The 140905-nt window shown below is 42.0% G+C and overlaps 8 protein-coding genes and 1 long non-coding RNA gene across 10 annotated transcripts; 5 read left to right on the plus strand and 4 right to left on the minus strand.

Moving 5' to 3' along the window:
* Window positions 1-414: 414 nt before the first annotated feature.
* Window positions 415-22462, minus strand: atf6b (activating transcription factor 6 beta). The gene is made up of 17 exons (XM_074687615.1): window positions 22081-22462; window positions 15402-15481; window positions 12922-13003; window positions 10808-10867; window positions 10644-10723; window positions 10358-10556; window positions 9206-9367; window positions 6839-7008; window positions 6513-6692; window positions 6179-6261; window positions 5665-5841; window positions 5176-5283; window positions 4882-4981; window positions 3779-3846; window positions 3471-3570; window positions 2054-2138; window positions 415-1877 (listed from the first exon to the last, which is right to left on the minus strand). Exons 1-17 carry the CDS (start codon window positions 22151-22153, stop codon window positions 1582-1584), a joined length of 2103 nt encoding a protein of 700 aa, XP_074543716.1. The 5' UTR covers window positions 22154-22462; the 3' UTR covers window positions 415-1581.
* A 5264-nt stretch (window positions 22463-27726) lies between these two features.
* On the plus strand, window positions 27727-28987 carry LOC141802687 (uncharacterized). The gene is made up of 3 exons (XR_012599521.1): window positions 27727-27796; window positions 27966-28103; window positions 28941-28987. It is a non-coding gene; the product is annotated as an uncharacterized LOC141802687 (long non-coding RNA).
* Window positions 28988-42553: 13566 nt separating this feature from the next.
* On the plus strand, window positions 42554-49084 carry LOC141803401 (uncharacterized). Its single transcript, XM_074687397.1, has 8 exons — window positions 42554-42873; window positions 45228-45482; window positions 46444-46716; window positions 46800-46865; window positions 47105-47137; window positions 48357-48467; window positions 48609-48668; window positions 48792-49084. Exons 1-8 carry the CDS (start codon window positions 42798-42800, stop codon window positions 48950-48952), a joined length of 1035 nt encoding a protein of 344 aa, XP_074543498.1. The 5' UTR covers window positions 42554-42797; the 3' UTR covers window positions 48953-49084.
* Window positions 49085-50139: 1055 nt separating this feature from the next.
* Window positions 50140-59967, minus strand: LOC141803173 (uncharacterized). The gene is made up of 5 exons (XM_074687101.1): window positions 59735-59967; window positions 56758-57117; window positions 56540-56668; window positions 51455-51510; window positions 50140-51243 (listed from the first exon to the last, which is right to left on the minus strand). Exons 1-5 carry the CDS (start codon window positions 59766-59768, stop codon window positions 51067-51069), a joined length of 756 nt encoding a protein of 251 aa, XP_074543202.1. The 5' UTR covers window positions 59769-59967; the 3' UTR covers window positions 50140-51066.
* On the plus strand, window positions 52344-54379 carry LOC141803180 (uncharacterized). The gene is made up of 3 exons (XM_074687113.1): window positions 52344-52659; window positions 52735-53175; window positions 53395-54379. The coding sequence occupies exons 2-3, from the start codon at window positions 52843-52845 to the stop codon at window positions 53908-53910; spliced, it is 849 nt and encodes a 282-aa protein (XP_074543214.1). The 5' UTR covers window positions 52344-52659; window positions 52735-52842; the 3' UTR covers window positions 53911-54379.
* A 1153-nt stretch (window positions 59968-61120) lies between the features above and the next one.
* Window positions 61121-67996, plus strand: LOC141802527 (uncharacterized). Its single transcript, XM_074686059.1, has 7 exons — window positions 61121-61268; window positions 61881-61924; window positions 63403-63765; window positions 63850-63940; window positions 65900-66078; window positions 66360-66413; window positions 66497-67996. The coding sequence occupies exons 1-7, from the start codon at window positions 61243-61245 to the stop codon at window positions 66577-66579; spliced, it is 840 nt and encodes a 279-aa protein (XP_074542160.1). The 5' UTR covers window positions 61121-61242; the 3' UTR covers window positions 66580-67996.
* A 1268-nt stretch (window positions 67997-69264) lies between these two features.
* On the minus strand, window positions 69265-82089 carry vps52 (VPS52 subunit of GARP complex). 2 transcript variants are annotated; one of them, XR_012599538.1, is made up of 21 exons: window positions 81924-82089; window positions 81164-81245; window positions 80845-80897; window positions 80622-80697; window positions 80467-80534; window positions 80092-80267; window positions 79861-80011; window positions 78083-78183; window positions 77719-77851; window positions 77564-77621; window positions 77061-77194; window positions 74594-74749; window positions 73867-73985; window positions 73598-73721; window positions 73407-73502; window positions 72072-72179; window positions 71921-71986; window positions 71604-71715; window positions 71035-71153; window positions 69945-70183; window positions 69266-69878 (listed from the first exon to the last, which is right to left on the minus strand). XR_012599538.1 is itself a non-coding variant. In XM_074686713.1 (20 exons), exons 1-20 carry the CDS (start codon window positions 82017-82019, stop codon window positions 70037-70039), a joined length of 2175 nt encoding a protein of 724 aa, XP_074542814.1. In that variant the 5' UTR covers window positions 82020-82089; the 3' UTR covers window positions 69265-70036. The 2 variants fall into 2 exon arrangements, 1 of the variants encoding a protein (XP_074542814.1); XM_074686713.1 differs by having other exon boundaries at window positions 69265-70183.
* A 139-nt stretch (window positions 82090-82228) lies between these two features.
* On the plus strand, window positions 82229-85533 carry rps18 (ribosomal protein S18). Its single transcript, XM_074686714.1, has 6 exons — window positions 82229-82324; window positions 83067-83165; window positions 83261-83347; window positions 83651-83752; window positions 85213-85304; window positions 85407-85533. The coding sequence occupies exons 1-6, from the start codon at window positions 82322-82324 to the stop codon at window positions 85480-85482; spliced, it is 459 nt and encodes a 152-aa protein (XP_074542815.1). The 5' UTR covers window positions 82229-82321; the 3' UTR covers window positions 85483-85533.
* A 1877-nt stretch (window positions 85534-87410) lies between these two features.
* LOC141802511 (E3 ubiquitin-protein ligase RING2-A-like) lies at window positions 87411-94128 on the minus strand. The gene is made up of 7 exons (XM_074686038.1): window positions 93849-94128; window positions 91613-91721; window positions 91272-91432; window positions 90975-91199; window positions 90582-90902; window positions 90318-90510; window positions 87411-90207 (listed from the first exon to the last, which is right to left on the minus strand). The coding sequence occupies exons 2-7, from the start codon at window positions 91688-91690 to the stop codon at window positions 90025-90027; spliced, it is 1161 nt and encodes a 386-aa protein (XP_074542139.1). The 5' UTR covers window positions 91691-91721; window positions 93849-94128; the 3' UTR covers window positions 87411-90024.
* Between the last annotated feature and the right edge of the window lie 46777 nt (window positions 94129-140905).

Below are 140905 nucleotides of genomic sequence, written 5' to 3' on the forward strand. Positions count from 1 at the left end.
GATCCAAATGATCAGCTCGTCATGAAGCTCTGCTCCAGCCTGATAACGAGCCAGTCATTTGAATCAGGTGAATTTATTGAATTTATTTTTTTAATATTTGCACCTTTTTAAATTTTTTTCCTCAATATTTTTGCAATTTTTTTTAAATTATAATTTTTTTGAAATATTTGCACATACATGAAAAATGTTTTAATTTTTTTTTTATTTTTTTTTTTAAACATGATTTTAATCATGTTTAGTATTTAATACACTGTATTGTGAAGATAAAGCAGATTTTGAGGCTCCTGAATAACATTAATCCAGGTGAGCTGAGGGTAAATGTTTCCTCTGAAAGTAAAAGTTTCTGACCCTTGATCTAGAAACACGACAAAAACACTTGATTAGATTTTAGTTCCCGCAGAGCGGTTTTAATTTCAATGAGGTTAACAGTTGAGGATACAAATCCTACATTTCCCATGATTCCTTGCTGAGTGATATTTATGCTGCAGATTCAAAAGTGTTTGCATTTAAATTCAAAGAAAATCAAAAAGTGTTTGTGCAAAATAAAGAAAACAAAGGATATTTTTACAAACTTTTTTACAGGAATAAAAAAAGACTCAGTCGGGTTTTTCACTCGATGACGTCACACGAAGCGTGTTGTAAATTTATTCTGTACAATAAAAAATCTGAGTGACATTTTCTCATAAATAGGTTTAATCAGGAGACGATCTGCAGAGTTTACACCACGAGAGAAGCTGATTGGTCCACTGAGCCCGACAAATAAAAACACTTTAAAAATTCATCAGCAGTTTTTTTTTTTTCCTCAGGTTTCACTTTTTCTTTTTTTAGCCAAAGACAGAAATAAAAAATTATAAAAAGTGACAAAAACAAAATATCTACAGGTGATATTTACAAACCTTAAATAATCCAGATTCTTCTACAAAAACAGGAACGAGACCAACGCTGTACGGCGCTGCACGAGGCCGGACCAGCTCCAGGATCCAGGATCCATCAGCTGATCAGACCTGGTCCCTGGAGATCCAGGATCCAGCTTCACGCAGCGGACATCAGCGCAGAAAACAAACGCTCAGACTCTCCGTGAAGTCCAACGACAAACACACAAATAAACAGAAACAAACCGTGACAGACGAGCAGCGAGCGGTGAGAGCGCCATGACGCGGCTCCCAGGTGAGCTCAGGTGTGAGAGCTGCAGACACACCAGGATTTAAAGTCCCAGACCCCAGGATCCTTCAGATCTGGATCCTGAGGTCTGGAAAGCTTAGCACTGAGTGTGTGTGTGTGTGCAGCTCCACCTGCTGGTCAGACTGAGTATGACCTGTAGGGAGGAGCTGAAACAAACGGCGCTCTCAGCTCCGGCTCAGAGCTCCTGGTGCCTCCACGCCGCGTCAGACCGAACTCTTCAGGGTGAAACATCAAAACACCGCCGCTGGCCGCTCTAAGTGCAGGGCGCCGCTGCCGCGTCTACGTCCCACTTTCAGGAGGTTTTCAGGAGGTTTTTTTTACAAATGGATGTTTCCAGAAGTCTTTCCAGGAGGAGAAGCTGTGATGGTTACCTGTCCAGGTGAGCACGCAGACTCACCCTCACACTCCCTCTGATTGGCTGATAAAGTACTCCGCAGTCCGGCGTCCGGCGGGCAGAGGCTGCCTGGGGGGCGGTGATGATGATGAGGAGGAGGAAGCTGACGGGTGGTGGTGCTGGTGGCGCCCCCGCAGAGAGGTGTGGTTGTGGTGATGGTGGGAGGAAGGCGGAGGAGACGGCGGGTCGCGGAGAGACGGCGGCACGGCGGACGCTTTGATGGGGACGATGCGCGTGTCCATGACCTCACAGTCCACCTGCATCATCATCTCGTAGCCCTGAGACGAGTTGTAGAGGCTCTCTGAGGAAGAGGAGGAAGAGGAGGAAGAGGAGGGACAGAGGAGGGACAGAGGAGGGACAGAGGAGGGACAGAGGAGGGACAGAGGAGGAAGAGGAGGAAGAGGAGAGACAGACGGGTTATTAAAGGAGGACTGATGGAGATGTTTGAAGACGTCTCCTTCAGACGCAGAGACTCACCGTTCACAGACATGGCCGGCATCACCAGAGACATCTTAGGTCGACTGGTCTTATTGTGACTGATCGCCGGGAGCAGGAGGTGGTCCTGCAGAGGAGAAAAGGAGGAGGCATGAAGGAGAGACAGAGGAGACAAGTAGGAGAAATGAGGGAGACACGGAGGAGACAAGGAGGGGAAGAGGAGAAGGCATGAAGGAGACACAGAGAAGACAAAAAGGAGACATGAAGGCAACAAGGAGGAGACAAGAAGTAGACATGGATATGACATGAAGAGGACAAAGAGGAGACATCAAGGAGACATTGTGGAGACAAGGAGGAAACATGAAGGCAACAAGGGGGAAAAAATGAGGGCGACAAGGAGGAGACAAGGAGGAAACAAGGAGGAGGCATAAAGGTGACATGGAGGAGACATGAAGGCAACAATGAGGAGACGAAGAGGAGACATGAAGGACACATGAAGGAAACATGAAGGAAACAAGGAGGAGACAAGGAGTAGACAAGGAGGAAACATAAAAAGGAGACAGAGGACACATCAAGGAGACATTGTGGAGACAAGGAGGAAACATGAAGGAGACAAGGAGAAGGCATAAAGGTGACAAGGAGGAAACATGAAGGAGACATGAAGGAGACATGAAGGATACATGAAGAGGAGACATCAAGGAGACATTGTGGAGACAAGGAGGAAACATGAAGGAGACAAGGAGAAGGCATAAAGGACACAAGGAGGACACAAGGAGGAAACATGAAGGAGACAAGGAGGAGGCATAAAGGCAACAATGAGGAGACATGGAGGAGACAAGGAGTAGACAAGGAGGAAACATGAAGGAGACAAGGAGGGAAACAAAAAGGCAACAAAGAGGAAACATGAAGGAGACATGAAGGATACAAGGAGGAAACAAGGAGGAGGCATAAAGGTGACATGTAGGACACATAAAGGCAACAATGAGGAGACGAGCAGGAGAAATGAGGGAGACAAGAAGTAGACATGAAGGCAACAAAGAGAAGACATATAGAGGAGACAGAGGACACATCAAGGAGACATTGTGGAGACAAGGAGACATAAAGGTGTCAAGGAGGAAACATGAAGGTAACAAGGAGGAAACAAGAAGGAGACAAGGAGGAGACATGAAGGAGAGACAGAGGAGACAAGGTGGAAACAAGGAGGAGACAAGGCGGAGACATGAAGGAGACAGAGTGAAGGCACAGAGGAGGCATGAAGGAGACATGAAGGAGACCAAGCTTTTGGAGCTGAATGAAACTGAATCCAGTAAACTTGATGTGATCGTCTGAAACCAGACGCCTCCTGCTGTCTGACCCTGATCTGACAGAGGGAGAGAGGAGAGAGGAGGGAGGAGAGAGGAAAGAGGAGAGAGGAGAGAGGAGGGAGGAGAGAGGAGGAAATGCTGCTGAGGCTTCGTACCCGTCTGAAGGAGACCACGTAGAACGTGTCCTCTCGGCGGTCGATGGCGTCCAGGAAGTCGCTGTAAGTGACCTCAGGACCAGGAAGCACCTGAAGATGACTGAGACACAAACAGAGAGGAGGAGGGGTTAACATCAGGATGAGGAGCAGACACAGAGAGGAGGAGGGGTTAACGTCAGGATGAGGAGCAGACACAGAGAGGAGGAGGGGTTAACGTCAGGATGAGGAGTTTCAGAGTTCTCTCCTTCAGAGCTCTGACTCTGGGTTTGTTCCTTAAAGCTTAAAGCTGTGAGGAGGTGTTTCCGGACCTTTCTATGGAGCGGTGAGTCTGGATGGGCAGGTATCTGGAGAAGTTTGTTTTCCTCAGCTGAGCTTTCTGCAGAAACACAGAGACACAAACAAACATGAGGAAACATGAAAACACCTGGAACATGACGCACCTGCTCAGATTAAATCCTTATATGTCCTTATTAAACGTGTTTCAAGATTCATTCACATCCTCAAGTTGATTAATTAAAGACCAGGACATTGTGTGAAAACAGATTTAAACTGATCAAAAGGCTCAGACCTGGACAAACACAAACACAGCTCCTGATACAGTCACTCATCCTCAAACCAATTAAGAAAACAAAAAATAATAATAATACTAAAAAAATAATACTAATAAAAAATGATAAGGAAATGATAAAAAAAAAAATCATTTTAATTCAAGATGGCGTTTCCTCGGTCTTTAAATTCTTATTCTGTTTTCCGTCTGAATTTCCTTTTTATGTCCTTGTGTGTGTGTGTGTGTGTGTGTGTGTGTGTGTGTGTGTGTGTGTGTGTGTGTGTGTGTGTGTGTGTGTGTGTTGGATGTGGTTTGGGGGTGGGGGGTGGGGGAGTCTTATGTTTTCACTTCATTCAATGCAATTTTCTGCTTTTTATTCCACTTCTTGTTATTTCATCGTATTGTGATTAACTTTTTTTTTTCATTTAATTATTTTTAATTGTTATTATTATTATTGTTATTGTTTTTATTGTTTTTTTTATTATTATTTTTTACCCTTTTTTTTCCATTTATTTATTTTTTAGATTATTTATTATTATTACTATTGTTTTTTTTACTATTGTTTTTACTTTTTAACTATTTTTTTTTATTTATATTTTTTATTTTTTAACCATTTTTTCCATTTATTTATTTTTTAAATTATTTATTATAATTACTTTTGTTTTTTTATATTTTTTTACATTTTGACCATTTTTTCCATTTATTTTTTATTTTTTAAATTATCATTAGTATTTTTATTTATCTATTTTTAGTAAAGCACTTTGCAATACACAGTCCTGTTTGAAAAGTTCTATACAAATTTTGATTGATTGATTGATTGATTGATTTCAATCTTCTTTTACAAATTGAACAGGACCACCTCACCTGAGCGATTTTGGCTTTCTTGGCGATCTTCGGTTTCCCTCCAGACTTCTTCCTGTCGATCTGGTGCCGGTGGACCCAGCCCCGCAGCTCGTCGGCCAGCCTGGAGACCGCCAACAGAGGGCAGAGCTTCAGTCAGACAACTCAGAGACGACAAAACAAGAATGAAATCTGGTTTCTCAGAAGATCAGGGACGGAAAATCAGAGGTTAGAGGAGAGGAAGAGGAGGAGGAGGAGGAGGAGGAGGAGGAGGAGGAGGAGGAGGAGAAGGGGGAGGAGGAGGAGTCTGGGACTGACCGCAGAGACTCGGAGCGGTTGAACTGTCTGCAGTCAGAGGAGGTGAAGTAACGATCGATGTCCTGAAGAACCAGATCCTTCATGTCGCTGAACACATCGCTCAGGTTCCTGCAGACACACACACACACACACACACACACACACACACACACACACACACACACACACACACACACACACACACACACACACACACACACACACACACACACACACACACACACACACACACACACACACACACACACACACACACACACACACACACACACACACACACAGGGAAGACGCACACACACACACACACACAGGGAAGATGCATCTTTTACTGTTAGCTCACAATGCTAACGAAGCTAACACTGAGACATCCTGCAGGAGGGACAAAAGGACATCTGTGACCCAACCCAGCATCTGTCTCTGCTCCATTGTTTCTCATTCTCACGCAAACGAGCACCAGATGCATGATGGGAAACTGCTCTGAAGTCTGACCTGAACTGATACGTCTCTGCGGCCTCTTCTCCTCCCTCCTCCTCCGTCTCTTCCACCCTGCTGGACGGGGGAGGGACCGCCGCTTCCTGCTGGTGTTGCTGTTCTATCGCCAGGATTCGGCGCCCCGTGTACGACACCACGTCGTCCTGTAGGCCAGGCAGCTTCCTGTCTGTGATGCTGCATGAAAGAGGAGAAGAAGAAGAAGAAGAGGAAGAGCTGAATTTAGAGGTTTCACAGAAATGAAACGTCTGGTTTGATGCAATCCCAGAACTGGACACTAGGGGGAGCTTCAGCTCATGGTTTACAGTCAAAGGCTGTTAAAACACCTGTCAGTGATCACCTGAAGGTGTGACTCTGAGTTTAATGGATTAATGAAAGTGTTTGGATGGATTTAAGAGAATAAAGACGATAAAATGAACTTTAAGTTTCAGGAAAACATGGCGGGAACGCGATCGTTGACCTTAAAAAGTCTGTTTCAGGTGTTGTTGTGTGGACTGCAGAGCGCCGAGGATACCTGACGGGTCCGAAGCTGAAGGTCATGAACAGCAGGACGGCCATGACACACACGGCGCGCTTGTTGCTCGCCGAGTCGTTGCCCTGAAAACACAGAGGAGAGAGCGCTGAGCGGCGTGCAAACAGAAAACACCACAGAGAGCTGCACCTGAGCAAACACGCTTCCTCATATCTGTGGAGCTGGATCCACGAGACCAGGTCTAGGTTCAGGTCTGAGGTTCAGGTCTGGGAACACACTGACACATTTCTCCGTCTGCGTTTGTTTTGGTTCGTCAGGTTCAGCAGGTTGAACCGCATACTGTCAGTAAACAGGCGATGAAGAGGCTCCTCCTCACCTCCTTCCCTGCCAGCCTCTCCCTCAGCGCCTGGTTCTCCCTGCGGAGCCGCTCGTTCTCCTGCTGCGCCTCCCTCAGCTGGGCCTCCAGGTTCTGCAGGTACTCCTTCTTCTTCTTCCTGGACTGGCACGCCGACTCCCGGTTCTTTATCATCCGCTGCTGCCGCTTCAGCACCTTCATCTGCACGAGGAGGAGGAGGAGGAGGAGGAGGAGGAGGAGGAGGAGGAGGAAGAGGAGGAGGAAATCCAGGTTTAATCCCAGATCATCTCAGCAGGAAGGTTCAAACACAGAAATATTGAACTAAAGTCTCATTTTTCATGACTCACGTCGATGTCGTTGCCGTTGTTGCCCGGTATCGTGGTCGTGGCGGGGACGATGGGTTTGCTGGTGGGCGGAGCCGTGGGGCTGGAGCAGTGCTGAGGGATGCTGGGAGAGACCGGCTCCATTTTGACGATGGCGGGAGCCGAGCCGAGGCAGACAGACTGAGACAGGACGACTGGAAGAGGCAGAGAAAGACGACGAACATCGATGATAAAAGTCAGAGAAATAAAATATCTAGAAAAGCACTCAGAGAGCGCAGACCTCCACCAAGCACACTTTAGTCCGACTTTAATGTTATACTCCCTTTCAGCAGACTGCCTGTTATGATTTGGTGTTAGTTGCAGGTTTGTTCGATAATTTGTTTCCTGACAGTCTTGATAATAATGATGACCCAGTTCATATTTCATATTCTGGATCTTAGTATCCAGAATATTTACAGGATCTGGATCGTACTTTAACATCTGTCAGAATGATGGTGACCTTGTCTTGTATTGTGTTGCAAAGCAATCCGACCATTTACAGTGGAGTTATATACACATAACCCTATTTCACAATGAAAAAGGTCTCATTATTATAATTATCATTATTATAATTATTAGTTAAAAAATTATTAATATTATTATTATTATTATTATTATTTCAATAAATTATTATTATTATTATCATAAAAATAAGTAAAAATATTTTTATAAATAATCACAACAATATTAATAATTATTTTTATTGTTATTATTAAAAAATAATAACAATAATAATTATTATAATTGTTACAATCAAACTACATTATTATCAATTATTATTATTATTACTATCCACCTAATAAAGGGAAGGAAAACAACTGAAAAATAAAAAACATTAAAACAGATTAAAACGAAAAGAATAAAAAAATAAAAAAAGGATTTTTGATCCTGCCCATGTACTATAAAAGAAAAAAGTTCAAGGTAAAATAAAATAAAGGCAGCATTTTAACTTTTACATTCAGCGAGAATCTCCAGTACAAGCCAATGATTAAAATGTGTCTTTAAAAGGGACTTTTTTGGTTCTTTGGCTCTTTAAGACCCAAACCCAGCTTTACTCTTTAAACAACGTAAAAATCTTGTTATTTTCAGGATTCTAAAATTTTATTGCCCGCATAGTGACCTGTGATACTTCTCTGAGCCGTCAGTACGCAGTAAAAACTGACAGTTCAAATCAAATATCTAATTTCTCTTCATCTAAGGCAGATTCACCCTACAAGTCAAAATATAACTCAATTTTTTAGGATAAACTGAGCAAAAACAGACCTGACTCGTGTGTAATACATAAAAAATAGTGACTATGTGACAAATTAAAGCACAGTTTGTGGTTTTTGGAGGATTTACCAGAAGAATCTCTAAAGACATGAATCATACTACACTCTAATATGGTTATATGGGAGTGATACCGCCTTAATATGAAAATATTTTGTGTTTGATAACTTAAACTGAGGGTTTTTATCTCCATCAGAGTGAGGCTCCTTCAGCAGCAGAGAAACAACCCAACAGCCGAACACCGAACACTCAGGAAGAAGTTTTTACTTTTCTTGATTATCAGAACCCAAAATGAAACAGAGTAGAGGGTTTTGTTTATAAAATAATTTGTATTTATAGACGTTTTAGTGGTTAAATCTAAAAAAAATTAAGGGTCAAACTTAAGATACTGTTTTTTTTATTTCCTGTTTGAGCTGGTTTATAGAATTCGCTGTGATTTTCAGGTTGTTTGATTTTCTATTTGACTGTTATTCTGTGAACTTTTTGTCATTTCAATACTGCTAAATTTTATGATCTTTGTGCAGCACGTCAGATTCATGCATCATATGAAACAAAGTCAAACTGCATCGTCCTGATCAAATAAAAAAATTCAAATTTAATTGAATAACAGGAGCTTTTTGTCCTAGAAGGCCACTGTAGCTTTTAGTCCAACATCAATTCAGTTTTTCTGTTTTTCTTTATCGTCCACAGTCGCTGAGGGAGGAGCCTGGAGGAAAATTTATGCTGACTTTTTACACTTTTTGACACTGATATGCTTTAAGTTTTCTAGATTTGAGTGAAATAATCAACTGTTTGAAGCTTCAGTATGAAAATGTGAAGCAGAGCAGGGTGAGAGGACTGGGAACCAGGTCTCAGACGTGACCCGTAAATAGATCTGTGGGTCCTGTTGGTCCAGAGTCACAGTGATGAATAAACACAGGATCGAGCATCATGTCTCTTTGTCTTCATCCAATCACACGGCGGGATGATGTCACATGACCCCAACAACAAACAACAAAGCTTTACATATGAAGGCAAATCCAAAACACACACACACACATAGGCAAACACACACACACAAAGTTAAACAAACCAGTCTCCCACCTGGTCTGCTCTGGTCCATGGAGGGGAGCCCCTGCAGGATCAGGGTCTTGGCGGGCGTGGGGGTCTGGGACACGGGGAGGGTGGTGACGCAGACGGGTTTGGGCTGGATGGGGGGTTTGGTGCTGAGGATGGTGCTGGCCTTCAGCGTGGCTCCAGGTAAGACTTGAGGTGAGGAGGAGAGGAAACAGAGAGTTTAACGTTTGATTCGACTGTTTCCTCCTTAAAACCTCAGACGATCACATGACCTCACTGATCAGAGGAGGAGAGCCCAGAGCGGAACCAGAACTCAGCAGGTTTAGGTAAAAACACACACGGGTCAGGACTCAGAGTGACTCTGTTTACATCACAGGTCACACATTAGCATGACTAGAGGAGTGGGGTTACAGCTAATCTCTGCATTGTGTGGAGTCTGCCTCAGGGGGTCTGTGCAGATCTGCTCCTCCTCATGTGGGGGCGGGGCACGGATCAGGTGGTAAAGTTTCCCTTCAGGCTCTGCAGAGAGCTCAGATTGTGTAACCATGACGATGAATTCTTTGTATTTAAATATTTCTGTTGTTTCATTTAATTTCATTTCATTACAAACTGATTATCTCAAATCTTTTTTGGCTTTGCTACTCCAACAAATTTTCATAGATTTCCACCATTCAGATTTTAAAACGTTCAGAATAATCTGGAGAAGCATATGTGTACTTTTCACATGTCTAACACTTTCACTTCGTAAAATATTCAGCATTTTCCAACATTTTTTGGCCCATTAAAATGAATGGAGATGATCCGTCACCATAGAAACCACACATGATGATGTCACAAGGGGGTTAGGGTTCTGAACGGATTATAAAGAGGACTTGTGTGAAAAGCTAGAGTGGAGTTCTCTGTCACCATGGAAACCGCACAGCTGATGATGTCATAAAGGGGGGTTAGGATTCCGAACAGATTATAAAGAGAACTCAAGTGAGTGGCTAGAGTGGAGTTCTCCGTCACCATGGAAACCACACAGCTGATGATGTCATAAAGGGTTAGGGGTTCCGAACAGATCATAAGAGGAATTGTGTGAATAGCTAGAGTTGAGTTCTTTGTCACCATGGAAACCACACAGCGGTTATTTCCTGAGATCTCCACCCTGAGGAACGAAGCGCCCTCACTCAGACGTACCTGCAGCCTGCGTCTGAATCCCGTTGATCACCGCTGGGATCTGCGTTGTCAGCGGCGTCTGCAGAGGCGTCTGCAGCTGCGTCGGCTGCGATGGGACGGCTGATGTGGCCACTGTGACCTCCATGCCCCCCAGAGGAGGAGACAACACGTCTCCGTACATGTAGGGAGGAGTGGGAGGGTTTTCTCCCTTCACTGTGATCTGAGGAAAAGACGATGCAGAGAGTTTTTTATATGTTTCATGATCCAAACGACGCCAGCTGAAGCTACCTGCTCTCTTCGTGGTTACCTGAGGGTCCGGGGACAGCGAGGAGCAGTCAGACCCCAGAGAGGACGCAGGAGACAGGGGCTCAGACTTCACCTGGAACACTGAACACAGGGAGAGGGACATTAATCTGAGATTACTGCTTTAAAGAAATGACCCAAAGGATTTAAAGAAAGAGATGAACTTACACATCTCCACAGGTAACGGCTGAGCAATCGTCATCTCGCTTTTTATCACCGGAGTTTCACCTTCAGGGAGAATAAAGACAATACACCAAAAATGTTCAAGTCTGCAATTTTTACTCTTTCTTCCATCGTCTGCGCAAAAAAATCTGTATTTTTCTCCCACCAAGTGGTTCAGTCCAGTTTGACACACATTTTGTGGCATTTTCTTTGACTAAAACCAAGACAGGTCCTCAAATAACCGACCCATACCGTACCACTTTTTGGTTCCCTTATGTTGTGGTGGAGCTAGAAACACTGCAGTCAGTTGATTGGTGGTTGATTGGTGTGACAGCAATAACAAAGAACAACTAATAACTCTGCTCTGCCATGTTTAAATCTCCAGTCCACTTCCTGAAGAGAACTTCCTGTTTGGTTGTAAAATTGGCGTCACGAACAGTGTGAAACTGCTGAACCCAAATTGTGCCACGTTTTGGGTACGCTGTGTTGCACCGCTATGATGTCATGCTATTGGGTAGCTGATGTAGCTACTAGCATCCAGTTTACACAGCGCCTGCCAAGACGGGCACGGTTGGCTGTGCAAACACAAACAGGATCAGGCTTTACTGATCCGACCCGTACCAAACTGAACTGATCCGTACCGGACCACTTGGTGGCAACAGTAGGGATGGGCATTAATAAGATTTTATTGATATCAATGCCCTTACTGATTCTGCTTATTGATTCAATTTTTTGCCGATTCCCTTATCAATTCCTTATTTTTCAAGTGAATAAATATGTAATTTATCACTGGATCTGGCACAAATATAAAAAATAAGGGAAAATTGACATATCATGTGACGTTGATGTACAGTTTTGTAATATGTTATTGACTCAAGTAGGCCATCTAGTGTCTCGAAGTGGTTATAGCATTATTCCAAGTTGTTTGGAACCTTGCCGTAGTTATGAAGCCAGCTATGAGCCTAACTTTTCTTTCATTTGCTTGAAAGTATTTTGACATTTGGAGTTCTCAGTGTTGTTTGAAAAGAGTAACTGTGATCTGCCTCTGTGATAGAAGTTGAAATTCTACTCTAAAGCCAAAGTTATACCTATGTATGCTAACCGCTAGCGTATCAATGCAATTTCCCGTATCCACTAGCATCAAGCTAGCACTATTTTGTTTATTTTGAATGTATTGAAAAGGAATTTCCTGTAAGAGAGTAATGTAGATTTCTTTGAGTGTTCAGTTCGTCAGTAAAACTTCAAGCTGGAAATCCTTAAACAGGGTTTTTTTGGGGGAAACGTTAGCTAACTGCTAAGCTAAGAAAGCTGCTGCAGACTGGTCACATAATGTCCTGCAGCTCTGGCATAGTGTAAAGAATCGTTAAGCACAAAGACTAACGATATCAATGGATAAACCCTTATTTCAGCATCTATATGAAAGATTTTGTTTTAGCGGCTGTCTCTTTAAGGCTCCCCACTCCTCAAACCCCCTTCTTTCTGATTGGCCAGCCTTGTAAATCCTCATGTGATGACCTCATGACTTCAGGAAGTTTTGTGCTATTTTCAACTTTCAAAATGACCTCCCATCTTTTGAGAGGTTAACTTCTGTCCTCAAAGATTTCACTGTCCTTGAGGAGAAAAGAAAGTTTCAAAATGAAAATGTTTTTGGGTAAAAATGACAAAAAAAAGCACAAAAGTTTTGATATTTCTTCAATGGATTGTTTCAGTCTAAAACAAACTTTTTAACAGGATGCACTTTGATCGGACTCATCTGGCCCTGATTACCATAAATCAGCTGATACGACGTTGAGCAAACAGCAGCTGAAACAACAGAAACAAGTCCAGAACTTCCTGTACCTACGAGGTGAAACTGGGACCAGAGTCCACAGACAGAGGGAGCACCCTCAGCTTAACCCGCCAAAATAAAAGCCCCAAACATGGGCACAGCATCTCTGGGTGTAAACAGACTGGTTCTGATGTCTGAGCTGGGAGGAAGCGAAAGGAAGCTTTGACTTTAGCTTTCAAAGGCGGGGCCGGGCGTCTCGTCTTTCACAGACCGCTGAGCCGTGAAAAACAAAACTCTGACCCCGAGGCGGTCTAAGGTTTCCCGTGTAGAGCGCTCAGGTGTGGCTCTGTACCTGTGAGGAGGTTGTCGTCGAGGTGTTGCCATGGGGACGTGGGGTTGTCTGGATCCAGGGTGAGCACGAGGTCGTTGTCAAACTGCGAGAGGGAAATGTGGAAAAAACACAAGTCAGGTGGAAAAATAGGTCAGCTGTTAGTGTGTGTTTGTGTGTGTGTGTGTGTGTGTGTGCATCACACAGCCTGCCCACAATTAGCCTGATTCTCCTTTGACCCATCGTCTGTACTCACTGAGCGTTATCACTCTCTGAGCTCTCGTAATGTGAAATCACTGATTTTAAAGGAGCAGTCCCACTTTTTTCAAACTTACTCTTTAAATTCTCAAACAGCTTCAGGAGCAAACATTTATTTGCCTGAGAGTCAGAGAGTCTATCAACAAACCTTATTTACCACACAGTTTGATAAACCAATAAAGGAGCAGTTACCAGTTTTATGTTTACAGTAAATTCACCATCAGGTGTATTAAATGTGAGTCAAGCTGACATTAGAGAGCAGAGTGATGTGTTTTCCTGGTGCTATCTGCAAATGACTCTCTGCTTATGCAAATTCTGTCTAACACAGTCTCCTTTTGTGTTCATGAAAAGTCCTCCTCATTTCCCCGAAGCATCAAAAACAGGTTTGAAACCAGAGACAAACAACCTCGCAGTCCGGTTTGGTGTTGACGTCTGCTGCCCCAGTGCTCTAAAGCTCTACTACCTGGATGAAAACAGTCACAGGTGACAGAATTAATCTGGAAGGAATGTCTTTCAGACTTTGATCAACCAAGCTAGCAATTTTACAGCAACTTCGCACACTGAACGTAGAGTCCATGTGATTAATGTTCGACTACTCCATTATCTCTGACGATTAAATTAATCATTGATTATTCGATTAATCCTGGACTGTTGGATTATCATCAAATAATAGATTAATTATTGATTATTGGGTTAACTGTTGACTATAAAACTCCTTCTTGACAATAAAATTAACCAATGACAACTTGATTAATCATGGACCATTCGATTAATCGTTGACTATTGGATTAATCGTTGGCTACTTGATTCATTTTTGATTGTTTGACCAATTGACAATTCAATTTATCACAGACATGAGATTTATTTTAGACTAATATACTATCAGTTAAATTTTCAACTAGTTTGGAACTATCAGATAATTGACCAACTACTCGATTAATCAATGACTACCTGATAAATTGTGGACCATTCGATTAATCTTTGAATATTTGATTCATCTCGACAAGTCAATTAATTAATTACTTTTGGATTAATTCGGATCCTTGGATGATGAACTGGCTTTTCTGTTATGAACTGTTGGATTAATTGTTGACTATTCGATTAATCATCAACTATTCGACTTCTCACTGACTATGAGATTTATTTTAGACTAACAGATTATTAGTTGACTTTTTGATTAGTTGTGAGCTGTTGGATTATTGTCAACTATTGGTTTGTTGCCTGTCTACTTGATTAATCGTTGACTATTTGATAAGTTGCGAACCATTTGATTAATCGTTGACATTCAATTAATCAATCAGTCAATAATTCAATTAATCACTAACTGTTGGATTGATTAGAGTTCATTAGACTATTGGATTATTAGTTGACTTTTCTATTACTTATGAACTGTTGGATTAATTGTTGACTTTCCGATTAATCGTCAACTATTTGACTTCTCACTAACTGTGAGATTTATTTTAAACTAACAGATTATTAGTTGACTTTTCGATTAGATGTGAAATACTCAATTATAGTCAACTATTGGATTGTTGCCTGATTACTCGATTAATTATTGACAGCTTAACAAATTGTGGCCCATGTGATTAATCATTGGCTTTTCGATTAATCGATTAATCGACAATTCAATTAATCTCTAACTGTGGGATTCATTTTAGACTATTGGATTATTAGTTGACTTTTCTCTTAGTTATGAACTTTTGGATTAATTGTTGACTCCTCGATTAATCGCCAACTATTTGACTTCTCGCCGACTATGAGGTCTGTTTTAGAATCGTTGACTTCTAGATTAGTAGTGAACTGTTGGATTATAGTCAACTATTGGATTGCTGCCTGACTACTCGATTAATCATTGACTTCTTGATAAGTTGCGAACCATTTGATTAATCGTTGACTATTCAATTAATCGATTAGTTGACAATTCAATTAATCACAGGAGGATTTATTTTAGACTATCAGAATTTTAGCTAAGTTTTCTATTAGTTATTGCTTAAACTGACAGATAGCCACTCAACCAGAGACATGAAAGACCTGAAAGCTGCTGGAGCTACTTTTGCTAACGTTAGCCTCCCCTTCAGAGAGAAGAAGCCATGACCCAGCAGACTGAGTCGGTCTCAGAGCTCTGAGCAGGCTGCACAATGTGCAGGTGGAGCGTTTGCATAAAAGGCCCAGCATCAGTTTCACTCTCCGTTTCGAAACAGAAACCCGAGCAGCGAGCCGCGACTCTTTCTTTTCTGTGTCCGTACCGATGGTTCGTATTTCAGCCCTCGGCCGAGCCCGCCGTCCTCGCCCTCCTCCATGCTCTCACACTGATACAGGCAGGCATCTGGGGAGAGGAGAGGAAACACACGTTACGTTATCTTCAGGGTCTGTGGCATCACATCTGGTCCATTGGACGGTTTTAATCATAAACACACACATAAAGGAGGGATCTGGATTTCCAAGGAACCAGCTCGGCTTCTGCAGAACTCTGCTGGATTCTGGATCAGGGAGGTTTTGGAAACACATCGGCTTTTTCAGGCAACAATCCCAGGGAAACAAACGCAGGGGCTATTCAGAGGAGCATGCGTCTGTTCAGAGTTTGACGCCTGACGTTACAGAGACGTTCCCTGTCTGAGTTTTTTCTTCTGTTTTTGTGAAGATGAATGCCTGTTGCATCACCCCCACAGAAAAAAAACACCTTTTCCTGCTTCACTAGCTCAGTTTCAGAGTATTCTTAGGTGTATTTTGTGTTAGAGTGGTTGGTTTTCATCCAAAAAGATATTTTTTAACATCCACAAAAAGGAGAAATGATTGCTAATATTTATTGAAGGGAAGATCGATCGAGGTTTAGGCGCCTCAAATCAAATTAATGTCTGATCTGCGTTTATTAAGACCACAATAACACAATATTTTAGAAAACTGGGCTTAAAGCTGCGAGAAAATACAGATAACTAAGATTTAGCAGCTGCAGACCTGGACTGTAACACAGTTTTTTAATAAAGAGGTCCCAGAGAAAGCCATTTAACTTCTATTTTAATGAGTATGGATAAAAAAAAATTGAAGCATATTGGAAAAAAAAGAAGAAAACAATAAAAAGAAAAAGAAGACTAAAGCGCAAGAAAGAAAAAAAACAGATGAAAACAACACAAAAATATGTTTTGTCTTTTGGTGCCAAGTTTCGGTACCCAGAGGGTTAATCATGTGATCAAGATCTGATTACGCCACCTGTGATTGGCTGTAACGTCACATGTGGTTTCAGCATGCTGAGCAGTGTTGATCGTACAATATTAAATCAATAGTGGATTATTGGATCAATTTAGTGTCGAATATTTGATTAATCTAGACCAGTGGTGTCCAAACTATGGCCTGCGTGCCAACTGTGGCCCATGGTCCATTTTTAATTGGACCATGTCTTGCCAACTCATGGCTAAGCAGCTCTACATTTAGCAACTTTTCAGACCCCTTCAAGTGTCTTTTTTTTTCCAAAAAAAAAAAAAAAAAAAAAAAAAAAAAGCAACTGGCAACAAATAAAGCTACTTTCTGGAGTTTAGAGACTGAAGTGAAAGCGTGTACTGATCTGCAGCACCTGCTGCTTCTCAACGAGCTGCAGGTGCTGGGACCCTCCTCTATCCAAAACACTCACAGGCAGACGAGTCCTTCTCCCAGCTGCAGCCTGAGACGTCTGCATATTAGACATGCACCGATCGATTGGTGCTGATTTCCTTATTTTCAGGGATCAGTGATGGGCCCATCTTACATATGAAACTGATTTTGTCTTCCTCTGGGAAGGTCTGACAGCCAGCCATTGTTGTTTTTTGCTCTGAGACCTACAACTCAGGACACTTAATTGGTTGTTGAAGTTGAAACATAAAGATTTGATTGTTTCACATGTATTTATCAACAAAATGAGATTGAAACATTAAAGGTTTATGCTGTCAGTTATTAAAAAAAATCCAAATCGGTATTGGCAGGTCAGACCTTTTAAAGATTGTCCAGAAAATTGTGATCGGTGCACTCCTACTACATACGCTTGTCCCTTTTGGTCATTTTTGCCGGTCCCGTGCCAGGATAAAAGAGGACGATTGGAATTTTGACATAAAATAAATGAATAAAGACAAAAAAAGGAATTGACATTTATCATAATAAACACATTTCTGATACTTATGTATATTCCAACCTGTCACTTGTTTGCTACTGTTCTTTTGTACGGGCAATTATTTGTTTTTCATCTTATACGTAAGAAAACGGCTCAGAGTGGAAACACTAAACCTGCAAAATGTAACTCAAGATTTGTAACTTCATGTGTAATTTTGGTCTTTTTGATAGAATTAATGCTGTTAAGTTTTTATCAAAAATAGTTTCATTAAGGAGCCTGTATTGAAGTGAGGCATTGGTGCTGGTTTCAGGTAGGGATGGGTACTTTTCACATTTGAAATGTTATGGTTCCAATGCCCAGAACCTGGCAATTGGTACCAGTACTCAACAGTACCAATTTTTGGTTCTTTTGTGTGTTTATAAGGTACTAAACATTAACTAGTTTTATAATAAAATCTCAAAGTTTTTCACTTTAACATACTTTTTTCTCAATATACACACTTGCAATGCTGTGTTCAAGTCCAGTATGGAAAATCTCCTACTCGTCTACTTCCTCACAGGCACAGGATGTGTTTAGGTACCTAAACATGGTACCTTATGATTTTATGTGACTTGGTACTCTGTACTAAAGATGGACTTCGGTTGATACCAGTAAAATAGAATAGAATAGAATAGAATAGAATAGAATATACTTTATTTATCCATGAGGGGAAATTCAGGAGTCACGGCAGCAATCAAGAAAACAAAAGTAAGAAAGTGTATAGAAAGTGAAAAAAAGTGAAAAGTAAAAGAAAGTAAAAGAAGTAACAGAACCTTACTTGGTTTCCATCCCTACTATCAGGTATCAAGAGTTTTTTACTGATACCCAGCCCTATAAAGAACGGCTTAGGAATCAAAGAGAGTTATTAATTAAACATTTTATCATCCAAAAACAATCCTCCAACACTAAAGTACAAAGTATGTTTGTGAAAATGTGTAAAAATAAAAGACATTAGCTGAGAGGTTGATCTCATAACGTCTTGTTGAATAAAAACCTGCAGGTATGATTTCACCTGGTGTAGTATCCCAACAGAAAAGCTCCCAAACCTCCTGAGACCAAACCTGTCGACGCCCTCGCTGCTTTATGAAGCCGTAAAAAGACTCTTAATCTCTGGCTCTTTGACTTTATTACCTCTTGTTGTTGTATTGACCCAGTTCTCTCCAAGGAGTCATTAAAGTTTGATCTAATCTAACGCCGGCGCTCACAGAGAGTCGAACAACAGGCCCACGCTGCAGGAACAGCTTCAGATCAGAGGCTGGTATAACCCCTCAGCGAGCAACGATTGCATGATTTACTGAGACTCCACTCTTATTTACTCAGAGTTTGGTTATCTGCACGTTTTGATTCAGACCAGCAGGCCATCGATCGCTGAGCAGATCTCAGCCAGGGACTGAGGTCAGAAAACGTGCCAAACGGGGAGTTTACTCTGGATGCCCCTGGATAGAAACGCACGTGAACGATCCAGGATCTGAAGTATAAACATGAGGCAGCATGAAAACAACTTTTTAGATATCAGGTCTAACAAGTGTGACATGTCTGTGACAGCATTTAAACATAAAAACTAGCAGAATATATCGTTCAAGGTCCTCGTAAACACCTCAGAGTGATGTAAAGAGTCGTAACGAGGCCAGGGTGAGGTCAAGCCTCAGAGGTAGGGCTGCTGCAGGTCTCCTGAACTTGTTCCTGATCACTATCTGTCACCTCAAATCGAGGCGTCTGCTCTGAAAGTGCGGCTGCAGGCAGCTTGTAAAATGTAGATTGTTCCCTTTGAGGGTTTTCTTTTTATTCCTCTAACAGCTCAGAACGGAGAGGAAGAAATACTGATGAAAGCTGTAGTTATTTTGTCTGTTCAGGGACAGTTTGTTCCTCACAGTGTTGATTATCAGGGTAATGCTGCAGTTTGAATACATCTATAGAACAATAAGGCAAGGAAAGTTAAATTTTAACTAATTCTATGATAATAATTACAATAAAAATCAATTGCTGTGCTTTTCTATTTTGATTTTTAAGACGTAAAGCCTTGCACATGCTTAAAATACTTACAAAAATTCAACACTTCTGAAAAAAATAGCATTTCCCTTTCCCAAAATTACTAATCTATTTATATTTTGAGCTCATGCAGGTTTTTAATTGTATATTAGTTACTTAGTTATACTTTATTCCAGACCCTTAGGTCCATATATATACAACAAATAGTTAATAATAATAAAAAGTAGGGCTGGGCAAGAATTAAAACTTTTAATTGTAATTAATCGCATGATTTCCCTGATTAATCATAATTAATCACATTGTGAAAGTGCCATAACATCTGTCATGCAAACACTAAATCAGAACTTGTTATACAGTAATAGTTAAATCACAAATTTAGTGCAAATCAAATTTTCAAAATGTAAATACAAAATTAAAGCTTATTGCCACTGTCAGGGCATTAAAGTGAGACTCTGGGATGGAACAAGTTGGGTCCTATCACAAGGTTTAGGGCAGAAATTACCCCTACAGCAGTGTTTTTGTGCAGCAGAAGCCCAGAGCGCTCACACCAAACACCCCCTCCCTGCTCCTCTGCAGGTTTCCTCTGCACTCAGACGGGGCCATATTTTACTTGACCAAAAACACAAATAAACGGACTTCCACCGAAAAAATCTGATATGGGTCTGCATTCACGCTTTATTTAGAGAATTTTCAGCGCGTTACTTCCACACAAAAACACCGCTAACTTGCCCAGCACTGATAAATAGAATTTAAAAAAAGAAAATACAGTTCATATGTTGACAGCGATTTAAAACACAAAGAGACATTCGTACCAATGTTTCCAACAGCAGGATGTGAACCTTGTGTCGCTCATTGTGAGCTGAGTTAGAGACATTATTATTCCATCGTCTGAATCAACCAGGCGACCTATGAATTTGTGCATATAGTTTCTAAGAACAGCATAAAATGTGGGCACATTGTTATAAACAAACATGTGACTTGCACTCGACCATCGAGGTAATCTAAGAAATATTCTGAAAACATCGTTATAGGCTGCATGTAGCTTTTTCATTTTAGCAATGAGCAGTATGGAGTACAGTAAGCTCTAAAAAGCTCAATTTTAACATTTTCTGTACACATTTGAAATTTACATGCTAGGGTATTAGCTTGTGCAAACAAGCTTGTGCATGCTTTGATGCAAGTACCAAAAATGTAGCATCCTTACCAGGTAAAAAGGGACCCCCATATTTTGTAGTTTCACATATGATTTTTGATGATTAATTCTATCAAAAGCTTTGGATGCGTCAAAGAAACACAGAAATACTGTAGAGTTTTTCCTTCTATATGCACTTACAACTTCTTTTAAAGCATATTTACACATATATCTGTGCAGAGTTTATGTTTAAATCCAAACTGATGGTCTGTTGTTGCTATATACTCATGTAAACGATCCAAAAGAATAAGCTCTAAGCCTTTAGACAGTAGACTAGCCAAAGCAATAGGCCTGTAGTTCTCAATGCTAGAGATTTTACCAGTTTTGTCTTTGACTATAACATAGAGTCAGGTAGACCCTGTGATTCCATCAACATTTGATGGTAAGGGCATTTTGCTACTATTGACAACCCTAATTTCTTTCCAAAACTCATGTACATTATTCTGTTGGAACTTTTTGGCCATAGAGTCAGCCCTCATAGCTTTTTCATGTCTTTTAAGAAATCTAAGAGCATATTTGAACCTCGCATTTGCATGCTTCCTATGTTCAAACTCTGCACCATGCCGAGCTAAATTAAGGCATAGATGTGTGTTATCAGACAAGTCTGAGCTAAAACATCTCTGAAATGAGGAAAACTGACTAAGATAAGAATGAGCCGTTCAAGGAAGTCAGGAAGAATTTAGTCTTTAGATAGTCTTTGAGGATGTAGCTTGTAGGGATGTCCCGATATTACATTTTCACTTCCGATACGATACCGATACTGCAGCATTGAATATTGGGCGATACCGACATTAATCCGGTACGATATCAGCATTAAACATAAATACTTTTATTACTTATTTTGTAGTAAGTCTGTCATGTTAGAGAAGGCTTGATTAAAGGATGTTATTCAAACAAAGAACAGTAGTCAGCAACAGTAGGTATGAGGAAAAACTGACCCATTTGTTATTAACCAATGGGTAACAGAAATTTTAACATTAAACATAAGAATATACTAGTAATTGAATAAAATAAAGAATAAATTAATAGACCCAGAATATTAATCTTTTGTTGCTAGCATTTGTTACTTCATTTTACACTATTTTCTCATATTTCTAGAAATTATAACCACATTAATGGCCAATGCACAGCTCTTTTGAGTAAGAAAACCAACCTTTTACTCTTATCTGATCTCTTAAAGCACCTGTTACAGACCATATTCAATGTGCAGTAGATGGAGATACAGTTTAAGCTGTAAACCTGTAAAAAACACCAGTAAACTGATGGTTTAGTGCAGAGAAAGGAGGAGAAGAAAGGACGTGGGGTTTTATTAGTGTGATCACGCTTCCACCCACTGTGTGTTAAAGATAAACTGACATATCCGGGTCTCCTGACCAAGGAAGCTCACACACACACACACACACGCTGGAACCGCGTGTAACGAGAATCCTTCACATAATCAGACTGTTTCAAACCAAATAATCCCAAATATTCCTGAAATATGAGTTTAAACACAGGAGGTTAAGGTTTAAAGGCTGGACGCCCCTGCTCCGGCTGTGGGGAGGGAGGCTGAGGGGCATCACCCTGCTGCCTCCGCATCATTAAAACACATTATTTCACACAATAAAGACTTCAAATGATAACTCACCCCAGTCTTCGCTCGTCAGGAGGTTGTCAGCGAAGAAACGAGTGTCCAAATCAGAAAGTAAATCCGTACTCATCGCCACAAAGGCGGTGGGCTGCGGTTAAATAACGAAGAGAGGACAAACAAAGGCTCCAAACGGCCGCTTAATTCAACATATATCTCCCTCTGTGGCACCAGGTACAGGTATGATTCATAAAGTAAGCGAATCTATTACTCAGAGAGTCTTAAATGTTGTGTTTAATCCAGTTTATCTCGCAGGACGATCTTTCGGTTCTCCCTTAGCTTCGCGTATGACAGACAAGGAAACAGCTCCCACAGCTCTACCGCCCACTTCTGAACCAACAGCCAATGACAGCAAAGAATAATGTGATCGACGTGACTGAGCACCAATCACACGCGAGAAGCGGTGCATTTGGAAGGACGGGGCTTTAAGGGTGATTCGAACCAATCAAATGAGCGCTTTTTGATTGACAGGCTAATCCACCAATTCACACGAAGAATTTGAGTTTTATGTTTGAATTGGCATGCCCACCAGCTAATGGTGTGGCATGAGGATATAAAAACCAGTTGCAGTGAAAATCACGTTGATTCAGGATTCCGAAAATAACACCGTGTTATGTAAATAAAAACAGTGATAAAGGAAGCAGCTTTTCACAGTCAAACCAGATGACGTTCATGTTTCTGTTACACTCCTCTGCAGTTGGAGTGGTTACAGTTTGAATGTTCACTGGAAAGAAAAGGAGTTATTACATAACTCCTGTGAGGGGCGTATGGGGACAGGATGAACCCTGCAGCTCAAACCTTTTTTTTCTTTGAACATTTGTTATTTAATTTTCGCCACAAAAAAGGCACAGTATTTTGTCATTTATGGGGGCATTATGAGCTGTAGGCCACAAATTGAACGCTAATAGTACCTTTAAAAGATATATAAAACGGAGAAATATAAAAAGAAAAAAAATCATTATTACTATTATTTAAAAATTTATTGCTTTGTAATATTTTGGGGTGGGCTGCACGGTGGTGCAACGGTTAGCGCTGCAGCCTCACAGCAAGAAGGTCACCGGTTCAAATCCCCACCTCGGCCGGTGGGTCTTTCTGTGTGGAGTTTGCATGTTCTCCCCGTGCATGCGTGGGTTCTCTCCGGGTACTCCGGCTTCCTCCCACAGTCCAAAAACATGCTTACCAGGTTAATTGGTCACACCAAATTGTCCCTAGGTGTGAGTGTGTGTGTGCATGGTTGTCTGTCTATGTGTCAGCCCTGCGATTGACTGGCGACCAGTCCAGGGTGTACCCTGCCTCTCGCCCAATGATTGCTGGGATAGGCTCCAGCCACCCGCGACCCTAAACAGGATAAGCGGTATAGAAAATGGATGGATGGATATTTTGGGGTTATAGGAAGGATATTGAACATTAGGAATTCTGACTAAGAAATTGTAGTTCACAATTCATCCCAGCAGATGGCGGATATTCACCAAGAAGACAAAATAGTGCTGTGCTCTTTCTCATAATAATAATAATAATAATAATAATAATAATAATAATAATAATAATAATAATAATAATAATCATAATCATAATAATATAATTCTTCATAGAGGATCTTTAAAGCACCACAGCAGAAGTATACCAAGAACTTAAAATAAATAAAAACGATGAAAATCCAGTAGTTACCGTGAAAAGAAATAAAACAGAGGAATAGAAAAAGAAAAGGGGCCTTATTATCATTTTTAAAAAATTGTTTTTGTTATATTTTGGGGATATCAGAAGAGAATTAAACAGGATTTCCCACTAATACCCTATTTCTGTATAGAATTAGTAGTTTACACTTCATCCCAGCAGGTGGCGGAAATGCACCAAGAAAAGACAAAATAGTGCTGTCCTCTCTCATAATAATAATAATAATAATAATAATAATTATAATAACAATAATAACAACAATAATAATAATAATAACAAAAATAACGTTAATCATAGAGCATTTTAAAAGCATCACAGCAGAAGTCTGCTGAGAAACCATGAAAATCCAGCAGTTAAACAGTTCAATAATAAGCAAAAGAAGGGAATGTAGGAATGAAAACCGTATAAATAATAAAAACAAAAATGAAATGTAAAGAAATCGATAAAAGAAGATTGAATTATTTAGGTAAACTTGTAAAAATGATAAAATGAATAATGATGATTAATAAAGATACATCAATAAGACAGAAAATAGAAATCCGCCGAAAGAAAAAGGAAATAACAATGTTGGATATTTTACCGCCAGTACTCAAGACCCCGTCAGTTGCATCATAACGTAATGTATTCATGTGAAACTGGATGCTATGGGCGTCACCATTTCGGGGAACGTCACGAGACACGTCTCAGGTCGTTTCTCGAAGCTTTTCAGAAAAACTTCGACGCAAGAAGAGGGCGCTGAAGCTGTCACTCCTTGTCCACACGGTAAAAATTGACAACAGTTGAAGGAACTTAGAGCCCCGTTTATATATTTTTTTATTTGTTTGTCGTTTTTGACATAATTGTACAACAGTTAGTTTTTTGTTAGCATCCCGTTTGTTGACTTTGTAGTAGAAACGTACTGTTAGCATGCTGCATTGGTTGGATCCTCTCTCGTTATCCTGGCAGAGGTGAGTGAATATTAAAATTACCGATTAAATACCTAAATAAATTGTGTCAACTCAGGGAAGACGTGTGGTGTGGGCAAAAGTTAACATTTATGAACTTACTCCGTCGAATGTGACCGTTAATAGAGCCGTTAAAGGTAATGTGAATGCAAACGGTCAAACTTGAAGCTAACGTTAAACCGTTTAACCGCAGTGTTACAGGGACTTTTATTAGTGTGTACTCACAAACCATTTGTTAATTTAAGAGAATTGTCTGCTTATGAATGTTTTGTCAAATTCTGCTTAAGTATGAAGTCAGTAGCTGTGTGATATAAAAGGGATAGTGTTTGGTTAGAGAAATCGAGTGTTTGCACTGATTTGGGTCGTTACCCGGATGTGTAGCCATATTGGAGGTACACAAATTTAATCAGTGAATGGATGGCATTAGAAGTGTGCAGTAAAATATGATTCTTAAACGTCTCATCTGCCAAAAAATATAGAAAAGACAGAGAACATAGAAACTTATGCTGACTCAGCCAGCAAGAGAATTAGAGAAATTTTGAAAAATTACACCTTAAAAGCATGGGAGAGCCCTATCAGGAGACAGCATTGTTATTTTCATCCACCCAAAGCTTTGAAAACAGAGATGTTACTGCTGTATTTTCATGGGAGAGGGTCCATGGAATAAATTATGTTCTTTTGGGAGAGACTCGCTTCCAGACACTTTAAAGACGATAAGTTATCTCTCAATCAGAGAGAATTGTAAACTCTGAAGGATACCACAACAATGCTCAAAGAACCTTGAACTTGGCTCTAGAAAGCACCACTATAGAGTTCTTGCAGATTCCTGAAAAGCCTTAAAATGTCTTAAATCTGGTTTACAAAATTCAGGGCTGATAAGTGTCTTAAAAAGTCTCTGTAAATTAAAAAAAATGCTCTGACAAACCAAAATACTTTAACTACATGGAGCGCCACTTAAAAGAGACGCCATCAGCTGCTTCATGATGTAATGCATTTATGGGAGACTGGGTGTCATGGGCTCTTCCATTTTGGAGGACTTCATCAGACCTGTCACTACTCATTTCTTTGAGCTTTTTCAGAGAATTCAGTTTGTAAGAAAACGGTTGCTCAAATGGTCACTCCTCCAAGGCACCCAGAGTTTCACACATTTGACCACATTTGATAATTTCACACCAAATATGGAAGTGTCATTGCTCTTTAACCACCAACACTGTGAGGTTTTTTATGTTCGAAGCACAAGCAAACACAAACACCCAGACAGCTGAGTTCCTGTCCTCTCGTCACCGACTGAAACCTTAAAATTAGAGGAAGTGTCAGTGCTCTCTAACCACAGGATGAAACAGACTCTGTTAACAGTGACAGTCACGCTTTCTACGTGTTAGAGGAACCCACACAAACACCCAGACAGCTGAGTTCCTGTCCTCTCCTCACCGACTGAAACCTTCAGCTAGAGTCAGTCTGACGATGAAGACGGTTTTAAGAAGCTGCGTGTTAGCCTTCCTGCTTGGCCTTGATGTCACCATAGGTAAGGTTTATATTTTACTATTTTTGTATAATTTTAGTGTGTAGATTTAAATGTAGGTACCAGAAAATATTTTGTGTTAACCCCACGGCGGTGACTTTTTACTTTCTGTCTGTTGAAGTAAAAGTTGGATTGAGTTTTGATTGAACATTAAGCTCAAGTTTTCTGCTTTTACTGAGGAATGCTTAGATGAGTGTGATAACTATATTTAGCAATGGTATGCATTTTAATTCTTAAAACTGGGTTAATAGTGTTTTCATATTTAATGTTATTTTGCATTTGAAGGAACAACTGAAGCTAGAAACCCAGTGCCACACAAAGGGTCAACGGATGAAAAAGTGTCAAAGTCTGACATTTGACAAATTATAATTTAAGCCGTTGTACAAATGCTGACACTGAAATCAGAGGTTTTTGAAATCTAAAGTTGTTTCTTTTGCAGCTATAATCCATGAAATAATCCAGGAGAAGAATCCAGTCCGTTTGAAGTGTCCTCACCCTGTGGAGGGTGATGTAACGTGGAGCAGAGAGAGGGATGGAAACAAAGAGGACATCCTCACAGTTCATGGTGACACTGAGACTAAACATATTAATGACCCAAAGAGACGATACAATCATGAAGGCTTTACGTCACTTTATATCACAAGAGTTAACATCTCAGACACTGGACAATATTTCTGCAACGATGAAGCAGCTGTGGATCTGACTGTGGTTCCATCAGGTAACTTCAAACTTTAATAATGTTTCAATATTTTGTCAAAACTTAACTTTTATGACATAATTACAGGTTCATCTCAGACATGTTGTAATTTTTTTTTTGTCAATGTGTCAATTTAAAAAGTTAAACTCATATTTTATAGATTCAGGTCAGGAGAAGATTTTTTTTATTTTTTTGATGACTATCATCTACAGTATATGAAAACACAAAACTCATTATCTCATTAAATTACAATCAGACCAGTAAAAATAATAATACAGAAAGTTTGGCCTTCTGAAAAGTGTATTTTGTCAATACATGACTGGGGCTCTTTTAGCCTGAATTACTGCGTCAGTGTGGTGTGTCACAGAGGTCATCAGTCTGTATCTGAGGTTGTTTTGGTAGCAGCCTTTAGCTAGTCTGTGTTAATGGTTTTGGAGTGATCTCCCTCCTGTTGGTACCTCATAGACTGTCTCTGGGTTCAGGTCTGGTCAGTTATCTAGACGATCAAGCACAGGCACATATCATGGTCCTTTAACCAGTTTTGGTACTGTTGGCGTTGTCGGCATCCTTTTCTACCTCCCTCTCCCCTTAAACTGTAATAAACTGATTCTTGTTTCTTCTTTACAGGAGCAGTCGTTTATAATGCTGCAGAGATGGACACTGTCACTCTGAACTGCAGTACTGGAGTTGGAGGATCAGACAACCCAACATGGAGCAAAGACGCTCAGGAAATAAAACAAGGAGGACGGTTACTCATTTCATCACTTCACAGGACACTGAAAATCAAAAAAGTTCAGCCTGCTGACTCTGGTCTTTACTACTGTGATGGAAAACCTGCTGCATACCTGAGGGTGACCAAAGGGGATCAGTCTGACAGAGGTGAGAGAAAGACACTGAGAAAGACCATCAGAGAAAGCAGAGCCGTGCTGTTAGATGGGCAACTATAGACATAGTTCATCTAAATAACTTCCACTTTTCAGAGTTTTTAATTGACACTGTGGGAAAATGCATTAACGTTTCCTTATATTGTCAACTATTCACACCTAAGGTAAAAAGAAAGAATCCACAACAACAACTACTTTACCAACACCACCAACAACAACAACTGTACCAACAACAACAACAACTGTACCAACAACAACAGGACCAGCAACAGTGAAACCAGTGGCTTCATCAACATTAACAGGTACAGTACCGTTAACTACAGCAGCACACAGTGAAACAACTACAACAGAAGAACTGAGACTAAACAAGAAAGTGGAAAGAAACAAAAGAGAAGAGCAGTAAGTTCACTCTGATCTTTAATATTTAGATACAGAGTTTTTTTTTTAAACCAGACTGTTGAGTTTTTTTGTCTGGTGGAAAGTTTTGCACACAAGTGGTTCAAGTCCTGAGAACAACGCTGCTAGACAACTCACCACAGTCTATCAGTGGTTTCCTTTCAGAAAAGGTGCAATGTTTATTCCCAGACTGGTAGAGCCTTATAATCATCATGAGGAAATGTCTCAATATTTATAAAAGCTTCATGTTTCTATAAATCGTGTGCCATAGACATTTATAATGAGCTCAAGTTAAAATCAGGATTTTTATCACAACATTTTCATCTGTCAGTAAATATTTTCAAACCAGAGAAACTGGAATAAACACCAACCAGAGCTGAGTGAGAGATATGAGTATGACTCAGTCATTTTAATTTAATATGGTGGTCAGTTTTTGTCCATTGATTTCTAGTTTAGTGTCCCTGTTGTTTATGTTTAGTCTTTGTAGAAACTTAATTTCTGTTTTGTTTTCTTACTGTGTTGTTTTCTGTCTCCTCACAATATTGTTTTTTCATTTAATTCATCGTGGTTAATTCTTGGCCAACTTTCAAAAGAGAAGAACGAAAACTTTTCTGAGTTTTGATAATTCTGAAGTTACTGCAGTGGACACAGAATACGAGATAAATAACTTAGAGCTAAATAGTATAAATTAAACTAACAGATGTAACTTTTTTTTTACTTTTTCAATTTTTTTTTTTTCCCAGAAGGCAAGAGAACAACACCTTCACTAACGATGACGACTTCTCTCCAAGCTGAAAGTGGTAAACACTCTACAGACTGTCACAGTTTGGCTGCTGTACAGACACAGATGTTAATTTTCTATCTGTCTGACTCTGAGTGTGTGTTTGTGGTCCAGGTGCTCCTTACCTGTGGCAGATGAAGGTTCGTCTGGGGATTGTATTTCTCTATTTAGTTGTCATGATCAGCATCACTGTGACCACCTGGATGAAAGGTGGGTGTAGTTTTCTGTGGGTATGAAAGTTTTCTTCTCTTTTTAAGTCTAAACAGACTTAATTCAGAGTTTTCTTTAAATGACCACAAGATGGCGCTGCCTGTGTGTTTAGACATGTCTTGTCTCTCCATAGTTTGTCAGTAACTCTGTGGAAAAGCTTGAAGGCAGCTTTAATGATCACCGTAGGTTGATTTAAATGTTGAACCCAGAGTTTGTAGCGAGCAGAGGATCCATGAAAACGTGTCCTTCACCCCTGACTTCATCTCCTGCTTTTCACAGCTCTACACATTGAGAAGAGACGCAGCAGAAAGAGAGAGGAGAGCGCCACCTGCTGACAAGTCCTCTCCATCCATCGCTCACTCAGTAACCAGTCACACTGAAACACAGAGACTGTGATGAAGCTGCTGAAGCCTCTGATGCTCAGAGGCTTGAATTTGAAAAGACACCTTCTGGGTACCATGATTCAGATAAAAATGGTTTACATTTAAACTGAGCCTAAAGCTACTCAGACATGATATTGGTACTTACCTGTGGTAAAAAAAATTAAAAAATAAATAAAAAAACTATCTTCAAACTTGTGATCAGGTTACCGCTCAGGGAAATTTGTTCTTTGAAACAGATGAAACTCATTTTTTGAGATACCTTAAAGTGATACTCCGGGATGGAACAAGTTGGGTCCTATCACAAGGTTTAGGGCAGAAATTACCCCTACAGCAGTGTTTTTGTGCAGCAGAAGCCCAGAGCGCTCACACCAAACACCTCCTCCCTGCTCCTCTGCAGGTTGCCTCTGCACTCAGACGGGCCATATTTTACTGACTAAAAACACAAATAAACGGACTCCCACCGAAAAAATTTGATATCGGTCTGCATTCACGCTTTATTCAAAGTGAACGGCAGGTCGTCCTCGCTCTCATAATCACTCATCTTTATGTTGTTATTGCACAATTCATCCTGGCAGACTACCTGTGTTTGTTTATATCTGGCACGCCACGCGCGGACTGATACACTAAGCGGCAAGCGCCTCGTAGCCAGCTGTGGCTCTGCAGCGGAGGTAGCGCCGTTTTACGACACGATGAGAACTAGAGCCTTATTTAGCGGTGTTTTTGTGTGAAAGTAACGCGCTGAAAATTCTCTAAATAAAGTGTGAATGCAGACCCATATCAGATTTTTTCAGTGGGAGTCTGTTTATTTGTGTTTTTGGTCAGTAAAATATGGCCCCGTCTGAGTGCAGAGGAAACCTGCAGAGGAGCAGGGAGGGGGTGTTTGGTGCGAGCGCTCTGGGCTTCTGCTGCACAAAGACACTGCTGTAGGGGTAATTTCTGCCCTAAACCTTGTGATAGGACCCAACTTGTGCATCCCGGAGAATCACTTTAAACCAGTCTCTATAAGTGATTTAAAACCATCAACCAGTAGTTCCCAGACTTTTTTACTTGGACTGTCCCACTTGTGTGTGTGAGAGGGCAGCCCCCTGACTACACACACAAGCACCAGAAGAATAAAGAGACTGGTAATAACAGTTACTGTTTACTTTTTCTTCCATTTCTCTTTGGTTTACCCTGTTTATGAATAATTATGTTTTTATTTTGTTTCTTTATTCTATAAATTACACACATATTAAAAAAGTAGGGTCTTTTACATATGTCTTATTATATATCATATATTTAAATGAGATGAAAATACTTTGTTGTTTTTTTTCATAGAGCGAAAAAGCGCTAAAGTAATTAAAGGTTTCCTCTCTGAAAGATTAGATCTATGTCTGGTTGTTTTATTTACCATATCAAATAGCCTTATGTCTTCATATGGTCACTTGTTTACGTTTCTCCTCTGCTCTCTGTGACGCACAACAAACACGTTAGCATACACACACAGACAAGCACACTCCATAGAAGAAACAGAGAGTCTGAAAAATACAAAATTACAAATTCTCTGGCTGAAACAGCAGCAGAGTCTTACATAAACAAAAATTTTTTCTCAATGTTAGACTTCTGATTACCCTATAATTGGGTTGTTATAAATGTATTTTTTTATAGAACATGCAGAAAAATAATTTTTCACAACCTAATGGCCTCAGTTCAGTCAAAGTCCTTCACTCTCCGAGCCCTCTGGGGGGCGCAGACCCCAGGTTGGGAACCACTGCCGTACGGTAAAGGAAATCTCAAATAGATGTTGTGGATGGGCTTTTAACTTTTCCTCAAATGAGAAACTTGAAACAAACACTGAAAGGTACCATGACAGTGCTCAATGAGTCTTAGATTACCTTCAGTAAAAATCGCTGTAGTGAACTTGAAGGTGGCAGAGGAAGGTTACTGAAACAGGCCCTGAAGGATCCTGGGAAATGACTCATAGGGCCATGTAAACAGACACCTGTGGGTGCCTTGGAGCAGATGTTCCACTAACTATTGCATCACCGTCGTCTCAACTGGTTTAATTCAAGCTGAATTTTAATTCCTCGTTACTGAAGAACGTGAGAACTTATTTAGGAAATGATGATACAAATCCTCACCCAGAGGAAGTCCTGAGTCGTTTTACTGCTCTGTGACTGAAACTGGATCACGTCAGAGAAATTAGAGGAAGTATCAGTGCTCTCTAACCACAGGATGAAACAAACTCTGTTAACAGTGACAGTCGCGCTTTCTACGTGTCAGAGGAACCCACACAAACACCCAGACAGCTGAGTTCCTGTCCTCTCCTCTCGACTGAAACCTTCAGCTCGAGTCAGTCTGACGATGAAGGGGGTTTTAAGAAGCTGCGTGTTGGCGTTTGTGCTTGGCTGTAAAGTCACCACGGGTAAGATTTAAACGTTTTTATATAATCTTAGTGTGTAGGTAAGATTAGGTCACAGAGAAATTAGATTTTATCTCATAGCTGTGACTTTTTATTTGCTGTCTGTTAAAATGTTAAACAAAAGTCACAGAAGCTGCTGAGTCTGTGAAGTTAAAGTGAGATTTATTTTGGGTTAAAGCATCAAGTTAAAATTTTCCACTTTTACTCTCACGTGTGAAAATGCAATTTAATTCTTAAAATTTGTTGAATAATTATTTTCATATTTAATGTGAAGCTAGAAACAAATGTAGCACTAATGCTCTTTAATCTTAAGCTTATTTGCCCTGTACAGATAGGCGTTTAGCATTTATTGTTGATCTTCCTGTGTCTTAAAGAGTGAAAAGAAGAGGTTTTTAAGTCTGTTATTTGACACAATTTTACAAATCCTGACACTGAAATCAGAGGTTTTTGAAATCTAAAGTTGTTTCTTTTGCAGCTATAATCCATGAAATAATCCAGGAGAAGAATCCAGCCCGTATGAAGTGTCCTCACCCTGTGGAGGGTGATGTGACATGGAGCAGAGAGAGGAATGGAAGCAAAGAGGACATCCTCACAGTTCATGGTGACACTGAGACTAAACATATTAATGACCCTCAGAGACGATACAATCATGAAGGCTTTACGTCACTTTACATCACAAGAGTTAAAATCTCAGACACTGGACGATATTTCTGTAATGATGAAGCAGCTGTGGATCTGACTGTGATTCCATCAGGTAATTTAAACTTTAATGATGTTATTGTTTTTTGTGATAAACCTTAACTTTTATAACAGAATTAAAGGAGCATCTTAAACAAATAATAATAATAATACTTTATTTGAATCGTGCAATTCAATAAATAAAAACATAAATTGTGTATATTCAGTTCACACAGAGTGACACAATTGAAAGCATTCATTTTTTTAATTGTGATGATTTGTGATGACTTACAGTAAATGAAACACAAAACTCATTATCTCATTAAATTTCAATCAGACCAATAAAAGGATTTTTAATTCAGAGATTTCAGCCTTCTCAAAAGTTTAATTTATTTTCACTCAGCACTTGGTTTGGGCTCCTTTAGCCTGAATTACTTTGAAATTGTGTTTGTTTATTATTTCGTGGACAGTCCTATTTAGTGTACTGTACAAAGTAAAAGAGGCAGCTTTAGCATTTGTGGTTAATTTCCAGCTGCAGTCCCGGCCAGTTGTCAATAGGCAACCTAAAAAAATGTACATTAAAATGCGTTACATTTATAACAACATCAAGCCCAAACAAAAAAAAAAGAGAAGACACAACATGTTACACACAGATCAAGCAGACACACACAACACACATCAAATCAGTTCATCCAACACATATAAAGATATACTGTGTCAGTGTGGTGTATCATGGGGGTCATCAGCCTGTATCTGAGGTGTTAGGGTTCAGGCTGTTTTGATAGCAGCCTTCAGCTCGTCTGTTAATGGCTCTGGAGCCTGTGATCCTCCTCTTGTTGATTCCTCATAGACTGTCTCTGGGTTCAGGTCTTGTCAGTTATCAAGATAATCAGAAACAGTCACATATCATGGTCCTTTAACCGGCTTTGGTACTGTTGGTGGTTTGGGCAGGGGTCAAGTCCTGTTATTTTATTATTATCATTATTATTTATCTATTTTATTTAACCTTTATTTAAACAGAGTGGTCCCATTGAGATTAAAAAAACTCTTTTTATAAAGTAGACCTGGCTGGGACAAACAGCAGAAAAATCACAAAGTTACAGACAAGAAGCACAAAAAGAGACAAAGCACAGTCAACAAAACACGAGATTATGGATGAAAATCCAGGAGTCATTGAAGGAATCACTTGTTAAGACAGCTATGCTAAAACATTGATATCTTATAGAATCTGAGTCTTTCATTGTAGATTTAAAAACATTTAAGGAACCAGCCTTTTGAGCTCTAAGTTGTTCTAAGTAGTTGTTCTAAGTAGCTGGTTTCAGGCTGAGGGTTCAGGGTACCCAAAGGCCTTTTCCCAATGTTTGTCTGTTTGGGACAGAGCGCATAAAGAGGCCCCAAAAACACAGAGAGAACTGTCCAGTACTTTTCTTGAGCATCTTTTTCTATCACATTTTTTCCTTGAACTGTAAAAAACTGAATCTTTTGTTTCTTCTTTACAGGAACAGTCATTTATAATGCTGCAGAGATGGACACCGTCACTCTGAACTGCAGTACTGGTGTTGGAGGCTCAACCAATGCTACATGGAGCAAAGACGGTCAGGAAATAAAACAAGGAGGACAGTTTTTCATTTCATCAATTCACAGGACACTGAAAATCAGAAAAGTTCAGCCTGCTGACTCTGGTCTTTACTACTGTGATGGAAAACCTGCTGCGTACCTGAGGGTGACCAAAGGGGATCAGTCTGACAGAGGTGAGAGAAAGACACCGAGAAAGACCATCAGAGAAAGCAGAGCCGTGCTGTTAGATGGGCAACTATAGATAGATATAATAAATAACATGCCTTCCTGTTTTCAGAGTTAATCGATTCAATGCATTAATGTTTCCTCATATTGTTATCGACTTACACTTTAGGTAAAAAGACAGAAAACACAACAACAACTACTTTACCAACAACACGAAAAACAGAACCAACAGCAACTTTTCCAACATCCCAACCACCATCATCAACAACAACTACCAATGTACCAACAACAACACCACTAGCAACAACAGTAAGACCAACAACAGTGAAACCAGTGGCTTCATCAACATTAACAGGTACAGTAACATTAACTACAACAGCACACAGTGAAACAACTCTAACAGAGAAACTGAGACTAAACAAAAAACAGGAAAGAATAAATTAATATTGATCTGGTATATGTGATCAGTCTGCAGGGCGTTCGGAGAAACTCACGGACTGGAGCAGAGAGAAACTCTATCTAAAATGAAACTGTTGAGGTTTTGTCTGATATGGAAAGTCACGCGTGTTAGCTGCATGCTCTCTGTAAGCAGGGTTGCAGACAGCTCACCACAGTGTCTTAGTTGTTTCCTTTCAGAGGTGTGGTGGTCAGGTGTGGCTACTGTTGTTCAGAAACATTTGATCATTTTATTGTTTACTTTTTATAAACTCCGACTGCATTTCACAGCTCAGAATATTTAACGTGTTCTTTAAATCAGTGGATCTGGAAAAAGCTTCAAGCAGACGAACTAAAGTGTGTCAGGCAGAGCAGTGTGTAGGAGACATGCAAAGCTTACAGGAAGCAGAGCTCCAGTATAAGAACTGATACTGATTGTGGGAAACTCAATTATCAGTGACGCCTCCACACACACAACACAAAACAATCTGTACCACAGACCGTACACCCCAAACCCTGAACAAAACACTAACCAGGGGAACGTCAGAACACCAAAAACTCAAAGTTCAACGTCAAGGGTTATAACTGATAAGTACAAGGTTATAATGCTAGAACTTCTCCAAATTTTAACCAGTTTTTACTGTTCAGATTTAAAACTATTCAGGTTTTTCAGTACATGGGTGCTGTACCTTTTCTCGTCTGCAATCCTTAAACTTTTTGATTTATTCAACTTTTTCTGGCAAAATTTACCCCATTCAAATGAATAGGGAACTCCAGCTCTCCCACCTGAAAGTCCCTCAGCTTTGAGATGCTAAAACTTTAGCATGCTTCCATCTGAAGACTTCATTTTTGTCTTAACATGCTCATAAATCTTTTGGCTATTCATGCATGATGTAGATTTTAGGTTTCTTGAACAGTTTTTGAGATTTTACTGTAAAGGCAACACAAACTTTAACAAAAATCACCACTCGTAGAGTGCGTGACATCAGCAGAGTGAAGGGGCTTCTGTTGAGACGTTACAACTTTCTCAAACAAACTGTCATAACTTTCAGAATCTTCACTCTAGAAACATAAATAACATGTCAAAACATTCCCTGACTTCTCCTGCTTCTAACAAATGGGGTATCTTAGCCAAAGATTTTACTGTTTGGCCTAAAAAATGCCCAAATGTGAGACAAACCCTCATTTCCCCCTAACCTACTGCAATGTTATTTTAGACCTGCTCCTTCACCTCCGCGCCATTTGTAACTGCATTTTTAGCTAACTGTCCTGGCCTCATTTCTGGCTCTACGGACATGCAAAACACATCACTGTGTTCATCAAAGTCTTGAGGTTCTTATGTTGTACCAGTTTTTCCGATAGCCCTTACAATTTTGCCACGACACAGGACATTCAGACTCTACTTTTTGGTTGTTCATCCTCTGTCTCAGACAGAAGTCAAACAGCTGCAGCTCTCCACAGCCTAACGAGCAGGTTACCATGGCAACCTTTCATCAAACACAGCTGTTTATGAGTGATTCATGTCCATGTTCATGTTCATTTCATGTCCATGGTGCATACTTATCCATTTTACTAAGTATTAATTTCAAGCAATGACCAATTTTAAAGCGGGTCATTTGGCTGATATTTCACTTTAATTTTACACAGAAAGTTAACAGGTTTCACCATTTGTTTAGCAAAAAGGCAAATCATGTGTTGGAATTTGTTAGAATATATGTTGTGTTTATTATTTCAGTATTATTTTTTTAAATAATGCTTTAAACATGACAAAGCTCTCAAAACTATTTATATAATCTAAATGGATAAAACGATTCATTTTGTGTGTCCAAGAAATCTGCATCAACTGTGTTACCCATTAAAAAAAAAACTATAAATCAGTGATTTTTCTTTATGCAGTTGATATTTGGTTAACTATAATAAAAATGGACTTAACTATCCTTTATTCTTATTTTCCCTCACAGAGAATAAGAGGACAGCAACAGCTGCATCGACCACAACAACACCAACACCAACACCAACACCAACACCAAAAACAGGTAAAGAACCATGGCAGGAAGTTTTTCATTCATGTCATTTTTTAAATAAATCAAGTAACAGTTTTTAGGGGTACAGTATCCTATGTTTTGTTTAGCTTGTTTAGCTGGAATCACATGTTAAGATGTTAGCAAAAAAGTGTCAGCAGCGTTTATCGACCTGCTGAGTTTGGTGTTAACGTGTCTCCAAACGCTCCTCTGATCTGTGTCCAACACTCACTTTAAATGTTGTTATTCTTCATTTATGTCCACCCAAGATCTGATCTTGACAGCGGCAGTCCCCTCTCTCCTCTTCCTCCTCCTCCTCTTCTTCCTCTTCCTCATCATTGTCTACTTCAGAAGACGCAGATCTAAGAAACAAGGTAGATAAACTGTCACCTCCACTTTAAATCAGATGTTTTCAGATAAACTCTGGCCAAGCTTGTGACGTCATCTGTGTACTTTAACTTTATAATTATGTTACATTTGGATAGATTTATCATCAGTAGGTTTTCAGTCGTTCTGTTTGTCCTCAGGTAAAGATGAAGGTCATATCTACGATGAAATCCAGGATGGATCAGTGTGTCTGGACAAGATAGGTGAGAAAATAAAAACTGTCAAACTTCCCTTTTCCTTTCTTACGTTTGTTCAGCCAGCTCTTAACAGGTTTTTATTTCCTGCAGGTGATCCAAACCAAAATGATCACACTTATCACACCATCTCCTATCTTCCCCTCGTGGTCAAACAGAACGGTAAAAACATCACTAACACACATCTCATCAATAAAACACTGACTAAACTTAACGCATGAACTTATTCTGTGTTACAGACACGTCTCTGCAAACTGAGTCTCCTTATTCTCTACTTGGTGACGGCGGCGTCGGTGGAAACCATCAGGGCAACTTTTAGCTCCTTTAAAAAAAAGGGTGTTACATTTAAAGTTGGAGACAACAGGAAGTGAAACAAACACTTTCCAGAGAGAAGTGACACAAAGCTCAGTTTCAGATTCACTGTTAACACCTTTTTAAAGTCTGAGAGGTGAGCTGTGCTGCAGGAAACCAAGGGAAAATGCGTCCTCCAGTCCAGGCTGCCTCTGACTCAGGTGTGGTCTGTGGTTTTCCTTCCTGTTCTTAGGTCTGATATAGAGAAAGGAAACTCTTTTTGTCTCATCAGAGAAACCCGAAACTTCTAGGAAGGATGGTGACCAACAACTGTACTTCGAGCTGAATCAGGTTAAAAATTAAGAAACAAGTTGAGCTGTTTGTTTCGTTGCTATACTTGAACTTCTGGAGCTTTTAGAGACTTCTTCAGAAATATTTAAGATCTAAAGAGGCCCAGTTAATCATATTTATAAAGAAGTGTTATCCTCTCTCTGGATGTTAAGTCTTTCCTCAGCTGTAAATGTTCAATATCTGATTTATCATTATTTTTCTAATGCTTCTGTGTTTATCTTCAGTTGAAAAATGACCAAAGTCAAATAGACAATAATTTATTTTTTCACTCAGCGGCCACTTAATCAGGTAGACCTTGCTAGTACCGAGTTGGACCCCTTTTAGATAGATCCAACAAGGTGCTGGAAACCTTCCTCAGAGTTTGGTCCATATTGACATGATAGCATCACACAGTTGCTGCAGATTTGTGGTCTGAACATCCATGATGAGAATCTCCCGTTCCACCACATCCCAAAGGTGCTCTATTGGATTGAGATCTGGGGACTGTGGAGGACATTTGAGTACAGGGAACTCATTGTCATGTTGAAGAAAGCAGTCTGAGATGATTCCAGCTTTATGACATGGAGCGTTATCCTGCTGGAAGTAGCCATCAGAAGATGGGTACACTGTGCTCATAAAGGGATGGACATGGTCAGCAACAATACTCAGGAAGGCTGTGGACTTTTTTTTTTTCTTTTCTCTTTTTTTTCTTTTTTTTCTTTTCTCTTTTTTCATTTTTCTTTCATTTTCCTTTTTTCTTTTTTTTTTTTTCCTTTTCCTTTCTTTTTTTTCTTTTTTCCCTTTTTTCTCTTTTTTCTTCTTTTTTCTCTTTTTTCCTTTTTTCTTCTTTTTCTGTCTTTTTTTTCTGTCTTGTTTCTTTTTTCCTCTTTCTCCCTTTTTTTCTTTTTTTTTTCCTTTTTTTTCTTTTTTTCCTTTTTTTTCTTTTTTTTTTTTTCTGTGGACTTTAAACCATGCTCTGTTGGTACTAAGGGGCCCAAAGTGAGCCAAGAAAATCTTTCATTTTCCTTTTTCTTTTTTTCTTCCTTTTTCCTTTTCCTTTCTTTTTTTTCTTTTTTTCCCTTTTTTTCTCTTTTTTCTTTTTTTCTTTTTTCTCTTTTTTTTCTTCTTTTTCTCTTTTTTCTTTTTTCTTCTTTTTCTGTCTTTTTTCTTTTTTCATTTTTTTCCCTTTTTTTCTTTTTTTCCTTTTTTTTCTTTTTTTTTCCTGTGGACTTTAAACCATGCTCAGTTGGTACTAAGGGGCCCAAAGTGAGCCAAGAAAATCTCCCCCACACCATTACACCAGCAGCAGCAGCCTGAACCGTTGATACAAGGCAGGATGGATCCATGCTTTCATGTTGTTGAGGCCAAATTCTGACCCTACCATCTGAATGTGGAGCAGAAATCCAGAAATCTCTGAGTTACTGTTTCCTTTCTATCAGCTCCAACCAGTCTGTCCATTCTCCTCTGACCTCTGGCATCAACAAGGCGTTTTGTCCCACAGAACTGCTGCTCACTGGATATTTCCTCTTTTTGGGACCATTCTCTGTAAACCCTAGAGATGGTTGTGGGTTAAAATCCCAGTAGATCAGCAGTTTCTGAAATACTCAGACCAACAACCATGCCACGTTCAAAGTCCCTTAAATCACCTTTCTTCTTCATTCTGATGCTCGCTTTGAGCTGCAGCAGATCATCTTCACCAGGTCTACATGACATAATGAACTGAGTTGCTGCCATGTGATTGGCTGATTAGAAATTTGTGTTAACGAGGAGTTGGACAGGTGTGCCTAATAAAGTGGCCGGTGAGTGTATTTATCCTGTGTTACTGCTGGATAATAATCCTGAATACTCTGAATACTGTTTGATAAGTGAACAGCTTTGAAGGTTTACTTCTGAATGTATTTGATTTCATTTATTTTGATGTAGCATTTTAACCTTTCTTTATTTCATATGAATGTACACCTTGCACACATTTACTTCCTGTTTGTGGATTCTGTTGGTATAAAGTTGTAAATATGTATGTGTGGTAAAAAATGAATGTAGAATAACTAATTAATGTGGAAATAAAATATATATAAACAAACACAGATGTTCACTGTGTGATGAATATTTTTGATTTCAGCAGGTTTAGGTGAGAAGTTTTTAGATTTATCATCTTAGTTAGCTGAAGTTAGACAGACAAAAAAAGCTGCCCAGAGGTCAGCGATGAGTCTATATTTGTATTTTTAAGTTTTTCATTCTGTTGTTACTCAGAGAGGACAGCTTATCGAGCAGGAAGTGGTGAGAGCAGAGAGTGACATGCAGAGGCTGTATTTGTAACACTTTGTGTGTCTGAGGTTGTCTGACTCGCTGCATTAACGAGCGTTTAATGGAGAAATGTTGAACCACGTCAGTTGTTTTCCCTTTCGTAGGCGCAGTAAGATTTGGGGGCTTGATAACCTCCTGTTTCCCTTCTGATGAACTCTGATTCATTTCCACCGTGACTTAAAACCATCTCAGACAGGCAGAGCTGTGGGAACGGGCAGAGCTGAGATCAGATATCAGACCTGTTCCTCTTTCTGTATCTCAGCGTCAACAGCTGGTTGATCAGTGGGTATAAGAGGCTCTGTAGGTTTGACTCTTTGCCCTCTCACTTCCTCTGATCGATGGACGGTTTTAGCTGAACTCTCAACCTGCTTCATGTTCACACGCTGTTAATGAACACAGACTCTGTTACAGAGGCTAAACAAAGCTTTATGGCTCATTTTCCCCAGAAATAACTTACAGACGGTTTCCAAAGTATTCACAGTCATGACTCAGGTAGAGGTGTAGACAGTACGGTTTATCAACTCCAGCTTTTTTCTTAAAGTGTGAAAGTACTGACTTTAAAACTACTTGAAGTATGAAGGTAAAAGTAATGTAAGGGGCAACATAAATGTTTAATCAGACTAATCTCAGGGATGCTGTGGATATTCATCATGTTTCATTGTTCATGCACAAACAGACTCAAGAAAGAAGGAAACATTTTTTGATTAAAACCGTTAAAAATTCACTTTAGCAAAAAACTTTCTGCTACTTGTGCTACTTGATGGAGCCTTGTTCAGTTTCCTCAGAGGAAACCTGGAGTTTGTCTCAATCCACTTTGAAACCCTGTGAATTTATCTGAGGTAGACTCGCTGACGCCCCCATGAGGGCGGTTTGTGGCGAGCTAGGTGATGTGTTAGCCAAAGAGCTGGCAGCAAAGAAAACTCCTTCCTGTAGAGTGTGTTTAGTGTGTTTCTGTCTCATTTTCCTTTTTTGTTGCGGCAACATTTCAGGGATTTGGAGTCATCGTGTGAAGGAGATGAGATGACTGTGTTGAAATTTTTAATCAGATTAATTATGGTGATGGGATTAATCTGATTAATTTGTGATTGGCAGACTGGGGTTTATCATCATCGTCCCCTTTTTCAAGAAGGGGGACTAGAGGGTTTGTTGCAGCTACAGGGGGATCACACTCCTCAGCCTTCTTGGTAAGGTCTACTCCAGGGTGCTGGAGAGGGGAGTCCGAGGGTTGGTCCAACCCTGAATCCAAGAGGAACTATGTCCAGCAAGGAGGAGACCCGTGGTAGACCCAGGACATGGTGGAGGGATCATATCTCTCAACTGGCCTGGGAAAGCCTTGGTATCCCTTCAGAGGAGCTGGTGGAAGTGGCCGAAGACAGGGGTCACTGGTCTTCACTGATGGCACTGCGGTGGAAAACAAAATGAAACTAAACAAAACGATGTGTGTACTACTGGGCATTAACACCTGATACATGGAAGCTATGATGATTAATTGCCTGTAAGTATAAAAAAAAAGTTTAAAAAAAAGTATTACAGCAGGGGTGTGAGAAAAAAAATCATTATATCACAGTGTCAGGTTTTATATATTCTTTATGTTGGAAAAAGTTGAGATGTCAGGTCCCCTGAATCAATCCTGAAAACTGACTCACACGTATTGTGCATTTTTTGACATCGTTATCATCATCATTTAACTTTTTCACCTGGTCTGGTGTTAACAAAAGCGAATCGAATCAGCACCCCAAGAATCATAAATGAATTAAATTGAAAGGAAAAGCATATAGTCCCAGCCCTGTAGCCTTTGAGCTAATCTAGGCTAGCCAAAATGTTTGATTCCTTCAGCTCCAGATCACAGCTGAAGTAATTTAAGGTTTCCTCTCTCATAGATCAGGTTCTGGTTCTGGTTCTGGTCAGGATTAGGGTTAGAGTTAAGGTTAGGGAATAACCTGATGTTATTTATCTTATTTACATGATGGGAAGTCATTTCTGTCTCTATGTGGTTGCATGTTCATGATTCTCCTCTGCTCACTGAATGAATTCGAGGCTACTTTTTAAATGTGTTGAAGTGTTTGTTCCTTGACACCTCTGGTTTTATTAGACTAGATATGAGCAACATTCACTTGGAAGTCCAGAAAATGTCTAATCTCCAGATACAGAAAACTAGAAATGAGGCTGAATCACTTAAAGATTCATGTCTTGGCCCTTTTGTGTTTTTATATGTTGAATAAAAGTTGAGGAGAGTCTTAGTCGAACAGGTAAGATGTCTGATAAACAATGCTGAATGTGAGTTCATTTTCTCACTGTTCTGTTTTTATTCCTGGAGTTTCAGGCCGTGCACGCAGACCTCTGTTTTCCAGGACGATGACGCTGCAGGAGGAGGAAGTCGTGATGAGGAAAAGTGTCTGACACCCTGAAGCCGCTCTGCAGTTTGATGGTTTTCCTCTGAAGATGCTCAGTTTCCTGATCCTCTGTCACGTCTGGATCCTGCTCACAGCTCTGACGCGCTGCAGGGAAGACGCCACAGGTACGGCCTCAAAAATCACTCAAAATACCTTTCATTTCTATCAAACTGATGTTTTTATAACTGAATATGTGGGTTAACTTCTTAATCTCTACTTTTTCCTTTACAAATTTGTTTGACTGTGATAATAATGTAAAAAATAGACAAATCACATGATCTTCTCCTGGAAAGGAAATTTATAAACAATAAAATAAGGTATGTATGACTCTTTTTCCTGATCAAAAAGTGGCTTTATAATCAAAATAATGATGACAAATTCTGAGGTTTTTCCAATCTACAGTTAATTTATTGTGTTAAACACGTTGGCGTTTTTCTTTAAAAGCATCAGAAGTTTTTAAATGTTAAATCCGGAGACGGCCTCCCTCACAGAAACATTAATAGCAGCTGACTCAGTGTTTCCTGGGACGTTTTATTCGAGGCCCAGTGGACGTCTTCGAGCGTGTTCCCATGAGATAAAAGAGGAAAAGCCGACAAAACAGGAAACGAGCTGAAAAAAGTCCCGATCAGCAGGACGTGAGTGGCTGGGTCTGCTGCTAAAACAGGAGCAGGTTTCTGAAGGAGGAGAGGAGAGGAGAGGGATGAAGGGGTTAAAACCATCTGTGACTGTGTGCAGGTCTGTGTGGAGCTGGTCTGGTCTGTGTGAACAGGAAGATCTGCAAACGTGTTTTCTCACCTTTAAAATAATCCTCTGCTCATCCTGCCCGTCTCTGTGGTTTTCACCTAATCACCAAACCACCAGCATCACACGGCCCACTCAGCCTCAGCAAACATTTCAGAGTACTTCCTGTTGTTTCTCACACCAGCTCACACACTTCGGGGCTGGCAGGAAAGTGTGTGCCGATCCTCAGAGACACAGAATCAGCTGTTTGTGCAGATCACCCTGCAAAGATCAGAGAAACATGTTGTCCAGGTGTGAACACAGAGCTGAAACTCCTATAGCTCCAACGAGCAGCGCTGAGGCACAGGATCAGATTTAATGCAAAGTCGTTTTCACGTTTTGAGGAATTTATCCTGGTCCGTTGATGTAAAAACAGGAAAACAAACAACAAATAGCATACATAAAATTATAAAATTATTATTACAAATACAACAAAACAGAAGTGTTTGAGTGTAAAAGTGAAAAATGAAAAATAAAATATAAACAAATATATCCACTAAGAGATGATGTATAAAGGCCCATTTCCATCAGCAAAAGATAGATTTATCAAATTATTTAAACTTTTTATCCCATAATTTTAACTTTAATTGCATATTTTAAACTTTTTATCACATAGCTTTTGACATTTTTTCTTACTTTAAACTTTTTATCTTATAATTTTGAATTTTATCTAATAATTCAAATGTTTTATCTCAGATTTTTTTTCATTTTTTGTTATGGTTAAGACTTTTTATCTTATAATTTAATTTTTTTATCACATAATTTCAACTTTTTATCTTGTAATTTTCAGTTTTTATCTCATGATATAAACTTTTAAACCTGTACTTTGGAACTTTATCTCATAGATAAAACTTTTTATCTTATAACTTTTGGCATTTTTTCTCATGATTTATACTTTTTATTTCATAATCAAAAAAATGTATCTCATCATTTAATTTTTTTTCCCATAGTGTAAACTTTTTATCTTGTAATTTTTTTAATTCTATCTCATAATTTAAACTTTTTATCTTATTATTTTTGACAATTTTTCTCAGTCTTAACTTTTTATCTCATAATTTTTGACATTTTTTTTTAGTCTGAACTTTTTATCTTATAACTTTTGACATTTTTTCTAATGGTTTAAACTTTTTATCTCATAATTTAATCTTTTTATCTTATAACTTATGACATTTTTTTCATAGTTTTTTAACTTTTTCTCTTATAATTTAACTTTTTATGTTATGATATCCACTTTTAATATCATAGTTTTGATCTTTCATATCATAATTTTGATTTTTTTTTTTGACTCATTGTTAGGACTTTTTTTAAATTTTAATTAATTAAAGCAGAAAAGTGAATTGTTCTCTAAACCCCTGGTAAAAAAAAGTATTCGTCAAGTTTTCCTGATGTGGTGAAAACTCTGAATGTTGGAGCTCAAAAACACTGAACAGCTGAGATTATAGATATTATTATTGTTGACATGGGTTATAAGGGTCAGATTAGCTTTGTTTTTCTTTGTTTAGTCTGGTCAAGGTTTATTTTTACAGAAAGAGAAGAAGGTAAAACACTTGATCTTTTAAAATTTGATGGATTCCCTAAAATCTGTATGTCTATGAAATTTTTTGTGAGTTTAGCTTTTTCCATTCTTTTTAAAGATATAACACAGTTAAAATCACAAAAATGACCTCAATCAAAACCTGATGAGCTCCTTCTCCCCCAGTGAGTCGCTTCTCAGTCCCTGAGGACCACCACATCAGTCTGCAGTGTTCTGGTTCTGATGGCTCCGACGTGGTCTGGACTCATCAGGGCAGGACGGTCCCAGTGTTCCGGCATGAGGGCGACGAGACCAACGCAGACCCTGATCGTTACCACCTGCGGTCTGACGGCAGCCTGGTCCTCCGGAGGCTGGAGCAGTCAGACAGCGGGGAGTATCGCTGCAACCAGAGGCTGGAGGCCGAGGTCCAGGTGCTCACAGGTACGCAGGGAGAGAGGGGGGCTTTGGGTCACTGAGTGTTTGTGTCTGTGCCTCTGTCGCCCCCTGCTGGTGGGTTTCTGAGTGAAGGACGGTCAGGACACACTCAGCTTCATTTATAAAACACATTTAAACACAGAGAGAGGCCTGACAGCGTGCTACAAAGGACAAAAAAACAACATTAAAAGCATTTAAGGGGTTACTGTAAGGGTCTATCCTTCAAAGTACAGTGATAGTGGCTCGTCTGCCAGCTTCCTCCTGACGGCTCCACAAACCACAGGCTGTCTGAGGGGAAGTTCATCGGTCTGGAAGTTGTTGTGAAATGTTCAACAAGCGTCTTTGATTTTAGTTCTGCATCAAAAGAGGAACTTTATGGTTCAACACTTTCAAACCAGTGAAGGGATGTTAAATATTTTAGACCTGAATGTGTTCAAAGGAGCTACATTTCATTAAACATGATACTACTGGTTAGTCTCAAACTGGGCTCCTCCTCCTTGGCTCAGGGCCAGCTGCAGCACACACCCACAGCCTCCAACCGTGACTACATGAACACACTCAGTAGCCCAGCAACCACCTGTAGCATCACGTTTGTACGTGGGGAAGACTCGAGGGCCTTACACCTGACTTAACACGTTAGCACAAGCAAACCACGGGTATTTGACACACACCTGGCTAGCAGAAAAAGTGTGACTAGAAGCCCTGAGGAGACGATGGAGCAGGATTATTCCTGTAAAAGTTGACTTTTTAGTTTTTAGGGAAAATCCTGCAGACTCTATCTTAAAAAAAACACAAAGATGTGCAAAAAAAGGGTCAAAGCTGTTTTTAGAAATCCAGAGATGCAGGTCAGACGGTGTTGTTGTTATACTAAAGCTGCCTCAACCAGGATTTTACATTAGATAAAATAGGAAACAGTTGAGGAGGACACCCCAGAGTCTCACACTTCCTGTTTGCTTCGCCCCCTCAGGTCGTAACTTCACGGTGCCTGCAGGCCGCACGCTGCTGCTGCCCTGCAGAGGCTCCCACAGACTCAAACAGAGGTGGTTTCATCGCCGAAGGCCTGGAGGGCGGCGGGAGCTGATCTTCACCTGCTTTGGAAACGGGGTGGTGAAGCCTGAGAGGGAGGGGAGCCGGCTCAGGTACAAGGACGAAGCCCTGCACATACAAGACCTGCAGCCAGGGGACGCTGGAGAGTATCTGTGCAACGGGAATCTGCAGGCCACGCTCACCGTGCTCACAGGTGAGTGGTTTAATGACTGGTCTGAAGGAACGGAGCTGAAACCAACAGCTGGATTTTAAAAACTGTTTTTCTTTCCTGATCAGTGCAGCCAGAGCCCACCAGCATCCTGACCACCAGCAAAACCCCGACCCCTGAGGTGACCGTGACAGGTAGGATTCCTGCTCCTAAGTCCCTGTGAAGGAAGTCAAAGACTTTTCTTTAAACAGTTTGATTTTATTAAAAAAAAGGTTGTTGAATGAAGTCAGATGGCAAAGCTTCAGGTTAGGGATTAAAAAGATGATCGTTGACAATCTGCAGATTCTTAGGCCTGATAAAATTTTACAAACGTCTTTAGGTTTAACGGTGTTAGTGTCAGAGACCAGCCTAAGGTTGTTTTTGTGTCTTTCAGCTAAAAAGAAGGAAAACAAGAAAACTGACAATGGTTGGTGAGCTTCATCCTCTCAGTTCCCTGCCTGTTCCCTCGTTGTTCCCTCTCTGTTCCCTCTGTTTCCTCTGTTCCCTCTCTTTTCCCTATCTTTTTTCCTCTCTGTTCCCTCCCTGTTCCCTCTTTATTCTCTTTTTGTTCCCTCTCAGTTTTCTCTTTGTTTCCTTTGTTTTCCCTCTCTGTTCCCCTCTTTGTTCCCTCTTTAATCCCTCTGTGTTCCCCCCCTGTTTCCTCTCTGTTCCCTCTCTGTTCTCTCTCTTTGCCCTCTCTGTTGCCTATCTGTTCCCTCTATGTTCCCTCTTTGTTTCCTCTCAGTTCCCTTTCTGTACCATGTCTGTTCCATCTCTGTTTCCTGTCTGTTCCCTTTGTGTTCCCTCATTGTTCCCTCTCTGTTCCTTCTTTATTTTCTTTCTGTTCCCTCTCTGTTCCTTCTGTTCCCTCTATGTTCCCTCATTGTCCCCTCTCTGTTCCCTCTGTTGCCTTTCTTTCTCTTTCTGTTCCCTCTCTGTTCTCCTTTGTTCCGATCTGTTTTCCCTCTTTGTTCCATATCTTTTTTCCTCTCTGTTCCTTCCCTGTTCCCTCTCTATTCCCTCCCAGTTTTCTCTGTTTCCTTTGTTTTCCTTCTCTGTTCCCTCTTTGATCCCTCTGTGTTTACTGTCTGTTCCCTCTATGTTCCCTCTCTGTTCCTTCTTTGTTCCCTCTGTTCAATCTCTGTTCCCTCTCAGTTTTCTCTCTGTTTCCTTTGTTTTCCCTCATTGTTCCCTCTCTGTTCCCTCATTGTTCCCTCTCTGTTCCCTCTTTGTTCCCTCTCTGTTTCCTCTCTGTTTCCTCTCTGTTCCCTCTGTTCCCTCTCTGTTCCCTCATTGTTCCCTCTCTGTTCCCTCTTTGTTCCCTCTCTGTTTCCTCTCTGTTTCCTCTCTGTTCCCTCTGTTCCCTCTCTGTTCCCTCTGTTCCCTCTCTGTTCCCTCTGTTCCCTCTCTGTTCCCTCTTTGTTCCCTCTCTGTTTCCTCTTTGTTTCCTCTCTGTTCCCTCTGTTCCCTCTCTGTTCCCTCTTTGTTCCCTCTCTGTTTCCTCTCTGTTTCCTCTCTGTTTCCTCTCTGTTCCCTCTGTTCCCTCTATGTCTCCTCTCAGTTCCCTCTCTGTTCCCTCTCTGTTCCCTCTGTGTTCCCTCTCTGACTCTGGATCTGGTTTTGATCTGGTGTTTCTGTCTCCTCAGTCCTGCTGATGGTCGCCGTGGTCGGGTTGGGGCTGATGATCCTGTTCCTGGCGGCTGTTTGTGTTTTGCTGACGGGGATGAGGTGCAGGAGGAAGAAGCTCAGCAGGACAGGTAGGAGGATTCTACCTCTGGCTCCACCAGCGTCAAAGAAGGAGGTTAAAAAGGTTAAAAACGTTAAAAACGTCTGTTTCATTGAGTTAGGGTCAGAGTTTTGAGCCTCTTTCTGACAGCGTTTGTCTTCCTCCTGCTCAGCGTCTCAGCAGCCTGAAGACTCTGAGCTGGAGCCGTGGGAAACCTCCATCACTCAAACCGGTAACTCCTCAGACCTCAGACCTCAGACCCCAGATCCTCAGATCCTCAGACCTCAGATCCACAGCTCCTCAGCTCCTCTGGTCTCTCAGACCCTGGACTAACCCGTCTCTGGTCTCTCTGCAGACTGCGGCGTCAGGAACAGCCCGCCGCTGCCCGAGCAGACCATCCACTACGCCTCTCTGGGCCGACAGAACTGGAGGGAGAGACCCAGCAGGACTCCCCCAGACCAGAACCACCACAACGTCATCTACTCCTCGGTCATCACCAGACCTGCAGCCAGATGAGACTCCAAACACACACACACACACACACACACACACACACGCACACACACACACACACACACACACACACACACACACACACACACACACACACACTCTTTCAGGAGGATCAAACCTCTTCAGCTCTTCTTCTCCAGCTTTTCTGATCAAAACAAAAAGATTAACGTGGTCCTCAGAGTCCGGGGGGGACCCAGAGGGGGACTCTGGGGTCTGTGCATCAGTGAAACAAGCTGTTAGCCTCTCCAGTCTTTATGCTAAGCTAAGCTAGCTGTTAGCTGTCTCCAGTCTTTATGCTAAGCTAAGCTAGCTGTTAGCTGTCTCCAGTCTTTATGCTAAGCTAAGCTAGCTGTTAGCTGTCTCCAGTCTTTATGCTAAGCTAACCTTTAATAAATGTGACCGATCATTACAGCAAACTCTTCTTCACTTCTCTTCATTCTCAGTTGTTGATTAACGACAGCTCAGTCTTTGAAAGTTTTCACTTTATTATAAACAGAAACAGATCTTCAACAGGAACAGATAAAAACAGTCAGTAACAAATAAAAACAGTCGGTTACAGATAAAAACAGTCGGTTACAGATGAAAACAGTCGGTTACAGATGAAAACAGTCAGTAACAGATAAAAACAGTCTGTTACAGATGAAAACAGTCGGTTACAGATGAAAACAGTCAGTAACAGATAAAAACAGTCAGTAACAGATAAAAACAGTCAGTAACAGATAAAAACAGTCGGTTACAGATAAAAACAGTCGGTTACAGATGAAAACAGTCAGTAACAGATAAAAACAGTCTGTTACAGATGAAAACAGTCAGTAACAGATAAAACCAGTCAGAGATAAAAAAACAGTCATTAACAGATCAAACGATCAGATATCAAAACAGAAACAGATAAAAACAGTGATGGATAAAAACAGTCAGTAAAGATAAAAAGAGTAAATATAAAAACAGTCAGTAAGAATTAAAACAGTCAGTAACAGATAAAAACAGTCACTAACAGATGAAAACAGTAACAGATCAAAAAACAGTCGGTAAGAGATAAAAACAGTCAGTTAAGATAAAAACAGTCAGTAACAGTTTAAAACAGTTAAAACGGATAGAAATAGTCAATAACAGATAAAAACAGTCAGTAACAGATGAAAAAAGACAGTAACAAATAAAAACAGTAACACGTAAAAACAACCAGTAACAGATAGAAACAGAAAGAAACAGCCAGTTAAAGATTAAAACAGTCAGGAACAGAAAGAAACAGCCAGTTAAAATAAAAACAGTCAGGAACAGAAAGAAACAGCCAGTTAAAGATTAAAACAGTCAGGAACAGAAAGAAACAGCCAGTTAAAGATTAAAAACAGTCAGGAACAGAAAGAAACAGCCAGTTCAAATAAAAACAGTCAGGAACAGAAAGAAACAGCCAGTTAAAGATTAAAACAGTCAGTTTCAGAAAGAAACAGCCAGTTAAAGATTAAAACAGTCAGTTTCAGAAAGAAACAGCCAGTTGAAGATTAAAACAGTCAGTTTCAGAAAGAAACAGCCAGTTAAAGATTAAAACAGTCAGGAACAGAAAGAAACAGCCAGTTTAAGATCAAAACAGTCAGTATCAGAAAGAAATAGCCAGTTAAAGACTAAAACAGTCAGTAACAGTTGAAAAAAAACAGTCACAGATAAAAACAGTCAGTAACAGATAGAAACAGTCAGTCACAGATAAAAACAGTCAGTAACAGATAGAAACAGTCAGTCACAGATACAAACAGTCAGGAACAGTTAAAAAAAACAGTTACAGATAAAAACAAACAGTAACAGATAGAAACAGTCAGTCACAGATTTAAAAAACAGTCAGTCACAGATAGAAACAGTCAGTAGATGCTACAAACAGCTTTATGTGCAACAGGCAGGAGGAGGAAATCTTCACATTTTACTTTTTTCTGAGGAGAGTTTGTTTCTGGAAACGACCGAACGTGATAAAGAGTCGATCAGAGCGACGTTTTTACAGCGTCAGCCTCGTTTAAGGCGGGATGAAGATCTGCTGAGTCATCACTGACGTCTTCAAAGAGCAGAAAACAGTTTGACAAACAGTCTGAGCAGACCAAACCTACACTCAGCAGAAACACACACACGTTAATTCATCGGCGGTCATGTGATCTGTGTGGCGTTCTGCAGCCGGCCACTGTCGAGTACGTGACTTCCTCTTTGACCAACCCTGTCCCTCCTCCTCCTCCTCCTCCTCCTCCTCCTCCTCCTCCTCCTTGGCCTGAGAGCTGTTTGGCATGCCTCAGACTGGAGTAGTGCAGAGCTGCATCCTGCATAGGAAGATAGGTAATTCATCTCAGCAGGGGGCGCCAAAATCAACACAGAGCAACACAAAGATGCTAACAGTTAGCATGAAAAAGTTAGAGCAGATAAAAAAAAAACTGTTTTTTTGTTTTGTTTTTACAAAAAGGATTTCAAACAGGAAAGTTGTTTTTTATGTTATTGTACAGAGAGATTAATTAAAGGTTTAATTCTTTTTACCTCAGCCATCCTCAGACTGTCGTTGGCTCGGCAGCAGCACGCTGACGCCTGTTTTCCTGCAGAGAGGAAGAAAACACTCAGTCACAGCGCTCTCTGTGCTTCAGATTAAGACCTGTTTTTATCTAGTTTTAGTCAAAATGAATTTCAGAAACAAAAACTTAGTTTGTGATTAAAAGTCACAATTATGACACAATAAAATTTGGAATCATTAGAAAAAAAACACAATTTCAAAATGAAGTACCACTGTTGAAAATTATCCTGTTTGACATAAAATTTATTTTAAATATCACATAATGTGAGAAAAGTCTCATATACAAGAAAAAAATGAAGTAATGAGAATTTTCTCTTGAATTAAATTCATAATAACAACAAAAGTTTCCAAACTGTAAGAAATGCAGTTTTAGTTATCATTTGAAATTAGATTATATAATAAAACTTTGCTTTATTTGACAAAAGTCAAAATTATGAAAAAAAAAACGATTAATGCATCAGAAAAATAATAGATAATTATTATATAATTCATAATAATAAAAAAAAAATAAAATGAAAAAAAATCTTTAAAAAAAAAATGTAATTATCCAGAACAATAAAAAAGAATAAATTAAAAATTTGTTAGATGAGAAATTTGTGTCACAAGTTAAAGTGAGAATGAATTAAAATGTGTTATTATGTTATAAAAGAGTCAAATAAAAAAAGAAAGAAATATTGAATTAGATATTAAAATGTGTGGAAAAAAAAGCGTAAAAAATTAAAGGTATTAAAGGGCAAAACAATAATTTTATGGTTAGAAATAATAAATAAAAAATTATAACAGTTTTTTTTGTTCAAATTATCTCAATGTTGAATTTTTATCTTTTCAGTTTAAATAATTTGACTTTGATCGTATAATTATGACTCATCTCTTTGACTTATTTCTTTAATATATTTTTTTAAATGTTGGAGTGTTATTTTTAATCTTGAGGAGGTCTTTAATGATTTCTCTAACTGGTGGACTCAGCCTCAGTGTCTCAGTCTGTGAATAAAAAGACGTTTTCCTGTCAGAGGAGGATTTGCTCCCTGCCCCCCTCTGTGTCTGAGTCCAGTCTTTGACCTGAAACCTGATCCGTGTTGAAACTCCTCTGAGTGAACTGGCCCTTTAATCTGAGCCCGGCCTGGATACCAGCGTGACTCAGAGGACAGGCTGCTGGCTCTAACTGAAAGTGAAAGTATGTCAGTGAAACTGGATTTGTTTGTCAGAGCAGACGACGACACCCAGCACTTTTTTCTCCGTCTGTTTCCAGGAGAACGAACCGAGAGCTCAGGGGAGAGGAAAACCTGTTTTTACTCTGAAAGGAAGAAAAAACTCTCCTCCTGCTCCTCCTGCTCCTCCTGCTCCTCCTCTCAGCACCATGCCAGACACACAGCTGGTCTTAGAGGCCCTGTCTGCGCTTTCCGGCTGCACCATGGAGCAGACGGACGGAGCCTCCGTCATCACGCCGCAGGACTTCGTCAACGTGGTGGCCCTGAAGGAGTTCTACAGGCAGGAGGGCTTCAAGGAGCTGGAGTACCCCAGTCTGGGGACTCTGTCCCTGCAGGAGGACGGGGACCTGTACAGCTCCCCCATGCCTCTGGCTGAGGGTCCCCACAACCCAGAACCATCAGGGAGCCTGAGGCCCACGGTGAAGATTAACCCCCAGGACTTCTTCCACCCACAGTACGACTACGACTTCACACACGTCAAGGTGAGAGCGACGGGCTTCTCTGAGCCGCTGGGTCATGTGACCAGACCTGGGTATCTGTGTATGTCTGTGTACTTCCTACAGGGGTGACAGTGTAGGTGACAGGGTGAGGGCGAGGGGGCGTGGTCTGTCCAAAGTTCTGCTGGGATCTGTATCAGTTCCAAACCCAGGATCTGTCTGTAAACCGCCCCCCTTTAACGGTCTCCTCTGTCCCCCTTTCAGGATGGGGACAGGAAGTTCCTGCGGGGTAACGAGCAGTACCTCCGCCCCTGCGGGTGGAACCGCGTCGCCCTGCGCGTCATGCAGAAGTACGACGACGGCGACGCCTGGCTGGGGACGGGGAGCAATGCCTGGCCGGTCTCGTACCACGGACACAACATGGACGGGTCCCTCGGCATCATCTGGACCCGCAAAGGCTCCGCCACGGACGACCCCGAGTTCCTGGACGCTGCCGCCGCCGCTCTGGTCGACAAGGGACAGACAAAGAGGGGCAGAGGGGTGTACTCCACGCCGGATGTCAAGATCGCAGAGAAGTACTGCAAGAAGTTCAAGTCCAAAGTGGACGGGAAGACCTACCAAGTGGTCCTCCAGAACCGCATCAACCCGGAGAAGAGGGAGCAGTGTCAGAGGGAGGACGTGTGGTTGGTCTTCGTCCCTGAGGGCGTCAGCGACGTTCAGAAGAGAGCCATCGTCCAGGAGGCCATCCGGCCGTACGGGCTGCTGCTGAAGCAGGTGTGAGCAGATCCACCTTAAGAGTCCTGGAGAGCAGTTCCACCTTAACTAACCAGTATACCTTAACTAACCTGGTTTAGGCCTTCAGATCTGTCTAAACCCTGTGAAGCTGTAACACACTCTCTCTGTTACAGATCATAAACTTTTTTTCTCCTCAGGTTAAATTAACTTCCTGTTGAGGGACTTCCTGTTGAGGGACTTCCTGTTGAGGGACTTCCTGTCCAGCTGCCTTATCCACGCTCTCCTGTTTGAGTGATTTCTGCAGAAACGTTAAACTCTGGATCTGTGAGGTCAGGATTTACTCGTTAGGCTCTTATCTGTGGTTTCGCTTGTAGACGTAGAGCAGGAAATGCTGATGTGAGTATTAACAGCTCTCTGCTGCCACCTGGTGGTGAATCACTGCATGTTGAGAGGTGGTCCTGTGTGGTTGTGATATGATGATGTTTGAGTTCTCTTTAGAAGAAGGAAAATGTTGAGGTGTTTTGTGTTAATTAAACAAAATAAGAATTAATTTTACTGTTTCAGCTAAATTAAAATGTTTAAAGTCTCAGACTCTGAGAGGAAGACATGTTTGATGAAGTTTCTTGAAAGTTTATTAAAGATTTCTGTAAATTTACGTCTGATTTTCTTTGTTTCTTTTGTTTTTTTGTTTTTGTAGTTTATAAAACCATCAGGACTACAATTCCCACTCAGCTGATAGATTAAATTCGTACTCCTTGTTCTGTTTTGTATTTGTGTTGTTGGAGTGTGAAGGATGTGAATCGTTTTATGAACACATGAACATGGACACATGTCAACGAGAGAATCCTCTTTAAAGGATCAATCCGTGGATTTTTAAAGGCAAACACAGAACACGCCCCGAGCTTCACAGTTTCATTCTTACTGCGCTAAAGTTAATCTTTAATGCTTTCACATTTCTGCTTTTAGTTTGGTTTCTCTTCTGATGAAACAGGCGGGGCTGGTGTGACTGGTTTTCCTGCAGGGTGGAGTCACAACCTGCCCACAGATCTCGAAGACCGTCACATTTCTGACCTGGTAACGTGTGCAGAGTTTTGTTTGAGGCACAGATTTAGCTCGACCAACAGTATTTTTATCACGTCAAAGCTGTAGTTCAGCCACCTGCCGCTGGGTGGCACTGCAGCTCAGATGTCAAATATCTTTCTTCAGCGTGTTGTTGTTGATCTGAAGAGGAAGCTGTGTGTTTGGTTGAACAGAAAAAGAAAAAGCAGAAAAAGGAAGACTGACTGACTGACTGTGGAAACCTGAGGCTGAGTGCTGAGTTTCATTTATGAGGAAATCTGCAGCATGTGGTCACAAGAGGGAGGGTTAGGATCAGATCAGACCTTAATCAACATTTACTGGTCTTGACCTGTGAATGCTTTTGTTAAGTGTTTGTTATGATTTTGGCGTTATACAAATAAAGACTGATTGATTGACAGAAAGGGGAAGGTAAAAAAAAAGAATTAAAGCATGAATTTAAGGTTTGACCTCAGTGAAAAAACAAACACATTTATTCTTTGTAACATTAATTTACAAACAAACAACTTTTCAACTCAATTGGATCGTATAATGAAATAATAAAAGATATATTTGTGCCTGAAAGAAGAAGAATCAGGATCGTGGAGGACAGATAACAAAATCACCATCACATTTTTTAAACATTTTTTTTCTCTTTTTTTTTCTTTTTTTGTACTTTTTTATCTCATTATTTTGAAACTTTGATTTTTTTTAATCTCATTATTTCGAAAAAATAAATTTTTAATCTCATTATTTTGACATTTTAATCTCATAATTTCCAAATTATGATTTTTTAATCTCATAATTTCCAAATTATGAATTTTTAATCTCAATATTTCGACTTTTTAATCTCATTATTTTGACTTTTTAATCTCATTATTTTGAAATAATGATTTTTTAATCTCATAATTTCAAAATTATGAATTTTTAATCTCAAAATTTCGACTTTTTAATCTCATTATTTTGAAATTATGATTTTTTTATCTAATTATTTTGACTTTTAATCTCACTATCTTACCTTTTATCTCATTATTTCGACACTTTATCTCATTATTTTGACTTTTATCTCATTATCTCGAAATTATAATTTTTTTATCTCAGTATTTTGACTTTTTATGTCATTATTTCGTCACTGTCTCATTTTTTTTAGAAATTATGAATTTTTAATCTTATTATTTTGATTTTTCATCTCATTATTTCGACACTTTCGCTCATTATTTCGAAATGTTGATTTTTTTTATCCCATTATTTTCTGTTTATCTCATTATTATGAATTCTTATCCCATATGATGACTTTTTTATTTATTTTTCACTGGAAAAATATTGGCTCTGACACAGAGGAGTCAGATTGTTGTTTTGTTGCTTTGAGACTTTTCCTGAATTTTTGACTCGTTGCTGAATTTCTAAGAACTGTTTCAGCTCCTTCTCTGAAAGACTCACCTCAGGAGCGTGTGCAGAGTTTTGTTTGTGGCACAGATTTAGCTCAACTAACAGTATTTTTAATCATGTCTGAACTGCAGTTCAGCCACCTGCCTCTGGGTGGCACTGCAGCTCAGATGTCAGATGTCTTTCCTCAGCGTGTTGTTGTTGTTGATCTGAAGAGGAAGCTGTAACTGACCTGAGCAAACACAGAGTCCAACGATGAACACGACGCAGGAGACCAGGAGAGCTGGGAGAACGCAGACCCCCAGAGTCCAACACGGCAGCCCGGCCGACCCACCACGCTCAGATCCAGCCGACGGACCTCCTTTAATGTGGAGAAAATCACATGAAGGTTTGTTTTACCAGTTTGGATCAATGTGTAGCTATTAACAGTGAAACTGAGACTCCACAAACCGTGAACAGTCAGATGAATCCCTCTGTTGATGGAAATATTTCTGTGTAGCTGCCAGGAGCAGAAATAGATCCCAGAGTCCTCCTCCTCAGCCTGCGGGATCTCCAGAACCACCTCCCCATCCTCCAGACCCCCTTTGCTCACAAACCTTCTGCTGTCTGCGCTGTGAAAGTTCACTTCCTGTTTTTTCATTTTGTTATATCCCACCGTCAGCAGGGGCAGCAGCTGGTCTGAGCGCAGCCGGTACCAGGTGATGGTGTTGCTGGTCGTAAAATTACAGCTCAGAGAGACGTTCTGACCCGGCTGGACCACCTGGACCACCTGGACCACCTGGGCGGAGCTTGGAGCTGCTGCTGCTGCACCTGAGGGATGCACAGGTGAGGAGGGAGGTCAGATAACTGAGGGTTAACAGGAAACAAACACATCCGCTCATAGTTTGTAGTTTGAGAACGTCTGAGAAAACAAAAACTATGATTAAAGGAACATTTCGTCATTTTTTGCTCTTTTTTTGGCGTTTCTTCCAAACTTGTCTTTTATAAAACTCCACACCAGGGGGCGACAAATATCTGTTTTTCTCTTCCTGCTGTTTTAAAAACTCTTATTTCAGACTCCACGCTCCTCAGTTACCTGGCTACATACGACAACTTTATTCTCATGAATTTGAGAGATCAATCTCGCAAGTTAACTTTTTTTTTTTTTAATTTAACGTGTCCCTAATCCTGTGTCCACAGTGTGTCTGAGAAAAGAAACAAACAAGAAACAGATTTTTTAATTATTTAAAATGGACGTTACGTTTCTGAAATATCACAAGGACTCCCCCGTAGCACCCCTGACTGTCATTATTCACAAACCCAAACATGAAGGGTCTTTCCCTGACCCCTGGAAGTCCTCTGTCATCACACCAGTCTTTACATCGAGTAACCCTGCAATGGGTAGTGACTAAGTTTACTTCCTGCAGTCTCCAAACTTAAGGAAAAACTTGTGGTGGAGCAAATTATTAAACATCTTAATAACAAGATGCAATTTGGCTTCAGAAAACATCACTGGACTGAGACGGCTGTCTGTTTCTCTCTAGAAAAGTTAAAATCAAAGTTGCAGGTGGTGTTGGTGCCGTCTTTATCGACCTCAGGAAAGCTTTTGACACTATACACCATCAGATATTGTTAACCAAACCGTCTCACTTCAACCTCTCATCACACACTCTGAACTGGATTGAAACCTATATCTCCTTAAGGACACGTTGAGTTAGAATACACAACAACTCAAATGTATGCTGATGATGCTGTTCTGTACGTTCAATGGTGTAATACAAGTCATGCTACTTAAAACACAATGATTGACGAGTTTAACTATTGAAAGATCACACACACACCCCTCCCCGTGCGATCCTCGCAGTGGTTTGATCCAATCTGCACGGATGCTGCAGCCGCGCACACACACGCACACAAATAAACGCACACAGACAGAGCGGAGGGTCGCGGTCAAGTAAGTAGGTTTCACTAAAAGACTTATCAATCATAACTTCACTTGTTCAACAGACACACAGAGAAAATGAAAAGCAAATGTCAACTCCTTTTTCCGAAGTCTGACAGTATGCTTTTTTTTTTTTTTTTTTTTTTTTAAAGGCGCTGATTAAGCTTTCCATCCGATGTGGTGAGCACACACAGACACAGACTACAGAGCGCCAAGGATCGTGATTAAATGCATTAAAACACTGAACAAATTATAAGTTAATTATCACACCGTTTGTTGCTGGCTGGCAAACAGCCTCTCCTTTATGGTGCAAAGAAGGCTGTGACAGATAAGACAGACAGGTGACATGCTGACATCCTCGTCCTCTCATTTATGACACAAAGATTAAAACTATTTAAGATGCCTCTAGTGAGACAGAGGCATCTCTAGTGAGATTTATGAATTCATAGATGAAGCCATTATTTATTAAAGTCTTATGTTCTATTCTAGCTTTATTGATTTAAAAATAAAGTAGTTATGACTTTGACTTAGATCTTGAATGGATCCAGTTTCTAATTCCATTCTGACTGTTAATTTTAACCCCTTATTGTCCTCCAATTAAAATCAACACTTTTTTCATTAATTTGTATATAAAATACTAATTATTGAGTTCATAGTGTTGTGGACGTGTTGCTTCCACATTCATGCCAAAACATTTTTTCATGAACTAAAGGAAAATTAAATCTCGGCTGATTATCCATAGTTGGGACTAGTCACTGTTTAATATCACAATATGAAACAACACAGCAAAAATTATAGCATTTATTTTTATGTCCCCCCCTAGGAATCAGTCTCTGAAATTTTACTGTTTATTGTCCCCCCCAACAATGAAACGGGATTTTCGCCCCTGCGCTGCACAAGAACTGACGCATGCTATGACGAATGTACACAACTGGCTCGAGAAATCAAGATTATACCTGAACGTATCCAAAACTGTCTGCATGTACTTCTCAAATAAGGCAAATAACAACAATGATCCCAACGTCTTTGTACTTATTTCAAACATCAGATAAAAAAGACCATGAACAGAATTAAGTTAAAGAATTTGTGTGTGTCTGCTCGATCTATGTGTAACATGTTTTGTCGTCTCTTTTTTGTTTGGGCGTGATGTTGTTATAAATTTAATGCGTTTTTTGTTTTTTAAATATATTTTTGGGTTGCATATTGACGACTGGCCGGGGACTGTAGCTGGAAATTAGCGGCAAAGGCTAAAGCTGCCTCTTTTACTTCGTACAGTACATTAAAGAGGACTGTCCAGGAAATAATAAACAAATAAAAATCCAGATCAATATGATTAGATAATTAACTGAATAACTCTGGGTTGGTCCAGATCCTGGCTGTAGCCACATGAATGAGGAGTGAGACCGCTCCCAGGTGTGGAGCCACTTTGGTTTCTATTTCACCACCAGAGTAAACAACAAAACCCTGAAGCATAAAGGTTTTACACGAGAAACGAAGCTGACTTACAGAGCACAGAGATGATCCACGTCAGAGCTGCCATGATGGGGCTGCTGGTTCCTGGTGTGAGCTGCAGGAGCTGCAGGAGGACTGACCGACTGACTGCTCCCAGAGAAGGAGCTCTGATAATAACCTGAGAGGAGGTGTGGGGGGGACTTTTGTTGTGTGCAGACACAGACCACCAACATGTCTGTTTATAGCAGAAAAAGGAAGACTGAGTGACTGACGGAGGTTACCCAGGAAACCGCTGACCGAGGAAACCTGAGGCTGAGTGCTGAGTTTCATTTATGAGGAAATCTGCAGCACGTGGTCACAAGAGGGAGGGTTAGGATCAGATCAGACCTTTATCAACATTTACTGGTCCTGACCTGTGAATGCTTTTGTTAAGTGCTTGTTATGATTTGGCGTTAAACAAATAAAGACTGATTGATTGATAGAAAGGGGAAGGTAAAAAAAAGAATTAAAGCAGAAATTCAAGGTTTGACCACAGTGGAAAAAACACACACATTTATTCTTTGTAACATTAATTTACAAACAAACAACTTTTCAACTCAAGTGGACCGTCTAATGAATTTATAAAAGTTTTATTTGTGCCTGAAAGAAGAAGAATCAGGATCCTGGAGGACAGAATACAAAATAACCATCACCTTTTTTTTTTTTTTTTATGTATTTTTTTTTTTATTATTTTTTATTTTTTTATTTTATTTTATTTTATTTTATTTTATTTTATTTATTTATTTATTTATTTATTTATTTATTTATTTATTTATTTATTTATTTATTTTTTGGGGGGGTCACATATTTTTTTTCTCTTTTTTTGTACTTTTTTATATCATTATTTTCAAATAATGAATTTTTAATCCCTTTTTTTAAACTTTTTTTTTTAAATCTCATATCAAAATTATGATTTTTTTAATCTTATTATTTCGAGTTTTTATCTCATTATTTAGAAATTATTTATTTTTAATCTTATTATTTCTACTTTTTATCTCATTATTATGATATGACTTCAATGTTTTTTTCCCTATTTTTAATTTTTTTTTTTGTACTTTTTTTATCTCATTATTTTGAAATTATTAATTTTTAATCTCATTATTTCAACTTTTTATCTCATAATTATGAATTCTTATCCCATATTATAACTTTTTTATTTATTTCTTACTGGATAAATATGAGCTCTGACACAGAAGAGTCAGGCTGTTGTTTTGTTTCTGAGACTTTTCCTGAATTTTTACTCGTTGCTGAATTTCTAAGAACTGTTTCAGCTCCTTCTCTGGAAATCTCACCCCTGTTATTTTCTGTATTGATTCCTGTTCGTTATAAAACGGTTTGCAGAGAAAACGAAACTTAGAGCGTAATGTAAACTCCTACGGAGCCGTAACCGGAAGTTACGTCTGCAGCAGAGTCTTTAAACAGATCACTGAGCACACACACACACACACACACTCAGAGGCTGTCGCAGAGCTGGACGGAGGTGTGTGAAGAGGACTGAGCTACATTTCCAATCAGCAGACAGCATGAAACCCCTCACACTCCGAACATGGTGAGAAAACTTCCTTTCCTCTTTATTTACAGCCTTTTATTTTGAAAATCCTCGCTGTTCATGCACCGAGCTGCGGGTTTTAAACTCTTCATGCTTCAACATTAACCCGATGAAAACGAGCTCAAACTGAATGAATCTGCTCACAGAGAGAAACCCAGCTGGGGTCTGCAGGATCAGAGAGTTTGGTGTTAAACGCAGATTAATAATCCAGGATATAATCCAGGTGTTTGTTTGTTTCATGTCGCGCTGCAGCCGCAGGTGATGATCGCTCCTCCGTCAGTTTTGTTTAACCGGAAACGATCCTGGCTCCAGAAACGAAACTTAGTGTCAGCTGATCCCAGCAGATAATGATTAATGATGGAAACACCCAGAGTCTCAGTTATCAACTGTTATTAAAGCTTCATCTCTCTCATTAGTTTCTGTTTATTTTGACATTTTCAGATTTTTATTTATTTATTTATTTATTTAATATGAGATGTTTTTTCAGTTATTGTCAAAGATAAAAAGTGAAGACATGTTTTTTTAATGTAATTGAGTTAACTTCTGGAACACTGGATGCTAATGTTTTTGGTCTTTTCTTCTTCACTTTGATCTGTCGTGTTGTCCCTCCAGGTTTCTCAGGTGTCTCCCCTTCTTCCTGGATGGAGGTTTAGTTGGTGAGTGCCCGTCTGTTAGTTTGTAGATGGACTCTGATCTCATCAGCCTGACCCCAAACACCAAATCAAACCTCAAACTCTGTAAGAGAAGAGTATAGCGTCACCTAGACTCAGCTGTTAATTGCGTGTGTCTCATTTCGCCATCAATCCAAAGTGAAGCTGGCTGGGTAACAAAAGATAATTCATGTTTCATTTCCCCACAAGAAAATTCACAGAGAAACGGCAGAGAAATGAAAATTTTACTATAAAATACATAAAATTCAACATCATTAGTGTAACCAAAGGAAACTGTGACCAGAGCCAGTAATACAGGTAGGTAACATAGACAGTATATACATATATATATATATATATATATATATATATATATATATATATATATATATATATATATATATATATATATATTGTGTGTGGGTGATTTAACTTATTTTTCAGCTTTTATACCGTTTTAAATTATACTTTTTATAGTGTTAATTTATGTTTTGCTTATATATAAATAAATATCTTGATGTATAATTTTCATATATATATATATATATATATATATATGCATATATATATATATATTTATATATATATATATATATATATATATATATATACGTGTGTGTGTACATATATAAATATATATATATATATATATATATATATATATATACGTGTGTGTGTGTGTGTGTATATATATATATGTATATATATATATATATATATATATATATATATATAAACTAATCCCTCTTAATTAAAATTATAGCAAAACAAAAATGAATTTAGTGTACATAATAAAACAAACTAAACTAATTATTTATTTACACAGTTTAAAAGTTGAAATGAAGTCAGATCGTCAAAAAAAATATTTTAATCATTAAAAGCTGATTTTAATTAAATCATTCAAAATACCAACATTATGAAAATAATAGTCAGAAAAGAGAGTTTTAAATAAGAGTCCTTAAGACATAAAAAAAAAGGAAGTTAAAAACCCAAAAAACTCAAAGTAACAGTTCAGTTTTTAGTCCATCGTGTAATAAGGTCAATAATTGAACCAGTGTCAGTTGATCTTTTCTGATGACTGATTCAAACCTTCCTCTCAGTCCGACTGCAGCTGGTGGAGCTGGGTCACACATCAATCCCACAATGCATCATGTTGCTTATGTTTTCCCCCTGGTTCCCCACGAGTTATAGAAACCCCCGAGCACCTGGCCTCAAACGTTCACACCTCTGTGGAAAACGTCACCAGAGTGTGGTACACACACTGTGTGACACACACTGTGTGACACACACTGTGTGTACCGCTCTGCTGGGTGAGGAGGACGGGGACAGCACCCTGGTCTCTGGGAGCTTTCAGAGGAACAGGGATGGTCCCTGAGACGGCTCCTGATCCGTCAGTGCAGCTGGTCTCTGTCTGGCAGACCGTCACTGTGACCTTTGACCCTGCAGAGACCAGCAGCCTCCTCTAACGCTCCTCTTCTCCTCAGACTCCTCCTCACTCGCCTCCATCCGCCCCCTGCCCGTCTCCTGTGACGTGGGTCACGACGTGGTCCTTCCCTGCAGCTGGAAGCCCCGCCTGGGGGAGGTGGACCTGCCCGCCTGCCACGTCCAGTGGATGAACCCGTCAGAAACCGTGTACGAGCGGCTGGGGGAGCAGAAGTTTGAGGCTGAGGGGTTTGAGGGTCGGGTGGAGGTCCCTGAGGACAAGCTGGGGTCTGGGGACTGTTCTCTGACCATCCGGGATGTCCAGATCATGGACACGGGGCGCTACGAGAGCTTCATGGTGGTGGAGGGGGTGAGGGAGACCCACACCAAGGTCTTCATCCAGAGCGTCAGGCTGTCTGTGAAGGGTCAGTTCTGTCCCCACGATGTCACTTCCTGTCTTCCTCTGTGTCCTTCAGACGTGTGTTAAAGTCTCTTTCATCTCACCTTAGACCACGAGTCCCATCAGGTCCATGCTCCTGGTGAGGAACTGGTTCTGGATCTCTTCACACCTCGCTCCAAGAGGGTCGTCTTCCAGGGCAGGTAAGCTGTTCGGCGAGGAACCAAACCTTGTTCCCCTCAGAGGACTGAAGGTCCAGACTAGACCGTCTGCTCAGCCCTCGAACTAGAAACCAGACCCTGATGGATAACAGAGCCTGTTGGTCCTGGGTCATCGATGAGTCTGAAGACGTGGATCTGAATCCTGCTCGTTTATTTTCCCGTTTATGTTTTTAAAAAAGGACGTGTTGGATTTTTTCCCCCGCTGTAGTTTCCATCTCAGATGAAACTCGTCGTGCAGCAGAAGAAGAAGAAGAAGAAGAAGAAGAAGAAGAAGAAGAAGAAGCAGACCTCCTGCAGGATGCTTGCGAGGAGACCCTGATGGACCAGGAGAGGATCAGCGCTGCTACCGTCTACTTCCTGACCAATAAGGCACGCCGGCATGGCATCAAGGGAGACCAGCACCCTGCAGAGAGGAGCATGTGAAGCTTTGACCCGTCATCAACCCTGCACCAGGCAGAGTGACCCAGACTTCGTCCAGAGGGCAAAAATGTTTCTCCAGATTCTCCTGAGAAATGAAAATGAAACTTAATTCACCCTGAAACTTCTGTGACTCTGAACCATCCATAAACAGAATCTAGTCCCGACATCAGATCAAGGCTTTGGATCCAGAGGCCTCAGCGTTTCCTCTGTGAGGACTCTCTGTTTGCTGTTGACTGCAGTGACCCCTGTGGCCAGAATGGGAAGTGTTTTTCCAGGATTAAGACTCCGTTTCCCATGAGCACCATCACCCAATGCAGCAGGAAAAGGTTTTTCCATTTTGATCCATCCTACAGGAGTCGAACGCTCTGGTTAGCACTGGTTTTTAAGTCGCAGTCCTGCTCCCCAGAGGATGAACCATGAGCGTGAAATATTTTAGACCCATCTTAAAAATTTGAACTCAGATAAAATGTCCAGTGGAGCGTTTACGCCACATTTAATGTGCTGATGAGTCGAGAGATAATATCAATACATGTTGTCAAAATCCAAAACTTAAAAAAAAAAAGTCAAAATTTTTGTGATTTTTTTTTTATTAAAATTTTTTGAAATTATTTTATATTTTTTTAATTCCTTTTTTTTCAAATGTATTTTTTTGCAATCATTGTAATTGGGAAAAATAAACAAATTTTCAGAAATTTCATGTTTTTTCAAATTGATTTTTTTTGCATTTTTTTGTATTCAATTTTTTTTCTGAAATGTCATATTTTTTCAAATTATGAAAAAATCTGATTTTTTTTTTTTTGATTTTTCAGGGTTTTTTTAAGTAACAAACTATCACATCGCATATAAAATTTTGTGATTTTTCTTTTTATTATAATTTTTTAATTATTATATTTTATTATTTTTTTATTCCTTTTTTTCTTTTTTTTTTAAATTTTTGTAATTGAAAAAAAATCTGAATTTTCAATCTTTTCCTAATTAATTCTTTTTGCATTTTAATATAATAATAATAATAATATTTTTTCTGAAATTTCATATTTTTTTCAAATTATTGCTTTTTTTTTTGCTTTTTAGTGATAAAAAATTCTGAAATTTGATAAATTTTTTGAGATTATTTTTCTTTAATTTTTTGTAATTACTTTTTTTTCTGAAATTCAAGTTTTGGTTTTTTTTTTTCGAAGATTTTGCAAGTATTTTTTAAAGTAAGAAACTATCACATCACATATAGAATTGCACAAAATCAAAAAAACTTTTTGTTTATAGAATTTTTCAATAGGTTTTATTTATGTATGGAAGTTTCCACACTCCTTATAGTCTTTATTGTGAAGGTGACATAGATTTTGTGGCTGTTGAATGACTTTAATCCAGATGACCTGAGGTTAAATGTCGTCTTTGAAAGTAAAAGTTGCAGAGCCCTGATCCAGAAGATGACCCCTGTTAGTTTGACGCTCTAAGAATTGATCTGTTTCTCCGTCTCGCTGGTTTCTTCTTCCTGTTTCACTGATCCTCCTCTCGTCTCCTCAGGAACAGCTCGTCGTGGACCGTGCTGTGGATGAGGGAGGAGGGAGACAACCAGCGTCTGGAGAAAGACCCTCAGAGGGAGCGTCTGACGATGAGGAGCTTAGGACGCTCAGATGAAGGGACGTACAAAGTGGTGGATGAACACGGGCTCACCGTCAGCACCGTGCAGCTCACCGTCAAAGGTGAGACGACTGTTCAACGTCCTGGAGGTTTCTCTGTCCGGCTGCTTTAATCTGTCTCATCTGTCTGCTTTTAGAAATCCATCCCTCCATCCCTCCTTCCATCCCTCCATCCATCCCTCCATCCCTCCATCCCTCCATCCATCCCTGCTTGTTTGGACCCTCTCGTCTGTTTAACTTTCAGCTCTGCCTTCGTCGCTCTGCTCCTCGTAGTGAGGCTCAAACTCTTCGAGCTCTGAGTCGTGTTTTCATGTCCTCATAATCAGTTTTTCACTCGTTCACAGAAAGCTCCACGCCTCTCAAGTTTCAGCAGGATGTGGACGATCGGTCCCCCACAGGTGAGGAAAGAAGAGTTAATGTGTAAATCTGTGAAACAAGAAAAAACACTTGAATCACTCCGTTTTTCTCTCATGTCTTTCAGGCAAAGCTGCCAAACACAGCGTTTCAGCGTTTTTCCTCTCGTCTCTTCTTCTTTTAAATTTCCAAATGTTTCATCTGTCCTGAGAAAATATCATTTCCTAACAACTGGAGGTGAAACTCGAGCACCAAGCACTTTCACTTCCAGAGTCTGTTTTCATCCTTTTTGGGAATTGAAAGAAAAAATTTTCAAAGATTTTATTACAGCTGACATTCAGTTGACGATGCTCATTTCGAGGTGCTCAGAGTAGAAATGAGGCCTCAGTTGTTTGATGAAAAATCTGCCAATGGAATAAGAAAAATTTACTTTTTCAGTTTCTTAAAATAGAACGATGTTTGATATTTTAAGAAACTAACGTCAGTTTTTCTTATTTCTCCGTCTATCTGAAAAGAAGTGATAAGAAATGTTTTTAAAGAAACCCAAGAAGGAGCAGATAGAGAGGAAACAACAGGGGACCCAGGACAGAGCCCTGAGGGACTCCACAGGTCAGGTTTTCTGCTGAATGTGACGTATGAAATCTTTGAAGATGTTTCTAACAGAAATGAGAGAAAAGGTGAAGGTGCCCCCAGTTTTCAAACAGCGAGCCCTCAGAGTCAGTGAACCCCACAGAAGCCCTCTCAGCTCCCTCCATTAGAATCAATAGGTTTGGAGCCTCCACCTCACGCAGGCTGCCGCATTTGGGCCTCTAGACAAAAAAGTAAAAGTTATACAGCTTGAAAAATGACACGCATGGATTCCTGACAAAATTTCCAACAAAAAATATCACATTTTTTCACAGATTAGATCAACATTCTGGCCTATATGACGAGTTGTTTGTAAACTTTGTGAATTTGAATCCTCCCTCTGCTGCAGCAGTTCCGTGGTGATGTCACACAGTGATTAGGAGTTCCGTGATGATGTCACAGTGACTAGGAGTTCCGTGCAGCTGGTCATGTGACCCAGCAGAGGAACTAATACATGGAATCAACTGTTAGAGCACTAAGAGGGACAGAAAGGGATGAAACTCTGACTGTGGAGGGGAAACGGGTACGACAGAGGGACAGGAGGAGCCCGAGGACCCGTCTAACGCTGCTCTCAGCTTTAATTCAAAGGTTAGTTTCATCAGGATGTGATGTCAGACACTGAGAATAACAACCTGAGCCTGTAAGAGACAAACAGGACAAACTCTAAGTCGACTGACAGTGAGGGCAGATTTTACAGTCCATGTGTAAAAAGTTTCTTTACTGAGTCCTTTAGACTCCAAAAACTGTACAAATTTATCATAAAACAACTTCAATTTCAGAATGTTGATAGTTCATTGTTTTTGTTGTTGTGGATATGTACAGTACATCGTTGTTCAGTTATTTATTCTTCAAATCGTTCCTAAAACTCTGGGTTCATATGGCCCTGTGTGCTTTGGTCAGATCTGGATGAAACGCTCTCACAGATCCACCGTCTGCTCTGAGACCTTGGTGTTTATATGTTCAACAGATTAATAAGAAATTAATAAAAAGAAAGATTTAATGTGGCTTCATCTGTACAGTCGCTCATCTAACCAGCAGTGAAACTACACATGTATGCTTCAGATTATCCTCATGTAACCAGCACTAACAAATAAACTCTTGATGTGGATTATGATTTTCAGAAAATAACAAAGAATTTATACAAACAGTGTTTACCTGGTGGGCTTATATACACACACACACACATATATATATATATATATATATATATATATAAAGATCGGGTCATCGGTCCTATACATATGTATACCAACACCAACATGTCTAATGTCTCCTAATTTCATTGTCTGCAGGTGTATTAAGATAATAAAGGCTTTCTGCTCTGATACAGTGTTTTTAAATGACATTAATGAATTTTCAGGTATTTCCTTCTCACTGAGTCTGACTGTGTTCAGGCAAAAGTATTAGTCACAAACAAACAAACATGTCTGAAACAACATTATCAATAACCCTAAAAGTAATAATAATAATAATAAAAATACATTTTATTTCATTGCGCCTTTCAGGACACCCAAAGATGCCGTACAAAACATAGTTTAAAAGCATTTCAGCAAAAGTTAAAACAAGAAAAATGGATTTAAAAAAATGGATTTAAAAGATTTTAAAATAGTCATTTTAATCCACTTTTTACTGTTTTGTGGACAAATGAACAGATGGGGAGATAAAAGCTAGTTTTTATCAACCAAGCTAGCTAGCTTGGTTGATAGCACCATAGGCTATGAATTAAACTAAATATCAGAAACTGACAAAAAATATATTTTCTTCCTAGCTAGCTAAGCTAGTAGAGCCGATATAGTTCATTGCAAAATTCAAAAAAGTAACGTTAGCTGGTTAGCTAGCTATCCTTACAGTTCAGTTATTAGCCAATGTTAGCTCACTACAATGCAAATTACTTGTGTCTTGTCAGTTGGTGGGTTTATCTGGCTAAGCTAACAGGAAACAGGCCAGCTAACTAGCTAGCTAGCTTCTGAAATGATGGACATGTTGATGAGCATTTGTTGGTTTAACTGAAATGTATCTATGATTTAAAGTTAAACCAAAACATTAAATATATTTACTCCAGATCCAGATCCAGAAATGTGGCCACTTTTATTTTAAATTCAGTCATGTTTTTTCAGTCAATATCATTTTTTTAACCCTTGTTTCAGTTGATAACAAAAACAAAAATCCACTCTTTGCATCTGTTTGTGGTTCCTAGTTTTTAAAACACATGTGTCTGTGAAGTCGGCTGAAGCTGGTTAAAGTTTATCATGTTTTTATCCAATAAAAGAAGCAAGCGCAGGCTGTGGTTTCAGTTTATTGTTGACAGACAAACAGAGACAGATTAGGCTGTAATCTGACTCTAATCCAACACATCCTTCATCACAAACACAGAGACAGAAGATTTCAAGTACCACGTCTGCAGCAGCTTCAGCAGCTTCTCTTCCTCCAGAGCAGCGTCAGAAAATCAAACGAAGCTTTTCTTCTTCTGGATTAAAGAAAAACAACTTCCTGAACGTCATCGTTAACTTTTTAATCCAACAGAGGGAGAAATGAACACACACACACAGAAACATGTAATCCAGTGTTTATGCTTGGAGTCTGGTCCCACGTCACACCAACACTTCCTGCTGCTGCTGCTTCAAAGTAAAAGACTTTAGCTGAGTTTTATTTTGAAGGAGTTGATGTAAAACAACTTTGATATAAATCATGATTAATCCAAGCAGTGAAAAGAATCTGTGCCTCAGTTTGGGGCGTCTGAAAGGAAACATTTGAGGGTTTTTTTTTGCTGGGTATCATCAGAGTCGATCTGAACCAGACTGAAATCTGGAGGAATCTGATTTAAGACGTGGGAGATTATCTGATTACACGTTGTCAGGATGATATTAATCACGATCACGTCTTGTTTTCTTCTTATGTTACAGTAACTCTGATTAAATCCAGCTTCTCCTCTGCGCTCTGATTTCATGTGTTCATGTTTTCAGGTCCTGCTCTGCAGCCGCCCAGCCCCTCATGTGTTCACCCCGTCGCTCTGGATCTCTGATGAAACCGTCTCCTCCTGTTAGAAGTTGGGTTTGTGCTTCTTCACCTCCACCATCAGGTGGTGCAGGTTGATGAGCTCGGAGCGGACCGCCAGGGTCCGGAACGTGGGCTGGTTCAGGATCTTGTGGAAGCCGTGGTAGTACTGGATCAGCTGGGTGAGGGCGCCCTGTGGAGGAAACGGGGACGGTCACAGACCACTCCAGGTTCTCACCTTAAGGAACAAACTCCTCAGAAAAATAATTTTTATTTTTTATTTCTGTCACTTTCAAACTGAACAGACGTCTGACTGCAGCTCTGAGATGAAGATTTAATGACTTTCTAACTTCATTTTTAGGATTCTTAGAGTTCCTGTGAGAAGTTTCTAAGTGATCCTGAAAGTTTCTCTTCTAGAAATCTGAATTATCCTGATCAACACGTTAACATTAGATTATCAGCGCTAATACGACGGGTTATAAAAAACAGGGTAGAGGCTAAAACATGATGCTCTCTCACCTGTCTCACATGTTTCTGTCTCCTGTCCCTTGTCTCACCTCTCTACTATCACAACTTTTTACTGTCCCTTACCCCACCTGTCTTAACTGTCTAACCTGTCTCCCGTCTCACCTGTCACCTTTTTCACTTGTCGTACTAGTCTACCTGTCTTACAAGTCTCACCTGCCCCCTCATTAGTCCCCTGTCTTACCTGTCCCCTGTATTACCTGTCTCCTGTCTTGCCTATCCCCGTCTCACCTGTCTCCTGTTTCACCTGTCCCATTTCTCACCTGTCTTACTTGTCTCACCTGTCTTACCAATCTATCCTGACCTCTGTCTTACCTGTCTTCTGTCTCACCTGTCCCCTAACTCACCTGTCCCTTGTCCCCTGTCTCACCTGTTCTCTATCTCACCTGTCCCCTAACTCACCTGTCCCTTGTCCCCTGTCTCACCTGTTCTCTATCTCACCTGTCCCCTAACTCACCTGTCCCTTGCCCTCTGTCTCACCTGTCCCCTGTCTCCTGTCTCACCTGTCTCCTGTCTCACCTGTATGATGCTGGTCCCGTTCTTGAAGTTGGTGAAGGACCTCATCACGTCCTGGCTCATGGCCTCCACAGACTGTTTCCAGGAGCTGGAGAAACCCCGAACCAGCTGAGTGATCCGAGCTGAGACACACACACACACACACACACACACACACACACACACACACACACACACACACACAGGATTAACTCTGGTACAGTTTGTCCTCTGATGTGTTGATGACTCAGAGGACAGAGATGAAAACAACTCGATGAGACCACACGGGACCAGAGTCCGGCTCCTTTCCACATATCAGCGTGTTTCTGTGTGTGTGTGTGTGTGTGTGTGTGTGTGTGTGTGTGTGTGTGTGTGTGAATCTAACAGGAAACAGTCTGTGGTCAGCTGAGGGGAGGATCTGCTGCCTCAGACTGACTCAGAAACAAAACTCAGAGACCAAAACCTGCTCAGGAAAACAAAACCAGAGCAGGACTGAAACCAGCTCCGTCTCACTTCAGCTCTGGGTCACATGGGCCAGCAGGTCCTCCCAGTCTGAAACCACATCCTCAGACCTCAGAGCCCCCCCCCCTCACCTTCCTCGTTCTTCAGCCGGTCCAGCTGCCCCTTCTCCATCAGACCCTCGGCCTCCTTCACGAAGGCGATCATCCCTCCGAAGGGGGACGACAGGATCTCCTCGATGAACTCCTGAAAGACGGACACGAGGAAAAACCAATTAGAGCAAAACAAGAACCAAACACACAAAAACCCAACACAGGAGAGAAAACACAGAGGAAAGGAGATCCAGGATGAAAACAAGTCTAACGAGATAATCCGGACTAATGATAAGACACAGAGACTCATTAGATCACAGTTTGTGCCGAGCAGGTCACAAACAGAGCAGTGGGTTTACCTGCGTCCTGGCCAGGAGCAGCTGCTGGAAACCCTCCACCTCTTTGCTGTCGTCTGCTGCCCTCTCCTGGACAAACAGGGGAAAGACAGCCAATCAGGGACTGTGCTCTGAAGCTGTAGTTCTCCATTATCAACGTGTGTCAGGGACTCACCATGAGCACGCTCAGCATCATGTCGTAGTTGTTGATGAGGAAGATGAGCTGATCTCTCCTGGAGGGAAACTCTGCCGCCATCTTCAGGACAAAGTTTTCCACTTCAACCTGGAAAAACATCATTTTTTAATTCATCTGCTGACTTTACGTCTATTTTCAAATCTGTGATTCTTCCTTTTTGGTGATTTCCTGTCTAAAGCTTCTTTATTTCTTCCGTTTCTTTGACCTTAAAAACATTAAACTCATTGGCTCTATGTTGACAGCTCTATAAACACTGGCAGCGCTCACAGATATTAAATTAATCACTAAAGCTGGTGTGTGTGTGTGTGTTACACATTCCATTTTCCCGCCTTCACTGAGTCACATGACCAGCTGCACGGAACTGTCAGTCATTGTGACATCACTGGAACGCTCAATCAGAGTGACATCACCAACTGCTGCTCTCTCAGGAGTAAAACTGAATGAAGTTTTAGAAACAACTCCTCATAGCTGCCACAGTTTTGACCAAATCTCTCTAAAATCTGGTATTGTTGTAGTAAATTTTGTCAAGAATCCATCCATGTCATTTTTAAAGCTGTAAGATTTCCACTTTTTTGTGTAGAGGACTAACTACTGCAGCTTGTGTGGAGCTGGATCCTCCTCTCCCATTCATTCTTCATGGGGGAGCTTTTTTGGGGTTCACCCACTTTGAGGGCTCGCTGTTCAAAAACCGTGTGAGAGACAACAAAGTCATACACAGATTTTGTAAAGCAGGGTCCACTCTGTCATCTGTGTTAATTTCAAGTTGATACCATTTACGGCCTACAAGAAGATGACTTTTGTAGAGGGCCCAAAATTGTGGGATAATTTTATTTTAAAAGGCAAATTGCCAGCTTCCTGTTTGTGAAAGGTCAGAGGTGTCTGTATATAATTTGTGCATCTCATTGAGATGAAAAATTTTACGTTGGTTTGATCTCTCTACAACATTCCTACTGCCGTTGAGAGCAGTTTTAGTATGCTTAGGTGGCGCTGGAAAGCACATTTTGGTATGTTGTGCTCAATTTTTTATATTTACAGTATGAGTTTGAATTTTTGGCCCTATCTGAGGTGTGTGATTTTAGTGAGTTTTTAAGGGGGTCAAATTAGAGCTCAAAGACCAATAATCACGAAGAAATGGACAAAATATAAAAGTGTCCTCTCCTTTAGAGCAAGAACACCAAAAAACCAAAAGAGTAAACTTGGCTCAATTTTTTGTGGCATGTGTTTTGTTGACGTGTGTGTGTGTGTGTGTGTGTGTGTGTGTGTGTGTGTGTGTGTGTGTGTGTGTGTGTGTGTGTGTGTGTGTGTGTGTGATACCTGCAGCTGCCCCAGCAGAGCGTTGGTCCTCTCGTTGGGAAACGTTTGGTTGATGCTGACGATGGCCGACGAGAACTCGGCGTAGCGGCGAGTGATCTGAAGTATGACAACACAAACACTCATTACAGCTGTTTAACTGCTTCAAAGTGTGTGTTCATGGTGGTTGTGTGTGTGAGTGTGTGTAGACCTACATAGTGAGGTCTGGTGTCCAGGACTCCCAGTTTCTGAGGGTCTGTGTTTCTGATGCTGTGGATGTTCATCTCCAGGATCATCTCGAACCTCGGCCACAGCAGCTCCAGCACCGCCTCCCAGTACCTGTACACACACACACACACACACACACACACACACAGGTACACACACATCTTTAAGGGACGGTTGGTAAACTCCTGGAGGTCTGAAGTCTTTAAAAATGTTAGATGTGGTGCAGGGTGCAGGTCGTAAACGTGGGGTGACTGACTTGTCCAGAGCGGGGATGTTCCTCTTGGCGGTGATGGCTCTGAAGCGGAGGATGATGTGGATGCAGAGGAAGATGGCGATGCTGTCGTAGCAGTCGGACACGTACGTGGACATGCTCTTCTACAGAGACGAGAGGAAGACATAAAGACGTTATCCAACTGTAGCACAGGAAGTGTTCTGGTTCCTGTTTTTAGTCTGAGAAGAATCGACCAATCAGAGATCAGCTAGCAAACTGCTAGCTATTGAATTAGAGATATCTGCAAGTGACACTTAGGATGTGTGACGAGGTGAAGGGCAGCTTTCAGGAAGTCATTGCAGATATCTGTAACTCAGTTTGACTAGTGGAAACTGAGTTACAGATATCTCTAACTGTCATTATGATTAGTCAAAAATGAATTATAGATATCTCCAACTGTATTTTTGACAAGTCAAAATTGAATTTTGACTTGTCAAAATTATGTTGTTGATATCTGTAGTGTTAATTCCTGAGAGTCAAATGTAGCTGTTAAATGTTAAAAGGGGTTGCCATAGCAGCAAGAGTTCTAGAACTCTGACATCATCAACAACGGAGCTCTGTCATTGTTCTCTGGATTGTTCTAGAACAGTTAAATGTCTGACATGAACCTGTCTGTGTTTGTCTGTTGACAGCTGTGACCTTTGAACCCTGCAGGTCTGAAACCAGCGTCAGTTCGTGAATCAAACATCGTGAAGAGCTGATCTGAGCGTACCAGGAACATGCTGAGCGTCTTTCCCATGATGCTGTTGAAGAGGTCGAGGGCAGAGTTTCCCGTCACCATGAAGAAGTCGGACAGGAAGAGGAACTCTCTGCAGCCGTTGTCCAGCAGCGCGTAGTGCTGGCTGCGAAACAGCGTCTCGTACGGATACTGAGGGAGACAGAGACACGGAAAGACGTGATTCATCCTGCTGGTCGTCTCCGTCCTCCGTCCGTCAGAGGACGAAGAGGATCACTCCGTCCTGGACTGATGGAAAGATCTGGAAAGCTCTGTCAGGAGGTGTCAGTGTTGATCTACACTTCTCTGAGACATCAGTCACAGAGTCATCAGCTGTTTGAGGCTTTAGACCAATCACTGAGCTCTTAATTACACCGTCCTGGTTTCATCCTGGATCCAGCAGATCCTGTTTTTTAATTCTGGGTCCCTTAAAGTCCCTCGTTCTTCCTCCATGAGTCACTCCTACACCTCTGATCCACGTAACAGCTGACGTGTCCCAACGAGCCGTGTTAAAAATACATTTAACCATAATAACTGCAGTCATTACTCTACCACTGTCCCACAACTGTCTGTCATTTCAGACCAATTTAGAAACCAATCATCCAACGTCAAACCATCAGGCTTTGTTTCTGTCCCAGCACAGATCTGGTTCACACGCCGTGATGTAAAGCTGTGATATAACAGATTTATAACTGCACAGATACATAACCTACAGGCTACGCTACAGTCAGACAACACCTGTAACCTCAGCTCCGTCTGACCGCTCAGATCAATCTGTTAAACGACGACCATCAGCTCAAAAAGACACTCAGGGTTTTTCTTCTGCAGCTTTCTGAGACTCTCTGCATCATTTTCTGACGTTCATCTCCTCTGAGAGTTCGCTCAGTGACGCTTTGATCCACATCAGGTTCACTTCACTCATCTTCACCTGCTCCTGTTGTTAAAACACAGTTTGACTGATACAGACCGTCTGTGGCTTTAAGCTGCTTTCACTGACGACAAAGCTAACGGCTAACTCCAAACACTACACTACAGACGATTTGCAAAAGCTACAACAAAAATGTAAGAGCAAAAACACAAATGTAAGAGCAAAAACACAAATGCAACAGCTACTACACAAATGTAAGCGCAAAAACACAAATGTAAGAGCAAAAACACAAATGCAACAGCTACTACACAAATGTAAGCGCAAAAACACAAATGTAAGACTAAAACATGAAATCAAAAGCCACAACATAAATGCAAAAACTACAACACAAATGCATAAGCCACAACACAAATGCAAAAACCACAACAAAAATGCAAAATCCACAAAAGAAATGCAAAAGACACAACACAAAAAAACCCCACAACAATAATGCAAAAGCCACAACATTAATGCAAAAGCCACAACATTAATGCAAAAGCCACAACAAAAATGCAAAAGCCACAACACAAATGCAAAAACCACAACAAAAATGCAAAAGCCAAAACACAAATGCAAAAACCACAACATAAATGCAAAAGCCACAACAAAAATGCAAAAGCCACAACATAAATGCAAAAGCCACAACACAAATGCAAAAACCACAACAAAAATGCAAAAGCCACAACACAAATGCAAAAGCCACAACAAAAGTGCATAGGCCACCACAAAAATGCAAAAGCCACAACAAAAATACAAAAGCCAAAACAAAAATGCAAAAGCCACAACACAAAGGCAAAAGCCACAACACAAATGCAAAAGCCACCACAAAAATGCAAAAGCAACGACAAAAATGCAAAGCTACAACAGAAATGTAAGAGCAAAAACACCAATGCCAAGTCTTCACACTAATGCCAAAGCCAAAATATGCATGCAAAAGCTAAAGGACAAATGGATGAGCAAAAACACATATGTGAACGCTGCAACAGGAATGCTAAAGTTTAACAGGATGCAAACAACAACAACAACACAACTGCTAAAGCTAAGACACTAATAAAAGAGCAAAAACACAGATGCTAACCCTTGAGGTCAGTTTTCCCAACGGACACAGAAAAGTTGAGAAAGTTAGTAAATGATTTGATATTTTAACTTCATCTGAGATAAAAAAAAAGCTTCGTAGGAGTCTCACCGTGTCACATCCTTTATAGCACTCATATTTCTTTATTTACTGGTAATGTGTCATCCTACATCAGAGCTTTGTTTATCACAGCTGAAGTTTGAAAAGAAAACAGTTTTTATTTACTTTTTAGGAAAACTCTTCACTTCTGTCCTGAAATATTTGAATTGTTATTGTTTTAATTTTGATTGAAGTTTGGGATTCTCTCTTTGTTTTGCTGTGACAGTTAAATCCAGTGTAAATCAGCAGGCGGCTTTAAGGATTGGTTGTTTTTTCTCACTGTTTTACTGCACATACTAACTTTTAAATCTGTGTTTTTTCCTCACTGGAGCAGTTTTTGTTTGTTTGTTCCCTGTGTGTTTTGTCTTTCTGTGCCGTCTCACCCTGCTGTCTCCTCTCTGGGCCGTGTGGGGCACCAGGATGGGCCCCTCCAGCTCTGCAGGACTCAGGATGGCCCCCCTCTGGCCCAGCGTGAAGATGGTGTTCCTGCTCTTCAGGGACGGTTTGGAGAAGAAACCTGCAGCGAGGAGTCAAGGAGCTCAGCATGTGTGTGTGTGTGTGTGTGTGTGTGTGTGAAGGCGTTGGCAGGTCACAGGAGCTGATTGCTGCTTCAATTAGCGTCAAATTAGCAGAGACACATTCTTCATCACGCCCCGATGATGACGGACACACCCTGAGGGTTTAACCTGTAAGTAGGTGACACGGCGTCCTCGCATGGCGCCTTCACCCCAATTTAACGCGTTCCTTTCATTCTGCGCCAGCTCTGAGGATCGGTGTCAGCTGGAGAGGAGCCATGAATCTCATTCCTGTGTTTAGCAGGACGTGAGGTTAAAGATGTTTGTGTCGTTGTTCCTGTACAGGAGTAAACGTCTGCTCTAAAGGATACCTTTCTTGGCCGTGTCTTCTACTCCCATCAGGTCGTCTTTGTCCGCCACCTCCTCGTACTGCAGGAGAAACAAACAGGAAGGAGACATTAGGTTAGCTCCTCTCTAACACCCCTTCACTCAGCTCATCAGCTGATCCAGGAGCTGATCCACTGACCTGCACTTTGAGCAGCCGCCCGCTGTACGACTTGAAGTAACTGTAGTAGATTTTGCTCATCGTGTCCACGTACTCGTCTCTGATCTCCTTCGCCACCGTCCTCTCGTTGGCCAGGAGGAACTGGTAGAAAAACCTACAGAGAGATGAAACGAAAGAAACTCTCAAAGATCAGAGAAGCTGTGAGAGTCCAGCTGAAACAGTTACATTTTTCATATTTGGTAGAAGGTGTGTTTCCCTTTCTCAGAGATCAGGAACAGACTGAGTTACATGGATTTCTGACTGACTGTCCGGCCTTTCTTCAGGCTGTCAGTACCGTATCGTCTCAGATGTTAAAGGTACCATCCCTGCTTCAGGAGCTGCTCACCTGTACTTGAGCAGAGTGTTCTGGGGGATCTGGTAGTTGGTCATTGGTTTCCTGAAGGAGTAAATCTTCTGCAGGATGAACTCTCGGATCTTTGACACGGCCTGAAGGGAGGCAGGCACAGGTATCAGAGTTTGCAGATTTCAGTGAGTCAAATTCAAGACTTTCTAAGACTTTGTGATGCCACCTGGAATTAGATTGAAGGTTGAAAACACTATGAACACAGGCGATGGTTGGGGGATCCTGCTGTGTTTCAATCCAGATGGGCGTCGTAAAGAATAGAATAGAATATCCTTTTAGTGATCCCCCTTGGGATTTTTTTTTTTGTCACAGCAGCTCACAAAAAGTGCAATAATGCAATAACATTAGAATATGAAATTAGAATTTAAAGAAATAACGAAAAATACTATTATTTACATATTTACATAGGAGCAAAATATGTACAAAAAACAGCCAACCCTCAATAAATTCAGACTGAGTTGCAGACTGGCTAGCTGGCATTAGGATCATTTGTATCACAGGAATGAAAGCCAAAAAAAAAGAAAATTAATCAAAACTTTTATTACTAAAAAATATAAAACAGAGGTGTGTTATATTTAAGGATTAAAACTGGCACATTTTTCTTTTTTGGAGCCAAAGAGCTGGGCTGACAGATATGAGTTTACCTCCTTTAAACAAATCTGACAAACAATCAAGTGAATTTTATTACTTTAGAGAGTAACAGATGTTGTATAAAAAACTTTGAATTAGTTAAAATTAGTGGTGGGACTTGATTAAAAAAATTAATCGAATTAATTATGCCATTTGTAATTAATTAATCGTAATTAATCACATTTTAATCACATCAATATTTAACATCAGAAGCAACAATTTTCAATTCAAACAGATTTTGGTAGAAGACTAAATCATTTAATGATCTCATACGCAAGTTTAAACAACAAAATCCTGTTTATTATGTTCAGAAGATGTTTTTTTTTTTTTTTCCTGTGGACACTACTTTCAAGTACATTCATCAGCCGTTAAGTGCTGTCAGGAAATTTAAATAATAATCTAATCAATTACAGGATTTGTACTTAATTGATCTTATTAATCACATTTTAATCTCATATTTGCTTAAGGTCCCCGCAGCCCTAGTTAAAATATGAAAAGAGTCCCTAAGAGGTGAAACCTAGCTATTCTAACTTTAAAATGAAGCTTTTTGGATAAAAAAAAATAGAGATTTTATTTGAATTTAGAGGATTAAGCAGTATATCTTTTTAAAAACATTTGGACATAACTAATGCAGTTCAGTGTTCTATACATTTGAACCACTCACTCCTTAAAAGTTAAAAAGTGAACCAGAGCTAGCTTGTTAAGTTGATTAGCCATGTCAAAAAGTCCAGTTTGAGCTGTTTTACGACCCACGTTCGTAAACTTCATCATGTCGTGGTTCCTGGTCTTTCTTTTCTTAAGTCGGGTAAACGGTTTGTACATCAGAGCCCAAAATAAAAGTCCTGACTAGTCCTGCCCCCAAAAAATGTAAGACTTCTGGGTGATGTAATCAAGACCTGTAGATGACATTTTTCACCAATTTAAGGCATTTTGAGACTGTTTGAGGATGTGTGGAAACCCTGATTAAAGACATGAGAGAGTCTACAGTAACTCAGTTTGTTCATCAAAGCTCAGAGGAGAACTTTTTAACGACCTGCTGTCTCTGGTTTTTTTACAGGAGCAACAACAAGCTGATTGGCTGAAACCTGGTGAGATAAATGTTACTCCCCCCTCCTCCCTCTGAGTGTCACCTTCAGCTTGAGGCGGTCCACGATGTCCTGGATGTCCGAGCACGCCAGCGTCTCCCTGAAGCTCAGCTCTTTGGCGAAGTTGATCTTGTTGTTGAGCTCGTGCAGCTGCTCCAGAAACTCCTGCTCCGTCACCGGGCTGTCCAGGATGGTGCTGCAGAGACACGACACACATGTCAGAAAACATCACACTAAACTGTTCCTTCAACGCTTCCTCCTCCTCGCCTCACTCACGAGATCATGGCTCCAGGAACCACCAGCTCGTCCACCAGCTGGCTGAGGTGGCTGCGGACCGCCTGCCGGTTCTTCAGCCGCACGTTCATGCTGACCGACTGCTGCTGCAGAGTCTGGATCTCGCTGCTGATGGAGGACAGGTCGCTCTGGAAGCCGCTCAGCATGCCTTCCATACGCTGAGGGGAGGAGCAGGAAACAGGGTTAAATCAGAGGGATGGAAAGAAGCTTCCTCATCTTTCAGGGAGAGGAAGAATAAAAAAACTTCTTTAAAACCTTTTTTTATTTCTCAATGCAAATTTATGGATGGCTGATTTTACTCTGAGTGATCTTAAATGAACATATTTCTACAGGTCTCATGTTTCTTCCTGGTCTCACCTCCAGGATGGAGTCACAGGCGGTGATCTGGTTGTGCAGCAGAGCGATGTTCTGACTCTCTTTAATGTCTGTGCGGTGAACAGTCAGGGAAACAACAACACTTTCAGTCACTTCTCAACATTTTTTAAAGTCTGCACTTTGCACAGGAAGGATACAGTCTTTGATGGAGGCCTGTTCGATCCTCTGCAGCTCTGACTCCACCTGTTTGGAGTACTGCCGCAGGTCAACGCCCTGAAAACAAAAACAAAGACATCACGTTCAAAAACAAAAACAAAAAAAATCAACAAGAAGTGGGTTTGAACTTCTACTTTCACAGGCAGAAAGATGCAATCGGCTCACATCCCTCTATCAGACAGCTTGATGGTAAAAGTTTCTCACCGTTTTCAACGCCTCCTTCACCAGATCGTCCTCCAGGTTGGCCTGAATGTGAACTGCAGGAGGCAGAAAGACGCAGCATCACAACCAAATCAGAGATTATCTGCTTCTCCCTCAGCAGGAAGTTTGATTAATGACAGTTAAAATAGTTTACAGGAACTTTTGATACTGACTGTGGGAACTGAGAGTGCTGTGGTTCGCCATGTTTGCTGTTCTTTATCTGTGTATCAGCCGAACTATGTGTGTATGTGTGTGTGTGTGTGTGTGTGTGTGTGTGTGTGTGTGTGTGTGTGTGTGTGTGTGTGATAAAGGCAGGGCTTACTGTCCACTTCATCCAGGATAAACTCATCAGTGGTGAGGTCCAGCTCTCCCAGGTTCAGGTTAGCCATGTCTCCATCAGACTTCTGGGAAATAAAGAAACATGATTCCACTCAGTCACTATTTCAGACAATTTATCAGACTAAGACGACAAGACTATTGTCCAAAAAATGAGAGGAAGGAGCTTTTATAAACAATTATTACAATGCTTAACAGGTTGAATATCAAGAAAGGAGGAAATACTGCTTAATGACAAGATGATAGAAGACATTAAAACCTAACCCTAACCCTGGTTCTGTCAGATTAGCCCTCTAAACTCAAGTGTTACAGCGTTGGATCTGCAACATAACAGTTTCTTCCAGCTTTTTTTTGTCTTCCTTATGATTTATTAATAAATTAAATATGGAAAAGTGTCGATCAACATTCAAAACACCTCATTTTTTAACCCCAGTGAAGTTGGACTGTCTGAAGAAATTTCCAGAACCAGTCTGAGCTTTGACAGGATGCTAACGGCTACAGCAGTGAGAAAAAAGCGTTTGAACAACCTAGTTTAATTTAAAAAAAAAAAATTGAATTTATCTTGTTTGCTGTCGTTGATTATCTGAAAACATTTCTGTCCATCTATCCGTCCTTTGGTGGTTTGATCTAAGGTTACAGTTCATTGATAGACTGGTTTGTTGAGATCAGGAAACAGAGGCAGTGGCGGTTTTTTAAAGGCGCCATTTTAGTTTAAAACAGGTTCCGTTAAATTAATCAAATGTCACCTCGTCTTGTAAATACGCCATGGAGATATCTGAGTGTTTTCCAGCTGTGTTTACATCCACATCAGCTCCACCGACACACACAGCTTCTTCCGCCATCTCTGCGACAGTAAGCTAACACGAATTCATCTACGAAACAAAGGTTCCGCCTCGTCGTCCCTGAAGAAATTCATTAAAATCCGTCTGTTGTAAAAGAATTTAAAAAAATAAAGCGAGAAATTATTAACTATTGTAACTCGTATTTTTAGAGTAGAAAATCTATATCTAAAATAATACACGAGCTACATAACTTCTTAATATGTGTAACTTCTTTAAGCGACGGACTGATTTCCTTTCACCAGAGCACTCAACCTCTCGCGAGACTTCCGCTTCTTCCTCTTCGCACGGAACCTACTTCCAAGATGGTGAGTTTGATTTCTGTTACTGTAGAATATTTCAAATCCGCGATCATCCAGTGTATATTCCACAATTTTACTTCAGTTAATCCTTCTACGAATTTCTCACAAACCCATCTGAGTGTTTAGATGTTGAATTGGTGGGATATTAACGGTAGATGTTGTTTAAACAGGACAGTTTGTGCCAACGCTTGGCTGAATGCTAACTAGCGCCAACGCTCGAGTCAGCCCTGCTCTCTCTCCCTTACTTGAGCTTCTAAATTCGTGTTTAAAGCACGGACAGATTAACAGATAAAGCCGATAAATAAATTCATTAAGCTTGTTGTTTAACCGGCTTTTTTGAGTGATTAAAAAGTTATATTAGGCAGCTGGATGTAACAGCTAGCTAACGCTAACCTCTGAGATCTTAGCATGCTGGATCATCAAACTGATGACTCCTGACTTGGAAGTGATATGGATTTTCAAGATTTTGAGTTTTTATAGTTGTAATTTATTCATTTATATAGGTGTAAAGATTTTGGGGATGGCTAAAACTTTTGTAAGCATTAGCATTAGCTCTTGTTGTGCTAACTGGAGCCAAAAGTAATGGCTGCAGATAGCAGAGAGTTCAGCCTCTGCAAGTTTTGCTCAGTTATCTATAAAGGAACATGATTGTGGCTACTACCTTAGCTGTTAACTGTTTGTAAACATGATACTTAGAAATAAAGGATCCAGGTGACTAAAGTTCTTTTTGTCTTTCTGTGTTTTTTAGTCTCTGGTCATCCCTGAGAAGTTCCAGCACATTCTTCGTGTTCTCAACACGAACATCGATGGCAGGAGGAAGATCGCCTTCGCCATCACTGCCATCAAGGTAAAGCCTTCCATACTTTAACTGGTTTTCTTGAAAGGTTTTCATGGTGATGTTTTGTTTTTCTCAGGCTGATGTTCTCCTGTTTCTTGTCTCAGGGTGTTGGCAGACGTTACGCCCATGTTGTCCTGAGGAAGGCCGACATTGACCTCAACAAGAGGGCAGGAGAGCTGTCTGAGGAGGAGGTAAGGAGAAACATAATGCTGAAAGGAGGGTCTAACAAACAACAAATTTAGCTTCTCTTCCCCTTCTCTGTGAGGTATCTGGTTGAACAGAATAATTTCTTCATTTTCAAGTCTGTACATGTTTGTCCAACCCTCAGGGTTCTGATGTCCTTTGTTTTTTAATCCCATAAATCACCCCAAATAATTTAACCATTACGTTACATAACTGAACACTGAACAAAAACCCTGAAGTGAAAGAACCTGTCTGAGTTTTTCAGGAGAGGCATCAGCCGTGTGTTTAACGACCTGTGTTTTGTCTGTCAGGTTGAGCGTGTGGTGACCATCATGCAGAATCCTCGTCAGTACAAAATCCCAGATTGGTTCCTCAACAGGCAGAAAGACGTCAAGGATGGCAAATACAGCCAGGTACGTGAGCGGGGGTCAGAGTTCATCTGAAGTCTCACAGCCGTGACGTGTCTGTGTGGAGTTTAAGTCAACCAAAGTCAGAGTCCTTCAGCTCCGTCTAATGGGGCTGGACGATGGGCTTTTTTCCCGATTTGATTCTTTTACGATTTTTGGAGTAAGGAGCAGTGTGACTAAGAAAATGTATCATGTTTAGGTACCTAAACGCATCCTTGTGACAGTGAGGGAGTGGAAGAGTAGGAGATTTTCCATGCTGGACCTGAACACAGCATCCCAAGGATATATACTGAGAAATAAATGTGTCAAAATAAAAACTTTGAGATTTTATTATAAAAAAAAAAAAGTATTTATCACCACTGAAACGCACCCTGTACCGTACGTACACACGCCCTTGTACCGTATCTTTCCAAAATGCGAAAAGTACCCATCCCCAAGCGTGACAGTGTACCCTGCTAATAAATCCAACAAAGAAGAAAACACCACACAGTTTGGTTTCACGCTGTTCATGACGCCATTTTCCAACCAAACAGGAAGTCAACTAGAGATCTAAACATGTCAGGGTAATGTGTTGTTCTGTATCATCGCTGTGGCACAGGAAGTGACCATTCTTTCCACCAATCAGTGGACTGCAGTGTTTCTAGCTCCACCTTCTGGGGTTGGATTGGTTTAGTCTGTCACCCCAACAGAAGGGAATCAAAAAGTGGGACGGTACGGGTCGGTAATTTAGGGAGCTGTGCCGGTTTTATTTAAAGGAAACGCCACAAAATGTGTACCGTACCACTTGATAAAAAAATAACTTCGCGTCACATGTGAGTCCGTTTTTAGTGTTTGTTCAGGGAATCTGACATCACATTAGTAGATGAAGACAAACATTTCGCCCTCTGCTGGAGAAAAGCAGCATTTTTTCCAACAGAGCTTTTAAACAAAGACTAAAAATGAAGGATTTAAGTTTAAAAAATAGCGTAAAAATTGTAAAATAAAAAAAACACTTGTATAAATTGAAGCCTCTGCACAGAAGGTTGATCTGCAGACGAGTGTGTGACGATGGCGTGATGCTTGAGGACATAAAGAAGGAGGAAAACCAAAGTAGGAGATCAGAAACCGTTTTTAAAAACTCAGAACATTCTCCCCTCCTTCCAGCGTGCGGCGCCATTTCTACCTGCAGGGCGTGAGCTTTGTGCTCACGTGTCTCTGAGTCACAACTTTCTTATGAGCTGAGCGCCAGGAGTGGATCTGAGCATGTCACGCGTCGTCTCTGTTGGTTTTGGCAGGAGGCGTCCTCGGCCGCGCTGTGAGTCACACGTCGTGTTGACAGACGTGTTTAGAGGAAACAGTTAAACTTCATGTTGTTATCGTTGGTGGTTTGGATGTTAAATAAACTGACGTGTGAGAAAACCACATCAGACGCTCTGATCTCCTCCCTGCCCGTCAAACTAACCTGTAATCCGTCTATGGCGTTTCAGGTCCTCGCTAACGGTCTGGACAACAAGCTGAGAGAAGATCTGGAGAGGCTGAAGAAGATCAGGGCTCACCGTGGGCTCAGGCACTTCTGGGGGTAAGTGATCCAGGTTCCTCATGACGTGAAGACTGAAGACTGATCCAGACTGAAAAGACACAGGAATGGTTTTAACCGTCTCTTCTCTTCTCTTTCCTCCAGTCTGCGTGTGCGCGGTCAGCACACCAAGACCACCGGCCGTCGTGGTCGCACCGTGGGTGTGTCCAAGAAGAAGTAAACTCCCCTGCTTCCCTTTGTTTCAATAAACAGTTGTCAAAAAATCACCGTCGTCCTGTTTCAGTTTCTCTCAGACTTTGTAAGTTCAGGGTTTTGAGCCGTAATTCTTTTGAATTTTGTCTAAACTGTGAAATAAATGATGAGGGATATTTCTAGGGAGCGTAGTCTGACAGAAATGTTGAATTACTCTAAATTCAGGATAAAATGGATTTAAGGGGAAGAAATAGTCACAACTTTTGTCCTTAACAGTTGACAAAATTATGCTCCTAAAGCCGCGTTGTGAAGGTAAATGGTGTTTTTTATTTGATGGTCAACACCGGCACGTCGCTCCACAAACCATTAAAGCTTTTCAGAATTTCCTGTTTTTATGAGATAGCATCTTGTGCAAACAGGAAATTCAAAAATAAATCAATAATTCTGTTTTTATGAAGTGGCTTTATTGTAAAAACTGTTATTCAGACCTGATCAAAATCTTAAGACCAGTTGAAAAATTGCCAGAATAAGCATTTTGCACATTTGGATCTTAATGAGGTTTAAAGTAGAGCTACAATCTGCAAAAGCAAGAAGGAAGAGTGTGACAAAAAGCACTTTGAAAAAGTAATTTATTGAAAACAGCAAATAAACTGAAACAGGCTGTTTATCAGCTGATCAAAAGTTTAAGACCATCACTCAGAAAATGTCAAAAACTCTCCAAACCAGAAGAAAAGTTTTTCTCAGCAGGACTCGGTGATGAGGAGCTCCACTGTTCTTGTTCATCACTTCAAAAACTTGTTTGTTGCTCGATGTGAGTGTTTCCAGGAAGTTTTGGGAACATTGCTCCAAATGGTGAAGATGGCTTCATAAAGGGCAACATCTGTCTGGATCTGACGGCCATTTTTATAAACTTCCCTCGCCATCCATCCCCAAATGTTCTCTGTTGGATTTAAATCAGGGGAATATGTGGGATGGTCCAAAGAGTGATGTTATTCTCCCTGTAGAAGTCCTTCATCAAGCCAGCATTGTGACCTGCAGCGCTGTCCTGTTGAAAAACCAGCTGTTCTTTCATTTATATTTTTTATCTTATTTTTATCTTATTTTTATTTTTTCAATTTTATGTTTTATATTAAACAAAATGGGACATAGAAAAACCCAGCTGTTTTTAATTTAATTTATATATTATTTTTATTTTTTGTTTTATTTTTTCGATTTTATGTTTTTTTTATCAAAAAAAGAAAATAGAAAAACCCAGCTGTTTTTTTAAATTGTTTTTTTAATTAATTTTTTTCAATTTTATGTTCTTTTTTTTTATAAAAAAAGAAAATAGAAAAACCCAGCTGTTTTTTAAATCATTTATTTTTTATTTTATTTTTTAAATCTACTTTTTGTTTATAATTATTATTTTTTTCAATTTTTTTTTTATTAAAAAAAATAGGAAATAGAAAAACAGCTGTTTTTAATTTAATTTTTCTTGTATTTTATTTATTTATTTTTGTTTGTTTGTTTTATTTTTTCAATTTAATGTTTTTTTATTAAAAAAAGAAAATCGAAAAACCCAGCTGTTTTTTATTTCATTAATTTTTCATTTTATTTTCATTTTTTAAATTTACTTTTTTTTTTTTTTTTAATTTTATGGATTTTATTAAAAAAAAGAAAATAGAAAAAACCCAGCGTTTTTTTTATTTAATTTATTCTTCATTTTATTTAAAAAAAAAATTTATTTTCAATTTTATGTTTTTTATTTAAAAAAAAAGAAAAGAAAATAGAAAAACCAGCTCTTCCCACACAAACCAGGGCCCTCAGTCATGAAGGATGCCCGCTGCAACACCTGAAGTAACCAATCGCCGTTTGACCACCCTGCTCCACCTGAGCTGTTTGACCACCCTGCTCCACCTGAAGCTCCAGAGTTCACTGAATAAAAAAAAGCCCAGATCATGATGGACCCCCTCCACTGTGCAGGGTAGGAAACATCTTTTAACACCAGTTACGTTGAAGCCATCTGGATGCCAAGGTTACATTTTTTCTCATCAGAGAATCAAACTTTTTTCCACCTTTCAATTTCCCATGATGCTCCCTGGCAAAGTCTAAACGGGCAGTTTTGTGGCGTTGAAGGAGACGAGGTCTTTGAATTGTTTTTGTTTTTGAAACCCTTTTCCTGCAGATGTCGTCTGATGGTTATTGTGCTGCAGTCGGCTCCAGTAAGCGCCTTAATTTGTGTGATCCGCTCAAACGATCTGCAGGAAACTTAAACCAGAAACAAAAAAACATCCAAAACTTTTAGACAAACTGTTTATTGTGCTGCACGCTGAGAGAAAGGTGTGTAGATTACAACAGAAGCTGCATCAGTCTTTATGTACAGGTAACCCACACACACACACACACACACACCACACACACACTCTGAGGTAAGGCGGGACAGACTTATGGCTGCGCAGGAAGTTTAAAGTGCATAAGACAGACGAGGAGCTCAGGCTGGAGCTCGCTCAGGCTTATGGCTTCTCACAGAGCGCCGGAGGAGGAAACGGCGCCACGCTCGAGTGTTGGGAGGAGAATCTGTTATTTCCAACATCGGCTCGGCTTCAGACTCAGAGTGATTAAACCTCTAAACGTGTAAAAACCAGAGCCACAGTTAAAAACACCAGACTCTCCCTTTAAAGGATGGAAACAGAAGGAAAGCTGAGTGTTTACAGCCAGGTTACTGAGAGAAAAGATACAGGAAACAAACACGTCTGAAGCTCTAAAGCCCACATCACAACGTCCCGTCGTAAATATTGCTTCTCAGAAATCTCCTCACCTGTCCTCGGAGAAAAGGACAGGTGCTTCAGTCGATCAGGAGTGAAGTGTGAGTTGATGAAAGATGAAAGCGAAAGCATCATAAACACGACGCTCTGAAGAGCAGAGCTACAGAAAGCTTCAGTCAACGTCTGAGAAACAAGATCAGGAAATCTTTTCCCCGTGTTTTAATCATGAGTGTGAGCTAACAGGATGCTAACAGGAAGCTAACAGGAGGAGAGGGGTCTAGCTGCAGACCCCCACTGTGAAATCCCCTCCACCATCGGCAGGAAGTGACATCAGGATGTTAAACTAAAAAAAACAACTGAGTTTATAATCAAGTTAATATGAAACTCGTCACTGGAGCTGGACGTTGATCTCTAACTAAATAGAAATACGCAAAAACGTCACGTCTCACCTGATGGTAATGTTTTGCTGTGTTGGCCATCTAGTGGCCGTTTACACAACAACAGTTTTAGGATGAAACGCGAAAGTATTGTTGGGTTTCTGTCTTCTGTTTACGTGGAAACAGCGTTAAGGTCGATATAAGACGCAAACTTTTGGATGTTTTTTTCTGAAATGCTGCAGCCACCGTTGCCGTGACAACAGCAAGCCGACGTTTTAGTGGAAACTCTAACATCACGCTCTGCTTCATGCATCCAACAGTCCAACTGTTGGATGAACAATACATCAGATGATCGGCCCAACTCTACTTCAGAGGAGATCCACCAAAAGCTGCTTCTGGACAAGACAGTTATAGCTCCACCTACAGGCCTGGCATGCTTACTACAGCGTTTCTGTGAAAACGCAGTTGTTTTTACACTGCGTTTTTGCGTTTTGGGGTAAAACATTGTCGTGTAAATGGGTCTAAGGAAATGAAAACGGTCACAATCACGATGATGCGACTTTTACGGCGGAATTCCACCAGATGCGTCTGCGGTCCGTCTCCGTTCTGTCATATCCTGATGTCACTTCCTTCTGACGGTGGAGGAGTGGAGGTCTGCAGCTGGACGTTCAGACTGAGCGCGTGCAGATTTTCAAACCTCATGTCGTAGAAATCCCTGAATCAGTCTGTGAGCTCAGATCTGCATTTTCTTTTTCCCTCTCCTCCCAAAAAGCAGATTGTTCTGATTTCTTATTCCTCTCAGAAAATCAAACCTTCATTTCGATTAAAAAAAAAAAGTTTATCTCGTTTATATTTGTTAGTTTTTTTTTACTGATCATGATAAGCAGAAATTGATGCTTTGAGTGATTTAAAAACGGTTTCATGTGAAGATTTTTTAAACTGACTTCTTCGCTCACACGTTCGTCGATTCATTCAAGCTGAAACAAGCGTAAAAAAAAAACATCAGTCGTCATCTCCTGAATCTGAATCTGTGCATAAGTTCGTTTATGGCTCACAAATCTCTGGTGCACACGCGCTCGGGGAACCACAGTGCATAGATGGACGCTGTGTTACAGGTAGAAATGATGAATCGCTCTGCAGAGCTCGTCAAACGCCGACGCAGAGGAAAAACAGAAGCTAAGAGGTTTTTACAGTTTCCCAGGAACCGCTCGCGTCGTTTGGGCTTTCCTCATCCTCAACGCCTCCAAACACAAAACTAGTTTGATCACTTTCAGCTGGAAATTCAGGTCTCTGATTATTTTTAAGCTTGAGAAACAGAAGCAAGCGAGCCAAGACTCTCCATCCTGGTCTGGTCTCACAAACGGAGCCAGGTCTCAGTCCTTCAGGGGACGGACGGAGACACGAGGAAAGAGGACAGACAACATGTTGAATCATCGCCTCCTCTCTTCCTCAGCCCTCCCTCTGAGGAGGAGGGGGAGGAGGAGGAGGAGGAAGAGGAGGAGGAGACTTCTGCTGCGGCGTCTGTTGCTGGGGTTGTTGGTCCTTGGTGGGAGCGTAGTACAGCTCCAGAGGTTTCCTCACCTTCCAGTACTTCTCGTTGACCAGCTCCAGGGTCAGGGAGCCGTTCAGGGTCTGAGAGGAAGAGGAAGAGAGGAAGAGAGGAAGAGGAGGAGAGGAAATGTAAATAGACCCGTCCTGAATCTGTATCTGTGGCGTGTTTGGCGCTCAGAAGCCGGACTCACAGAGAACTGTCCCCCGCGGGTCATGATGTAGATGGTGTACTGTTTCTCGCTGATGTTGGTCAGACCTGATCCCTCGCCTCCTTCTCCTCCCTCCTCACGCTCTCTGCTGCTCTGTCCGTCCTCCAGAGCGATCCGCAGGGCGAGGTACTTGGAGAGATGGTCCACGGTGGCGTTGGCGGTCGTCTTCACGAACCTGAGGGAGATCACGTAAAGGGTTAAAGAGGAAAGAGGACAGAAAACAGGGACATCTGGATCTCACTGGACCTGGTCTGGTTGTAGTCCTGTGCGTTGACCAGCTGTGGGTGTGGCCGAAACACCAGCTCGATCTCAGAGGCCGGTCCCTCTTTGTGGCGCCTGAGCGGCGGCGTGGGGCTGCAGCTGTCCGCCTCAGGCCCCGAGCCGTCCTCCGACGCCCGGGGACGCTTTCTGCTGGGCCCCGCCTCTGAGGGGGTCTGTCCGCGGGGCTGAGGCGTGTGTGAGGGGGCGGAGTCATGGGACAGGTGCGAGCGGGAGTCCCCGTTGTCCTCCCCGCCGCTGAAGGTGGTGTTGTCGCTCTCCTGGGTCGGCTTCTTGACCCTGTGGTTCCTGGGGGGACGGTTCTGGTTAAGTTCTGACCTTGTGATTTCCCGCCATAAGAGGAGCCGCCGCAGCCCTTACCTCTCAGACCGGTAGCGGGCCTGCTGTCGGAGCCCCTCCTCGATGCTGGAGCTCAGCGCCTCCGTGTTGTGGAGCCGGTTGAGCCGCTCCAGGACGCGGCGCTGATGGGCCTCGTACTCGTCCCGGCTCGGGTAGATCTTTGAGATCAGGGCGTCGAAGTTTGAGTCCCGGCGCAGCGAGCGCCTGGAGACCAGCTTCTTCCTGCAGGTGGGACACTCTTTGTTCCTGAGGAGAGGAGACGCCGTTAGCATCCTGTCAGCGGTTTTATTCCTGCTGTGAGACGGGGGACGTGCTCACCCTGATCGCAGTGCGGTCACGATGCAGTCGGAGCAGAAGCGGTGCAGACACTCTTTGGTGGTCATGGTGTTCTTCAGCATGTCCAGGCAGATGGGACACATCAGCTCGCTGTGCAGGGAGCGCGGGGACACGGCCACCTCGGTCCCGTCCACGATGGCCTCCTGAACACACACAAAGACACGCTGAAGGAAACAGACACACAGGAAGCGTCTCCTCGGAGCTACAGTCAGATCATTCAGTGGGTTAGAAGAGAGGGCTGTTAGCCGTTTCTGATTCAGGGATTAAAAACACTTCTTAGCTTCCAGTCTCAGACTCCTCCTCAGGCTCCTCCTGGGGTTTACCTGAGGGCTCCGGTGAAGCTCGTACAGACTCAGCTCCCAGGTCTTACTGGGTGTCTGGATGTTGACTGGAGCTGCCATGGCGCCTGGTTCCTGTGGCGGTCAGACCGGCCTGAAGCACGAAGAGAAAGAAAGAAAAGAGAAATGTGAATAAGTCTGAAAAAAGGTCTTCACTAAAGTTTTGAAACTATAATCCATAGGGCTGGGGGTAAACGATTATTTTTTTTTTAAATGATTAATCGGGCGATTATTTTATCGATTAGTCGACTAATCTAACGAATAATTGGACGATTAGTCTAACGATTATTTTTTTGTTGTTCGATTATTTCAAAACCATAATGTATCCAAATAAATGCCAAAACGATCTCTCTCATAACAGCTAATTAAACAACACTGTTTTGCACAGCAAAATGCAAAATATAGAATAAAATTATAAAAAATAAAAAGGCCAGTCTGTTTACTCTTACAGTCCAACAGGGCTGCAACTAACGATTATTTTTAAAGTCGACTAATCTATCGACTATTTTTTGGATTAGTCGATTAATCACGGTTATTCTGTGTTTCAACCTAATTTGGAGTTAGGTTCTCTCCTCTGATTGGTCAGCCCTGTGTCATGTCTGTTTGTCTTTATTTCATTCATGATGACATAAAAAATATAAGTAGCCTTCTATACAAAAAAATTAAATAAATCTCAAAATGAATGAAGCAGGAAACAGGGAAATGAAGTTGTTGTTCAGTGTTGGACAGACGCTTATCAGTGACTTTGTTCTTGTTTTCTAATGTTTATTTGTTTATTGGGGCTTTGCTCTCTGTATGATCCCGTCTGACTCTCTCCCAGCTCTCCATGACAACGCGTTTAGTTTAGTTTATCTACATGCACACTCCGCCCCTCCTCCTCCCGCTGAGTGTTAGCGCTGCAGTGTGAGCTTGAGAGTGAGAGCCCCCTCAGATAAATGTCCTCTCTTCTCTAAAGTTAGGGGAGTTTTGACTCTAGTTTGTGGCTCAGACCCTGAATCTGTAACAGAGAGTGAAGGAGACTCTCTAAATCACGTCATCAGACGCTAAACTCCAGGAGCTGTCAGGCTGTCCAAGCCGGAGATGCAGAGCCTCCGTCAGCGCACAGCGCTCTCTGGGAGTGGAGATTGTTCCTCATCAATATTCCTCACGTATGAACTTAGTGATCTTTACCCATAAAAGTATCCAATAACACAGCACCTCATGCTGTGAGCTGAAGTTACAAATCAGTATTACCCCCTGGTGTTTGATTTCACCATGTGACAACCACAATAAAAACAATAATACGACGCGTCATCTATTAAAATTTGCGTCGATGAATTTTTATCGTCGACTAGTCGATTATGTCGACTAATCGCTGCAGCCCTAATAATCCATGAAGAAGAAACAGTGCGTCATACTTTTCTTTATATGTGCAACAAGGGATGGGTACCGACCGGATTCTGTCAAAAGAAACGGGTACTGATTCACGTAAAATCAAAAGGTACCATGTTTAGGAACCTAAATGCATCCATGTGACTATGAGGGAGTGGAAGAGTAGCCTATTTTCCACGCTGGACATGAACACAGCATTATAAGGTTATATATTGAAGAATAAATATGTTAAATTAAAAAGAATTAAGATTTTATTTTTAAACACATCAGACCGAAGAGCTACTGGATCCTGTCCTGCAATCCAGACACCAACAGAGAAATGCAGAGAGATCACACCAACAATAATCAGAGCTGGGATGCTTGACTCAAAGTGGATGCGTTATACACGACATAATGCTCTGTAAACAATCCTGTTCTTGTATCTTCCTGTGATTTTCGATAATGGAGTTAAGATTTCTCTGGAAACCTGTGGCCAACATTTAGGTGGATGGGTGAATACACAGCAGAGCCATGCTCCATTCAATAACCAGGAGAAAGAACAGTTTAATGAGGTCAGACTTCAACTACAAGTCACAGCTATACAAGGCTGGAAGGGTATCAGTTTTAGGATAAATAAAACACACCAGAGATAATCTGAAAGAGGGCAGAAACTCATGTTCCGCTACTGAACGCAACGAGAAGCTCCGTTAAACTTCCCTCAGAAACCCCGCAGCTACTTTCCATCCCCGTTCAGATCCGTAAAGAAGTTTTTAAAAGTAGTTTTAGGAGACGGTTGGTGAATTACAGAGTAGAAACAGAGTGGTAACAATCTGTGGGATGAAAGACACGAGAGGAAGCAGACCAAACTCACCTGAGCTTTAAACTGACGGCCAGCTGACACGAACCCACTCCCCGGACAAAACAACTCCAGAGGCCGCGGTAAGGTCCCACTTAGACGGAGATCTGAACCCGGAGACGGTGAACTGTCTGTGGGGTGAGTGTATGAGCAGCTGGGGGTCGTTTAGACAAGAATTAAAGACAAAATGATCGAAAGTTCGACATCTTCAGGGCTACTAGCTAACGTTTCTTCAGTTTCTTCTTCTGCTGCATGGAACAAGCGGCGTTGTTGTCCTCAGCTGCCCGGCAGACACAACGCCCTCTGCTCAACGGTAGGGACCCCTAATGGTCGCTCGGTACATTACAAGAGCAAATATTGACAGATCGTTATTATTATTATTATTATTATTATTATTATTATTATTATTATTATTATTATTATATACAATTTCATCTAATTTCACCTATACATTAAAAAAAATATATTACCTGGCACAATTCTAACAAATTTCACCCCCATGGTCCTGTTTTTTAGTCCAATAAATATCTATTTATAATATAATATAATATAATATAATATAATATAATATAATATAATATAATATAATATATAAAAAAGGATGAAAACAAGATATCTTATGTTCAAGAAAAATACAAACAATACATTTTCGACGTAGCATATATCTAACTATGTTTGTTTGTAAAAACGTGATAGCCTCTGTGTTTGCTATCAAATTAATCACATCAATTGCAGCAGTTAAGCAAATTTCTTTCTGTTTTTGTTATTATTATCATATACCATTTTATCTAATTTTACCTTTACATATAATAATATTGTAATAGTCGAGATTCAAGGCACACTGCCAGGCACTTTTTTTTTTTATTTCACCCTCATGGTCTTGTTTTTAAGCCCAATGAATATCTATTTGTAATATAATATAATATAATATAATATAATATAATATAATATAATATAATATAATATAATCTAAATAATATAATATAATATAATATAATATAATATAATATAATATAATATAAATAATATCCCTTTTAAAGACTCACTTTTACAGACTTGCCTTTATGTGATGCCGTCTATTACTGTCTTTTACCATCTTTTAATGTCTTTTATCTCTATCTTATTTTGTTTTACTGTTTGTTTTTCTTTACCTTCTTTTACTGCTTTTCATTAATTTATTAATACTAATATGTGCTATTAATTATGATTTTAACTTTTTAATGGTTCACCTTTTTAAACTCTTTTATGGATGAATTTTAATTTCCTTAACTCTTGCTCATGTTTATTACTGTATCTTATCATCGCCACTTATTTTTTATTATTTCGAAATTTTTCCATCATTGTTCATGTCATCTTTTTATATTTTCTGAACTGGATTTCTGCTTTCATCCCTTTTTTTATTGCGTTTCCTATTCTTGCTGATTTTATGTTTATTTATGTTTGGTGCTCATAGTGTCTTTTTAGGCTGTATGGTTCTTGTATTGTCTGGGTTCTTATCAAGTACTATAAATTATGGAAAGGACCTTTTCACCTTATGTCTTTTTACATTGTCTCTCTCTGTTAGTCTTGATTTAAGCTGTGCCTTTTGTTTTTACTTTATTGTGCTTATTGTTTGTTTGTGTTTTATTATTTTGTGCTGAATGCTTGTCAAATCACTTTGTAAACTATGTTTTTAAAAGTGCTATACAAATAATAATAATTTAAAAAATAAATAGATTTTCGACTACGCATATATTTAACTATGTTTGTATATTTAACTATCCTTTCTATTTGTTTTCAAATTAATCACACTAATTTTCAACAGTTTAGCAAATTTATTTTCTTTTTTTGTGTTCATGAAGCGCGGTGGTAAACTACGTTTAAACATTTTAAAATGAGATTGAAGCTGAACTGCCTGAAGCGGGGCTTTCTGCTGCGCTGTCATCTACACCAATGGGGATCAGACTGTGACGCCATCTTCAGACACCGACATGTCCGCGTAGGAGACCAATGGAAAAGAGGTACCGTCGTATCGTGATTACGTCACACAATAATCCTCGAGTTTTTTCCCGCCGCTCCACTGCAGACACACAAACGTTCGCTTCACTGAGAGACGGCAGAGTGGGGAGGTGGAGGGGACCTGAAGCTGTCACCGGAGGAGTCACCGTGGCCCCTCCTCACCAGTTATATGAGTTAATTTAAAAAATGGAGGGAAATTGTGTGTTGATGTGCTTAATGTACCAAACCAAGGTAAAGTTTCTGTCAACTTTCAAGACGTTCAACACGATTCCCTGATGTGTACAACCAGCAATTAAGCTAACCGTTGCGCGTCAACACAAACGAGCTAACGGCTAAGACTTCGCGCTGCTGTATTAAAATACTCAGACCTCACACTGAAGATCATATTAGAGTTAAGTAGTAGATGATAAAAGAATTTGGAAGAGAATTGAATGACTCCACATGAATAGACTTAAGAATTAGACCTTGATTTAGGTACACTGATAGTTAAATCATACAATTGACTGAATTTTATATCATTGTTGGTGACGTGTCTAAATTGTGTAGACTGTAATGGCTTACTTTATGTCTGTAAAAATAGATTATATCAAATGAAACCTTTTATTCACTCATTTATAAGTGGTGTTTACTAATAGAAGCATATACACATATATGTTTAGTGCACTTAGGGCAAAAATGATTGTTTAATCTTGAACAAGTCTCTGTTTAACCTGAAATTTATTGAGACAATGTGGAGAAAAAAAGTGACAACAATGTATTTTGCTTTTTTGGCCGTTTTGCTGTAGCTAAGCCCGCTACATTTCTGTGGGTCATAGCTTATCTGTAGTAAAGCCTGATCAAGCACATAGTAACTGGTCGCTTAGCTCACTTAGCTTAGCACCAAATAGCTTTCTAACACTGGCAATAGCTTAAATTCTCACTGAAATTGACAATAAGTATAAGAATCTATCTTATCACACGGTCAATTGTATTTTAATTTTGATGTCATTAATTTGACTTTACTCTATTTGTCATTATTATTCTTTTGATTTTTTTTTATTTATTCCTCTTTTTATTTTAAATCTTTACTCTCTTGAATATTTTTACGATCAATTTATGGTTTTATTTCTTCATCTCATTATTTACCTTTGCTAATTCTTTGTGTTGACCATTCCCCACAGGCCATGACTGCTTATCTCTTTATACTATATGTTTATCTTTTCACCCCCCTGTTTCTCTTCCATGCTCCTGCTAAAAAACGTTTGTTTTCTCACTGATCACCTGTGCAATACTGTTTTAGTGGAAGACACCAACTTTTGCTTGCCCATCTGTGGAAGAGGACCACCTCTTATGTAAGCCTACACATCTCAATCAGTCAACAAAAACAGAAGATTTTTTATACCAAGGCTATTATATACAGAAGTGTATTGTATTCACTTGAAGAAAAAAAAAACTCAGGTTTTTCAGAGTTATTTATTCTTCGGTTTGGTTTTTGTGGTAATTAATTTTGTTTTTCTGATTAATATTTTTTCATTGGTTTGTTTTTTGCTATAATTATTATATTGGTTTGTTTTTTGTTATAATTACTTCTGTTTTTATGAGTAATTTTTTTGTGGTTATTAATTTTGTTTTTTTGATTAATATTTTTTTATTGGTTTGTTTTTTGTCATAATTATAATATTGGTTTGTTTTTTGTTATAATTCTGTTTTTATGAGTAATTTTTTTGTGGTAATTAATTTTGTTTTTCTTACTAATATTTTTGTATTAGTTTGTTTTTTGTTATAATTATATCTGTTTTTATGAGTCTTTTTTTCTGTTTTCAGATGACTTTTTTCCCGTTTTTCGGAGTAATTTTATTTCCTGAAATATCGAGACACTTATAAATCCCGCGAGAGCCTCAACCTGCTGTTTTTGTGGTAATTTTTTCCTCCTGTTTTTAGGAGTAGTTTTTTTTCCTGAAGTATCGAGCTACTTCGAAATCCCGTGAGAACCTCCAACCTGCAGTTGACTCCCGTGGATGTGTGGTGGCTCCTGTGTCCCGCACGGATCAGAGATCCTGTTCGGCACATATATGCCTTATCCTTAACTTTCTACCGGTCCGTACCGGGTCAATAAAGGTAAGGTATTAGCCACACACAGGGTATGATACCCTTGTTGTGTTTTTGACTTTATCCTTAAATTTTATATAAGCCTATTGTTCAATGTAATACTTAAGGAATAGACGAAGATGTGGCATTAAAAACATGCATTGCTTCTACATTGGAAAGCCGGTGGAAAGTTCAGGAAAAACTTCGGGAAAAAATTACTCTGGAAAACAGGAAAAAAGTAATCTGAAAACAGAAAAAGGTTCCCTAATATTTTTAGCTCAAAGTTACTAACCAGCTGAGCTGCTTTCACTTGCATTGGACTGATCAGTAAGTTTAAAGTGAACTGTCTCCCTCTGAACGCCTTCAAACCTTAAAAACTGTCTGACGTCCACTCTGCATGCTACCTGAGATGGTTCAATAAAACAAAAAACATCGAGCTATTGTTAATCATTAATTTATTGATTAATCAGAAAGCATTCTTTCACAAACAAGGTTAAGTGCATGTTTGAGTTGCAACATTGTGGCATTAAGACACTAATAATGATAATTTACTCAAGCATTAATTTTTCAAAAGTCTAATGGGAAAAGTATCTTTCAAACACACATTCATGCAGGATTAGCTCTTAAGGCACTGTTCAGTTTTCACATGCACACAATAAATAGGACAATAAATAGAATAACTTACACCTGTTTAAGAGATTGTATTAGTTTGCAACTGTTGCTGATTAGTGAGAGTAAATATTCCTTGTACCTAGAGTTATGTGTGTTATTATATTTTTAAAACCACCTTGTTTGACTTCTTAAAGATAACATAAAACATTTCCTGACTGAAAACATACACAGGATAGGTTTGACCAGTGAAACAATAAATATACAGTATGATCTGTGGTAAACATGAGTCCATCCATCATGACACACAAAGGAAAATGTGTCCTGTTGGTTTTTATAGGAGCACAGCAGCTATGATGGTGAATGTGACCAAAGTGAGGCTGATCTTGTTGTGCGCAGTGGTAGTTGCCGCGTTGCTCATTGTTGTTGCTGTTGCAGTACTGGCGCCACCTCCGGCTGTTGTGGTTGCTTCTGTTGTCGTTGCTACGGTTGTTGTTGCGTTGTTGGTGCTTGACACAGCATCTCCTGCAGCTCCTGCCGCCGCTGTTGCTGCTGCTTCTGCTGCATTTGCTGAGGCCTCCATTGCCTCTGCCATCTCTGCTGCAGCCTGAGCTGACGGTGCCGACATTGCTCCTGCTGCTGTTTCCACCGTTGCCTCTCCAGACTTGGCTGCTGCCTCAGCCATCATTGCCACAGTATGTGCCTTTTTCACCGACTCCATCTCCTCAGCTGTTAGCCCTGCGTCGTCGGTTAACACATCCTGGAGTTGTTCAGTGGCCTCTTCTGCTTCTTTCACTGCTGTTTTGGCATCTTCAACCAGTGCTTTCATAGATTCTGCATCCGAAGAAGCTGCCTTTTTCGCCACATCTGCTGCTGTTCTTGCTGCTTTTGCAGATTTAGCGGCTGATGCTGCTAGTTGTTCTTTTTGCATTGCTGCTATTTCTGGTGTTGCAGCCTCTGCTGCTCTCTTTGCTGCTTGTGCTGCTTTCTCTGCTGCTTGTGCTGCTTTTTCTGCTGCATTAGTGGCCACTTCCACCGGTGCTGACCCTGCTGCAACTAAAGCAGCAGCTTTTGCTGCTACTTTTGAAGCTCTCGCCGCTGCCTCTGCTTCTTTCTGTGCTGCAGGTCCAGCAGCTTTGGCAGTGGCTGCTGCAGCAGCAGCAGATGCTGCGGCAGCTCCTGTTGTCCCAACTACAGCCATCTTCTGTCCTTGAGCTGCTTCGTATGCAGCTCCCTGTGTAGTTGCCGGGGGCAGTCCTGGATTGGCTGTTGTGCTTTCAGTGGTGTCTTGGGTTGTCATCAAAGCTGCTGCAACTCCTGCTGCTGCCTCTGCTGCCGTTGCTGCTGCTTGTGCTGTAGGCATCATTATACTGGCCAGGTTTTCAGACACAGCCTCTGCTTCCAGTTCTGCATCAAGGGCTGTTGATTGTGTCATTTTGGCCACAGTCACTGCTGCGGACACTGCAGCAGGGTTTTCATTTGCTGTCAGAGCCTCGAGTAAGTCTTGTGCATCCCTCGCTTCCGTTGCAATTGCATTCGCAGCGTCTGCCGCTTCTTTCACGATTTCTGATGTTGTATTGTTAGAGGCTGCATTTATAGCTGCTGTTGCTGCTTTTTGTGCAGCCTTTGCTATTCCTAAGGATGCATTTGCAACTTTTTGTAAATCAGCTGCTTTTGAATCTGGGGCTTCTGCTACTGTTTTAAGGGCTTTGTCTGCAACTTCTTCTGCAGCTGTTGCGGCGTCTTTGGCAGCCTGAGCTGCTGCTGCGACGGTTGATTCTCCTTTTGTTAAGGCTGTGGCAGCTTTGGCTGCTTTCTCTGCAGCTTTGAAAGCAGATTCTGCTCCAGAGACAGGGGTTCCAGCAACTACCGAGGTAGAGGCTGCTAGTGCTGTTGCCGCAGCAGTTGCTGCCGTGGATGTTGCCACCAGTGCAGTTTGTTCTTCAATTGTTGCAGTTGTGTTATCATTATTGGTGTTGGGATCTCTAGGGAGTGCATTTTTGGCAGCAGACGCTGCTGCTTTTGCAGCTGTTGCAGCTGCAATTGCCGCTGACTTTTCCGTTTCTTCTGTGGTTGCAGTTCCAGTTGCTACTGATGCAGTTTTTGCTGTTGCCACAGCCATTTCTGCTGCTACTTTCCCTGCAGACATTGAAAAACCACTTGGTCCCGTACTATCTTCCTCACTGAGCGAGGATATTTTTTCCCCCAGGATTTCTGCAGCTTTTTCTGATTTGTTAATCACTGACTTCACAGCTTCCTCAACAGCTTTAGTTGCTGTGGGTAGACCTAGAGCAGCCATTTCTGATGCTTTTGCTGCTTGCTCTGCAGCACCTGCTGAAGCAGATGCTGCGTCACTGAGATCTTTCACTGCTTGTTTTAATGATTCTGGTGCTGACTTTGCTTCTTGAATTGCTGCTTGAGCTGCTTCTTTGGCGGCTTGAGCAGCTTTTACTGCAACTTCCGCTGCCATCTTTGGTAGTTTTTTTCCTGTGGCAACAAGTTCGGCACATATCGCTGCCTCTTGTGCTGCTGTGATTGCTGACTCCAGACTTTTCGATGGTTTACCTCCTGTAATTACTGATGTTGCTGCTGCTGCTGCTGCTGCTGTGGAAGCTGCAGCAGATGTCACTGAAACTGATGCTGAGGCCAAAGAAAATAAGGGGGTGACTTCTTTCTTTGCGGCATCTGCAGCTTTCTGTGCTGCTTCTTGAGCTTCCTTGGCCTGTTGCTCTGCTGCTGTTGCTTGTTGAGTGCCATTTTCCGAGGGATCTACATTGAGAGCAGCCAGTGTTGCGTTTGCTGCTTGCAGTGCTGTAGAGAGTGCATCTTTGGCCGCTTCCAGTGCTGTTCCTGCTGAGTCCAGAGCTGTCTTTGATTGCTCTTGTCCTTGTGGCATCTGTGAGGCTGTGGCTTTCAAGGCTTCTCGTACATCAGCCACTGCTTTTTCTGCATTGTCTGCAGCTTTTGTTGCGAGCTGGGCAGCTTCCTTGGCCTCTTCTACTGTTTTTGCATTTGCAGCCTTCTCTGCGGCTGCTTGTACCTCATCTGCTGCGTCTGTTGCATTTGTCAGCGTGTCTGTAACTGTTTTACCAACAGCTTGCAATGGTTCAGGGAAATCTTTGACAGCTTCTTTGGCGGCGTCTGCAGCATTTTTGGCGGCCCTTACTGCCATCTTGGTGGAGTTCATGGCTTGTTGTGGGGTGATTGATCCTTCCAACAGCTGTTTGGAGGTCTGAGCTGAGACCTCAGCAGCCTCAGAGGCCTCTTGTGCTGCAGCTTGTGCCTTGTCAGCATTGGGTCCTGTGGTGACTTTGGCTGCGGCCTGTGAAGTTACAGCAGAAGCGGCTGCTAGAGCTGCTGCTTGGGCAGCAGTGTTGGCTGCCAGCCTTCTTGCATTGTCTTCTGGTGTCAGTCCTGGTGTGGGGGTTGCTGCCTCCTTTGCGGCATCTGCAGCTTTCTGTGCTGCTTCTTGAGCTTCCTTGGCCTGTTGCTCTGCTGCTGTTGCTTGTTGAGTGCCATTTTCCGAGGGATCTACATTGAGAGCAGCCAGTGTTGTGTTTGCTGCTTGCAGTGCTGTAGAGAGTGCATCTTTGGCCGCTTCCAGTGCTGTTCCTGCCGTGTCAAGAGCTGTCTTTGATTGCTCTTGTCCTTGTGGCATCTGTGAGGCTGTGGCTTTCAAGGCTTCTTGTACATCAGCCAGTGCTTTTTCTGCATTCTCTGCAGCTTTTGTTGCGAGCTGGGCAGCTTCCTTGGCCTCTTCTGCTGTTTTTGCATTTGCAGCCTTCTCTGCGGCTGCTTGTACCTCATCTGCTGCGTCTGTTGCATTTGTCAGCGTGTCTGTAACTGTTTTACCAACAGCTTGCAGTGGATCAGGGAAACCTTTGACAGCTTCTTTGGTGGCGTCTGCTGCATTTTTGGCGGCCCTTACTGCGCTCTTGGTGGAGTTGATGGCTTGTTGTGGGGTGATTGATCCTTCCAACAGCTGTTTGGAGGTCTGAGCTGAGACCTCAGCAGCCTCAGAGGCCTCTTGTGCTGCAGCTTGTGCCTTGTCAGCATTGGGTCCTGTGGTGACTTTGGCTGCGGCCTGTGAAGTTACAGCAGAAGCGGCTGCTAGAGCTGCTGCTTGGGCAGCAGTGTTGGCTGCCAGCCTTCTTGCATTGTCTTCTGGTGTCAGTCCTGGTGTGGGGGTTGCTGCCTCCTTTGCGGCATCTGCAGCTTTCTGTGCTGCTTCTTGAGCTTCCTTGGCCTGTTGCTCTGCTGCTGTTGCTTGTTGAGTGCCATTTTCCGAGGGATCTACATTGAGAGCAGCCAGTGTTGTGTTTGCTGCTTGCAGTGCTGTAGAGAGTGCATCTTTGGCCGCTTCCAGTGCTGTTCCTGCCTTGTCAAGAGCTGTCTTTGATTGCTCTTGTCCTTGTGGCATCTGTGAGGCTGTGGCTTTCAAGGCTTCTTGTACATCAGCCAGTGCTTTTTCTGCATTCTCTGCAGCTTTTGTTGCGAGCTGGGCAGCTTCCTTGGCCTCTTCCGCTGTTTTTGCATTTGCAGCCTTCTCTGCGGCTGCTTGTACCTCATCTGCTGCGTCTGTTGCATTTGTCAGCGTGTCTGTAACTGTTTTACCAACAGCTTGCAGTGGATCAGGGAAACCTTTGACAGCTTCTTTGGTGGCGTCTGCTGCATTTTTGGCGGCCCTTACTGCGCTCTTGGTGGAGTTGATGGCTTGTTGTGGGGTGATTGATCCTTCCAACAGCTGTTTGGAGGTCTGAGCTGAGACCTCAGCAGCCTCAGAGGCCTCTTGTGCTGCAGCTTGTGCCTTGTCAGCATTGGGTCCTGTGGTGACTTTGGCTGCGGCCTGTGAAGTTACAGCAGAAGCGGCTGCTAGAGCTGCTGCTTGGGCAGCAGTGTTGGCTGCCAGCCTTCTTGCATTGTCTTCTGGTGTCAGTCCTGGTGTGGGGGTTGCTGCCTCCTTTGCGGCATCTGCAGCTTTCTGTGCTGCTTCTTGAGCTTCCTTGGCCTGTTGCTCTGCTGCTGTTGCTTGTTGAGTGCCATTTTCCGAGGGATCTACATTGAGAGCAGCCAGTGTTGTGTTTGCTGCTTGCAGTGCTGTAGAGAGTGCATCTTTGGCCGCTTCCAGTGCTGTTCCTGCCGAGTCCAGAGCTGTCTTTGATTGCTCTTGTCCTTGTGGCATCTGTGAGGCTGTGGCTTTCAAGGCTTCTTGTACATCAGCCAGTGCTTTTTCTGCATTCTCTGCAGCTTTTGTTGCGAGCTGGGCAGCTTCCTTGGCCTCTTCCGCTGTTTTTGCATTTGCAGCCTTCTCTGCGGCTGCTTGTACCTCATCTGCTGCGTCTGTTGCATTTGTCAGCGTGTCTGTAACTGTTTTACCAACAGCTTGCAGTGGATCAGGGAAACCTTTGACAGCTTCTTTGGTGGCGTCTGCTGCATTTTTGGCGGCCCTTACTGCGCTCTTGGTGGAGTTGATGGCTTGTTGTGGGGTGATTGATCCTTCCAACAGCTGTTTGGAGGTCTGAGCTGAGACCTCAGCAGCCTCAGAGGCCTCTTGTGCTGCAGCTTGTGCCTTGTCAGCATTGGGTCCTGTGGTGACTTTGGCTGCGGCCTGTGAAGTTACAGCAGAAGCGGCTGCTAGAGCTGCTGCTTGGGCAGCAGTGTTGGCTGCCAGCCTTCTTGCATTGTCTTCTGGTGTCAGTCCTGGTGTGGGGGTTGCTGCCTCCTTTGCGGCATCTGCAGCTTTCTGTGCTGCTTCTTGAGCTTCCTTGGCCTGTTGCTCTGCTGCTGTTGCTTGTTGAGTGCCATTTTCCGAGGGATCTACATTGAGAGCAGCCAGTGTTGTGTTTGCTGCTTGCAGTGCTGTAGAGAGTGCATCTTTGGCCGCTTCCAGTGCTGTTCCTGCCGAGTCCAGAGCTGTCTTTGATTGCTCTTGTCCTTGTGGCATCTGTGAGGCTGTGGCTTTCAAGGCTTCTTGTACATCAGCCAGTGCTTTTTCTGCATTCTCTGCAGCTTTTGTTGCGAGCTGGGCAGCTTCCTTGGCCTCTTCCGCTGTTTTTGCATTTGCAGCCTTCTCTGCGGCTGCTTGTACCTCATCTGCTGCGTCTGTTGCATTTGTCAGCGTGTCTGTAACTGTTTTACCAACAGCTTGCAGTGGATCAGGGAAACCTTTGACAGCTTCTTTGGTGGCGTCTGCTGCATTTTTGGCGGCCCTTACTGCGCTCTTGGTGGAGTTGATGGCTTGTTGTGGGGTGATTGATCCTTCCAACAGCTGTTTGGAGGTCTGAGCTGAGACCTCAGCAGCCTCAGAGGCCTCTTGTGCTGCAGCTTGTGCCTTGTCAGCATTGGGTCCTGTGGTGACTTTGGCTGCGGCCTGTGAAGTTACAGCAGAAGCGGCTGCTAGAGCTGCTGCTTGGGCAGCAGTGTTGGCTGCCAGCCTTCTTGCATTGTCTTCTGGTGTCAGTCCTGGTGTGGGGGTTGCTGCCTCCTTTGCGGCATCTGCAGCTTTCTGTGCTGCTTCTTGAGCTTCCTTGGCCTGTTGCTCTGCTGCTGTTGCTTGTTGAGTGCCATTTTCCGAGGGATCTACATTGAGAGCAGCCAGTGTTGTGTTTGCTGCTTGCAGTGCTGTAGAGAGTGCATCTTTGGCCGCTTCCAGTGCTGTTCCTGCCGAGTCGAGAGCTGTCTTTGATTGCTCTTGTCCTTGTGGCATCTGTGAGGCTGTGGCTTTCAAGGCTTCTTGTACATCAGCCAGTGCTTTTTCTGCATTCTCTGCAGCTTTTGTTGCGAGCTGGGCAGCTTCCTTGGCCTCTTCCGCTGTTTTTGCATTTGCAGCCTTCTCTGCGGCTGCTTGTACCTCATCTGCTGCGTCTGTTGCATTTGTCAGCGTGTCTGTAACTGTTTTACCAACAGCTTGCAGTGGATCAGGGAAACCTTTGACAGCTTCTTTGGTGGCGTCTGCTGCATTTTTGGCGGCCCTTACTGAGCTCTTGGTGGAGTTGATGGCTTGTTGTGGGGTGATTGATCCTTCCAACAGCTGTTTGGAGGTCTGAGCTGAGACCTCAGCAGCCTCAGAGGCCTCTTGTGCTGCAGCTTGTGCCTTGTCAGCATTGGGTCCTGTGGTGACTTTGGCTGCGGCCTGTGAAGTTACAGCAGAAGCGGCTGCTAGAGCTGCTGCTTGGGCAGCAGTGTTGGCTGCCAGCCTTCTTGCATTGTCTTCTGGTGTCAGTCCTGGTGTGGGGGTTGCTGCCTCCTTTGCGGCATCTGCAGCTTTCTGTGCTGCTTCTTGAGCTTCCTTGGCCTGTTGCTCTGCTGCTGTTGCTTGTTGAGTGCCATTTTCTGAGGGATCTACATTGAGAGCAGCCAGTGTTGCGTTTGCTGCTTGCAGTGCTGTAGAGAGTGCATCTTTGGCCGCTTCCAGTGCTGTTCCTGCCGAGTCCAGAGCTGTCTTTGATTGCTCTTGTCCTTGTGGCATCTGTGAGGCTGTGGCTTTCAAGGCTTCTTGTACATCAGCCAGTGCTTTTTCTGCATTCTCTGCAGCTTTTGTTGCGAGCTGGGCAGCTTCCTTGGCCTCTTCTGCTGTTTTTGCATTTGCAGCCTTCTCTGCGGCTGCTTGTACCTCATCTGCTGCGTCTGTTGCATTTGTCAGCGTGTCTGTAACTGTTTTACCAACAGCTTGCAGTGGATCAGGGAAACCTTTGACAGCTTCTTTGGTGGCGTCTGCTGCATTTTTGGCGGCCCTTACTGCGCTCTTGGTGGAGTTGATGGCTTGTTGTGGGGTGATTGATCCTTCCAACAGCTGTTTGGAGGTCTGAGCTGAGACCTCAGCAGCCTCAGAGGCCTCTTGTGCTGCAGCTTGTGCCTTGTCAGCATTGGGTCCTGTGGTGACTTTGGCTGCGGCCTGTGAAGTTACAGCAGAAGCGGCTGCTAGAGCTGCTGCTTGGGCAGCAGTGTTGGCTGCCAGCCTTCTTGCATTGTCTTCTGGTGTCAGTCCTGGTGTGGGGGTTGCTGCCTCCTTTGCGGCATCTGCAGCTTTCTGTGCTGCTTCTTGAGCTTCCTTGGCCTGTTGCTCTGCTGCTGTTGCTTGTTGAGTGCCATTTTCTGAGGGATCTACATTGAGAGCAGCCAGTGTTGCGTTTGCTGCTTGCAGTGCTGTAGAAAGTGCATCTTTGGCCGCTTCCAGTGCTGTTCCTGCCGAGTCCAGAGCTGTCTTTGATTGCTCTTGTCCTTGTGGCATCTGTGAGGCTGTGGCTTTCAAGGCTTCTTGTACATCAGCCAGTGCTTTTTCTGCATTCTCTGCAGCTTTTGTTGCGAGCTGGGCAGCTTCCTTGGCCTCTTCTGCTGTTTTTGCATTTGCAGCCTTCTCTGCGGCTGCTTGTACCTCATCTGCTGCGTCTGTTGCATTTGTCAGCGTGTCTGTAACTGTTTTACCAACAGCTTGCAATGGTTCAGGGAAATCTTTGACAGCTTCTTTGGTGGCGTCTGCAGCATTTTTGGCGGCCCTTACTGCGCTCTTGGTGGAGTTGATGGCTTGTTGTGGGGTGATTGATCCTTCCAACAGCTGTTTGGAGGTCTGAGCTGAGACCTCAGCAGCCTCAGAGGCCTCTTGTGCTGCAGCTTGTGCCTTGTCAGCATTGGGTCCTGTGGTGACTTTGGCTGCGGCCTGTGAAGTTACAGCAGAAGCGGCTGCTAGAGCTGCTGCTTGGGCAGCAGTGTTGGCTGCCAGCCTTCTTGCATTGTCTTCTGGTGTCAGTCCTGGTGTGGGGGTTGCTGCCTCCTTTGCGGCATCTGCAGCTTTCTGTGCTGCTTCTTGAGCTTCCTTGGCCTGTTGCTCTGCTGCTGTTGCTTGTTGAGTGCCATTTTCTGAGGGATCTACATTGAGAGCAGCCAGTGTTGCGTTTGCTGCTTGCAGTGCTGTAGAGAGTGCATCTTTGGCCGCTTCCAGTGCTGTTCCTGCTGAGTCCAGAGCTGTCTTTGATTGCTCTTGTCCTTGTGGCATCTGTGAGGCTGTGGCTTTCAAGGCTTCTTGTACATCAGCCAGTGCTTTTTCTGCATTCTCTGCAGCTTTTGTTGCGAGCTGGGCAGCTTCCTTGGCCTCTTCCGCTGTTTTTGCATTTGCAGCCTTCTCTGCGGCTGCTTGTACCTCATCTGCTGCGTCTGTTGCATTTGTCAGCGTGTCTGTAACTGTTTTACCAACAGCTTGCAGTGGATCAGGGAAACCTTTGACAGCTTCTTTGGTGGCGTCTGCTGCATTTTTGGCGGCCCTTACTGAGCTCTTGGTGGAGTTGATGGCTTGTTGTGGGGTGATTGATCCTTCCAACAGCTGTTTGGAGGTCTGAGCTGAGACCTCAGCAGCCTCAGAGGCCTCTTGTGCTGCAGCTTGTGCCTTGTCAGCATTGGGTCCTGTGGTGACTTTGGCTGCGGCCTGTGAAGTTACAGCAGAAGCGGCTGCTAGAGCTGCTGCTTGGGCAGCAGTGTTGGCTGCCAGCCTTCTTGCATTGTCTTCTGGTGTCAGTCCTGGTGTGGGGGTTGCTGCCTCCTTTGCGGCATCTGCAGCTTTCTGTGCTGCTTCTTGAGCTTCCTTGGCCTGTTGCTCTGCTGCTGTTGCTTGTTGAGTGCCATTTTCTGAGGGATCTACATTGAGAGCAGCCAGTGTTGCGTTTGCTGCTTGCAGTGCTGTAGAGAGTGCATCTTTGGCCGCTTCCAGTGCTGTTCCTGCCGAGTCCAGAGCTGTCTTTGATTGCTCTTGTCCTTGTGGCATCTGTGAGGCTGTGGCTTTCAAGGCTTCTTGTACATCAGCCAGTGCTTTTTCTGCATTCTCTGCAGCTTTTGTTGCGAGCTGGGCAGCTTCCTTGGCCTCTTCTGCTGTTTTTGCATTTGCAGCCTTCTCTGCGGCTGCTTGTACCTCATCTGCTGCGTCTGTTGCATTTGTCAGCGTGTCTGTAACTGTTTTACCAACAGCTTGCAGTGGATCAGGGAAACCTTTGACAGCTTCTTTGGTGGCGTCTGCTGCATTTTTGGCGGCCCTTACTGCGCTCTTGGTGGAGTTGATGGCTTGTTGTGGGGTGATTGATCCTTCCAACAGCTGTTTGGAGGTCTGAGCTGAGACCTCAGCAGCCTCAGAGGCCTCTTGTGCTGCAGCTTGTGCCTTGTCAGCATTGGGTCCTGTGGTGACTTTGGCTGCGGCCTGTGAAGTTACAGCAGAAGCGGCTGCTAGAGCTGCTGCTTGGGCAGCAGTGTTGGCTGCCAGCCTTCTTGCATTGTCTTCTGGTGTCAGTCCTGGTGTGGGGGTTGCTGCCTCCTTTGCGGCATCTGCAGCTTTCTGTGCTGCTTCTTGAGCTTCCTTGGCCTGTTGCTCTGCTGCTGTTGCTTGTTGAGTGCCATTTTCTGAGGGATCTACATTGAGAGCAGCCAGTGTTGCGTTTGCTGCTTGCAGTGCTGTAGAGAGTGCATCTTTGGCCGCTTCCAGTGCTGTTCCTGCCGAGTCCAGAGCTGTCTTTGATTGCTCTTGTCCTTGTGGCATCTGTGAGGCTGTGGCTTTCAAGGCTTCTTGTACATCAGCCAGTGCTTTTTCTGCATTCTCTGCAGCTTTTGTTGCGAGCTGGGCAGCTTCCTTGGCCTCTTCTGCTGTTTTTGCATTTGCAGCCTTCTCTGCGGCTGCTTGTACCTCATCTGCTGCGTCTGTTGCATTTGTCAGCGTGTCTGTAACTGTTTTACCAACAGCTTGCAGTGGATCAGGGAAACCTTTGACAGCTTCTTTGGTGGCTTCTGCTGCATTTTTGGCGGCCCTTACTGCGCTCTTGGTGGAGTTGATGGCTTGTTGTGGGGTGATTGATCCTTCCAACAGCTGTTTGGAGGTCTGAGCTGAGACCTCAGCAGCCTCAGAGGCCTCTTGTGCTGCAGCTTGTGCCTTGTCAGCATTGGGTCCTGTGGTGACTTTGGCTGCGGCCTGTGAAGTTACAGCAGAAGCGGCTGCTAGAGCTGCTGCTTGGGCAGCAGTGTTGGCTGCCAGCCTTCTTGCATTGTCTTCTGGTGTCAGTCCTGGTGTGGGGGTTGCTGCCTCCTTTGCGGCATCTGCAGCTTTCTGTGCTGCTTCTTGAGCTTCCTTGGCCTGTTGCTCTGCTGCTGTTGCTTGTTGAGTGCCATTTTCTGAGGGATCTACATTGAGAGCAGCCAGTGTTGCGTTTGCTGCTTGCAGTGCTGTAGAGAGTGCATCTTTGGCCGCTTCCAGTGCTGTTCCTGCTGAGTCCAGAGCTGTCTTTGATTGCTCTTGTCCTTGTGGCATCTGTGAGGCTGTGGCTTTCAAGGCTTCTTGTACATCAGCCAGTGCTTTTTCTGCATTCTCTGCAGCTTTTGTTGCGAGCTGGGCAGCTTCCTTGGCCTCTTCCGCTGTTTTTGCATTTGCAGCCTTCTCTGCGGCTGCTTGTACCTCATCTGCTGCGTCTGTTGCATTTGTCAGCGTGTCTGTAACTGTTTTACCAACAGCTTGCAGTGGATCAGGGAAACCTTTGACAGCTTCTTTGGTGGTGTCTGCTGCATTTTTGGCGGCCCTTACTGCGCTTTTGGTGGAGTTGATGGCTTGTTGTGGGGTGATTGATCCTTCCAACAGCTGTTTGGAGGTCTGAGCTGAGACCTCAGCAGCCTCAGAGGCCTCTTGTGCTGCAGCTTGTGCCTTGTCAGCATTGGGTCCTGTGGTGACTTTGGCTGCGGCCTGTGAAGTTACAGCAGAAGCGGCTGCTAGAGCTGCTGCTTGGGCAGCAGTGTTGGCTGCCAGCCTTCTTGCATTGTCTTCTGGTGTCAGTCCTGGTGTGGGGGTTGCTGCCTCCTTTGCGGCATCTGCAGCTTTCTGTGCTGCTTCTTGAGCTTCCTTGGCCTGTTGCTCTGCTGCTGTTGCTTGTTGAGTGCCATTTTCTGAGGGATCTACATTGAGAGCAGCCAGTGTTGCGTTTGCTGCTTGCAGTGCTGTAGAGAGTGCATCTTTGGCCGCTTCCAGTGCTGTTCCTGCCGAGTCCAGAGCTGTCTTTGATTGCTCTTGTCCTTGTGGCATCTGTGAGGCTGTGGCTTTCAAGGCTTCTTGTACATCAGCCAGTGCTTTTTCTGCATTCTCTGCAGCTTTTGTTGCGAGCTGGGCAGCTTCCTTGGTCTCTTCTGCTGTTTTTGCATTTGCAGCCTTATCTGCGGCTGCTTGTACCTCATCTGCTGCGTCTGTTGCATTTGTCAGCGTGTCTGTAACTGTTTTACCAACAGCTTGCAGTGGATCAGGGAAACCTTTGACAGCTTCTTTGGTGGCGTCTGCTGCATTTTTGGCGGCCCTTACTGCCATCTTGGTGGAGTTCATGGCTTGTTGTGGGGTGATTGATCCTTCCAACAGCTGTTTGGAGGTCTGAGCTGCGACCTCAGCAGCCTCAGAGGCCTCTTGTGCTGCAGCTTGTGCCTTGTCAGCATTGGGTCCTGTGGTGACTTTGGCTGCGGCCTGTGAAGTTACAGCAGAAGCGGCTGCTAGAGCTGCTGCTTGGGCAGCAGTGTTGGCTGCCAGCCTTCTTGCATTGTCTTCTGGTGTCAGTCCTGGTGTGGGGGTTGCTGCCTCCTTTGCGGCATCTGCAGCTTTCTGTGCTGCTTCTTGAGCTTCCTTGGCCTGTTGCTCTGCTGCTGTTGCTTGTTGAGTGCCATTTTCCGAGGGATCTACATTGAGAGCAGCCAGTGTTGCGTTTGCTGCTTGCAGTGCTGTAGAGAGTGCATCTTTGGCCGCTTCCAGTGCTGTTCCTGCTGAGTCCAGAGCTGTCTTTGATTGCTCTTGTCCTTGTGGCATCTGTGAGGCTGTGGCTTTCAAGGCTTCTTGTACATCAGCCAGTGCTTTTTCTGCATTCTCTGCAGCTTTTGTTGCGAGCTGGGCAGCTTCCTTGGCCTCTTCCGCTGTTTTTGCATTTGCAGCCTTCTCTGCGGCTGCTTGTACCTCATCTGCTGCGTCTGTTGCATTTGTCAGCGTGTCTGTAACTGTTTTACCAACAGCTTGCAGTGAATCAGGGAAACCTTTGACAGCTTCTTTGGTGGCGTCTGCTGCATTTTTGGCGGCCCTTACTGCGCTTTTGGTGGAGTTGATGGCTTGTTGTGGGGTGATTGATCCTTCCAACAGCTGTTTGGAGGTCTGAGCTGAGACATCAGCAGCCTCAGAGGCCTCTTGTGCTGCAGCTTGTGCCTTGTCAGCATTGGGTCCTGTGGTGACTTTGGCTGCGGCCTGTGAAGTTACAGCAGAAGCGGCTGCTAGAGCTGCTGCTTGGGCAGCAGTGTTGGCTGCCAGCCTTCTTGCATTGTCTTCTGGTGTCAGTCCTGGTGTGGGGGTTGCTGCCTCCTTTGCGGCATCTGCAGCTTTCTGTGCTGCTTCTTGAGCTTCCTTGGCCTGTTGCTCTGCTGCTGTTGCTTGTTGAGTGCCATTTTCTGAGGGATCTACATTGAGAGCAGCCAGTGTTGCGTTTGCTGCTTGCAGTGCTGTAGAGAGTGCATCTTTGGCCGCTTCCAGTGCTGTTCCTGCCGAGTCCAGAGCTGTCTTTGATTGCTCTTGTCCTTGTGGCATCTGTGAGGCTGTGGCTTTCAAGGCTTCTTGTACATCAGCCAGTGCTTTTTCTGCATTCTCTGCAGCTTTTGTTGCGAGCTGGGCAGCTTCCTTGGCCTCTTCTGCTGTTTTTGCATTTGCAGCCTTCTCTGCGGCTGCTTGTACCTCATCTGCTGCGTCTGTTGCATTTGTCAGCGTGTCTGTAACTGTTTTACCAACAGCTTGCAGTGGATCAGGGAAACCTTTGACAGCTTCTTTGGTGGCGTCTGCTGCATTTTTGGCGGCCCTTACTGCGCTCTTGGTGGAGTTGATGGCTTGTTGTGGGGTGATTGATCCTTCCAACAGCTGTTTGGAGGTCTGAGCTGAGACCTCAGCAGCCTCAGAGGCCTCTTGTGCTGCAGCTTGTGCCTTGTCAGCATTGGGTCCTGTGGTGACTTTGGCTGCGGCCTGTGAAGTTACAGCAGAAGCGGCTGCTAGAGCTGCTGCTTGGGCAGCAGTGTTGGCTGCCAGCCTTCTTGCATTGTCTTCTGGTGTCAGTCCTGGTGTGGGGGTTGCTGCCTCCTTTGCGGCATCTGCAGCTTTCTGTGCTGCTTCTTGAGCTTCCTTGGCCTGTTGCTCTGCTGCTGTTGCTTGTTGAGTGCCATTTTCTGAGGGATCTACATTGAGAGCAGCCAGTGTTGCGTTTGCTGCTTGCAGTGCTGTAGAGAGTGCATCTTTGGCCGCTTCCAGTGCTGTTCCTGCCGAGTCCAGAGCTGTCTTTGATTGCTCTTGTCCTTGTGGCATCTGTGAGGCTGTGGCTTTCAAGGCTTCTTGTACATCAGCCAGTGCTTTTTCTGCATTCTCTGCAGCTTTTGTTGCGAGCTGGGCAGCTTCCTTGGCCTCTTCCGCTGTTTTTGCATTTGCAGCCTTCTCTGCGGCTGCTTGTACCTCATCTGCTGCGTCTGTTGCATTTGTCAGCGTGTCTGTAACTGTTTTACCAACAGCTTGCAGTGGATCAGGGAAACCTTTGACAGCTTCTTTGGTGGCGTCTGCTGCATTTTTGGCGGCCCTTACTGCGCTCTTGGTGGAGTTGATGGCTTGTTGTGGGGTGATTGATCCTTCCAACAGCTGTTTGGAGGTCTGAGCTGAGACCTCAGCAGCCTCAGAGGCCTCTTGTGCTGCAGCTTGTGCCTTGTCAGCATTGGGTCCTGTGGTGACTTTGGCTGCGGCCTGTGAAGTTACAGCAGAAGCGGCTGCTAGAGCTGCTGCTTGGGCAGCAGTGTTGGCTGCCAGCCTTCTTGCATTGTCTTCTGGTGTCAGTCCTGGTGTGGGGGTTGCTGCCTCCTTTGCGGCATCTGCAGCTTTCTGTGCTGCTTCTTGAGCTTCCTTGGCCTGTTGCTCTGCTGCTGTTGCTTGTTGAGTGCCATTTTCTGAGGGATCTACATTGAGAGCAGCCAGTGTTGCGTTTGCTGCTTGCAGTGCTGTAGAGAGTGCATCTTTGGCCGCTTCCAGTGCTGTTCCTGCCGAGTCCAGAGCTGTCTTTGATTGCTCTTGTCCTTGTGGCATCTGTGAGGCTGTGGCTTTCAAGGCTTCTTGTACATCAGCCAGTGCTTTTTCTGCATTCTCTGCAGCTTTTGTTGCGAGCTGGGCAGCTTCCTTGGCCTCTTCCGCTGTTTTTGCATTTGCAGCCTTCTCTGCGGCTGCTTGTACCTCATCTGCTGCGTCTGTTGCATTTGTCAGCGTGTCTGTAACTGTTTTACCAACAGCTTGCAGTGGATCAGGGAAACCTTTGACAGCTTCTTTGGTGGCGTCTGCTGCATTTTTGGCGGCCCTTACTGCGCTCTTGGTGGAGTTGATGGCTTGTTGTGGGGTGATTGATCCTTCCAACAGCTGTTTGGAGGTCTGAGCTGAGACCTCAGCAGCCTCAGAGGCCTCTTGTGCTGCAGCTTGTGCCTTGTCAGCATTGGGTCCTGTGGTGACTTTGGCTGCGGCCTGTGAAGTTACAGCAGAAGCGGCTGCTAGAGCTGCTGCTTGGGCAGCAGTGTTGGCTGCCAGCCTTCTTGCATTGTCTTCTGGTGTCAGTCCTGGTGTGGGGGTTGCTGCCTCCTTTGCGGCATCTGCAGCTTTCTGTGCTGCTTCTTGAGCTTCCTTGGCCTGTTGCTCTGCTGCTGTTGCTTGTTGAGTGCCATTTTCTGAGGGATCTACATTGAGAGCAGCCAGTGTTGCGTTTGCTGCTTGCAGTGCTGTAGAGAGTGCATCTTTGGCCGCTTCCAGTGCTGTTCCTGCTGAGTCCAGAGCTGTCTTTGATTGCTCTTGTCCTTGTGGCATCTGTGAGGCTGTGGCTTTCAAGGCTTCTTGTACATCAGCCAGTGCTTTTTCTGCATTCTCTGCAGCTTTTGTTGCGAGCTGGGCAGCTTCCTTGGCCTCTTCCGCTGTTTTTGCATTTGCAGCCTTCTCTGCGGCTGCTTGTACCTCATCTGCTGCGTCTGTTGCATTTGTCAGCGTGTCTGTAACTGTTTTACCAACAGCTTGCAGTGGATCAGGGAAACCTTTGACAGCTTCTTTGGTGGCGTCTGCTGCATTTTTGGCGGCCCTTACTGCGCTTTTGGTGGAGTTGATGGCTTGTTGTGGGGTGATTGATCCTTCCAACAGCTGTTTGGAGGTCTGAGCTGAGACCTCAGCAGCCTCAGAGGCCTCTTGTGCTGCAGCTTGTGCCTTGTCAGCATTGGGTCCTGTGGTGACTTTGGCTGCGGCCTGTGAAGTTACAGCAGAAGCGGCTGCTAGAGCTGCTGCTTGGGCAGCAGTGTTGGCTGCCAGCCTTCTTGCATTGTCTTCTGGTGTCAGTCCTGGTGTGGGGGTTGCTGCCTCCTTTGCGGCATCTGCAGCTTTCTGTGCTGCTTCTTGAGCTTCCTTGGCCTGTTGCTCTGCTGCTGTTGCTTGTTGAGTGCCATTTTCTGAGGGATCTACATTGAGAGCAGCCAGTGTTGCGTTTGCTGCTTGCAGTGCTGTAGAGAGTGCATCTTTGGCCGCTTCCAGTGCTGTTCCTGCCGAGTCCAGAGCTGTCTTTGATTGCTCTTGTCCTTGTGGCATCTGTGAGGCTGTGGCTTTCAAGGCTTCTTGTACATCAGCCAGTGCTTTTTCTGCATTCTCTGCAGCTTTTGTTGCGAGCTGGGCAGCTTCCTTGGTCTCTTCTGCTGTTTTTGCATTTGCAGCCTTCTCTGCGGCTGCTTGTACCTCATCTGCTGCGTCTGTTGCATTTGTCAGCGTGTCTGTAACTGTTTTACCAACAGCTTGCAGTGGATCAGGGAAACCTTTGACAGCTTCTTTGGTGGCGTCTGCTGCATTTTTGGCGGCCCTTACTGCGCTCTTGGTGGAGTTGATGGCTTGTTGTGGGGTGATTGATCCTTCCAACAGCTGTTTGGAGGTCTGAGCTGAGACCTCAGCAGCCTCAGAGGCCTCTTGTGCTGCAGCTTGTGCCTTGTCAGCATTGGGTCCTGTGGTGACTTTGGCTGCGGCCTGTGAAGTTACAGCAGAAGCGGCTGCTAGAGCTGCTGCTTGGGCAGCAGTGTTGGCTGCCAGCCTTCTTGCATTGTCTTCTGGTGTCAGTCCTCTTCCGACCACAATGGTTGTATTTGCAGAGCCCGTGGTTGTTGTAGGAACCTCAGTTGTGATTCCCGGACACTTTGATCTCAGGCTCCCTTCGGTTAGCTGGCTGTTTGAAGCTATTGGGAAATTTTTTTTTAGAATTTAGAGGCTTTTGTTCATCTTAAGCATGCCAACTTATTTTAATGTCTATTTCGATACTTACCAGCCATAATAAGGGCGACTACTAAAGTCTTGATGATCATTTTCTCTGCCCTCTGATCTCCTCCTCCGATTTCAAAATGATGTCTTGCCCCCTGTAAGAGACATTCACAGGTTTTGCCACATTATTCAAACTGAAGAGCTTTCTACAAACTTAAGAAACAACAACTTTAAGATTAACATATCTATGTATTTGACTAGAATTCCATCTTCCCTTGATAAGCTTTGACAATCTTCTCATATTATTTAACAAAGATGAAGAATTTTCCTCTCAGGAGGAAAGTTGGTATCCCTTTATATTGCGGTCCTGTAATAAGCATTAATAAGACCTTTGTAAGTACTTACAAGATTATCATTCACGTTATTATTTGTTTATAAGGACGCGGTCACACTGGCCAATTGTGCCGTGCCTAAGCACGCTTCAGCCGTAAAGCACGTTTGGAATGGCCAGTGTGACTGCAACTGTACCGTGCTCAAGCACGATTCCCTTCCGTGCTTCGGCACGCTTCGAAGAGGTGGGCTTCGGCACGGTTTACTTCATGCACGAGCACAAGCACGCGGACAGCGCGTGCGATCCATTACGTATAATCACTGCGAGCGCATCTCTTGACAATCATTTCAAACAAAGCGGGGGTGTTAGAGGGCTGTGTCAGTCGAAAACGACTTAATATAAGTCCAAAAGTCTCTAAAGTTGTAGCAGTGCTCTCTGTGTCTCATTGTGCTGACTCTGATGAGATCGCGCTTCATGTAAACAAATGCTTCACGATGACGTAGGCGGGCTGTGCGCGTGTCTGATACCCGCTAAAGTCTGGTTCATATTGGGGTAGTGTGACCGCCGGCCGTACTCTCCAGCTGGGGATCGGCGCTGCAGGGGGGCAATCGTGCTCAAGCACAGGCACGTTTTGGATGGCCAGTGTGACCGCGTCCCAAGACTATATAACTGCTTAATAAGTGTTTAATAAGGTCATTATAAGGGTTAGGTGTGAGGCCCCACAGGTTAGGTTTAGGCATGGGGCCCCGAATGGTTAGGTTTAGGGGAAGGGCTGGTGAGAGACAAAAGCAGATGACAAAAAACAAAGAGGGTTAGGGGTAGGGTTAGGGTTAGGTTCAGGTTCCACATACCGTATAGATTAAGTTGTCTTGTATTAACTACTACAATGACCTTATTAAACTCTTATTAATAAGTTATATAGTCTTATAAACAAATATGTTAATAAGCATTTTATAAGTACTTACAAAGATCTTATCAATGCTTACTACAGGACCTTAATATAAAGCGTTACTGGAAAGTCTGCCCCCTGCTGCCAGAATGATGCATCAGTAGGACAAAAGATTTTTTGTGAAATAATTGCACTTGAAAAGCACAAATGTAGAACAGAATTATTCATGAACCAACTTAAAAGTGTTCAACTCAAGAAGAGTAAAATCATATCTTTCAAGGAATATTTTTATTATCAGATGACAAGGTAGCAACATATGGAAGATATAATTTTTCAAGTGTGGCAATAACCTATGTTGAAGGTGTTTTAAACGTTAGCTAAGCCTTGAAATGACTTGTACATCCGTCCCTGTATTTTAAAGTCAAACAATTGTGAGAAAGGAAGTCAGAACATTTTTATGCAATCAAAGAGCCAAACAAAGCACTAAAGACAGAAAAACCTCTTCTCAACAGCAACAGAAAGATAATCTTCCCTGTACACCCTCTTAGTCACAGTCTAGGATTATAGCCAAGACTCTGAGCGATGAACAAAACATTCATTCAAAGCTTCAGATAAAACTGATGCCTCGAGCACTGCTGGTTTGTAGTTACAAACATACGGCATGTTCTCACAACAAAAGTTCAAAGTGGACACTTCCAAAAAAGGAAAAGATTGAGGTTGTTGTTTGCACAGGTATAAGCTGAAATTTGTGCCACTTGATACTGAATTTGAAAAGCATGATCTCAAATTGAAGTGTGTTCAAATTTGAAAAATATGACACAAAATGACCATTTCAAAAGAAAATAGAATATAACCAATGTTTGAAACAGACTTGAACAGAATTTATTTTTGATTGCTGTGGTGACATAATGTTCGTGCCATGCTAACTTGAATTTGTATTGAAAAACTGACCCTGAATTGCACGAACAAAGATGAATTTTGCACGTTTCAATTTGAGGAGATACATTTTCAAGCAGGTTGAATAAAATTTTAACGCAAATAGATGTAGTTGAAACATTCTTGTTTTTTAAATTCTACATCTTAAATCAAATCAGTTTCTAGTGGCACAAATCTCAGCTCATATACAGGTCATAAAACAACTCAGATTTAACCAGAGGACAGACAACTTCACCTCTATCAAGTCTGCATTTCTGCCTTTCTTGTCGCATTACACCTTTTTTTCTTTCAGATTTAAACAACAACAACTGCATAGAAAACCACTACACATGAGCAAAATGGACTACACCTAAATTCAGCAAACTCAAAAGGAACTTGTGATGATGTTTCAAAATTAAGACAGTTATCCTTTTTTAAAACACCAGCAGCAGCAGCACATCATAAATATTGAATTCAGTCTTCAACCTAACATTATGGTTACACCAGCTTAAAGAAAAATAAGATAAAATCTGGAGTAGCAGAAATGAAAATCTTACCTTAGAGATGAAGTTGAGTTGCTGTCTGTCTGCTCCCTCTCCTTAAGTTTGTGAGTGCTTTCTGGCTCTTGGCACCCTGAGCCTCCTTCATATATAACTAGATTACGTCAAATAATAAAATTAATGGTAATGATTACAGGCCTTGCTGTCCCCACCCGGCTAGGTGTGTTTCCTTCTCTGTGAATAGAATCTAATTGGACGCTGAACGGTTAATTGGGCTTGATACTTGTTGAGTCACATGTTGAGCTGTTGGTTGACGTTGTGATCAGTAATTAACTCGTGCATTGTTCATACTGCTGTTGCTTAATGTGTGTGACAGCAGGTGTCACAATGGGCATTGTACATTTTTCTAAAATTATTTGTGCACACCCTTTAAAATGACCATGGTTCAGATCCACACCTGTTACACAAACATGTTAAAAAATGTTGCTTTAAAATGTTCTTCCTCATACAGACACATAGCTGAGTCTGGGTCAGCATAGGGGGAGTTTGGGTTAGAGTTGGGAGTCAAGGTTAGGTTTTGGGTTAGGTTAGGGGAAACTGTCTTGATGATTCCCCCCACTTCGTCCGACGACTGGGTGGTTCAATGGGGAATCAAAGGAAATGCACTGGCCGGCGCCCGTCATTCATGACTCTCTTGTCCACTAATCCTGAGGGGGTTCTGCTTTGTATGTTTGGGTGAGGGTAGTGTTTTGGTCAGGGCCAGGGTTAGGGTCTGTGGCTGACTTCGATCTGGGTTTGTAGAGGCCGGTGCGGGCTTGGCCCTGCGTGAGGGCCCTTCAGGGGGCTTTGAGCTAAGTCGGTTAGGGCCGGTAGCTGGCTTTGAGCTTTGTCTGGGAATGTTAAAACCTATTTCTAATTGGTAATCAAAAACCCACGTCTTCCTACCAGGGGTGGGATGTTCCTATCGGACGGGCTGATTGGTGTAGTCCACGGAGGGGAGCTTAAGTTTGGGTTCCCCGGGACTCAGTGGAGAGCAAGGCACGGGCAAGGGGGTTGAGTCCCAAGGACCCAGCGGAGAGCAAGGTGCGAGCTGGGGTAGGTACCCCGTGGTGTGTGGGTTCAGAGGGTGGGGTAGTTGAGTTTTACGGCGTTGGGAGGGGAAGGTTAGGTTTGGGAAAAGGGTCAGGGTTAGGTTTAGACCTAGGGTTGGGGGGGGGGGTTTAGATTTAGGCGTGGGTTTGGAGAAGGTCAGGTTTAGGGAATGGGTGATGGTTAGGTTTAGACCTAGGGTTCAGGGGGGGGGGTTAGATTTAGGCGTGGGTTTGGAAGGGTTAGGGTTAGGGTTGGGGCTAGGTTAGGGGGTTAGGGTTGGGTAAGGGTTACCACCGGTCAATCTCTGCAATCAAAAACACGAAAACAGCAGCGATTGACGGGTGTTTCAGTTTAGAGAGCCACCCTGTTAACTGGAGACCTTTAGCAAGTTACATCCCACTCAGATACATTTGGATCCTTACTACATAAACGGTGCCATTTGTTGGGAGTGGTAGTGGGGCCTAGCCACTCCTCTAGTTTTACATCCCTACCTCTGCTGAATGAATTACACCCGCCATTGACTTAAAACCAGTTGAAATCACAGATTGGGACACTTTTCTTTCACTTATTCATTGAGCAGTCTCTTCTTCATCACTGGTGTGCCCGGCTTGCGTTCATTCCCTGGAAGTTAGCAGAGATGTGGATAAAGAAAGAGCATAATGCTGAAGATAACGCCCCAACAGGAAAGCCGAAAAAGGCCACATGGTGTAGGAGAATGAGTACTGTAGTTTTATGTACATGTAAACTTTAGAGATGTGGTGGCAAAACTAATCCAAATGTTTGTTTTTTTTCAGGTGGACATAAAGCCTTAAAAGAGGGGCTGTGGTCAGCTAATCACAAAGCCATTGGGTACCCTGACTTAGACTGGGGAGGGTAAAACAGTGATTGTTTCCATGCAATGGAATGCAGTCTAATGCCCTGCAATGCTCATGGGCACCCACCATTTCACCATGGAGACCTACAGAGTGTGTCGCATCTACAACTACATTCATTGTAGACTTACTTGAATTGAGGACAAGGAGAGTAAAAATTTTGTGTTTTGTACAGTGAGGTGTTAGCACAACTAAGCCAATACACTGACCAAACCCTAATCCCAACTCCAACTCCAGTCCCAACCCTGTTTCAAAAAACCTTGAACAGACTCTCTGGAACAGCTTGTCTCATTTTGAGTGTCAACTCAACAAATCCATCTGCAGTAAAACAAAGCACAAGCTTCACTATGACAATGTGCTGTCTTGCAGCCCTGTACTGATCCGAGATGTACTGCAATTACTTTTATTTCCTTTTCTATATGTAACATTCCTGATTTACATGACCTACCCAGCCAGTGGTGGATATGCAAACACTGGGCCACAGGAACCATGCAGTTCCTAGGATTGTGAATGGTTGAGATATACCACGAGATGGTCTTCTTTGTGGGGTTTGGACCCAAAAAGTTAGTTTTGATTTCTTGACAACCGTTCGATCCAAAGGACAGATCTACTTAACCCTTTGTTTACAAAGTCAGAAAAACCATCCATCCATCCATTTTCTTCCGCTTAACCGGGGTCGGGTCGTGGGGGCAGCAGCCTAAGCAGGGAAGCCCAGACTTACTTCTCCCTAGCCACTTCGTCCAGCTCTTCTGGGGGGATCCCAAGACGTTCCCAGGCCAGCCGAGAGATGTAGTCTCTCCAGCGTGTCCTGGGTCTGCCTCGGGGTCTCCTCCCGGTGGGACGTGCCCTGAACACCTCACCAGGGAGGCGTTCGGGAGGGATACTCATCAGATGCCCGAGCCACCTCATCTGGCTCCTCTCGACGTGGAGGAGCAGCGGCTCTACTCCCAGCTCCTCCTGGATAGCCGAGCTTCTCACCCTATCTCTAAGAGAGAGCCCGGCCACCCTACGGGGGAAGTTCATTTCGGCCGCTTGTACCCGCCATCTTGTTCTTTCGGCCACTACCCAAAGCTCATGACCATGGGTGAGGGTGGGATCGACCGGTAAACAGAGAGCTTCGCCTTCCGGAAAACCTGAAACATTATTCCCAGTATCATCCACATAATAAGGAATAGACACCATAAAGTTTATACTGGTATCAGTATTAGTTAAGTGGTTCAATGCATCCCAACTTTTATGATACAAAAGTAGACAGATAAGTGTCTTAAAGAACTTGGTTGTGAAATGAATTATAGCGGGTGCCGTTCAGGTTGAAACCCTTCACCACATGCAAATTTTGTGTTCTGGATTTGGCAGCTGCTCTGGCCCGGCTCCGGAGATTCCTCAAAAGGTTATCAGCTGAGTGCGCCTACCAAAGAACAGCCCGTCTCTTTAAGTACACTTATGTTTCCAGTCAACAGTGATTTGGAGCATTGACGTGAAAATTAACGGGCTTTCTCTGGAGATCCTGTTCTGAACTCCAGGTCGACCTGAACCACCACACAGAACCGGCAAATCAAAAAAAGATGCACAGGTGAAACCAAACTTGGCACAGCTTGAGAATTTAGCCCCCTGAACCTTTTGTTGGATTACAGTCCCAACACATCATTTATTCAATCTTGGTCTCTGGCAATGAAGGGAGCCCAAAAATGTCCAACTTCTCTGGAGCTCATTGTGTCAAAACAGAAAACCTCTTAGACGTGTTCACCCTCGAACAGCTTGTTAATTATAAGAAAAGGGGCTTGGCTTCTCAGCATGGACATACCGTTTGTTTACATTCACGTGTTTGTTTCAATCAGCACTCATAAAAAACACACTATTACAGACCGTCTACATGCACAGAGCCACTCCTGCTTACATTGACTTCTTGAATGCCTAACCACTTTGTTGAACTTGCTCCAAGTCCAACGGGAGATGATATTGTTACATAATGGATTATAATTACTACTATCATTACTGCTTACTGCAGGGCGTCACGCCTTCCATGTAGTGAGTACTGACACGCCTTTTCAAAGAAAAGAGGACTCAGTCTAACCCTTTAACATCCACTCGCAATGTTTAATCTTATTGTTAAAAAAGGTCTCAAAACTAAGGGGATCACAGATCACCTTGGTGTTTAAACTGGATCAAACTTTGTCATGATTAAGTTTAGTAAAGCTGGTTCAAACGAAGCATAAATGAAAAAATAAAACTGATGTGATGAAAGGAGCTGGAAAAAAACAAGGTATGCTGGGACGAAAGGTATCCAGGCTTTGGAAAAGGCAAAACCACCCTCAAGGAAAGCGACTACATGAGACCATCATGAAGAAGAGTTTGGAGCTGTCATGGCTTAGCAAAACAAACCAGGTAATGCCCCTGACTGCTATAGACTGCAATAAGATCAGGCTGCTTTAGGCAAAAATATCCATAAGTTTAAACTGCTATAGGCTCAGACTGCAATAGGATAGGCCTGCTTTAGGCTTCTGTTTGCGTTTCCGCAGCCAACCATGCCCTTTTGTGGTAGACAGCGTGTCAGCCGGATGCCGATAGTCACACAATAGCTTGACGCCATAACCGGGTGGTAGCGTACCCCGCTAATGAATCCAATAAAGAAAAAAAACACAACACCATCAACAAAGACCAAAGGTGGAAGACATCGAGCAATTCGTCTTCTTTGTGATTGGCATGTGTCTCTTTGTTACAAAGAACAATCAAGCTTTGTTTCAGAGAAGGCTGTGTGCCACAAGGAGAAATACAGCAGCAGTGACCAGTCTTTCCACCAATCAATGGTCCTTCTGCGATCGGTTTGGTTTGGCACCCCTACAGAAAGGTCCCAAAAAGAGGTACAGCTCATCTCGATTATTAGGGGATCTGTCCCAGGATTAGTCTGTGGAAACCAAGCGGCAACCCTCAGTCTGGGAATATGAGATAATGCGGGAGTGCTAAAATCTGCTGTTTCTCCAGCATCCACTTGAGGCTGGCTCCAGAAGTACAGGAAGTCACAAACACACCAAGCCCAAAACAGCTATTTTCAAAGCATAAATTAACCTATTTACAGCCTGGTTCAAAAAACGCCTCCTGACTGAGTCGATAATTTTACTACCAGCACCCACTGTACGGGGGTGAATTTTTTCTAACTCGGCCGTTTAGAGGATATTTAGATCGCAAGCTCCCCCAATAATAGGCACAGCTGGGGGTCACGTGACCGACAGGCGCCCTATGGCTGTAGGTGAAGCCCTTGCCACCACCAATATGGCCGCTATAGCCGATCTGCTTCGTTTTCTGTTTCAGAAACAGACGGGTGACGTTGGCAGGACTACGTCTATGTTTTATACAGTCTATGGTGGAAACCCATAAAATACGTGCCGTGCTGAACAACTTGGTCGAAATGAGGTTTAGACAGCTGAAGGCTCAGACTGGTATAGGTTCATAATGCTTCTGGCTAAGACTACTATAGGCTTAGTCTTCTTAAGTTTTACTTGCTATAGGCTCCTTCAGGCTCAGACTGCATTAGGATCAAACTGCTTTAGGCTCAGATCACTATAGGTTGAGACTGCGATACATGTATAAGCTTGACCTGCTCGTCTTAGTCCTGTACTAGGTGTTGAACCAGGCCTGAGCCAGCTTAAAGTATAAGCTTTAAATTTAAAGTTTTTCCCGTCTTTAAAAAGTAGAGTGTCCGCCTCCCTGCCCTGACTTGTTGACGGATGCTGTCAGAAAGGCTTAAAATAGACCTGTATGAAAATATCCAAAGGGCAAAGTGTTTGTCAGTCACTGTTTCTCCACCCCTCTCTGTCAGCTCCCAGAACTCTGGGATCAAGAATTTGAATGGTCAGTCTACCTGCTTGGTAGGAGGGTCAGGTGTGCAGTGGTGAGTTACATCAATGGGAAGTGAACCGCCGTCACAGGACGTGTCACTGCGGCCAAAACGACTCGTAACGGGTAACTTTCCAAAGGGTAGCTTTGGATGTTTGAGGCTACCTGGGAACAAACTTTTGCGGTGGTCTGTGTTTGACTGAAAGAGTTAAACATGGCGTTGTATTCCGTGTCTGTCAAAATGAACTTGTGTGAAATCGGCTTGAACCAGAGCACCTCAGACAGTGAATAGTGGGTGTAGGTTTAATTGTGATAATGTCATGTGTTATGTGATGAAAACTTAAAGAGGGAGGGGAGGGAATTGTTTAGGCTGAAGGTTTTAAAGGAGTCGCCTGCTCGGCCACACAATGAGGAGTAATTAAAGGAGGCTGTGTCTACATACCTTTAATTAGACTCATCCCAGCTAATAACGGGGGTGTGTTGATTAAAACCGGCCTCACAGCACACATAATTACAACATCGTTAGTTATGGCCACTATAAAATGATTATTAATGATGTAACAGGTTATTTTTATCTGTTTTGTCCTGCTGTCCAGCGTCACATGTTGTTATGTAATGACGTCTGCTACAGGATACTAGCTCCCTCTGGATACCGTTTACTCAAACAACACTTAAATAACCACAAAAACATTGTTTCAGGGTCATTTTCACGAGTTTAGAAGAAAGCACTTGAAACAAGACACTGAACACATATTCCTTTCTTACTCTTTGGGAGCAGTTCAAGTGTCATTTTGTCTTTTAATATCTTTAAATATGACTTTTTCTGGACTTTTCAGATAAATGTGGCTCAGGTGAAGTATAATAAGACACTTTTTACTAAAGTTAAGACAAAGAAACTTCATTACATTTTAGTTTGAGCCAGGTCTTAAGCAACAACTCCAATGAAACCAATAAAAAGTTGGTTGTGACGTTTGTGATGATGGAAACAATTAAGTTAGTGTCTTGTTAAGCGCCAAATCATAACAAATGTTATATCAAGACACTTCCCAAAAACATTAACAGGTATAGACCTGTTGATGAAGATAAAAACTTTATTAACAGAAACCCAGCATCAAGACAAGAAGTCTGATCTGGTCTTAACCCACCATGAGTACTGGACTTTGCAGCATTTAGCAAGTTACAACGGAGAGGAACAACTTCCCCTTTAACGGGCAGAAACCGTGTAGTGTTCACTGCAGGTTTACCCCCACACAGATATGAAAATACAGCAACATGGCGGAAGTTGTAAAAGTTTTCTATCAGGTCTTAAATACCAGAAACATCCCTAGCACATTCCTGGGGAGTCACAGTTTATGCAAGGCCGTAACACGTTCCCTTCACGTTGGTTTACGCAGGCAGGACGGAGGACGGTGCAGCTCAGGTCCAGGTGTCCTCCTTTTTATGCCCCAGAAGCATCACAAACAAAAACAGGTTTACTGTTTTTGTCACTGTGGAGAAGACTGAGTGACTGACTCACAGGTGAGAAAACACCAGAGGATGCAGGTGAACGATAAGCTGTCTGTGAACGTGCACTCATGGAGAGACCCGGAGGAGCTACACAGTGTCTCAGACAGTGAGCCAGCACCTTCCCTCAACCAGTCCTTACTGCCATACTGTGGTCTGTACTAGGACATGACCAGGATCTCTGTAGCTCCTAGTTCCTGCAGACTGAGCGACATTAGCTTTATCAAACAATTAGAAGGCCTGTTAGTCATATAGTCAAAAGGCCTGTTACATAACCAGAAGACCTGTTGGTCAGATAACTAGAAGGCCTGTTAGTCAGATGGTCAGAGGGCCTGTTTGATAATCAGAAGGTCTACAAGTTAGATAAATTAAAGGCCTGTTAGTCAGAAAGTCAGAAGGCCTGTAAGAAAATCAGAAGACCTGTAATGGTGCGGCCACACCAAATGCGAATTTGCGATTACATCCAAACTCAATGCAAAGACGCGTTTAGCCGCCGATTCGCCTCGGGCGGCGCAATTCGCGCGTTTAGCGCGGCGAGTTTGGAGCGTTCACGCGTTTGGGCGGTAGACGCGAATTTGCTCGAGTTCAAAATATTCCCCCACGACGTCATTGTTTTTACGACGTTGGGGGGCAACTGCCGCCTGCTCCGGCTCCAACTCCGCCGGAGGATGGAGGAGAAAACAATCTGTGCGGCGTGTCATCATCCAGAGTTATACGATACGACGTGTGTACTCTACAGAGACCGGGAAAACAGGAGCAGGCTTGGTTGAAAGTCTCTGAGGAGACAGGTTTTGAAGGTAAGTTCAGTAAATATTGGTTCCCAGCTGGATTTGCTGCACGGGTCATCACTGAGTCCGACTGTGTTTTCCTCAGCGGAGTTTTGAGCCTGATAGAGAGGAGGAAAGAGCGGGGCAGGGGCAGAGCCAGGGAAAAGATGGAAGTTCTCTGTGCTCCTCTCTTTCCTCCACCCCTTCATTATCCCCAGGGAGACCTCGGGGAACATGGGTCGGGGGTTCGGAGGATCGAGGATGAGGTCTCAGGGAACAGCCAAGCAGGGCTGGTGGATTACCAGGGAGAGGCAGAGGCATTGATTGTGATCTCCAAAGCTTTCACACACTCTCCTGTCTTGCTTTGGAAACCACAGCTCATTGTTTTTCAGCTGCTCTTTTGGACTTTCGGTCTTTAAATGAACGAGCTCTCTACTCCGCATGCGCAGTACCGCGTGTTCGCGCCTCAGTTTGTCAAAAAAGTCCAGCGGCGAGACTCGGCAGTTCGCGCGAGTAAATTCGCATGTTCGAGTTTGGTGTGGCCGCGGCATAAGTCAGCAAAATAGAAAGCCTGTTAAACAGACAATCAGAAGGCCTGTTAGCTAATTAGAGGGCCTGATATTCAGAAGGCCCGTTAGCCAGAAAATCTGAAGGCCTGTTAGTCAGATAATTAAAAGGCCTGTTAGTTAGAAAATCACAGCAAGGAACGTCTTTACAGCACATTTCAGCAAGGCAATTCAGAGTGTTTTACAGAGATACAAATCAGCAAAACATAAATAAATATATGAATTATATATTTATATATATATATATATATATATATATATATATATATATATATATATATATATATAATCAAAAAGCAACAAAGTAAAATACAACAAATTGAAATAAAAAAGCACAAACATTTTAAACGAAACATACTTTTAGATATAAGCATAAATTTCAGAGTTATGCAGAAAAAAAAAGATTTAAATGATTTGTGAGAATTCTCAAAAGGCAGCTGTAAAAGGTGGATTTAAAGAAGCTGAGAGTTTTATCAGACCTGGTTTTCTCTGGCAGTTTTTTCAGATATTTGGAGCACAGAAGCTGAATGCTGCTTCTCCATGTGTGGTCCTGACTCTGGGGACTGAAAGCAGACCTGATCCTGATGACCTGAGCGGCCTTGATGGTTCGTACTGGATCAGAAGATCACTGATAAATTTTGTCCCTAATCCATTTAGAGCTTCGTAAACCTGCAGGAGTGTCTTAAAATCTATCCTCTGACAAAGCTCAGGACTCAGAAGGCCAAAAACTTAGTTTGAATTAAAAAAATATCAACAAAAGGCACACTAACTTTTTCCGACCAATGGGGCTTCTGACTAACAAGCCCTCTGACTAAAGGGTCTTCTGACTGATGGGATTCATACAGGTGACCCTCTTGCCGGCGTGCAGGTGGTTCACTGAGGAGAGACAAGTATTGAGTTTACTGTGTTAAATACTTGTTTCTGGATTTTGGTCATAAACTCCAGCTGCAAGAAAGTTAATCCTTTAATGATGAGTTAAATTTGGATAAACACGTGATTAACTACAATTAAAGGATTAATTTTGAGACTGAAATGCAGAACAAAGTGTTTTACACAGTGACCCAAAAATGCCGGAAAAAATGACGAAGCCAGTCCATCAGTGAACATCTGAACACCTCAGATATGACCTGAGTCTCTGTTCGTTCCTGTTGGTCCAGGTATCTGTGAGCTCAGGTAAAGACCTTTAAAGAGCAGAGCAGCTAATTATAGGTGTTAGCACGGCCTCTGCACCTGACTGCATTCTTTTTTTTCAGGTGACAGGTGTGACCTGTGCGGCTCCTCACACCCTGCAGGTGGAGGAGAAGCTCCAGCTGGAGTTTGAGGTGCTTCTGGGTGACTGGCCCAACATGGAGAGGAGTCAGTCACATGCAGCGACTCTCTGCAGCGACTCTCTGCATCATAGATTGGGGGTCTACAGAACAATTTAAAAACAATTGTTACAATGTGCCACAATAACTAGAAAAACAAAACTGGGATCGCTTGCACCAATAAAATCTGTTATTTGTTTCCCAGTGTTGTCGTCCAATTTAGTTTTGTGCCGTGAGATCAACACTTATCATGACATGTTTATCTTCTCATATTTCACAACAATAATAATAAATATTATTATTATTATTTAAAAAAAACCTTGGGCTATTTGGAGGGCAGGGTCCCAGAGAAGAAAATAAAGGAACATACACTGTGTGTTTTTTCCACCCAAGAGGGAACTTCAGTGCAGGTTTTGGCTCCTAGAGGCCACTTCAGCTTGTGTTTTTTGCTTGGCGCCGCCCTGTTGGCTATGACTGCCTTTTGCAGCAGCTCTCTCTTTTACTACTTTTTCTCCTGTGTTTGTCTGGAGATCCTACATGTAACCATGGCTGCATTGTTTACATGTAAAATCAGCTGTTAGCAGCCTGTAGCACGTCAACGCTAACTGGTGCTAGGCCGGATGTTTCCCCATAAGGTGAGGAGAAGGAGGTGAGGACGACGTGCTGGTTCTCAGGTGTGAGCCAAGAAGTGACGACATGGACCTGTCCTTCCATCCATCGTTATTGGGAACGTAAGATCTATCTCCAATAAGATGGACGAGCTAGCTGTGCTCACCCAGCAACAGAGGGAATACCAGAGTGGCATCATGCTATTCACAGAGTTTACGAAATGAATTACTTGGAAAGTTTAACTCTACTTCGATGGAGATCTACCTAAAGCTGCTTCTGGACAAGACAGTTATAGCGCCACCTACAGGCCTGGCATGCTTACTACAGCGTTTTAAGTCTCTCAGAGTTTCCGTGTAAACACAGATATATTTTCCCAGCTTTTTTGCGCTTGGGTGAAACGTTGTTGTGTAAACAGGACTTAAACTCAGCCTAATACTATTGTAGCAACATACTACATAGTACATCATTAAATAATATACCTGCGTACGCCGCGTGAGATCAGCCCCTTGTGATGTCACACTCATGCACTTTGAGCGTTGGCACGAGCGTTTGGGATCCTGGTCTCCTTCAGCTTCACCCCTGAATTCACTGACGCACATTTTATACAGTAGGTTATGTAAAAATCCACGTTACATCACCATCTATAGCTTTAAGAAGAACCATGAAGCAGAGCGTCTTCTTCAGCTGTGAGGGATTACCTTCAACTTTAATCTACAAACTCTCTATGAAGTGGGTTAATCTGATAATTACAGAATGCTGAATGGAGGTGAAACATCAACGTATACATGATGGCTCTCTCAGTGACACACAATCACTGACACAGAAACAACACGAAGGATTACATCTCTTGTTTTTCTCATACATTTGAAATTTGATCTCATTTCTGGGACTTTTTTGTCATGTTTGATTGAAATTGTATTCTATAACTTTTGGAAAAGTTGCGTCAGGGGGGACGTTAGCCAGCAAACAGTTCGAAGGTAAACACCCGCACACTTCAATTTGCAAAGGAAATGAGTATTTCTTTCCACTGTTTTGGTGCCAGACCAACATCAGACAAACCTACTGGGACGACTAATCTAGGTCAGATCTTTCCCTCCGAGCTCGTCTCTGCTGATGATGGTGATCGTTGGTTTCTGCACGTGTTGTTGTTGTTATCATGTATGAATAGAAAGATTAGCTCCGTGACTTTGATCAATGCAGTGTCTATAATTATTCTTAATTGGAGTCTGATTTCTTTCCTTTGAGCTGTTTCCTTTCATCGTCCTCTTTTCATTTTCCTTTATCTGTTCACTGATAATCACTGGGTCATCTGTGTCGTGTGATAAGTGCTTTATAAATAACGTTAATTTGATTTGATGGGTGTGATTTCCAGGTAGAAACGTGCGGCTCGTGTAACCCAGATTCTAAAACTGGGTTTTGGTTGTTTACCTCTCTGGGTCACTGAGCTCCCAGCATGCACTCTGCCTGTTTTACCAACAGTCTCTTAGGGGGTATTCAGACCTGGACTGTTTGGTCCACTTTAAACGGACCAGGGTTCGTTTCCCACGCTAGTCCAGACTTTTCATGCAGGTGTGAATAGACACAAACAAACCCTGGTGCGAACCAAACAACTGGACCGAGACCCACTTTTTGGCTCAGTGAGGGGGTCAGCCTCGGATCCTATCCTTACTGGTAACAGCTAAAACCAGAGGGTGGTTAAATTTCCTTGCAGAAAATGCTGGAATGTTGAAATGTTGAGCCCTAACCTATAACTCCGGAACCCTTTGTGACATCATCAACTGTGCAGTTTCCATGGTGATAGGGAGCAGAGCTAAATTCTATCACATCTGTTCGGAACCTTTAGTTAAACCCATTATGACATCAACACCTGTGTGGTTTCCATGGTGATGGGTCACCTTCATTCATTTTAATGGAGCAAAAAAATGCTGAATATCTTAAAAAGTGCAAGGGTTATAAATGGGAAATATACACACATAATTTTCCTTAACGTTCTGAAAATTTTTAAATTCCAACGGTGAAAATTGGTGAAAATTTGTAGCACGAGTAGCGACACCAAAAAATTGCGGAAATTTACGAAAAAGAAGTCCTTACTCCTTACTTCCTGTAAATAAAACCAAAAAGAATCACCAAGCTTTTCTTTATTTTAAAGGGTGCAGTTTGTTGTTGTCATGCCCAGTTAAGTTCATTTCTCGGTGAGCTGTCATTTTCAGACTAATGCGTTTATGTGATCATGCTCATCACTTAGTTTCTGACTCATGCCTGTTGTCAGATCTCCACCTCAGTGTGCTGTGAAGCCACCTCTGAGGGTTTTAACTGTTAGCAACTGGCGCCCCCTGCTGGTCTAACTGGACACGCTTATCTGTGAGCTGCAGAGTAGATTTTACATGTTCTTTAAATGAGGTTATTTATCCTTATTTTAGTGTTTCAGCTCAGAATAAAGTGAAGGAGTATTTGCAACATAAAAAACACAAAAATATAAAAATAGATATGTGGAATAAAAACAACCTGATGAAAATATCTTCAAATACAAAACATGATAAAAAGACTGTCTAGATGTGAAAATAGATCACATCCTGATCTCTGAAGGTAGAAACTGTTTCTCGTTTTGCATGGTTTTACAGAAATGCCTTTCTATCTCTACAATCACCGGCCACTTTATCAGGCACACCTGTCCAACTGCTCGTTAACGCAAATTTCTACGATCTGCTGCAGTTCAAAGCGAGCATCAGATCGAGGAAGAAAGGTGATTTAAGGGACTCTGAACATGGCATGGTTGTTGGTCTGAGTATTTCAGAAACTGCTGATCTACTGGGATTTTAACCCACAACCATCTCTAGGGTTTACAGAGAATGGTCCCAAAAAGAGAAAATATCCAGTGAGCAGCAGTTCTGTGGGACAAAATGCCTTGTTGATGCCAGAGGTCAGAGGAGAATGGACAGACTGGTTGGAGCTGATAGAAAGGCAACAGTAACTCAAATAACCACTGGTTACAACCGAGGTCTGCAGAAGAGCATCTCTGAACACACAACACGTCCAACCTTGAGGCAGATGGGCTACAGCAGCAGAAGACCACACCGGGTGACCCTCCTGTCAGCTAAGAACAGGAAACTGAGGCTACAATTCACACAGCAACACCAAAACTGGACAATAGAAGATTGGAGAAACGTTGCCTGGTCTGATGAGTCTGGATTTCTGCTCCACATTCAGATGGTAGGCTCAGAATTTGGCCTCAACAACATGAAAGCATGGATCCATCCTGCCTTGTATCAACGGTTCAGGCTGCTGCTGCTGGTGTGATGGTGTGGGGGAGATTTTCTTGGCTCACTTTGGGCCCCTTAGTACCAACTGAGCATGGTTTAAAGTCCACAGAAAAAAAGAGAAAAAAAGAAAAACAAGGGGTGACAAAAGAAAAAAAGAAAAAAAAGAAAGAAAAAAGGGGAAAAAAAAAGAAGAAAAAAGAGAAAAAAAGAAAAACAAGGGGTGACAAAAGAAAAAAAGAAAGAAAAACAAAAAAAGAAAGAAAAAAGGGAAAAAAGGAGAAAAAAGAAAAAAAGAGAAAAGAAAAAAAAAAAGTCCACAGCCTACCTGAGTATTGTTGCTGACCATGTCCATCCCTTTATGAGCACAGTGTACCCATCTTCTGATGGCTACTTCCAGCAGGATAACGCTCCATGTCATAAAGCTGGAATCATCTCAGACTGCTTTCTTCAACATGACAATGAGTTCCCTGTACTCAAATGTCCTCCACAGTCCCCAGATCTCAATCCAATAGAGCACCTTTGGGATGTGGTGGAACGGGAGATTCTCATCATGGATGTTCAGACCACAAATCTGCAGCAACTGTGTGATGCTATCATGTCAATATGGACCAAACTCTGTGAGGAATGTTTCCAGGACCTTGTTGAATCTATGACACCAAGGATTAAGGCGGGTCTGAAGGAAAAAGGGGGTCCAACCCAGGACTAGCAATGTCTGCCTAATGAAGGTGAGTGTATAGCGCCTCATGTTTGGTGTAGTACCCTGCAGCTGCCTCTAGGTGTCAGCAGAGGAACAGCTTTTGCCTCTCAGCAGGTGTGCACAGGTAAGTCTACAGATGTGTAGAGCGCCATCCTCTGGGGAAAACACTGCAGCACAACAAAAAAAGCTCTGTCATTATTTCACACTGGTGGAAAAAAATAAAACTACAAATGCATCTGATATACTGAATTAATAAAAACCAGAAGAAAAAACTTTGAAATAACTAAAACAATATATCATTACATTATAACTCACTCTTATTGTATATTAAAACTTTAACCCTAGATTAGTTTTAACTTTTACCTGCAACCAACTTTACAGTGAAAGTTGAATTCACAACAATGTAAAATTAAAATAGTGACCTCAGACGAATGAAAACGAACCCTTAAGGGAGTATGTTTACAATTTTTATGATTGCATAAATCTTTCAATAGAAAATGAAAATACAACACAAATTTAATTCCTGTGTATCTTTCTTTCTTTCTTTCTTTCTTTCTTTCTTTCTTTCTTTCTTTCTTTCTTTCTTTCTTTCTTTCTTTCTTTCTTTCTATTCTGTACCAACGGTCAGTTTTTCTCACTAATAAGGGCCCAGGTTAGGTCTGGGGGTTACTGAATACAGCAAATCCTCTGACAATTGATCTGTTTCTATTGTAATAAAAAATGATCTGGATCTATTATAATAAAAAACGAAGGCTAAACTGTAAAAAATGTCACTGTAAAATAACAGTAAAATACTGGCAGCTAAAAATGTCCAGTCATTTCCTGTTACTGTGCAGTGCATGGACTTTCAATTTTCTTTTTTTTTATAGTGTACAGTTCTATCATGAAGCTCACACTCTACGACCTAACCCTTTAAACCCTAATGGCTGTGCTATGCTTTCCACACGAGAATGAGACACACAGAATCAGCACAAGAGAACACAGGTGGCTTTTCTACTTTTTAATTTTCTGAGCAGCATCTTTCCCCAAACTGCAGGGGGCGGTGTATCACAAATACACTTCTGCTTAAGTACAAAACTAGAGGAGAAGGAGTTGTCATGTCACCTTTCACCACTTAACCGGGTACGGGTGGCTGGAGCAGCAGTGATGAGCAGTAGCCCCTGTCCCCAGCCACCTTCACCAGCTCCTCTGAGGGGAACGTAGAATAGAATAGAATAGAATAGAATAGAATAGAACTTTAGTGTCATTATAACAAGTACAACGAAATTAAAGTCACAGCAGCAATCAAGAAAACAAAGTAAGAAAGTGTATAGAAAGTGTAAAAAGCTCCATAAGAAAATAGATGCTGACAGCTTGTCAGCAAAACTGCTAGCGTGATGGGACTTAAGGATTCAAGGAGGGATGAAATCTGAGTCTGTACCCCAAAAAGAGACCACTGAAACCAATAAGCGACCTGTTTGAGTTCACTTACCAGGTCAGTGTGTCAGGTTAACCTTCGTCACGCCCTGAAAGGAGGATTACAAGGAGAGGAAAGGACATCCAGTCTGATGGGATGGAGAGGAAAACAACACGTTTGTGTTTTTGTTCTTAATTAGATGCATTATAAAACAGAGGGCTGTGACTCAGGTACAATGCATGCTGGGAATTAAATTCCTTGAAATGTGTCTTAAAATAGTCCCAGCTGTGGATGTGACTGACGTCTCTAAACTCCCGCCTCACATTTTTTAGTGATGATTACAGTTTAGAGTATGTGAACAATAATACTCGTTAGATCTGGCACTCCTTCATTTTTTATGTGAGTTTATTTTTATTTCTTTTAATTGTTTGAGCCGGGAATCAGTATTCTAAAAGTTCCTTCTGAAGTTCCAGGAACTTGTTATTGACAGCGTGAAACATGTGACTGTTGCTGTGGTGTTGTCACGGGTTTTTTAGTTTGGGGATAAGTTCATAAAAAAACGTCTCTCTCCTCACCCCTGCTGTAATAACTCCCACCACTAGAGGCCGCCACATTTCCAGAGTATGAGGGTGTTCACTCAGTGCTGGCAGATATTAACAGAGATAAGACTTTAAGAACAGAACCCAAAGGGCCTGTTGAGACTTGTTTCAGGGTTTGGTTGTGAACTGAAGTCTATGGTCTGTTTTAAAAACAGCCGTTGGTTACGTAACCTGGCTCTAAATGGTTACCAAGCTGTGTTGATGGTTTGTTTTGCTCTGAAGGGTGAGAAAAGTGACTGAACATGTCTAAAGTGCACAGTGAGGTGGGAACTGACGGAAGGGATCAGGGGGTGAAACATCACAGGGACACCCGTACATACAGTGGATGATGGAGGACATGTCCCTGAGGTGTTTGCACCGTTTGGGCCTCATAGCATCACAGACATGTTCTCGAAGTAACTCGCACCTAACAAACTCGAACAGATGGGTTGTGTCTATTTCTTAAAGAAAAATGATTTCTATGATTAATTTTGTAGTGATGGTGGACACTGGAGCCTAACTGTCAGACAGAAAAAGGACAGAAGAGCAGAAGAAAGAGAAACAGGAGAGAGATAGAGCAACAAAGTAGAATTCCTCTACTATCCTGGAAAAACAGTACCAATTCCAACCACAGGTGTCACTGCAATCAACACCAAACAGATAACCCTGCTTCTCCCAAGTGGTCCGGTTTGGATCAGTAAAGCCTACTTGGTAGGTGGGCATTGTTAGCCGCGTCAGCCAGGTATTAGCGTAAGGCCATAGTAGCTTGACACAGTGTACCGCGCTTATAAATCCAACGAAGAAGAAAAATGCGACACAGTAAACAAAGAGCAATGATGGAAGAAACCCAGCAATTCTGTCACACAGGAAGTGACCATTCTTTCCACCAATCAACAGACCGCAGTGTTTCTAGCGCCACCTTCTGGTGTTGGATTGGTTTAGTCTGGCACCCCAACAGAAGGGAACCAAAAAGTGGGACGGTACGAGTCGGTTATTTGGGGATCTGTCCCTGTTTTGGTCGAAGGAAACGCCACAAAATGCGAGCTGTACCAAGACGAACCAAACTGAAACTCTTGGTGGGAATGGGGCCATAAAGGCTCTAAGGAGTGTCCCTCAGGGCTCTATGCTGGGCCCCTGTCTCCTTTCTTCCTGAAACCCCCTCAAAGCTTCAAAAATGCTAACTCTGACAGTATCTGGATCTGAAGACCCAGGAATGGGACCTGGGCCTCACACAGCAGGGTCTGTCGTATCGAACGCAGCACGTTTCCAGCAGCAGAGCAGTGACACACTCGCACTGATCTCTGGATTTTCCTGTAGAGTCACTTTGACTCCGGGGTGTGAAGGGTTTCAAACCCGCTGCATTTCTGCGGTGAGGTTTCCTACCCAGCCTGTCGTCAAACAAAGCTCCTGTCTGTTAGTGATTTTATCTCTCATTATGCTCCGTCTTTACATCGTCTGCTGCTTTATGATGCTGTGCAGAACACGCTGTAACACTTTGAAGAATGCAGGCGACAAACCTCAGAGCCAGATCTGTCAAAGCTGGATCTTTATAAAGCATCGAGTCTGACGGCACTAATGACACATGAGACACACGCCAACTTCTTTACATGTTTACAGATCTGTCTGGGCCGAGTTCAGGGTCACCAGATCACTTTAGGTAACAGTCCTGGAAACCAGTATTCCTACTGGACTCTTCATTGATGATTTTTTTCTCAAATCTTTTAATGAGCTTCAGTCCTAATTAAATATATCAAATATTTAGTTATTTCTATTTCTTTAATGCCCATTTAAATACTTGATGTCATTTTCTCATTTTCCTTATAATAAATGTTGGATTTATTATACAGAAAATCAAGGGAATTATTTATTAATTTATGTATCTATTTATTTATTTTAAATCAGGCTTTAACATACATAAGATTAGTATTGTATAGTATCATAAATTGATTTTGATGCATTTTTTGTTTTAGTATTATTATCATTATTTATATTACTATTTTTTTTTTCTTAACATTTTTTTAAACATTTTTTTTTTATTTTTTATTTTTTTATTTTTTTTGTTTTTGGTAGTTTTGAGAAAAATAGTTCCGTTTTTTTTACTGTTAATCATGAGATGGGAAAAGTTTTCCATTGTAGGTCTAAACACAAACACTCACATTTCTTAATGGGAAAAAAATAATGTAGCAGTTTTTTTCTATTTACCTGAAAAAAAAATATTTAGTGTTTTTTAGAAGGACTGAAGTTGACTGAAAGATCTGAGGAAAAAAGAAGCAAAGATATTAATCTGTTGTGTTTTTAAAGCAGTTTTTTATAGGGGGCATTTCTGACATAATGTCTTCCAAAGGTAGTGAAGTAAAAATCTAAAGCTACAAAAGAAAAAACAACAACAACAACAAAACTAACAGGAAAAAAAAAATAGAAAACCCCTCAAAATCATTTATATTGTGAATTTCTTGCATATTAAAGTCAAAACTTGAAGAAAAAAAATCCCCAGCCCTCAAACCTTCATAATATGAATAATAATTTGATTTGAATTGATGTCTTTTTCTAGTTTTCAGTTTGATAAATGTTGGAGGGTGAGAATTTATTTATTTATTTATCTATTTTTAGATCAGGCTTAAACTTACATAAGACACGTTTGTACAAAATATCATTCACTGATTTTTATGCATTTTTTTGGCAGTTAAGAGAAAAATAGTTCATTTTTTTATTTTTACTGTTAATCATGAGATGGGAAAAGTTTTCCATTGTAGGTCTAAACACAAACACTCACATTTCTTAATGGGAAAAAAAACAATGTAGCAGTTATTTTCCATTTCCCCGAAAATAGTAATTTTTTTTTATTTTTTTAGAAGGACTTAAGTTGACTTAAAGATCTAAGCAAAAAGAAGCAAAACTATTTGTCTGTTGTGTTTTTAACACAGTTTTCTATAGGGTACATTTCTGACATGTCTTCCAAAGGTAGTAAATCATGAAACAGAAACTGCAAAAGAAAACAACAACATCCAACAGGAAAAAAACAAAAACAATTAAAAAAAAAAAAAGTCAAAATCAATTTTATTATGAATTTCATGCATATCATAGTCTAATCTAAAAAAAACAAACAAACAAACAAAAAAATTCCCAGCCCTCCAACATTTATAATATGAAAAATAATATTTGATTTTTTTCCAAATTTAAATGGTGACATTATGTTTTTAATTGTAAAATTCAAAAATTTTAATAATAATAATAATAATAATAATAATAATAATAATAATAATAATAATAATAATACAAAAAAACCACAGGAAATATTTTGCATTTTTGTTGAGGACCAAAGTGAATTAACCAGAAAAACAAAAACAAAACAAAAGTAAACAAAATGTATTAATCTGTTTTGTTTTTGTAGCACTTTTTGTTAGAGGATGTTTTGACCCCTGTCGTCCTCAAAGGTTGTATGAACATCTCTCAGACATGACTCAGGTGTTGTGATGATCTCTGTGACGCAGTTTCAAACAGGCACGTTTCTATTCCTGACCTCAGAGAAATCAAACGGACCTTAAATAGATAAAAATAACCTCACATGATGAAGGCCTCTATTGTTAATTCACCTGTGATGATGACGATGATGATGATGATGATGATGTTCATAAACACACCTGTGAGGGGACACACCCTGAGAGCAGGCATACTCTGCACATCTGGAGGATGACTGTCTGAGTCTGCTTTTGTTGTCCTGACGTTTGTTTACGACCTGGCAGCGTAAAGGTGTCGGTCCAGGTGCTTTCCATGAGGACGAGGATGAGGCTGAGTGACGATCTGATTGGCTGAGGCCTGACTCTCAAAGGTCACCGCTGACTTAGAGGAAAATATTTCTCAACATCACGTTTCTATGATCGTAAATCCTTTGAAACGAGTGAGACTGTGAGGAGCTGTCTGGTTGGTGAAGATGAAACAGGATGTCTTCTCTGTTCACTCATTTTTATACTGATTAAGTAAAGAAAAAGTCCTCACGGCATCGGCCTCTACATCCAGAAATGGGACATTTTTCTGGACTCTTGGGCTACGGTCTGAAGGTCTTCACTGTGTTGTTAAATCTTTACGAGGTGACTAAAATACCTCCATTTTTCTTTGAACTGTGTCTGAAAAAGCAGAAAATCTGAGTCTATGAAGCTGTCACATGACACGTGACGCGTGTGACGTTTTGTGTTCATGTCAGAGCGGGAGGTAAAGCTTCAAACAGCCTGAGCGTAATTACAGCATCAGAAACACGCAGACAGGTATGTCAGTGACTGAACCAGCACAGCAGGAACACAGTTATACCATCATCATCATCATCATCATCATCATCATCATCATCATCATCGTCGTCGTACTGGTTCACCTCAGAGAGCTTCACAGCTGATTTCACCTGACACAAACTCCCCGCTGGTTGTCCCTCAGCTCACAGGTTACAGGTTACTGTTTTCGTTTATGAACATCGTTTCCAGGACCAAAAAGCAGAATTTAGCTCAAGTTAACGTAAGAGCAACCTCTCCTCATGAATTTGTTAATAAAGACGCTTAAATCACTGGATTAAAACATGCCCTGCTTTTTATTTTCCTCCCACAGCAGAGACTGAGGGTTATTAAAGCTCAGTTCAGTACAATAGAAACAGACACACCTGCTGGATTAGGTAATACAGCCTGTTACTGTCACTGGGAGCAGCAGCACTTTGTGGCTTCCTCAAGGTCATTTCTACAAAGTGTAATTACAGACGCATTGATTAATTATTCAACAATGTGTCCAACAGTTGTCAAATTGTTTTATAATTTGTGTTTATTTTGCTTGTTTTCGCTGCCAGCTGTGAAGCACACTCTTACCTGTGTTTAAGGTCATTAGTAATAGTATAAGTATATAATAAAGTAGTAATGGTATAAGTATATAATAAGTATTATTATAAGGTGCCTGAGTCTGCAAACCAGGGTGAAGGCTCCTAGCCACAAAATTTAGTAATAACGAAAAATGTATGAATCCAATGTTTTCATGCTGGTACCTGCTCCAGTGCGCCCCCTAGTGACTTAAATCTACAGCCCCTCCGGCTACTTTCAGATACTGGCCTGAAAATTTCTGTGCATAACTATTTTACCTAGACCTACAAAAAAGTCTCTGACAACCATGGTGAATTATGAACAGGAAGTTTAGAAATTTAAGTTAAATTTCCGATTTTTAGGATTTATAGGGTACTTGTTTGAATTAACTACTTCTAGGTTTTTCATCAGATCAACTCCAAACTTAGCATGTGTGTAGTAAACACATAGATGATTAAAATCTGTGTAAGGATTTTTTGTAACTCAAAGGGCGTGGCCACAGTCAACCGCCAAAGTTCACCATTTTTTCTACGGAATAAAAACCTCAGTAGCTCTCTTGTACAATACTGATCAGGACCAAAACACACACACACACACACACACACACACACACACACACACACACACACACACACACACACACACACACACACACACACACACTTGTCAGCTTTAAGTACAGCGCCCCCCACTGTGAATATGAAGTCATATGTGTAACTCTGTGAAAAAAAAACTTGTCCTGTTGTGTACATTTTCTTTTCAATTGTTCTCAGATTTGGTTTCCAGGCCTTAATGAACCAACACTGATCAGGTCATGTCCTCTACTTTAAGGGTGTGTCTATGGCGCCGACTCAAGGTTATAATAGTGAACTATACCGAAACTAAAAATGAAAACTAAGATTTAAAACACATTGCAGTTGACTCAAACTAATAAAAACTAGAAAAGAAAACAAAAACGATACGTAAACTAAAACTGTATCTTGTGTTCACAAAACTAACTGAAACTCACCAAAATTATAGACAAAATGTCCTTCATTATTGTTTCTGACAATATTAACAGCCTTTAGGATTTAAATTAATCCGACACATTTTCCCAACAAATTTTACAACAGTTTTCGGCAGTTGTCACTGCTGTACGGCACCATCACAGCGACGTACTGGGACGAGCTTGTTTACTGCATTGA

The sequence above is a fragment of the Halichoeres trimaculatus genome, unplaced genomic scaffold, assembly GCF_033239565.1.
Source record: "Halichoeres trimaculatus isolate MK-OKI-2021-1 unplaced genomic scaffold, fHalTri1.1 fHalTri1_scaffold_14, whole genome shotgun sequence".
NCBI lineage: Eukaryota > Metazoa > Chordata > Actinopteri > Labriformes > Labridae > Halichoeres > Halichoeres trimaculatus.

Bases quoted from the DNA above. Each gene is read 5' to 3' on its own strand.
- vps52 (XM_074686713.1), bottom strand. From the start codon at position 82,019: ATGGCGGAAGAAGCTGTGTGTGTCGGTGGAGCTGATGTGGATGTAAAC. The intron at 77,852-78,082 runs GTGAGCAGCTCC...ATCTCTCTGTAG, and splicing joins AACACTCTGCTCAAGTACAG to GTTTTTCTACCAGTTCCTCC. The intron at 73,722-73,866 runs GTCAGTCACCCC...GTGTGTGTACAG, and splicing joins AACATCCCCGCTCTGGACAA to GTACTGGGAGGCGGTGCTGG.
- LOC141803173 (XM_074687101.1), bottom strand. From the start codon at position 59,768: ATGGCAGCTCTGACGTGGATCATCTCTGTGCTCT. The intron at 56,669-56,757 runs GTTTGTGGAGTC...TCCACATTAAAG, and splicing joins GATTCATCTGACTGTTCACG to GAGGTCCGTCGGCTGGATCT. The intron at 51,511-56,539 runs GTCAGTTACAGC...TCCTCTCTGCAG, and splicing joins TGGACTCTGTGTTTGCTCAG to GAAAACAGGCGTCAGCGTGC.
- atf6b (XM_074687615.1), bottom strand. From the start codon at position 22,153: ATGAGTACGGATTTACTTTCTGATTTGGACACTCGTTTCTTCGCTGAC. The intron at 6,262-6,512 runs GTGAGGAGGAGC...CTGTGTTTTCAG, and splicing joins AGAGGCTGGCAGGGAAGGAG to GGCAACGACTCGGCGAGCAA. The intron at 1,878-2,053 runs GTGAGTCTCTGC...CCTCTTCCTCAG, and splicing joins GCCGGCCATGTCTGTGAACG to AGAGCCTCTACAACTCGTCT.
- LOC141803180 (XM_074687113.1), top strand. From the start codon at position 52,843: ATGCCAGACACACAGCTGGTCTTAGAGGCCCTGTCTGCGCTTTCCGGC. The intron at 53,176-53,394 runs GTGAGAGCGACG...TCCCCCTTTCAG, and splicing joins ACGACTTCACACACGTCAAG to GATGGGGACAGGAAGTTCCT.
- rps18 (XM_074686714.1), top strand. The intron at 83,166-83,260 runs GTAAAGCCTTCC...TTCTTGTCTCAG, and splicing joins TCGCCATCACTGCCATCAAG to GGTGTTGGCAGACGTTACGC. The intron at 83,753-85,212 runs GTACGTGAGCGG...ATGGCGTTTCAG, and splicing joins AGGATGGCAAATACAGCCAG to GTCCTCGCTAACGGTCTGGA.
- LOC141802511 (XM_074686038.1), bottom strand. From the start codon at position 91,690: ATGGCAGCTCCAGTCAACATCCAGACACCCAGTAAGACCTGGGAGCTG. The intron at 90,511-90,581 runs GTCCAGTGAGAT...GATCTCCCTCAG, and splicing joins CAGGACTACAACCAGACCAG to GTTCGTGAAGACGACCGCCA. The intron at 90,208-90,317 runs GTGAGTCCGGCT...TCTTCCTCTCAG, and splicing joins CCCGCGGGGGACAGTTCTCT to ACCCTGAACGGCTCCCTGAC.
- LOC141802527 (XM_074686059.1), top strand. From the start codon at position 61,243: ATGAAACCCCTCACACTCCGAACATG. The intron at 66,079-66,359 runs GTGAGACGACTG...ACTCGTTCACAG, and splicing joins CGTGCAGCTCACCGTCAAAG to AAAGCTCCACGCCTCTCAAG. The intron at 66,414-66,496 runs GTGAGGAAAGAA...CATGTCTTTCAG, and splicing joins GGACGATCGGTCCCCCACAG to GCAAAGCTGCCAAACACAGC.
- LOC141803401 (XM_074687397.1), top strand. From the start codon at position 42,798: ATGCTCAGTTTCCTGATCCTCTGTCACGTCTGGATCCTGCTCACAGCT. The intron at 46,717-46,799 runs GTGAGTGGTTTA...TTTCCTGATCAG, and splicing joins CACGCTCACCGTGCTCACAG to TGCAGCCAGAGCCCACCAGC. The intron at 47,138-48,356 runs GTTGGTGAGCTT...CTGTCTCCTCAG, and splicing joins AAACAAGAAAACTGACAATG to TCCTGCTGATGGTCGCCGTG.